The 125,944-nt window shown below is 48.1% G+C and overlaps 6 protein-coding genes across 12 annotated transcripts; 3 read left to right on the forward strand and 3 right to left on the reverse strand.

Annotated features, from left to right (window-relative positions):
* The first annotated feature begins 13,615 nt into the window (after positions 1-13,615).
* On the forward strand, positions 13,616-17,010 carry LOC149372021 (uncharacterized). Its single transcript, XM_089581484.1, has 2 exons — positions 13,616-14,077; positions 15,016-17,010. The coding sequence occupies exons 1-2, from the start codon at positions 13,616-13,618 to the stop codon at positions 17,008-17,010; spliced, it is 2,457 nt and encodes an 818-aa protein (XP_089437610.1).
* Positions 17,011-30,055: 13,045 nt separating this feature from the next.
* On the forward strand, positions 30,056-42,647 carry LOC149372022 (GTP-binding protein 8-like). Of its 4 annotated transcripts, none has more exons than XM_089566385.1 (7): positions 30,056-30,452; positions 31,947-32,045; positions 34,244-34,374; positions 34,551-34,650; positions 34,784-34,905; positions 38,444-38,551; positions 41,450-42,647. In XM_089566385.1, exons 2-7 carry the CDS (start codon positions 31,956-31,958, stop codon positions 41,454-41,456), a joined length of 558 nt encoding a protein of 185 aa, XP_089422511.1. In that variant the 5' UTR covers positions 30,056-30,452; positions 31,947-31,955; the 3' UTR covers positions 41,457-42,647. The 4 variants fall into 4 exon arrangements, with proteins under 4 accessions (XP_089422511.1, XP_089422509.1, XP_089422510.1 ...); XM_089566383.1 differs by lacking the exon at positions 30,056-30,452 and adding an exon at positions 30,463-30,773; XM_089566386.1 differs by lacking the exon at positions 30,056-30,452 and adding an exon at positions 30,481-30,613.
* On the reverse strand, positions 42,558-71,953 carry mesh (sushi domain containing 2 mesh). 4 transcript variants are annotated; one of them, XM_089566380.1, is made up of 21 exons: positions 71,704-71,953; positions 69,565-69,842; positions 66,386-66,597; positions 64,363-64,519; positions 63,059-63,255; positions 60,973-61,264; positions 60,438-60,722; positions 58,253-58,400; positions 57,794-57,991; positions 56,984-57,265; positions 53,526-53,658; positions 52,619-52,769; positions 50,587-50,742; positions 50,197-50,373; positions 49,551-49,687; positions 48,745-48,874; positions 48,169-48,317; positions 47,359-47,482; positions 46,576-46,752; positions 45,406-45,547; positions 42,558-43,804 (listed from the first exon to the last, which is right to left on the reverse strand). In XM_089566380.1, exons 2-21 carry the CDS (start codon positions 69,644-69,646, stop codon positions 43,732-43,734), a joined length of 3,402 nt encoding a protein of 1,133 aa, XP_089422506.1. In that variant the 5' UTR covers positions 69,647-69,842; positions 71,704-71,953; the 3' UTR covers positions 42,558-43,731. The 4 variants fall into 4 exon arrangements, with proteins under 4 accessions (XP_089422506.1, XP_089422505.1, XP_089422507.1 ...); XM_089566379.1 differs by having other exon boundaries at positions 42,558-43,810; positions 71,704-71,952; XM_089566381.1 differs by lacking the exon at positions 66,386-66,597 and having other exon boundaries at positions 42,558-43,810; positions 71,704-71,952.
* Positions 71,954-78,350: 6,397 nt separating this feature from the next.
* Positions 78,351-83,444, reverse strand: LOC149372024 (thiol S-methyltransferase TMT1A-like). The gene is made up of 3 exons (XM_089585613.1): positions 83,137-83,444; positions 79,412-79,631; positions 78,351-78,749 (listed from the first exon to the last, which is right to left on the reverse strand). The coding sequence occupies exons 1-3, from the start codon at positions 83,442-83,444 to the stop codon at positions 78,351-78,353; spliced, it is 927 nt and encodes a 308-aa protein (XP_089441739.1).
* An 11,970-nt stretch (positions 83,445-95,414) lies between these two features.
* LOC149372025 (cotranscriptional regulator ARB2A homolog) lies at positions 95,415-102,045 on the forward strand. Its single transcript, XM_089566387.1, has one exon. The coding sequence runs from the start codon at positions 95,552-95,554 to the stop codon at positions 96,581-96,583; it is 1,032 nt and encodes a 343-aa protein (XP_089422513.1). The 5' UTR covers positions 95,415-95,551; the 3' UTR covers positions 96,584-102,045.
* Positions 101,795-110,661, reverse strand: LOC149372026 (thiol S-methyltransferase TMT1A-like). The gene is made up of 2 exons (XM_089566388.1): positions 109,894-110,661; positions 101,795-104,604 (listed from the first exon to the last, which is right to left on the reverse strand). The coding sequence occupies exons 1-2, from the start codon at positions 110,434-110,436 to the stop codon at positions 104,368-104,370; spliced, it is 780 nt and encodes a 259-aa protein (XP_089422514.1). The 5' UTR covers positions 110,437-110,661; the 3' UTR covers positions 101,795-104,367.
* Between the last annotated feature and the right edge of the window lie 15,283 nt (positions 110,662-125,944).

The following is a 125,944-nucleotide window of genomic DNA, read 5'->3' on the forward strand; positions in this document are numbered from 1 at the left end:
AGGGTTCCAGAGGTGCGTCGATAGGCTGCAGAAGGCCGGCAGGCAAAGTGGAGGGCCGCTTCCTTCGTTGACAGAGGTCACAGCTGGCAACGTAACGGCGAACACTACGGTAAAGGCCGGGCCAAAAGAAGCGGCGTCGGACCCGATCGTACGTGCGGGAGACACCGAGGTGTCCCGCGGTGGGCAGGTCGTGTAGTTCCGCGAGGACAGACGAGCGGAGACGCTGAGGAACGACGAGCAGGAGCGGAGGGCCGTCAGGGCGAAGGTTGCGGCGGTAGAGGATGTCATCCTGAAGGACAAAGAGTTGGAGCGAAGGATCGGGGTTGGCACAGGTGAGGCGGTCAATAAGGGGACGCAAGGAGGAATCTTGCCGTTGCTCGGCCGCGATGTTAAGCAGATCAGAGATAGCGAATAAGCACGGGCCGAGGTCATTGTCTCCAGGATCTGGCGGCTCCACAGGGTGACGAGACAGGCAGTCAGCGTCTTGATGTAGGCGCCCGGACTTGTAAACAACGGTGTAAGAGTACTCTTGCAGGCGCAATGCCCAACGACCAAGCCGGCCTGTGGGGTCCTTCAGCGAAGAAAGCCAGCAAAGAGCGTGGTGGTCCGTCACAACTGAGAAAAGGCGGCCAAACAGGTAGGGTCGAAATTTAGCGACCGCCCAAACAAGGGCGAGGCACTCGCGCTCCGTTATGGAGTAATTGCGCTCGGCGGTGGAAAGAAGACGGCTGGCGTACGCAATGACACGGTCTTGACCTTGGTGACGTTGGGCGAGCACAGCGCCGATACCATATCCGCTGGCGTCTGTGCGAACTTCAGTGGGTGCCGACGGGTCGAAATGGGCCAATATAGGAGGGGAAGTGAGCAATTGGATTAAGGAAGAAAAGGCCTCTCCTTGGGCAGGGCCCCAGGTAAAAGGGCTGTCTTTCTTAAGGAGGTCGGTGAGGGGACGTGCGATGCCAGCAAAATTTTTGATGAAACGTCGGAAATAAGAGCACAGGCTTACAAAGCTGCGTACGTCCCTGGACGATTGCGGAAGAGGGAAGTCTTTGTCAGCTTGAACTTTAGCAGGGTCCGGGCGGACACCCGAGGCATCTACCAGATGTCCAAGGATGGTCAGTTGGCGACGAGCGAATTGGCATTTCGACGAGTTGAGCTGCAGCCCGGCTTTACGGAAGACAGAAAGAATGCTCGTCAGTCGTTCGAGGTGCGTTGAAAATGAGGGCGAAAAAACCACGACGTCGTCTAGGTAACACAGGCATGTAACCCATTTAAATCCTCGAAGCAAGGAGTCCATCATTCTCTCGAAGGTAGCTGGCGCATTGCAGAGACCGAACGGCATAACTTTGAACTGATATAAGCCGTCTGGTGTGACGAATGCAGTCTTTTCACGGTCTTGGTCATCCACAGCAATTTGCCAATAGCCGGATCGAAGGTCGATGGAAGAGAAAAATTTGGCTCCGTGAAGGCAATCCAAAGCGTCGTCAATTCTGGGGAGAGGATACACGTCCTTTTTCGTGATGCGGTTAAGGTGCCGGTAATCAACGCAAAAGCGCCAGCTCCCGTCTTTCTTTTTAACTAGAACAACTGGTGAGGCCCAAGGACTCGACGATGGCTCTATAATGTCTTTGGTAAGCATTTTGTCCACCTCCTGCTGAATGATGTTCCGTTCTGTACTGGAGACCCTATACGGACGTCTGTGGATAGGAGCGGCGTCACCGGTGTTAATGCGATGCGTAACCACAGAGGTCCGAGCCAAAGGGCGGTTGTCGAAGTCAAAGATGTCGTGAAATGAGGAAAGAAGACACCTGAGGTCGTGAGTTTGTGCTGTCACAGCCGGTGACAGCTGACACAACGCAGTCGGAAGCAGGGCACAGCGTGGCGAGCGACATGCCTTGGGGAAGCGGCTGAACGTGCGATGAAAAGTTGAGGATCGGAAGGGACACTCTATTGGCAAACATAGTGACCACTGTATGTGCGAGGGCAACACTCCGTGTGAGAGTTACATCAAGGGCTGGAGTAACGATGTATTGGCCATCGGGAACTGGTGGGACGGAAGAGAATGATACGTAAGTGACGGCTTCGGGGTTCAGGCGGACAAAATCCACGGTACATAGGCGATGGACAACTGGAGCCGGTGGATCCTCGTTAAAAGGTAGGGCGAGCTGAACGACACTTGTGGCGCAATCAATGAGGGCAGAATGTTCGGAAAGAAAGTCAAGGCCAAGGATGAGGTCATGAGGGCAGTGTTCGAGGACAGTGAAGAGAACCGAAGTATGGCGGCCGGCGATTGACACACGGGCTGTGCACATTGTGGGATGTGGGATGGGCATCGTTCGAAGCACGGGAAGCTAAGAGTAAAATACTATATGAAGAACGCCTGAGGAAATTGGACGATAACAGGTGGGCAGCTAAGGTATTTAAATATTTATACAGAAAGAGCGTTGACTCACAGTGGCGGAAAATAACTAGAAAACTAACCAGTAAGTATGCCGGTCATGAGGACGGAGAAAGAAAGAGCATTAAACGACAGGTTAAAAACGCGGAAGTTAAAAATTGGATGAATTCAATGGAAAAGAAACATAGTGTAGAACTATATCGATACTGGAAAAGGCAGACCAGGAAAGAATTTTTCTATAATAACTCAAGAGGCAGTGCCCTGCTTTTTGAAGCTAGGTCAGGGTGTCTTAGAACGCGCAGCCACAAAAAGAAATTTAACGAAGAAGATGACACATGTGCAGTGTGTGGTAGATCTGTGGAAACAATTGAATACCTCATAATCAAATGTGATGGTATCCATCCGGATGTCGATGCAGGCGCAGTCACTCTTCCTGAGGCCCTAGGGTTTAAAGATAACAATGACCATGTAAATAAATCTGCAGTGGAAGTTAGCAAAAAGCGATTGGAGGATTGGTGGCTGAAAAGCAGAGATGTGGCATAAGGTTAGAATTGTAGGAAACCGTAGGTAAAGGTGATGGCGATTCTTAATGAGAATTGCCAACACAGTAAACAAAAAAATAATAAAGAAAGAAAAGCTGAGCATGCTGGCAATTGCCACCACCCCGTTTCAAAGGGGGCGCTCCTACCCATCCATCCATCCATCCATCCATCCATCCATCCATCCATCCATCCATCCACCCACCCACCCACCCACCCACCCACCCATCCATCCATCCATCCATCCATCCATCCACCCATCCATCCATCATCCATCCATCCATCCATCCATCCATCCATCCATTGCCACTCAATCCTTTTCATTGATCACTTTTTGTGCCACTATTCATTGACGTTTTTGTGGTTTTTACTTTGATATGCCTTGTTCCGAACGCCCTTCCTGTTAAAATCCCCAGTGGATTAACAGTATCTGTAAATAAAATAAAAATAAATAATTTCGCTATGTGTCTTCGGGGAGGCTACTATGGACGTCGATTGAAGTAACGGCGCTGCAGTCGCATTTCTCTACATATCTCGCGCGTCTGCTACGCCTCCGGCAGGCGGCGCCGCGCGCCCATGCCTGCAGGTAAATTAATTTTTTTCCGTCATTAACAAACAAGAATATGGTCTAGATTGTGCTGGTACATAGTGAAAATACCACGCTGCTGGGAAGGCCCAAGGGCACAAACACTGAGGTCGGGACAAACGGCATGATACTAGACGAGGCGCGCTTCGCCCTCTTGCGTGTTGTGTGACCCATGTCATCCAAGCCCTTTAGTTTTTCGCCGTTTTCGTTTCGTCGATTATAGCACCTGACACCAATCGGATGTAATGACAGAACTGTTTCAATGTACAAGCATCTAGCTGTGTACTATATCATGCCACATGCTGATGACATGAACGCCAGGCGCTGCAGAGGTAGAAGTTCAATCCAACTCGACAATACAACATCCAACATCCAACTCGGCAATATAACTTTCGAAGCACTGCGCGATCTTTTCAAAATGAAGTAAATGTGATTTTGTGTCTATAATATGATTGTATTAATGATTGTATTAAAAATGTGAGTACGTGTTACACTGAAATGTGGTAACAGAATATATGATTTAGCGTATCTTGTAATATGTTGTATTATCACTTTTTTGTTCTTTACATGTTGTGATAAAATATGCTGTGTATAATTTTTTTTACAACATTCCGCTAACTGCCAATGAAAGGGGGGGGGGGGGGGGGGGGGGGCGGGCCTGCAGCCCTGTCAAGCTGGCTTCTGACAGCTTTTTCTGCAGGCTTCCTCCATCATGTAATGTGATGTAAATAAACTTCTTCTTCTTCTTCTTCTTCTTCTTCTTCTTCTTCTTCTTCTTCAGCGCTCTTTGAGCTCCGTTGTCTCTAACTTCTGAGCGTGCTGCCCTCAATGCCAGGACCTTAGTCGTTTTTCTTAAAAGCGGCAGTTGTTTGTAATGAAGCTTCTGATTTCATGAAGTTTCTGCATAATTCGGTCAAAATCACTCGGGAATCTCCGTTGTCTGCAGTGACGGCGAACCAAAGCTGCAAGCTTTCGCAGCAGTGATGCCGGCAGCACTATCACGCACCTTCCGGACGAACGAGCATCCTACTCTGCAGGGAGGCTGCGGAGAAACGCAAGGTGCTGGGATGGGCGCAGTCGCGTGCAAGTAACGTCGACAACGTTTTCTGCGCCCAATTTATTTAAGGTGGCGGTCCCACTCTGACGGTGAGCGGGAACCATTTTTGGTGATGTTTGTACGTCGACTGTACCTCGCTCGTTCGCTTCATAAATATGGTTCAGATATCTCCGAAAAGCTAGTTTTCTCTGCTTTCAAAAGATGCATTTGGTTTAACGATAGCTGCAAATTTGTTTCAACTGTAAAAGAAAACGCAAAGGTGAAAACTGGCAGTTGAGCTCAACTTGTCTCAGGAAATGCAAAATTGTGAAAAACCTCTTGCACCTAGAGAAATATCTTTCGAGATACTTTGAGATGTAATGCTAGTGCGCATATTTAAGCATGTAGAAGTACGTGTATAGATTAGTTTATTAGCCACGCTTGTTTGAAAAGCATAGAAAACAGAACAATGTAATCTGCAATAACTTTTGGGATATGCATTGCACTGCGGCGACTTTTTGTACAGTTTGAGATTGTCCAATCGCTCATCCATTCTGAAAATTTCATTTATCTGCCTTGTTTAGTTTAAAAGTTATTCCTGATCAAAGTTAGCGTTTTTTCGAAATAGTTAAAAACGGAATGCAAAACTGTTCAGTTAACCAGCACTTTACAATTCTGAGATTTTGCGTGAAGAAACTTAGTACTGCGCTCTACGCGGCTAAGCATCGCCTTTACTCTACGACTTTTAGGGAACGTGCACTGTCTAGTTGAAAAAATGTTGATTTTAGCTACCTTTTTCGTTGTGCTTATGAAGGGCACAAGCTCTCGGAACGTTCCGCAGCTTCGTTTTTTCAGGTAAATATACTCTTAAAATATCGGGCTCTTATTCTTTTATTCAACTTGTAAAAATTATCGACTACAAAGTCCACAAATTACAAACAATAATAGCAATAACGCAACCACATGCGATAAATGTAGTAAGTAGCGCCATCTACATTAGCGCACATGTACTAAATGGTCACAGTTCAGAAAAATGACAAGTGTGGCGCTGCCAAACACCTAAAATCAGGAGGTGTTCACGAGAGGGAATCATTTCTCTACTTTGCACGTTCCCTTCCATTTTGCCCTCTGTAGCTTCCGAGCAGATTTACACCATATTGCTTTGCTGGATTGCTTTTTGCGAAAGCAACACTACGCGAGTCGCCTAGCCATTTCGCAGAGCTGAGGAAAGGAGGTACTGCGCATGCGCGAGGAGCAGTGACGTCACACGGCACACAGCTGGCGCGCCGCCGTTGTTGCTGCGGCGATGACTAGGTGCCACTAAAGTCCCTTTATGAGCTTTTCTAAAAAAAGCTGATCTAGGGACTTTAGGTGCCACCGCTGCACTCGCCAGTTGCGCATGCGCAGTAGCGGCGCATAGCTAGCGTGCCGGGGCCGCCGCCGCTGCCGCGCGCTCTCCATCGCCTCTCCCGCCTCTCCCTGACGCTACGAAAAGCATTCTAGGCGTCGTTTTATTTTTCGAGGACAGCTTTGTTCGTTGTTGCGGCTAGCGCTGTGGAGGGGAAGTTGGAGAGCGCTCGATTCGCCTGCACTCGCTGTACCATTTCGGCAAAGCTGTGCGGCGGTGCCCCTGAGTGTGTAGCGCTAGTAGCGCTAGTTCCGGCAGTTTGAGCCACGGTGTAAGAGTATGCTATGTCTTTCACCGTGGTTTGAGCGCAGTTTGGCACTGTCTGCTTCCAAAACGGATGGTCGAGTGCAGGCTTAGTCGTCTGCTAGCCCTGGTGACGCCAGTGAATCGCAGCCAGCTGTTTCTGTTTACACCCCACATCAGCGGCTGCCAACATCTCGTATCTCGTGAAGAAATGTTCAAAGAACACATCACAATAAAATGTTGCCATGAACAAGCCTCGATGCGTGCATGTGCACCTCGTGACAGCTGGCGCGAAACGCCGCGGCTGAACTGTGTCGACGTGCATCATGCTGCATGCACGTCTTTGTATTTTACAGTAGTGTCAGTTACGTGTAGCCGTTTTTTTGGAGAACTCGAGCAGTGTTCTAGCTTGTCGACGAGTGGAATTACTTGAGCCTCCGCCGTTTATCACTACGCGCAAACCATCATCTGCCTTCATGGCGGCTGCAGCTGCACTATTTCGGCACTAACCACCGAGAAGGGTTGCAGTTTTCCTGAACTACACTCGCACTACTTTCAAACGAATGCCGTGGTTCAGAGCGCACCGTGTTTCACCGCTGAAATGAAGCCATGTGAGCTGGAGTGCCACGGGAACCAGTTCATGTGGTGCAGGCGAATCGAACGGATCTATAAGTCGGGTACAACCAGTATTGTAGGCGTTATCGAAAAAAAGTAACTAAATACGTTACTCGTTACGCTAAAAAAAAAAGCGCGTTACCGCCTACGTTACCTACAAAAAAAGATGACGCGTTACCGTTACCATTGCCGAAAGAAAGGACCGCACGTTACTTTGTCGCTACTCCATGGCCATAATTACACTGCGGCTTCGCTCTAAGAACTGAAAATAACAATTTTATCAAGCTTAAATTTCACATAATTCCGACCTCACAAAGAAAACATAGCTGAACTCAACAAATTTACAGTAATTCTGGTGTGTTCCTGCTTGCGAAATTACGCGGAAATTGTGTAGCAATAAAGGAATGCTTAGTTCCGGAAAAAAAATGTATTTGCGCACATGAACATTTTTTGTCACTTGAACCTGCATAATTATCACAAAAATGTGAGTGTTTATGTCAAGGTGTTCAAGGTCAGCCTCGCTCGCTTAGGAACTCAATAAACAGAAACGTAGCCGCAGTTGCAGATAGAAATAAGCAAAATTTATTTTGAAAACAATGTTGATAAATAACGACAACTTTCTAATAGTTACAACTAGCTGTTACTGCAGCTGCACTGCAAAGCTGTTATCGGACAGCTTGCCTCGCTTCCTAGTGGGGTTGTTAGTGGGGGAGTGGGTTGTTCCTTGTTCTGGATAGGGGAGAAAGGGGGGGGAGGGGTTGTATGACTATGAAGGGAGAAAGTTGGAGTGACAGTGTTGTTGAGCAGAAAGTTTTTAGAAAGTTTAGTATGAGGTAGCTCACTACTGCCGGCACAGGAACAAAGGCCCATTTCCTTATTTTTTTCTGATACTTCAGTGCTAAAGCCGGTTGACTGCAGTCCCCTTTTCTGTGCTGTACCATTGTACTCTTTCGACGGCTCTCTTGGGGCCATCTTGAAGTAAACTGGCGACATTCCTGAGTTTACTCAGAAGGGGGAACTGCTTCCACCAAGAATGCGAGAGTGTCGCCTGGGAACAAGACCTTTTGGTTGAAAAACAAGCTTACAGAGAAACTGACTTACCGATTTCTGCAAATGGTCTATTGGTGGCTCGTCATGCGTCCACTCTTTAGAGAGTTCCGTGCGTTAGTGGTTTGGGGGCAATTGTGTGAATGCGTGCTCGTGCTTTTTTTTTTTTTCTTGAGTGCGTCGTCAAGGGCAGGTGTTTTCTGGCATGCATGCGAGCCCCAACAAGGGTCGTCGAGAGCACCTGTAGATGTTTATTTGCAACATCATTTTCGGCGTTTTTTTTTCTGAAAAATAGGCGGAACTGGGCAATTGAAATAAGAAATAGCTAGTAACGTGACACCTCAAGTTACCGAAAAATGTTAACGTAAGTACGTTACCCGTTACAGTTCTGAAATGGTAACCAGTAGGTTACAAAGTTACCAAAAAAAAGTAACGCGTTACTGACAACACTGGGTACAACTCAACAGTGTTGTCGGCAACGCGTTACAAGTAACGACGTTACCGGCAACGCGTTACTTTTTTTCGGTAACTTTGTAACGTACTCGTTACCATTTCGGAACTGCAACGGGTAACGTACTTACCAGGGGCGCAGCAAGGGGGGGGGGGGGGGGGGGGGTGCTTATGGGGCTTCAGAACCCCCCCCCCCCCCCCGAAGTTTTTTCGAACTGCCAGCACCGCTGACCAAAAAACCACCGGCGCCGGAAGCCATTCTGGATTTTGTCACATACAATGTCTTTTTCAGACTAGAAAAGACATTTTGGAGCGAACATTGCTAACACACGTCGTATTTCGTGGCAACGCCCATGCTCCTGGAGTCACGTAATGCAAGCATCAGTTAGCATAATGATGAAAATTACCCTCTGAATGCGAAAATTTTGAGGACATCAATAACCGACCTTGATTGACCTAGCTTATTGAAAGCCCTGCCCACGCGGCGTTTCCCAACAAACACACTTGGATATTGGTTATTTCAACTTGCGGCATCATTTGTGGCTTTTGCTTGTCCTTCGCTTTCTTTTTTATCTAACTGCTTTTATTTTTTCTTTGAACCAAATGAATGCCCTTCTGTAATTATGAGTGCAGAATAATTGTCGCCGTGCAGGCAGTTGAAAAATACATACTTTCCTATTGATTTCTGCATTGTTCCTCTATTATTCTAACCATATGGTGCTGTCACGACCGCCGCATGGCCCAAGTACATATCGCGACTTCCGCTATCATAGTTTTGGCCTTTGCTAAATCGTTTATTTGCCTTGTTTGACGCCGCATGAAGAGTGAATGGAGACATACGTGTATTTACATATCTTGTTGCGAGGTTTTGTGTATAGATACAGTGACTTTGTTTCCATTGACACTTTTTTGCCCTTTATCAAGTTGTATCTTCACATTTCTAATACTCCATTTTATCTCCACACTTCTAATGCATATTTTGCAGAACTCCTCGTTTATACATGCGCTCGCTGTTGCGACTAAAATTTCGGTGCAATTACTCGCAATACATGACCGGTGACAGCTGCTGCTGCGCAGTACACTGGAACGAAGAACAGCGTCGTTTAGATTGTTTCCTGGGCGTTGCATATGTACAAAAATGTAAATGTTCTTGAACGACAAACAGTCGTTAAATAATTGATAATACGTATTTCACTTGTCTAGATAGTGCGTAGCGTTATTAGTACACAATGGCATTCTCAACGGCAATGCAGTTATTATTCTTGCGTTTGATCCCTTCACAAATTCTATGAGGAGGCCGCGCTGCAATATGAGCCCCCACTCCCCAGAAAATTTTTGGCTACGCCACTGGTACTTACGTTAACATTTTTCGGTAACGTGAGGTGTAGCGTTACTAATTACTTTTTATTTCAACTGTCCCCCTCCGACTCTTTTTCAGAAAAAAAAGACGCCGAAAATGATGTTTCAAAGAGCAACATCTACAGGTGCTCTCGACGACCCTTGTTGCGGCTCGCATGCATGCCAGAAAACACCTGCCCTTGAGGACGCACTCAACTAAAAAAAAAAAAAAGCACGAACACGCATTCACACACTTGTCTTCACCCCCCAAACCCCTCACGCACGCAGCTCTCTAAAGAGTGGACGCATACCGAGCCACTAATGAACCATTTGCAGAAATCTGTAAGGCAGTTTCTCCCTAAGCTTGTTTTCCAACCAAAAGGTCCCGTTCCCAGGCGACACTCTCGCATTCTTTGTGGAAGCAGTTCCCCCTTCTGAGTAAAATCAGGAATGTCGCCACTTTACTTCAAGATGGCCCCAAGAGAGCCGTCGAAAGAGTACAATGGTACAGCACAGAAAAGGTGATTGCAGTCAACGGGCTGTAGCACCGAAGTAGAGGAAAAAGAAGGAAATGGGCCTTTGTTTCTTTGCCGGCAGTAGTGAGCTACCTGTTAAAACAATGTTTATCAACATTGTTTTCAAAATAGTTTGCTTATTTCTATCTGCAACTGCGGCTACGTTTCTGGTTATTGAGTTCCTAAGCGAGCGAGGGTGACCTTGATCACCTTGACATAAACTCTCATTTTTGCGATAATTATGCAGGTTCAAGTGAAAAAAAATGTTTATGTGCGCAAATATATTTTTCCGGAAATATGGCATTAGCATTCCTTTATTGCTACACAATTTCCGCGTAATTTTGTAAGCAGAAGCACACCAGAGTTACTGTAAATTTGTTGAGTTCAACCATGTTTTCTTTGTGAAGTTGAAATTATGTGTTGAAATTATGTGTTATGTGTTATGTGTTAAAATTGTTATCTTGAGTTCTTACAGGGAAAACGCACTGATTAAAATTTATGGCCTTGGAGTAGCGGCAAAGTAACGTGCGATACTTTTTTTCGGCAATGGTAACGGTAACGCGTTATCTTTTTTTGTAGGTAACGTAGGGCGGTAACGTGTTCTTTTTTTTATACCGTAACGAGTAAGGTATTTAGTTACTTTTTTTTCTTAACGCCTACAACACTGCAACTCAAGAACGAAGCAACACATGCCCATCAAAGGAGACCGCCCAGCCAAGCGTGTCGACCGAACAGTTTTCTGTTCGGTCTCTACCGGTGTGCCGCGACAGCACCGGCAGAGACTGAAGTCGCCACGACCGACTGTTGCCGAACAGGACCCCAACGAGAACATTCAGCGCTTTCGCGCGGACATGTGCGAAAGGTGAGTGCCCCCGCGTCCACCGCACCTGCAGTGGCCAGTGAAGCTGAGGCAATAGACAGGGGTGCCATACCAACACCCTCTAGAAAAAACTATACCTACTACTACCCTCTCCTTTCTCCCTCTCTTTTCACATTTTTATTTCCCTCCTTCACCTGTCAGCTCGCTTCTCCTGCAGGCAGGGTAGACTGGTAGCGCCAGCTATAAAAGGCACAAAACAGATTGGAAATGCCTTGCTTCTTGACGCCTGTTTCATCTATATCGTAGAGCGACCGAAGAGGTGCCTGTTTTTACATTTGGTTATTGCGATTTTCGGTGTTAGCGCCAAGCGAGCGTAATTTGCTTCTGGAGCACTAAACAATCGTGACGACTGAAAGCAACAGAGAGAAGGCATGGCGAAAAACCGTTACCGGCCTCCGCCGAGGAGAAAAGGACCGAAGGCTCGTCGAGGAAGGGCTCAACTTGCCGCGGCAGCACGTTGGAGGTAAGCCTTTCGTTTGTATTAGGCTCATTTCCGATTACTATTGCCCTCTAGCTCCTATTTCATGTTCTGCTTGTTATATATTTAACGGTTAGCGGTGACGTCGCACTGCGCAGTGCTCATTCGCTCATCCCCATTCCGCTTTTTTTTTACATGAGCAAGAAAGTTTGTTCAGCAACGTGCGATGTATTTGTTGTCGACAGGTTGTCCTTGTCCGCCAGTGCCAACACTTATACGAGCTTCAAAAGTTGCCCGCACAGACCAGATGTAATCAAATTTATAGTTCTCGAGCCGCTAGCGGTCCGTGCACACGAACGTTCAAATCACACTAGAGGTCTAACACCTTCAGTATGTGCAGTATTGGTTCAGTACTCGCTTGTACCGTAGATTCAATTCTCGTTATTCGTTTGTTTCCAGTTCTTTGTTACTTGCAACAAGTTTTTATTCATTGAACTTTTTGGAGATCGTACTAGCCCTGCGTTGGCTTGTGTCACGACGTCCTTACTTCCCCTCGTGTGCAACAGAATTTTTCAGATAGTTTCTCTGGAGGTTATAGTTTTGTCTTTGTAGAACGCTAGGCAAAGCCTTGCCAAAGAAAGCTTATAACATTTCAAGCTGCAACCCTTTGACTTCGTAAATATACCTACGACAACCTATTGTTGTGTTTCGAGGTGCTGTAATGTCCAGGCTGTAGTTCCTCAATCTATCGATTCATCGATAGAAACAAATCTCAATCCTAAACGCTGCCAGGATGCTTTCTGCTGGCCTGCGATGGTTGAAAAGCAGGCGCCGGCAGTATATGCGGAAATCTGTGAGTCGGCTGCTATACAAAGATTGCTTTGCAACCGAAAAGTGTCTTTCCCAGACGACACTCTTGCATTCTTTTTACAAACGTAAAGACTCAAGTCCCCCTTTCGTAAACTGTGGTTTGCCGCATGTTTACCAAAATGACTCCGCGCTTGGTTCCTCGTGGACGACTGGTGTTGGACGATTCGTTGCGCTCCGTACCTGGAGAGGGAAGGAGCAGCTCTAGACAGGGAGGGAGCGCAACAAATCGGTCAAAACCAGTCGCGAACCAGGAGCGAGGCGCAGGACAACCATCCGTTCACTCTCTCCTACTGCAAAGGGGTAGCATAAACCACTGTACCCTTGCACCTTTGCCTGCCCTTACGACACTATCATTGTCCACTGTCGACATTCCAGCGCCCCTGTGTGGGTCGTTCCTCGTCTTTTCGTCCTGTCTCTTGAGCTTTTACGTCTGAGGGGATTCCTCAGTTGACGCAGAAGTGGAACCTCGACCCTTTTCGTTTCCACAAAGAATGTGAGAGCGTCCTCTGGGAACGAGACCTTTTAGTTAGAAAACAAGCACTGCGGAGAAGCGTACTTAGATTTCCGCAAACGGTCCGTTATGGTTGCGCTTGAACCATGAATCTCTTGCCCAAACATACTCGAGTAACAGTGTGTAATTGGCTTTTTCCAGAAACAAACCCTACGCTCAAAGGTAGAAAGTGCAGAACTGTTAGATGTTGAAGCACCCCCACCCCCTTCCTCGCTATCCTAACTTATGAATGACGTATTTCATATTCATATATAACAGCATACTGCAGAAAGGGCGCAGAACAAAAAACGACGGCGAGTGCTAGTTCTGACCTTTTTCGTTTCTGCGTCGGCTCTACATTGCGATGTTATTATGGTAATGGTAATTATGGTATTATGGTATGGCAATATTATGGTATGGTAATTATAAACGTATACACATTCTTAGCCCGTGTTTCTCAACGTTCATATAAGATAACCATCTATTTGCTTGTACTACAGTTCCCTTTTTTTCCGGCGCCGTATTGAAGTGTCGTGCTTACTAGCGCAGTCAGCCCTTTTCATCTACAATGCACACGAGGTTTACCTAAATTGCGATGCTGGCAAAATTATTTGGCATCTTTGTTTCGCCTTGCCTCATTTTAATATTGTGTTTGTTTCACTCCTCACATTGTGCTTTACAGAAAACAGGCAGCGCTACCGACGAACAGCAGCCCGGCATCAAGCAGAACACACTGCACATCACCACAATCTGCGTCATGTGCTACTAGCTGCGAAGCCACAATGACTGACTACTGGGATGGCCTAGGAATTGAGAATCCCTTGCCAGAGCTCGTCTTTCAGAGGGACAGCAGCTTCCCGACAGCGCAGGATGCGGGCATATGTGGAAGAAGAGTTGTGTCTGTGGACCACTTCATAAAGGCTGTACAAGAGCTTGGCGAACACCGCTGCCCTTGTCCTAATGGAGGGCGCTTTGAGTATAAAGAGGAAAGAAGGATCGGCCTCTGGTCGGAGTTCAAATTTCAGTGCAATGGTTGCCATGAACTCAAAAGAGTCGCTACCGACCCTGTTGCAGAGCCAACGCCTCTCACAGATAAGGCAGCTCTTGGCATAAACGATGCTACTGTGTGGGCATTCACAAGCATCGGGTCTGGCCACTCGCATCTGGAGGAGGCAATGGCGGTCATGGAGATCCCTGTCATGGGCAAGGGAACGTTCCTGCGTCGAGAGGAGGCACTAGGAAAGGTATGCGCACTGGCATATTGCCAAGTTTCGTTTCCATGCGACTTTGTATGTGTAGTGCGGAATATCCCATTTTGTGCAGCTGTTGCTCTCTTTGTCCTGTCTTTTGTGGTTCCTGCCTGATTTAGAACTATAAATGTTTCAGGTACTGATGATTCCCATTACATTTGTTTGCGCTGAATTAAGACAGACAGCCAATCCACAATATGCGGTAAACATGCGAAGACCTCAACACTCACAAGTTTTATCAAATTGAAGCACCAGAAAACATACACAAGAAGAGAAAATTACCGCCACACAGATAATTCAGCCTTTTCCTTTGTTCCAATGCACAAATCCTCTCAAATTGTACCAGCACAAAGAATGAACTGCACCGTTCCTACATCCATATTTCCAATTTTTGTCCGCGTACATAAAAAAATGCACAAGACATTGTTAGCTACCATAATAACTGTATTCATCTTACACGTTTGCTCTTGTTAGCAGGTGTCCTTCACGTGTTGTCTACGTGCGTTTTCGGTTCTTTTTTGGCGAGGAGTCATTTTTTCAAGCCTCCAAAAGTCTCCCCTCGCTTTATATTCGTCGTCCCATATTATGTGTGCAACTAGGGTATGTTGTCATGAAAGAGGGGAAAGAGAAGTTTGTAAAACCAGTTATTATTATGTCATGGCTTGACATGTCATTCTTAGCAACTCATTCGATCTTCCATGCGCCTAAGGGTGTTACATTTATTTGTAGTACGTCGTGCATACAAGAGGCAAAAGCTGAAATTCGAAGGATATATGCAGTGTCGTCCTGATTTCTAGTTGGGCGTGAACCTTTCCATGTGCTAGGCAAAATCCAAAGGAGGCTGATACTTGCGAGAAACAGCACAACAGGGGAAGGAACTTTCAACCTGTTGTGAAGAGACATGCTTCAACGTATGTTCGATTTTCTTTCAGCAATGGGAAGCTGTGCTCCTGGGGCAAATGACTGAAGCTGGCAAGGAGGAAAAGAGACTAGCAGAAGCAGCTGGTGATTTCTGCGAGGATGGCTGCACCCCAAAGATAACAGTGGTAGTTGATGGTGGCTGGTCCCACAGGAGCCATGGCCACCGATATTGTGCCAATTCTGGCGTGGCCGTCATCATAGGTAAGCGTACAAAAAAGCTCCTCTACTTGGGTGTGAGAAACAAGCTGTGCAGCACTTGTCAGTTTTATGCCAGAAAAAACGTTGAAGCAAAGAAGCACACTTGCTACAAAAACTGGGACCAAAGCTCAGGGGCCATGGAGGCAGATGTTCTTGTTGAGGGTTTCCAGCGAAGCATGGAGATGCACGGGGTTCAATACCGCACCTTTATAGGAGATGGAGACTCGTCCGTTTACTATCAGATTCAGACAAAGGTTAGCTACGGTCGTTTCGTCCGAAAGCATGAGTGTGCTAACCATGTTGTCAAGTGCTACACTTCCCGCCTCTACGCCATTGCTAAGGAAAGCAAAGGTGGCCGGCCCATGTTATCGGGCCCGAGAATAAAGCGCATAAAGAACGGTGCGCGCAAGGCTGTCAGTCACTATGCCGAAATGTTACGAGAGGATCCTGCTGATGAAAGACAGCTTGTTCGTGATTTGGCCACTGACTTGAGAAATGGCCCAAAACATGTGTTTGGGTGTCATGATGGCTGCAAAAGTTATTTCTGTGACCGCACCAAGGGTGAAGACTTATACGGGACGCTTCCTACCATGCTGAAAACAAAGATAATGACTGCAGCCAACAGTATTGCGGAAAAAGCTGACCGTCTCATCAATGATGACACAAGCAACCTTGCGGAAGCCCTCATGTCTCTTGTTGCTAAGCTTTGTGGCGGCAAGCAGATCAACCGGTGCCAGAAGGGTTCCTATGAGCATCGCTGCCAAGCTGCTGGGCTAAGCTTCCAGCTGGGGCCCCAGTGGCACGCAAAAACTAGCAAAGCAATGATTTGCGAGAGCCCCGGTGCTGTCTACAAGAAGTATGCTAACAGGAAAATGGCTGCAAAAGACCGGCGATTGCCTAGGAAAAGACTTTTTGACAGCCAGCATGACCGGAAGATCCGTGCCGCTTGCACCTCATCACCTCACTATGGGGCCAATTGCATGAAGCCAGACATGCCACCTGATGAGTTAGCTGAGAAAGCAGAAAGGCAGCTACAGGAGCTCCAAGTTGATAAGGAACTATGCGAACAGATTGAGGCGCAAACACGGGGACAGGCAGACAATTCGAATTGGTTCGAGCAAAGGAGGCTCCGCCTCACTGCTTCAAATTTCCACGCTGTCTGCATAAGAAGGGACTGCACACCCTGTGACGCACTGGTAAAGGCCCTGCTTCATCCAAAGAGCTTCACAAATTCTGCCACGGAGCACGGCAAGCAGCATGAGAGCGTTGCACTCCAGTTATATGGAGCACAGATGAACAGAGTTGTTCAACCATGCGGGCTGTTTGTTGACCTTGAGCATGGATTCCTGGCAGCGTCACCTGACGGGGTAGTTGACGAGGACCGAATTGTAGAGGTGAAATGCCCGTTAACTGCAAAGGAAGGTGAGCCCCTGGAAGCAGCGCGAAAGTTCTCAGAGAAGAAGCAAAAAGAAGGTGATCCAGTGCTTAGACGATCGCACAGATATTTTTACCAAGTGCAGGGCCAGCTTCATGTCACCAGAAGGAATATCTGTGACTTCGTAGTGTATACAACAAAGGGAATACACGTGCAAGAGGTACGCCGAGATGACAATTTCTGGGCAACGAAAATGAAGCCATTTCTGGTACGTTTTTATAGAGACTGCCTTCTTCCAGAAATTGTAGACTCCCGCGTTGCTCGCTCCATGGAAGTGCGCCGCCCAGACTGGAACAGGATTGCTGTAGAGGCCAGGGAAAAAGCAAAAAAGAAAGCACTGCCTGAGGTAACCAGCAGTCAGCCCAGCAGCTAGAATGACTGCCTTGCCTCTTGAAATGCCCTGCCCTCTGTGACGGATGCGGTGCGGCGGAAACTCTAGAGCCCCTGCTCTTTCGCTCTACCGCGTTCGCCGATGCTCGTCGTGACATGCTCGCAGCCTACAGGGCTCTGGGCATTCTCCCAGACGCTCTCACGATGCTGTTGTGGCCGCAGGGCAGTGCGCGCGTCCTCGAGCGAACAGTGGTGAGCCTCTGTGCATTCCTCAAACAGACGGGGAACGCTCCGCGTGTGCTACCTTGGACGATGAACAGCTGGACGCCCCCACTCCAGATGTATTGGTTTTATGTCGTGCGCGTGTGTTTGCACTGTGCTCTATAAGACCTTCACGTGCGTGCGACCTGTATATATGTGATTATGCTAATATGTAAATAGATTTATTGCCAGTGTACCTCTCCCCCTGACCTTTCTACTATCCCCTCACCGCTTTCATTTCACTTCTAGACACTGCCTGCTATCCTTTTTTTCCGCTGCCCCAGCTCAGGTGCTTCCAGCAGCAATGGCAGTTGCCGGGGCTAGCAACAATCTTTTCCCTTCCATTTATCATGCAATAAAACCACTTACCTTACCTCTGTGACATCTATTTGCCTATTCATGAATTACCATGGGGAGCCGAATAACCACTACGATGAAAGTGCATGCCGTCTACAGTAAACTAACTGGTTCGACCAGTAAAAACTGTGCATGTAATTGCTTTCGCCTTCTTTTTACTTGATAAATTAATTGAAAAATTGGCGCATTCCAGATCCGACAGAATGCTATCTGTTCGGCGCGTCTAATCATTCAGTATTTGCTGAAAAAAACTGCTTCGCACGCAATGGACGGTGTTGTATGGAATAAAAATCAGAAGCGAATTATTTTGCTGCGAATGTGTGAATGCATGGCAACTGGCCCATCTCAAAATGATTTGCTACTAACCCATGAAACCAAAGGGCGGGCTCAACACGAAAGTACAGTCATGAAATTGTTGAGCGTGAACACAGCAGCGCGTGGCAGATAGCCTCGAGCCCTACTCTTGTCGATACGCGGCGGTCGCCTTCATAAACAAAGTGGAAAGGGAGGTGTGTCCTTCTGCTTGCTGGAAGCAGGCAAGGCGGCATAGCCCTTTCCACCACGTTGATGAAAGCAGCCGGCGCGTGTCGCCACAAGTAGGTCTTGAGGATACTTGCCATGCGCTCCCGTGTTCACGCTCATAAATTTCATGACTGTACTACACACGTTTCTTGCGTGTTCCCTGTGCAATAAATATGACAATACACTCCGGTTACATTGAAATAATGGACAGTAGTCCGCCCAATATATTGGTTCGAAAACTACAAAGGCATGCACTCTGCTTTTAGCGCGTGCATTATTACGGGAAGCTGAAGCAAGACAAGGAAGCAGCTGCCAACGTTCTTCCATAGCGTGCCGCTCTTGACATCGCATTTCAGTGTCAAATAAAATATCGCGGGAAAAAAATATATCAAAAAATGATTAGAAGGACGTTATAGTTGCCTGACAACAGACGGTGTGAAAATAACAGCTGTGCTTCAATTTCCAGGTACGCGTGCGGGAACGCGCACACACGCACGCACGCTTTTTCTATCTTTGACCAACCCCAAATCAGGGCAAATCGACGCAAGGCGAGTAAGATATACATTTCAGCACGCGATGGAAAATTCTAGAGGCAGTAAGCAACCTAATAAGGCAAACTAGATGCAAGAAGATGACTACACTCACTGCCCTGCAGTGGGTGTAGTCAGGCTGATGATGAAGATGCAAGAAGAAAGACGTACAGTCCCCGTCAAAAGTATACAGCCCCAGGTGTTTGCTTCTAAGCTGTTTAGTGGGGCTCCCTAGCACATCTAGCACTCCAAAGATTGGGAGGGTTGAGGAAGCGATGCTATTCCTCTCTCGAGAGGTCACGATCGCTGAGCATGCATAACGAGGCACGCAGCAGGCCTCACAAGCAAACCCCTTGGGCCGTATACTTTTGACGGGTGGTGTACGTCTAACATAAATAAGAGCACACAGTTCAGGATCCAAACGGGAGAGGGGAGGGGGACGCCCTAAGTGCCTACAGAACTATCCCTTTATAGCCGGCCCCTTTTTTGACAACGTTTCTCCCCCCTCCCCCCCTTCCACGTACAGTTTTAGACTTAGTCCGCTTTGTGAATGATATGCATCTATACTACTAATATTACTATGCATCAACAGGGACGAAGTGATTGTACGCGCAAAAGACGAGGGCAGAAAGAAGAACACACGAAAAGCACCGACTTCAACTACAAGGTTCATTGCAAAAAAAAAAAAAAAACGCCAGAAGTATATACCTGGGACATAAAAAAGCATATATAATTTGCATGATGTCACACTTTTCTATTTTTGTCGTCCGCTTTCCCTTTTCGCTTACTGCGTGCTGGGCAGCACTATTTTTCTTTCTTTCTTTTCCTTTGCCAACACTAATATATGTATCGACATTGAAAATAGAAAAGTCTATAGTCGGGTACAACGCAAGAACGAAGCGGCACATACCCTCAAATGAGGCCCTCCAGACAGTAACGTCGACCGCACAGCTCTCTGTGGCTATGCAGCCAAGGCTAAACAAGAGAGGGAGGGAAGCGGTCCTTTATTCCCGTGCCCCGCATCCTTATCCCGAACAAAGATAATCTTCCCTCCGATGCCGTTTGGGCAAAGACGGTACCCTCTTTGTCCCAGCTCTCCAACTTTTCCCTTCACCCTTCCACAACCATAACCCGAACAAAGGAAGCCCCACTCGCGACGGCAAGGCCCTTCTTCCCTCTATGCTTAGCCTTGGCTACATAGATGCAGAAGGCTACCGCGTGTGGTTGTGGAAAAACCAGCAAGGGGCAGGCAGAGAAAGAAGCATGCCGAATCCCCCCAGCCAAAACCTCCCCCCACGCACGACGGGGACAAGCAGCCGGGTTTGCCATGGTTCATCTGTAACCCTCTGAAGGCAGGCGCAGCAACAAAAGAAAAGTCTTCACGCAGCGCGCGGGTCAAGAAAGGACCGGAAACACATCTCAACATCTCAACCAGAACCAGTCTCGGGTCGCTCAGGGGCAAAACGGGTAGACACTTTCCCAGTCATGGATCAGTGTCGTAGCCTGGTGGCAGAATCTGAACTACTCGCAAGATGGCGGCAGTGGAACCGCCACCTTAAGCCTCCTGCTTCCATGAGGGTTCTCTCAAGGTCGACGACAGATCTCGAGGCTGCAGTTTTCAACAGCTGCTGGTACAACAATTGTAGCCATTCACGACGCAGCTACCATCTTATTGACAACAGCCTTCGGAATTATTAGGCACCCTAGCTGAAGCTAGCTTCTTGGAGAATAAAGCTCCATACGCCTCCCTGGTTATTCCATCTTGTATACCCCTATACCCCTTCTCTCTCTCTCGTCTTGTATAGCTTCATGCCAGCAGTTCGTAGAGGGCAGCCTGAGAGTTGTAAGGCCACCAAGCGTCAGTGCAGATGTAATACTGATGGGACCGACCAGGAAAGTGGCACCAACTCATTCGGAATGAGTGTATACCAACGGCTCGCTTGAAGACGACGTACGTCGATGCAAGTCGATACAAGGATCTCCGGACTTGTGAGCCTGCATGAAAGCCCGTTTTTTGGGGTGACTTTCGTCTGGACTGCGCATTTTTTGGTTTTGAGATCCGCTCTGGAAGACAAGGAAAGAGTCCAGGGAATTCGCATCTCTTGTCAGTGTACAACGTACTTATAGTCCTTGCTAATATCGTCATCCTCAAGATGACGCTCGTATACCTTAGACGTGCGAGCCAGCTGTTCTTGCGACGCAGTACTTGCTCCCACCTTTTAAACTGGCGGTCACCGGGAGCCGGTGTGAGAAAACGGGGTGGCGTCATTTCTGTTGCCAATAGTGCAGCCACGTACAAAGCACGATGTCGTGTTTATCACTCGCTTGTAGTCACCAAGTGGACAGACTTCACCACACACACGTTTCGATAGAGGCGCGATAGAGGCGAAACGCAAAAGGCGCCCGCGGGCTGTGCGATGTCAGTGCATGTTAGATTCCCACGTGGTCGAAATTATTCCGGAGACCTCCACTACGGCATGCATGGGCATGCACAACACTATACATGAACTTATAGATGCACATCGCCACACACAGTACCTTCATCTGGATGGCACGGAAACAGGATTATATATACTAGATTCCCTGGGAATTCGCATACCAGCACACGCTACAGACGTGGCCTAGACACCATGCGCGTAATGTGAGGGCTGTGCGGGGGCCCTGAGACCTTGAAGGGTCCAAACTCGCTTGCTTAATAAAGTTTTCGATCCACCCATCCATCCATCCACTACGATACCTCCTTCTATCTTTGTTTCACTCCTACCTTCCTCCCTTCCCTTACGACGAGGTTCAGGTGTCCGCCGAGATATGCGAGACCATGGAGGAAGGAAAGAACTAAGGAGAGGCCCTGACGTCACCTTTTGTGAAGCCGCCCCGCAACAGGAAGTTGGATCGGCTCTCCTCACTATCTTCTTTCTCCACCGAGCTACGGGGCGGGGATCGCGCGCGGCTCGCAAGCGCTTCGTAAAAGGAAGGAATAAAAAAAACAGCGCCGCTCGCCGCTACACTCCTACACCTCCCTCCCCGCAAACACGCAACTAGACACAGACCGGCGCACAGGTGCGGTGAACCTTTTCCGACGCCAGGCGAAGAAAGACGACATTGCGCGCCGCCATGGGCGTCCGGAGGGGGGGGCAAGGGGGGGCGGCTGCACCCCCCTGGAAAATCACTCACTCTAACCGTGAGTGATGGCCGCACACCAGGGGCGGCGGTGCGCTCAGCAAAAAGAGTAAAAGCGGCCCCGCTTCCAGCTTTGGGTCACATCTGCGAAGTGCCGCGTCCGGGGACGCGTCGTTGCAGACATACAGCGGCACCGGCGAGCATGTGTTTCGAGGCGTCTTGAGATGGGTGCCTGTTTCTTTGATCTCTAGAGAGATAGCCACACGGAGGCAGACAGTGCACATTCCGGCCACCGATGAATTCTTCAGGAGGGAGGGACAAATCAGCCGTGTCCACCCCCGCTTTGTCGGGCTGCTCAAGGGCAAGCAGGCGATGAGTTGGCGCCGCCGCCGCTCGCTGTCTCCTCCGATCCACGGGAGAGCGCAGTTCGGTAGAAGCGCCGCTTTCAGAATCTTCGGCAAAGGGGATTAGCAGCTGCTTTTGTTCACGGCGACGCAGTCTCCAGAGGCGCCCCCACACCAGCGTTCCTTGCATCTTCTCCGGAAACCAGCGCCTTTGGTCAAGGCAGCCCGATGGCGCCTGCCTGGCTCGCCTGGCTCGCCTGTCACCTCTGGCTGGGCCTCAAATCCCAACAGCGCCCATGTACTGTGCGATGTCAGTGCATGGTAAAGAGACCCAGGTGGTCGACATTATCCGGAACTCTGTACTACTCCGTCCCTCATAGCCTGAGTCGTTTTGGGGCTCTGAACCCCATAAAAACACACAAAACAAATTTTCTGACCGGAGTGGCGAGTGTCCCTTCCCCTCAGAAGTCACAAGGCGTTCCTTTCACCCCCAAAGTGCGTATTCGGGGATACTGCGGCAAGTAGGCCCTTGCATGTGTGCGCGCCTCTGTGTTTGTGCTTCGGTATTTTTAGTGGCCGGTTGTCAACGAAGCTGAGAAGAATCAAGACAGCAGACGAGAAAACGACGAGCGGCGAGTAGTGTGTGTGCAAATACTCGACTGTGCGGTTGCGCGAGCAAGATGGAGCGAGGTGTATGAAGCTGCGAGCGTGCATTTATCTTGTAAATAAGTTTTCGTTGTATATATAGTCATTTTTTGTTTTCAACGTACGCATTCAACCGTTTTTTCAATCAATGTGTATATATTGTTAACACTACCAACCCCGAAGAACTCCATAGCCAGCTTTGTCTCGCGCGGTTCCGAATGATGGACATTCGGCGCTTCTTCAAGCGTCAGCGGTTGTCTGACGAAGCGTTATCCAAATGCGCCCCTGCAGATTCTGGTGGGATATGTGACAACGGTGTAGCATTTGAACAGAGTGATGCAAGCTTTTATCACCGGACAGTAGCTGATGTCGTCGACTCCATGGAAGGGACTCTGTCAACAGTGAGTTCAGGTAATGCAGCAGGCCGAGATGATTCCATTTCTCCTTTCTTGGGATTTAAGTCCGGATTTGACCAGAGCGATGCAACCTTTCATCACCGGACAGTAGCCGACGTCGTCGTCTCCATGGAAGGAACTTCACCAGCGAGCTCCGGTCACGCAGTAAGCCGACACGATTCCCTTTCTCCTTGCTTGGGATCGAAGTCCGGAGACAACATCAAGAAAACAAATAACTTGCCTCAAGAATATGACTTAGGAGAGTTTCTAGGCAAAGCTAAACTCACTGGCATACCGGACTTTTTGAAGTTACGTCTTCTTACTAAGCCATGGTCTCCAAATGTTACATACGATTTTAAGAAGGATGTAACACCTGGAAAGAGGCCTTTTCGACATCAATGGCTGGGAGATTACGCCCCCTGGCTTGCGTACTCAGCGACAGCGAAAGGCGCTATTTGTCGTTTTTGCGTCATTTTTCCTCCACGTGTTCACCGGGGTACTCAAGGAAGTTTTATCGTGCGCGCTTTCAGTAACTACAGAAAAATGCACGAGGCGTGCAGGGATCACGTAAAATCCCAATGGCACCAGGAGGCAATGACGGCCTCACAGAACTTTATGGATGTGATGAAAGGCAAGCAGCTACCCGTTGTAGAGCAGCTGAACAGAGCACTGCACGCACAAGTTGAAAGGAACCGTGAGAAACTATTTCCAATAGTTTCCACCATTGTGTTTTGCGCGACGCATGACTTGCCAATTCGCGGCAAGCAGTCCGATAGTGGAGTCTTCAATGATCTGCTTGACTTTCGTGTAGAAGCTGGAGATACTCTACTTCAGGAGCACTTCGCTTCTTCTGCTGGCAATGCCAAGTACACTTCTGTCCGCGTCCAGAACGAGATCATCACAATCTGTGGCGACATCCTGAAAGAGCAGATAGTTACCGAAGCTAACAAAGCGTTTGCTTTTTCCGTTCTTGCTGACGAAACTGCAGATATTTCAGGAAAAGAGCAGATGTCTATAGGCGTTCGCTTTATTGACAAGGCGGGAGCCGAAGTGTGCGCTCGAGAGCAGTTTTTGGGATTTGTAGAGCTGGAGCAATTAAACTCTGCTTGCATCGCCGCGGCAATCTTGAAGTTTTTGACGAATGTCGGGCTGATTCTTTCGAACCTCGTTGGACAGGGGTACGATGGATGCTCTACAATGGCTGGAAAAGAAGCTGGAGTGAACAAAATTATACAAAAACAGTTCCCGAAGGCACTATTTTTCCACTGTGCAAGTCACAAACTAAATCTCGTCATCAACGATCTGAACGACGTCTCTGAAATTCGAAACACAATTGGCATAATCAAACAAACCATAAACTTCTTCCGCGAGAGCGTACTCCGGAGAAAATTGGTGCCGAACATTCCGATGCTGTGTGAGACAAGATGGTCTGCAAAATATAAGTCTATTAGGATCTTCTCTTAGCATTACGTGGCCATAGTCGAAGCACTCGAGGAGCTCGCGTCCACGGAATCATGCTCGAACGCTGCAACTAGACAACGAGCTCACATCCTCTACTGCGCAACAACAAGCTCATCTTTCATCGTCTGCTTGCATATTGTAGCGAAGTACAGCGCTCGGCTCGAACCAGTTACGAACATTCTGCAAGGTGTATCCATGGACTTCCATTCTGTGCATGACCACATCACTGAGCTGCAACGTATTTTTCGCGGCCACCGGACGAACGCTGTAGAGGAGTTCTCTAACATCATGAATGCAGCAAGGGAGGCAGCCAATCACTTAAATGTGGTGATATCTGTGCCAAGACAAGTCTCTCGTCAGGCCCACCGAGACAACTACGGGATTCAGTCGCCGGAGGAATACTACCGTGTGGCAATATATGTGCCGTACTTGGACTCCCTCACTGCATCTTTAGCTCGGCGCTTTTCTGAAAGCAATGAGAGGAGCTTCAAACTTATCCAGCTGCATCCATCCAAAATGAAGCACTTGAGCCGTGTTGAGTTCGCTGTTCTCGCCGAAGAACTCCAGTGCTTTTACGGCATCGACAACTTCAAGGAAGAGGCCATCTCTTGGTACGAGATGTGGTGCAACAAAACTGGGGACCCATCAGAAATAACTTACTGCGAGCTTCTACATCAGGCCAAGACATTCTTCCCTGGTGTTGCAAAAGCCATTGAGGTGGCTCTGGCTTTGCCAGTTACTACCTGTACGGTCGAACGCTCCTTCAGTACAATGAGGAGAGTGAAAACGTGGCTACGCTCAACGATGACAAACGACAGACTGGACGGCCTTTGTATGATGAGTGTGCACCGAGAGCGTGTAATGAAGCACAGGAATGAATTTATCACCCGTGTCATCACGCAATTCGCCCAGAAAAATCCGAGGCGTCTACAGTTGCTGTTTACTGACTGACTGTCGTTGCGTGTTTGTGAACATATTGTGCTGTGTGCTGGTCATCAATCCGGGTGTGTCGAGAACCCGTATGCAGCAAGACTGAGCACTCTTCTCCACGAAGTGATAGTATCTTTTTGCATTTTTATTAATTTTAATTGTTTCTTCGTTGATAAACTCCAATGTATCTCTCCTAGCCACGCTTTAATTTGCTGTTTGTAATTTTTCTTTCATGCGTGTATTTTACTTATTTATTTTATTTATTTATAAATAAATAAATTTACTCCGCAAATAGTGCCTTTTTGCTACGAACATACCCCCCCCCCCCCCCCCCTCCGGCGCCAACAGCCAATGGGGCCCCCCCCTGCAAAAAATTCTGCGGACGCCCTTGCGCGCCGCTTATAGCTCAGCTCACCATCCTCCTCGGGCTACCATACACACGCCGTGTGGCCTTCGACACGCAGCTCAGCATCGCCGAGAGCGGCTTCATGTTTCTGTGCTGTTTGGTGAGGTGCGAAAGTTCGCTGATCAAAACAATCAACGCTTCTTCGCGTGTCGAAGCGCGGTTCCGGAGTGCCACCTTTTCGCGAGATTCATTTCAATGCATCGATCGCTCCGCGTAACGACACCAAGTTTGACGAACAAAATATCAAATGAGCGGTTATTTGCTGCATTTAAAAGCAATCTTAGATGCGTGCGTAACCTCACGACGCCAGGCATGTAGACTTTAACACGCAAGGCCGAACACACCGTGCCGAAAGCCCGTCCACCGCCACCGAGAAACACTCGGGCCCCTAGCAACAACGACGCTAACGACGCCCTACGCCGTTGCTAGTGGCCCGAGTTTTCTTAGCAACAACGACAACGTTGCTAGTGGCCGACTTTTTAAGCCTAAATTTTGACGTCACTTCTGCCACATTTTCGCCAATGCATTGGGAATACCAAGGGCCTCTCCTTGTGCGAGACAGATACTGCGCCATTTCCTTTCCTCATAAAACCATTTTACCAATTTAACAAGATCCGAACAGTTTGTTGAAACGCTCGACTACAGCGCCACTGGTTCTCGCGACCGCCACTTTAGCCACCTCCCGAGCGAAGCTGTGAAACTGAAACTGGAAGTGTAACTGAAACTTCAAACTTGTAAGGATGTTGAAGGGCGCGGCCATCGCTAGATTGTAGAGTTGCAAAGTGTACCGATGTGGTACCGATGCATAATGCAATGCCACCACCCTTTTTCAAAGAAGACGCTCCTATCTTCACCTAACGCACACGGTAGTGTGGCTAACCACCATAGCCACGGCAGCTAACGGCCAACTGTGTGTGACGCGCGCGTTTACGGAAGGGCCCTCAAAACACATTCATCTTAATATAAAAGCAAAAGAAAAAGACAGACATGTCAGCTTGTAAAAAAATATGCGAGAAAAATTTTTAATGATATGAAATTAAATTTTGTTTTAGGAAGATGAGAGATGTAAACAAAAGTCCAATATGGCTCTTCTCTTCCACGTCTTTCATGACCCGCTGCAGTGGCTCGGCTACTGAGCCGGAGTTCCCGGGTTCGAACACGGCAGCGGCGGCTACGTTTCGTTGGAGATGAAATGCAAAAGGCACTCGTGTGATTATAGTGTACTAGAATATGGGGTAGTGTGTTCAGGGAGGACTCGCGGCTGTCGCTGTTGATGTCGAAAGCCACGAGATGGCGCCACCAGAGCATGGGCTGTCACTGCATGCACTCCTCCCGATACGCGGCAGTTCGTTCTGTACATCGCACAGAGTATTTTTGGTCCTTTCAAAAGCCAACACTTCAATAACGTGTCCTGTAAATGTTTGTCATTGTACATGCACGACAAATAAAGTTAAATGCGATAGGACAAGTCGCACACGGAAGAAAAATTAGCTGAGGTTTAGCTCTGGTTAAACCGGGCAAATAGCGTAAGCAAGCAGTAACTGTTTTGCCGGAGGCGAACGCGCGTATTCATTCCCCGTTTCCCTCCCGCTTCCTCTCTCCACATTCCGACACATGCGTCGAGAGCGTGCGACTAGGCGCTCGGCAGCGGCGGCTAACCGACGGTCCTACCGCCTGGTGGAGCGCGGCTGAAACGGTTTCTATGGCAACGGCGCTCCATCTGTTTGACCTCGCTGCGGCTGAAGGTCAACCGTGGGCACCGCCGGGAGCTACGCGATGGCTCGAAACCCGGCGCAGTATTGCTTACGCAATAAAAAAAGAGCAGTGACTAGCAGACGGCCGCAAAACAGCCAAAATTGCGGAAAAGCAGCTCCAAATTATTTTCCAATAGCTGCATTGTGTACAGGCGCAGAGAACTTACAGCGGGTACTGCTGCCGAGGAAAGTTTGAACACAAGGGTGATGAACAAACTATTGTGCATACTACAGCGAGCAGGAAACGCGACCTCGAAATCGTGACCAATTCATGATCAGACGGCCGCGGTGGCATACTTATGAACATCGTCTGATTTTCGCATGCAGTTTTTCCTTTTCGCCCTGCCTCTCGTGACTGTTTGATGCCCTTGACAAAAAAATGACAAGTAGCTCGGGTTATTGGGAAGCAACGTCGGCACGGCGTCCGGCGTCAACTCTGGTTTCCCGCGTGGTATGCGGACTCCTCCGTTTATAACGTGAACATAATCTCTGAGAATGCACGATGGCTCGAAGTGCAGTTTTCATACCGAGTACGTTTCATCCAGGGTCTTGTCTTTCCGGTGCAAATTCCGCTCACAGATCTTCCTGCGCTTCATCTTTTGGAACAGCGAAAAGCGACGGCTGCTCACCCTTAGTCCAATGGTAGCCTGTTGTGCACACAGGTGTAAAGCAGTGCCGTTGCCGCCGACGATTCGGCATTTCTTCACTGTCGGTCGGCCAGCGGCAATTATAGCACGAGAAAAGGATCACATGACAAACTTTCTGTGAGCCGCGTACCACGCAACCGCGTCAATGCACGCGTACGCGTCACTGACTAGCAGACGACAACGAAAAGCGCGCCTTTTCCCGACAGCCCGTGCTACAGCAGCGCCGCCGCACTTTCGATGCGCGCTGCGACACGCCAATGCATGGTGAGCGGCGGCGCCTGAACCACGGCCGCTAGATACAAAGCGCAAAGCGACCTCGCTTTGCGCTTTGCATCAAGCGGCCGTGCCTGAACACACTACCCCATATTCTATAGACCGTTTACAGCGCGCAGTTCTTCCGTTTGAGACCAGATGGCGCCACCGGTGCGCTCAGAACACGGCGTCATTACTTGCCTCGTAAGTCGCCGGCGTGTATGCCTCGACGCAGCAGTGGAAATGCAAAAGAGAAAATGCATGCTCTGTTGTGGATTGCAAGAATTGCGACAAACAGTTAAAGGGGCGGGATGCGATCGTTTGCGAGCTTCACGGAACCGAACTGTACAAGAACGTACTGCCCCTGTTCGCGCCCGTTCGCCATGCACCCTTCCCAAACGGGCGAACGCAACACACATGCTCGCCAGCGCTAGACAGCGAATATAGAAGGAAATGTCTCGATCTTGGAAAATCTGCGAGGGTAAGTGCGCAACATAGCCGCATGAACAAGCTGTCCCGCCACCGAAACGGCACAAAAAAAAAACGACTTACGCTGCTATACCGCTACTGCATAATGTGCAGTGCATAGCCGTGCGAGCGGACAACGCTTACCGTCAGTTCGTGTATTACACACCGTCTTGGTGCTACTGTTGAACTTCGCTCCAAGTAGCGCGGTTTTCGTGGACCACAATCGGAATAACGCATTTGTGTTACGGCAGCTGTGCTCTGTGCTCTGCGGTTGTCACTTCCTCGCGATCCATGTTAGACAGTCACTAGAAGTGACTCCGGTGATTACTTACAACCAACGAGACCTCGAGCATTTTCATGTCCGCATATCGAGCATGGAGCGTATCACAATTTTATACTATCTGAGGCTGATATAATTGTGAACTTCTTGTAGTGAACGCTCTACCTTGCGCGCGTTATAACAATTATATCGCGGAATCCTTGTAAACTATTGCATGCAAGCTTGTGACGGCTGCTTGATGCATATGGTACTGCTTACATGATTGGGTAACATTTGTTTGTTTATTTATTTTTGTCGCCTTCCTTTGTTTAGCAAACCAACAGAAAATATTTTCGGCTTCCTAAGCACCTTTAACAGGTTGTAAACAAATGAGTACGATGTGCATGTGAGCGTTTTAGAGCAGTCTCCGCATGCATGTACACAATACGACAACGACCTGCGCAGCCGCAGGGTCATTAAACCTTGCTGTTTTAGATAAATACCAATAAAAAATATTAAGCAAAGCCTTCAGCGGCATTCAGGCGATCCACCCGTTGCCTCGATCAGGCGGAGAGCTCAGCGGCTCTTCGCGACATGAAGCCCAATCAAGTTTTCACGCCTAAAGTGATCAAATCAGGGTTTTAACATGTCCTTCGAAGCTTCGGACCAAGCACAGTATCGTCTTCCCACTCCTTTACAACCGTATCAGCCGAAACACTGCCTGCGGGAACCGAAACATCAGACGCAGCAGCCGTCGCGACGAGGCGCGCGCCGAGCGGTCAGGAGGCGAGTAATGGCGGCGTGATCACGTGATCAAAGATGGCAGCCCCCATGATACGCCGCTGTAAAGCGTGTATAGTGTGATGTGCGATGTCAGCGCACTTTAAAAATCCCCAGGTAGTCTAAATTATTCTGGAGCCCTCCACTATAACACCTCTCTCTTCTTTCACTCCCTCCTTCCTCCCTTCTTTTACGGCGCGGTTCGGGTGTCCACCGAGATGTGAGACAATTACTGCGCCAGTTCCTTTCTCAAAAACCAATTTTCAATTTTCTCTTTTGGAAAAGTAGAACCCCCGTCATAACCACCAATGAAGAGAATTCATCTGGCAACTCATTCAACATGGCCGCGCCCACGTATGTTTCGGAGCATGTTTTGGTGGTTGCAGAAACATGGTGCTGAACGGCATCTCTCGTTCGTGTGTAGTTAATATTTGTCGCCCTTTCTCTGCAAAAGTATCCCCTAAAAAAACAAACATTCAGTACATCAACAGGTGCACTGGACTGCAAAAACATCTGCAAGTACCGCTTTTTCATGAAAATGAAGCGCCTTTCGTCCCCAGTATCAACGAAATGAAGAAGGCCGAGTCCCTCTTCGTCAGCAGCCCAGGCCATGCACTGTCTTTTTTAACGTCTGCTGTGCGTCCTGAACAGTACCCTCAACATAATATGCCGGAGGTAACAGGTTGCTGAAACTATCGTTAAAAAATGTGGAAGTTTTGCAGCCGTGGGGCTGAAAAGTTGGTCCGTTTGATTACTATCGACGCTGAAAGTTTACAAAACGGAATGTTCGCAAAATATTATTTTCCTTTGACAGAGAAGAAAAAAAAATGACGCTGACCAAAAGACAGCGTGGTTTGTAAATGGACAACTTGCAGAATTGCAGGAAAGTTGACTTACAGGAAGATGTTGTCTAACCAAGAACCCTCGTTCACAGACCGCGTTTTCACTTCCTGCCCCTCTGCCTGAAGGGGTTAGCGCGAGGGGAGGTGAGTCAGTCGCCCTCCACTGTATACTTCTTCGAAGTAAATCCCCTCAATAAACTATTGAGGGGCTTTACTTCGAAGAGGTGAGGGCCGCCCCCTAATCTGCATGAACCTGATGCCCCGACGGTCACCACCAGCTTTCAAGTAGAGTGTAAACGGAAGTTTACAGTCATGCACTCCCTTGACGGGTGCCTGTCCCTACCCGCTTTCCGCATTCCCACCCCTGATCTATTGTGTTCTTTCAACAACTGCCCTCCAAATTGTAAAGAACGCTCGATATTCTGCAAGTTGTCAGTTTCAAGGATTGGAGACTTTCCGTGCAGTCTAGGCACGCAGGACTTCAGTCTTGTGTGAGCAGACAAAGGTAGGGAATGCGATCGAAACAACGTCGCAGAAGTTCAGAGTCCTCGCTTACCTTACATTTCGTAAAACTTTTACTGACAAATGGCGCCACTCTTTACGTTTATGCTTGAGCCCGTTTTAGTGCTTTAGGAGGCCAAAAGGACTGTGCATGGTGCGCTTAAGAAATTGTGTGACTCAGCGAAATCAGGATTAAGTTGGTGAGGGCTAGTTGTTTATTCGTCTATGTTGGTTATTCATCTCTCAACATTAAGCAGCGAAAAAAAAACGAGGACGCTGAAGAAACAGAGACGACACCACAAATGTTGCCGTCCCTTCAGAGTCAACAATGACAGATGATAACATTTTAATTGGACTTAAAATTGGTAATCTGTTCCTGTCATGTCTGTGTTTTTTCGCCGTCCTCGTTTTTCGCGCTGCTTAATCTTTCAAAACGAAGTCTGTGTGCTTTCATCTAGCATTTGCTTGAAAAGTCACAGTGGACATTTCAATTTTTTAATTACAGATCGCTGTGATGGGCATTAGCAATGTTGGAAAGTCATCGCTTCTTAGAGCCATGTTTTCTCAATCTCCTGAAGTGGTCGTGAAAATCTCCAAAACTCCAGTAAGACTCTTTTTAATGCAGGTGCTGATAATTGTGCCTTCGTTGTGACTCTTGAGCCGTGCCTCGGTCATATTGCGGTGTGCTAGCTACCAGGGGTGAAGTTTCTCAACTAACACATTCATTAGCAGCTCATTTACTCGTGTGCTTCCTGGGAGAGTATTACATTTTCTAAGAAAGGTTCCCTCACGTCTCCCAGCCATGCCAGCTTTTGTCGAAGCAGACACTATCTCACCAAGCATGTAACAGTGATGAATTACAGTAGCCTTTGCTGTCACTGTTGCTATGTCCTTCCAAAAGGCAGATTTTGGTATTGCTGTCTTAAAAACTTTAAACAACGTTTTACAGCAGGTTTTCTATATACGCATTATTTTGTCCCGAGGGTTAGGCATCTTGTGCAATCTTGTTCTTCAAAACTAAAATTGTAGTATAATCTGTGCTAGGCCTGGAATGCAGGAATGCATGTATACTGTGCTGTGTTTTGTTGTCATGCATGCATAGCAGGCAGTATTACTAAAGAAACCTTCATGCACTCATTTTGTTACGTCAGTGGTAAGCACACAAGTGACAACAACGGTGGCTTAACATCTATGTCACATCTACTCAAAGTCCTCACCTGTACTTGGCGTCTCGATGCGAGCATCTGTTTTTTTTTTTTTTAATTTTCCTCTTGGTGGTCTCACGCACTACAGATGAGGTCTGTAAGGATTGAAAATGCAAGCGTTGGCAAAAGCACAGACGTCTAATGCACATGATGAGACAGGCAAACACACACAAAAAAAACTATATCAGCCAAGCAAGCAAATGCAGACAAGCACATGAGAGACAGGCCACGAGCTCATGTTAAGGTGGTGCAGAGAACACATGACAAAGAGAGATACTGCGTGTTATGGTGCCATGGGGCTGCTGCAAAACCAGCAGAGCCTCTTCACCGCTGTCTGGTGTTGCATCAGCCCCGGGTCAGAACACCCTCCAGAGCACTGGCAGGAGCGTCGCCATCCTGATTCCACTTAATTCCACCCTCTGCATAACAGCACACACACTTTTGTCCCTGCTACTTTGTTGTCCTCTTCTTTCTATGTAATTCATCTGTTTTTTTTTATTTAGTCACATTCTACATTCCTTATCTTCTTTTTTTTCCCTCTCCACTTTTGTCTCTTATCTTCTCCGCCTACCTTTTTTACTTGAATTTTGACAATGCCATTCTGTAGAGCGTCAACTTAGTCATCAGTGGTTCATGTAGATACAGATACCAGCTGCAAACATATCCAGCAATCTTGCAAAGAAGGCCAAGTGGTTAGAGGCATCAGCCTGGCACCCAGGAGGCATGAGCTTTAATCCCATTTAAATTTAAACTTTTCTTCAGTGTATTATGCGAGCCTTCCCATGGTGTGGATAGGTGTACGGATGGACTACAATTTGCAGACAAGATGTGAAAGTGAAGCCCTTAAATGCATTCCCGCATTAAAACTGGAGCAAATTGCATAATCATGTGGTTGTATGTCACTTAGTTTGGATGCTTTCCAGTAAGGTTTATTTAAAAGAATAAAAAAGGTAGAGGAATGGGAAGTGCCATAGTGTGTACGCAACTGCTTTAATCACCACTAATAGGCCGCTGCGATGGCTAAGTGGTTATGGTGCTTGGCTGCTGACCCGAAAGGCACGGGTTTGATCCCAGCTACAACTGTCGCATTTTGATGGAGGCGAAATACTAGAGTCCCATGTACTGTGCGATGTTAGCGCACAGTAAAGAACCCCAGGTGGCCGAAATTATCTGGAGGCCTCCACTACGGCATCCCTCATAGCCTGAGTCACTTTGGGACATTAAACCCATAAAACCAAACTAAAACCAATCACCCTTCATGTCAGAAATTTCCATACATTAAACATAAGTAGAGCCGTCTGTAGCATGCTTGCATGTTTATTGTTTTTCATCGGTTTTTCATTGAAGTACATCACTTCCCCAACTTCATCTGTGAGTTTCGATTCACTTTTGAGCACAGTGTAGGCTTTGCCAGTCAGAAGCAGTCAGAGTATTCTTTTTCTTGAGTCACATAAAAGGAAATACTGAAATCCATAAAGCCATGAGCTTGAGCTCATTGGGTTAAGCAAGCTCTAAAAAGCAGATTCTCTGCAATGCCCTTGCTCTATTGTTTGTGCTTTCCTCACCCTTTCAAAGTAACTGGACTTTTTTGTTTCAGGGGCACACAAAAACACTAAACTTTTTTGCTGTTGGAAAGAAGTTGTGCCTGGTCGACATGCCTGGCTATGGTTTCAGACAGCCAAAGGACTTTGCCGTGTTTTCATCGCAGTTCCTTTCTGGCCGCAAAAAGTAAGCTTGTTAAAGGTTCATGCCATGTTTTGAGAGCTACAGCTGCTTGCTGTGTGCACTTCACAGCTTTAGGCTGCTAGCTTTAAGAGTTACTGTCTGTAGATCTCATGTGAAATAGGTTTTTCTGGTCGACATTTTCCTTTACTATTTTGTTGTACTGTATCCTGGTTTTCCAGCTTGAAAAGGACACTCCTTGTGATCGATGCTGCACAAGGTTTTCAAGACTATGACCAAGATGGCATAGAAATGCTGGAGACTCTCGGGGCACCGTATGCTGTGAGTATTCGTCTTGTGGAACAACCGATGGTAATTGCATGCAAATCGGTCATCTGGTTGATTTTGCATTGCCTGCTCTTTTGACTAGCATGGCAGCCTGTGCTGCACCTGATGATTGATATCTTTCTGGCAGTTGGTTCTAACCAAAATTGACAAGGCCAAAGATTCTGCCATACTTAAGAACTTGATGTTCATTATGGAGCTACGAGATCGCTACATGTCAACACTATGCTTTCCTCAGCCTTTTCTGGTCAGGTAAGCATAATTTTTTTCAGATTTGTTCCAACCATGCTTATGGAAGTGTTTGTTAAGGAATCATAGTTTGCTCAGGTGCTCAGTTATCAAGATGTTTGGCTGCTGAGCCTGAGAATGTGGGCTTGGTCCCGTTCGTGCCTGTTCATGCCTGTTCATGCCTGTTCATGTCTGTTCATGCCTGTTCATGCCCGTTCAGGGCTTGGTTCCGTTCAGGCAAAACACAAAGGCACCCATGGGGTGTGTGGTGTCAGCACACGTTAAAGAACCCCGGGCTGTCAAAATTAATCTGTAGCTGTCCGCTGCAGTGCCTCTGTTCCTCTTCCTTCTTCAGCTGCCATCGTCATCCCTTCCCCACAGTGCGGTTCAGGTGTCCACCAACAGCAAGACACATACTGTAACTTTCCTTTCCAAATAACCAATTATTATTATCATTGTTCTTTCTGCTAAAGAAATAAAGCTGATTTCAGTAATTTTATGTTTTCTTATGCAAATGTCACCGCTGTGTCACAGAGGCACACAGAGGCTGTGTCACAGAGAGAGGTTCTTTAAAACAGTGCACTCTCTGTCATCTGACTCGTAGCACCATCATCCTTACTCATTAACTCCTTACTTAAAGGGACACTGAGGAGAAATTGAAGTTGGCTTGTATCGAGAGAATACCAGCTCCTGATTACAAAAACGCCACTCATACCGACAACAAAGCTCTTGTAACGTAGAAAAGAGCAAGAACCAAAATACAGGTATCGCTGCCACAGGCCAAACTCGCTAGTACAAGCGTGATGACGTCATAGGACAAAGCAGTGTTGCTAGAACCAATGGTTCTAGCACCTCTAGGACCCGAGAAGCCACAAATCCCTGAGGCACAGCCAATGCATGCGCAAATGTCCTTGAAGTCGCCAGATGGGGCCGCGTGCCCGGCAGCTACACGCGCTCCTGAAGCATCGGGACCAATCAGCGCCTGTTTTCCGGCGGTAGGCGGGCTCCCGGTATTCCGCTAGCGGTAACAAGGTACACGGTATGCTAAAGGTGTCTATTTGCGAGAACTTCGTTGACGACTTTGAGAACGAGATCCATCGTAATGCTGGCAAAACGCCAGTGCAAACGTAATCGAAGCGACTGTAGCGACGGCCGCAATAGCCGATAGATGCCTTCAACGTGCGGCCAGCGGTAGCTTTCTTTTCGGCTGCTGCTAGGCCGCACTGCTGGCCGCCAGAAATCACGGAGTCTGCGTTACGTCATGCGCACGTCATGTTTCACGTCACTTAGTCCTGTGTCATCATAGGAGAATCCCAAGTTTGAATCAGAGCGGCGGGAAAAACTTTTTCAACTTCGAATCCAAATTTCTTAGAAATAAATGCATCTTTCGCTGCCGGCCAAGTGGCAACAAAGCCATGACATGCCGAACTATCGGATTTTACTATAAAAAAATATTAATAGTGCTCTCCTCAGTGTCCCTTTAATGCAAACAGATGTATTCAGTTAGGGAGTAATTACGCATTAGCGTCCACCTGAGTGCAGCCCTAATTGAATTCTACTCCACCTTGGGAATTTCCGCCAAATACACTAGGCAGAGAGAAGCAAAGCATTCAAGTAATGATTTTTTTCATGCATGATAATGGATGTGCTATCAGTCATCATAAGTCCACCAGTGACATTGCATTATGCTGCGTGTTCTTTTGCCAGATATTTTGTTTTTCGTTCTTTATATACATTTTGTCCCCCCCCCCCCCCCCCCCCTCTCCTTGCTTCTAAAATACTGGAGCTCCTCAGTACTGCAAAAAATTAAATATAATCCTGAATCCATTTGTAGTATATGTCAGTAATAATGAAATTATAGTAATCTTATAAAGACGCTAGTGCATTTTTGGGAGATTTTTGCATTACTCTTTTGCCTCTGTCAGCATGACTGACCTTGTACCCTGCCAGCCATTGAATAGTGTAAAGAATCTAGTTTTCCCGAGTTTCACAAATATGCAATTCACAAAAAATTGGCTGTGCAAAAAATTTTAGCAGTTTATTGAGTTACAATGTGGCAGCAGATCAGCATGATGTGCTTATCGGCTGTTAGAAGTGGAAATTACGACGGAATTCTCCTTTAGGCTGGTTCTGTACTTGAAGTTATTTCCATAAATGTCTGCATTCACTCCTCACGGGTGCAGCTGACTTGCTAGGGCTGAAAGGGAAGCGTTTAAATGGTAGTCTTCATAACCCGCCCCACGAGTTTCTCTTTGGTAGTTTTTTCCTTTCGTTCTTGTGTCAAGCCCATCTCCTTTGTGTGAAGTACCCAAAACCCAATGATGAGCAGAAAATCCACTGGAGCTTTTGACGTTTTGTGAGTTAATTTCTGTTATTAGTAACATGTATCAATAAAAGGGGTGTTAGGTTCTGGTAGAGGCTGCAGAATTCAGCAGGCTTTTGAATTACTCTTAAAAATGTCACGGGCAGTAGGCATTGGTATGCTTTCCTTTTTTCTACTGCTGAGTTCTTATTATGGGTGTTGACGTGAGAGTAGGGCATAATGAATAGTGGTGAGCTGTGTTCTTGTCTTCACAGCAGCCGAAAACTTGCACATCTGTGAGGAGCTAGAGGCCTGCCACCTCGGTTTCACTAAATTTTGTGCTCACAAATTATTCTTCGGAGAGAGAGATACACTTTATTTGGTGACAAGTGAAGCACGCAGAAAGTCTTCGGCCTGTTGCACCAGGGCTAGTTGGTGTGAGGAATACAGGAAGTAGTGACATTACAGGATGTGAGGGCATTGGAAACAGTGTTCTAGATTGGCTTATGGGCAGGAGCAGTTCGGATAGGAGCGCTCGTAATGCACCTAAAAGAGGAAGAATTGGACTGGAGAGAGAAATATATTGAGCTGAATTTTTCAAAAGCTGTGGGTGTGAGTAACGGCGAGGTTTGGTTGGGTAGAAGGAAGTGTCTGCTGGGATTCACACAAATAATAGTAGTGTAGTAGTTCGTTAGTAAAGGTGCATTTTGGGTGGAGTGCTGTTCCACCTGACATGCAAGAGTAGTTTTGCGCGATTTGGTTTTTGTGGAGGAGGACTTCGCAAGCAGAGGGTGGACTTGACCAAGGGATCTTAGGTGCCTACAGTTGGATATCACGGGCAGTCAGCATACCAGCATATTGCCAGTAATCCCAGCGTGGCCAGATTTGCACTTGACAGTTACTATGGCAGGCATCAGAAAGTTCATTGTGGAGATCTTCGGTAAGAGTGTAGGATTGAAGAGCACGAACTGCAGCCATCGAGTCTCCATACATGATGTAAAAGGGGTAGGGAGGAAATTGGGGAAATGTAAATGATGGCATGAGCGATGAGCAGAAGCTGAAGGACAGTGGTGAAGGGAGGGGTAGTGTATGGTCCCACCATGTGGGTGGTCGGAGAAGAGGATTGGGGTAATATTCACCATCTACGACTTTGGCCAAATTCACAAAACATCCAGCTCGCAAAACTTGAGTCATTTACAGCATTTCAAATTGCTTTGTTGCTTTGTTTATACTAACAATATTTTCCTCTCCATGTTGCAGTTCAGTCACCCATGAAGGCATCGCTTTTCTACAAGCATTTGTAGCACACTTGTCTGGGCTTCTTCAGGTTGACGACGCACGATATGCACAGTCCTCACAATGCAACAGGTGATGGTACCCCGGTTTGTATGGTAGCATAACCTGGGGTAATATAACTGGGGTAATAATAGGTCTTAATTGCATTTGTTACACTATGTGCTGTTATATACATTAAGCAGGAGAATAATTAATAAAAATTATGTAATGTACAAAAGGAGGCTTCTTTCTATTTTATTTCAACACATTGAGCATGTCTACACTGTGCATGCCTTGTTTCTGTTTGCAGTGAACCTCCAGATCTTGTTTTGTGTGAGGGTGGTGACCAGTTAGTTACCCACAAGTGTCTTAAAACTGCTCCGCCAATTTCAATTTTAATGATTGCATTGCACAATAGCTGGTTGATAAGTTGGCATCCATCTGTGATATGGTTGCTCAACTCAAGAGAAGCTTCACAAATGTTGTTGTTTTTTATGTCATTACAACTTTTAACCATTTTTTTCCTTTTTGCTTAAGCTTTGTTATTTATTTATTTATTTATTTAACAATACTGTCAACCCTCGTGCGAGGGTCCTTACAGAGAGGGTATAAAAATTTCATAGAAAAACAGCACTATTCACAAGCATTGAATACATCAGCATGAAACGGTACATCATTCAGTCAAGCATCAAATGGCACTTTCAAGCTGGTGGTTATCCAGGGATCGTTCGAATTCATGCACATCACTCTGTTCCACAACACTCATTGGCAAATCATTCCACATTTCAACTGCATGAGGGAAGAAGGAATGTTTGAAAGTTTCACTACGGGCGTTGTGAGGCTGAATTATCCGACCATGATTTGTTCTAGAACTGCGTTTGCCTGGTGCTTGTATGTATGTTTCCTTCTGAATATTTATCTGTCCTTGGAAAACAAATTCGTTTCGAAATCACATCACTTACACTCACTAGCTGTAAGAACAGCATCACTGACGAATGTATTGCACATAATTAAGGCCCCTAATTTTCTGTGGCTGAAAATTTTAAATTCTGCATATTGGAAACAAAGAATCTGCACTATTCTATGGGAAGCATGCATGTTTCACGCAGCATCGGCTGCCATGCTGCCACTTACTGCCTCGCTGATTCATGTTCCGTGCTGCGCAGTTCTGTGCCCATATACCCTTTTTTTCCTACCCTATTTTTTTCACTGCTCTTTCACAGCCTTCTCTTCATTCTGAACTGCCAACCGCATTTCCTATGCACATTTGCAAAAATTCTTTTTTGCCAGTGCATGCCATGTGCTTTGCTTCGATGGGCTTAGGTCATTGACAAGTTGGCTTATACTCAGGAGCCTAGCTGAAGAAAAATTGGCCCTGTATTCATGGTTGGTTCCAAATATAACGCAGTATGCTTTCTGAAGACGTGATTCAAAGAAAAAGCTTGCACTGTATATTCCTACAGATACGGCAATATTGGTTTCAACAAGCACCAGTATCATTACTGGGCTTGTGGGTTTGTGGGGGTTTAACGTCCCAAAGCGACTCAGGCTGTGAGGGACGCCATAGTGAAGGGCTGCAGGAATTTTAGACCACCTGGGGTTTTTTAACGTGCACTGACATCACGCAGTACATGGGCCTCTAGAATTTCGCCTCCATCGAAATTCGACCGCCGCGGCCGGGATCGAACCCACATCTTTCGGGTCAGCAGCCGAGTGCCATAACCACTGAGCCACTGCGGCAGCATGAAGTGTTACTCTTCCCATAAAAGGAGTGGTAGCACGTTGCTGGCAGAGCCACAGCTCATGATGCATTAGCTTTCTTTTGAAGAGGAGGAGCAAGCACATTAAGGCATCAGCAGAACTTCATTCATTACCAGTTCCTACCTTTCAAGAAAGTCAAGATAATTAAATTAAATACATTCCCATCGTTCTGTCATCGCTAGTGATGTCCACAAACACCCACAATATAGTGAAAGTCAGGGGAATCTGGCTGCTGACACACAATCTTCTTTTTTTACATGACCGCTCTGCGCATGCACGCCTTCCTCCTCCAACTCTACCGGATTAAAACCATTGTTGAAAACAAACCGCAAACCCCCCCTGTGCAAGCGCAGTTCACATTAGCGACAGGCGTAAATGGCGGCAGCTGTCAAGCACATACTTGTCTCTCCACAGGCGAATCACGCCTGCATTCTCCCATGTATGTTTGTTTTTAACCAGTTTTTGCCCACTCCCTAGAGGACGCCACATATATTGTGAAATAGGCAGATTCTACAAAAAATGCTAAAATGCGAAATTTTCTGTACCATCACAGAAATCTAGGGGCCTCACACAATTTTACGAAAAACATATTCTTTTCCACTCCAGCTTTATTCCTCGCAAAAAATTGAGTCCGAAAAAGCCTCAGATTCGTTAAATATGGACACATTTTTGAACAACTAACATATTAGACTTTGAGTCACCCTGCTCCGACAAACAAATGTATTTACTGTTTTTGCCATTGATACCCTCTAATATGCTATAAAACCCAACACAACACATAGCACTGGCAGAATGTTTCCTATTCAGGCTTTTTCAATGGTGTGTAACAGCTCAAAATTCTGATTATGTAAAGTTGAAGGAATTACGCAGGTATAGAAAGGTGGTTTGTGGAGGTCTAATGTCCTAAAGCAACTCAGGCTATGAGAGTGAAGGGCTCCAGAAAGTTTGACCAACGGGGGTTCTAACGTGCATTGACTTCGCATAGTACACGAGCCTCTAGAATTTTGCCTCTATCGAAATTCGACCACTGTGGCCGGGATCAAACTCGCATCTTTCGGGTCAGTAGCCGAGCGCTGTAACCACTGAGCCACCGCGGCGACACAAGTGTAGAAAGAGTGCAAAGCCATCAGAATTTATTCATTGTAGGAAGGCAGCTTTTTGCATGGCTACCTACAATGTGTGCAGCGTAGCACAGTGAGGACATGTTTTCTATTCTTGTCCTCATTGCAGAAACTAGTTACTGTGACTGACGTTTGTTGATGTCATCTCCATGCAAAGCTTCACAGGCAAGTCAGGCTTATCAGCCGCTGTGAGGAAAAACTGTGCTTGTGGAAGAAGAAGATACTACCTGGTCGTGGCTTTTATCTCCTGTGGGCTCAAGACATATTGTCATGCTCTGTATGTTTCTTAAACCAGCTTGTTCCATTCTGGTGTAAGAAAGGCTGAAAATGTATGATTAGTACTAAGAGTCTGTGGATGCTTAAGGGTTGCAGCTCAGAAATGGAGCTTACACTGAGCTTTGTGGAAAAGACTGAGGATGGATTCATGTTAGTTTGCACAACTTTCTGTGGTGACATTTAATGTCACTCACATCCCTGTACTCATTATTATGGCCATAACATTGGTTAATTTTTTATTTGCACTTATGGTCTTGAAATTTGGTGTTGATTTCTCATCATGTACTTCTTCTTTTTGGTGGATGGCATGCAATTCGAGCGGTCACTGGTAACCCACATTTAATACGTTATATGCTGGTTCAGGAAATGAAATTTAGAAATAGCAGCCTGAGGATTTAAATAAAATAAAAGCACTGTGTTGCTACTGAGTATGTTAAATTTGCAGGTTTTATAGCTGAGGCTGCCATTGTCAGAGCATTACATTTACTATGCTTTACTGTTTGAGCTGTTTTGAAAAGTACAAAGTTGATCACATAAACGGAGCAGGCCTCCTAAATCAGTCCCAGTATCATCCAGTATCAGGATGTCTTTGCATTCACTTTCCAGTATCATGTATTGAGGGGACAGTACAATCCTCAGATCGAGGTCCACTCGCACATGACAGTGCGTATTTTAGAAAATGTACGATAATCAGTGCCTTAGTATGGTTAAGTGCAAACATGCAGTACCTCCCAGTTTCTAATGCACTATGTTTGGTTCTCAGGACCCTATTTTATTCACTGATGGCTTCATTTGCACAAGTCCTTCACTCTTCATTGTGCTAACTGTACAAGCCTTTCTGCCCTTGGTATGATAAGCTGCTATGAATGCAACTGTGGCTTTTATTTATACATCTTGAGAACAGTTATTTGATGTAGGTAAGGAAATCAAATAAACAACACTGACTTATATATTTTGTATTTATTCAGTCCATAAGAAGGTTAGGACATGCTACACTGTGTAAAAGCTATAGCATTTGTTCCAGATGTAAATACTTGCAACATGTACACACATGTATAAAAGTAGCCACAGTGGTTGGACTTCACCTTTGTAAGTTTTTCATGACAGTCCATATATATTGTGTAAAATTTTCTATGTACACTACATGGCAGCCTTTTCTGGTGAAAATGCTGGTTCTCAGCGAGACCTGAGCATAGCTGTCAGTGTTCAGTAACACTTGACATCAGAGTCCAAAGCATTTGTTAGGGTGGGCTAAGAAAAAGATAGGAAAATAATAATGCCCTGCCCAGACTGCTAATGGCACGGTGGGCCGTGGGACATACTGAAAGGTTAAGATCTCCAAAAGAGGTTTCTTTTTCAATGCTGAAGGAAGACCCAGTGCACCATCACTTCTGTTGTTGTGCATGTCTTATTCTCAAATTGAGAAAACTTTAGTATCTGTTTCACATCCACTGTGACCAAGTTCTTCAAGTTAGCAACAATTTTACTGCTCATTGCAGTTCATAGGAATGTCTCGTATTGAGAAGTTAGTTACGATGTAGCAGTGCAGAGGCAGAATTGCGCCAAGCCCCAAAACATGTGATAGTTTTCAGCGTCATTTGTTGAACAAGCTTCACATTGAGTGGGTGACTACATGTTCATTTTAAAGGGCCATACGTGTGGATTCATGTTTTCTGAACACTATAACGCACAAATTAGGTCATGTTTTTCAACCAAAATTTGTCGATAACTGCAGAAAGACCTCAGGATCGTGAAAACGAAAAGATCAAAAATTCTATTTCGTTTTTTTACCAATTTTTGGCTGCAAAGAGCCATGCTTCCCCTTAATCAGCTGTGGCCAAGGCACAACGACCACTGGCATCATCTTTTTCTACTTAGGAGAGTTTTCTGCTATGTGTCATGCCCAGACATCAGTGTGTATCTGCACACACATGCGCTCTGGAATTGGGGGTTTTATGTTAAGCAAGCAAGAAAATTGGCACGAATTTCAAGCAGGCCATTGTTGCTATGGGTGCACAGACTGTGAAGTATGACGTGTAAAACCTGGAAATGAGAGGGTGCCTATTTACAAAATGCTCTTTCTCCTTCTGTTGTCACCCAAATGGCACACTTTGTTCAAGTTGTCGTCTCGCTCAGCTTCTCTGGGGCTGGTCCATGGTAGGTCTTCGCACTGCGCTCAGGGAACTTACTGAAACTCAAGAAGAAAGAGAGGATTATCACTCAATGCTTTGCATAAAGGCAATTGAATGCATATATTGCAAGCTGCAGCTGTAGGCATGAGAAATATAACCGTGAGTTAGTGTCGCAACTCGCAGCCCTACAGAACAGATTTATGGCTGAAGAGAGTGTAGTGCCATGTGTTTTGAAATCAAGGTTGCGAGTATGTGCAGTTTTCTCTTTGCTTTTTACAATGTGCACACAAATATCTTGTTCGCTATTAATAGCATTATTACGAATAACATGGCTATGAATAGCGAATTGGCCGTAAAGCCCTCAGGGCTTTGCCCCTCATGTAAGGCCCTCACCCGAGGGCCTTTGAGGTATTTGTAATAAAAAAATTAAAAATATAGTCATTTTGATGCTAGTACTCATGCTGTTACTGAGCACATTATTTAATTATAACTGCTCAAAAGGGAGCAACTCAATTTCCTAAAACATTATAGACCACGTTGCTGATGCGGGAACAGTGAGTCATGTACTACAGCATGGACCCACAACTGTGCAGTACAAAAGTGCTCGAGGTAGTGCACGGCTGTGTTTGTGTGTGCTCACTGAGAGTACCATGTGTTGGGCAAAGTGGTCCAAAGAAAAGTCTGGGGAACCATGGTGGGTTGTATCAGGTTCAGTATTAGAACAATTTTTTTGTTACCATTCTTCATGGAAATAACAGGCAGAGAAGTAATCAGCGCTTAACGCAGGGTGTAATAATCCCATGGTCATATTTATCTATGAGGGACATCCACGAGCGCCAACTGTAAAGTTTTCAAAGCGTGTACAGATTGAATAACACAGAGTGCTGATCTGTAGTACACCCCTACGAGCAAGACTGCTTTGGTTTTCAGCATAGCGATGCCCTTTTGTCTCAAATTATGATCATGTCAAAGGAAACTTTTCAAATTTGGTCCTGATATCTCCTTGTCATTGTTCTGCACTGCTTTCAGGATGTCAGTTGTACTACTTTTTTTTTACTCATTGCTTTAAGGAGTTTCATTATTTAAACAATTTAACTTATTTTATGACTTTTGAAAGTGCTGTTGGGTGCGAAAGAATTGAACGGATAAACGTCGTTCCAAAGCCACAATGTCATGTGCATGCAATGTGTAGGCAGCTATCTTAAAACCATTCTCTGTATTCATTTCAAATGCCTGGCTTACAATAGCTCAACGTGGCTCATCACAGTGGGTTAAAAAATATAAGCTGCAGCTGTTAATGGCTTATTATACCCCAGCAATGGTCAAAACTGGCACAAAAGAAGTTGCGTATACATTTGTGTACACCGTGATTGAAAGGATGATACTTGTTTATTATTAGTGTCAAAGAGGGTTGGGTAGCACAGGTTGGACAAGGACACCAAAGGATAAGCAGGCAAGACAGACATGGCACTGTGTTTGTCTTGGCCATATGTGTTCTGTGTCTTTTGATAGCCCGCATAAAAGTTCAGCGATAAAAATAAGCACATTGTCATCATCCCTGTTGCTCTGCCTGTAGACCCGGCTTAGACGACATGCCTCTCAGTCTATACAACTCTATGCGAAGTCTCCCTAGTAGGAAAATTAAATGGGAACTTACTCTCCATTGGAGCCTGTGTAGTGGCTGTTTTTGTGGCGATTACGCTTGAAGAAGCAGAAGAAGACGATGCAGAAGATGATGGCAATTGGCAGCAGGATGCCCAGCGTGATGCCGGCTATTTTGCGAGCATAGCTGGCATTGCCTGGAATATAAAGAAATTCATTTTCTCACTGTCCTGTTCATTTACGCTGACCGACTCTCCAATCTGGCTGTGAACAAGTGCACATTTCTGGAGCTCTTTTATCGCCTCTGTTATGCGTGCTTCAGTTAAGCTGCCTTCTTTACATGGCTAGGCAATCACATTTGCTTTGTGCATCTTGCTTCTGTTTGGCAACTGTTAGCATACAACCGGAAGCATATATAAGATAGTGGTAGTTTTGCTATTTGGTCTGTAAGGAAGAAAACTAGCACAGTTTCTATTCTTCATTTTACTCTTAACATTAGAAGTAAGGGTAACAAATTAAGCAGTAAATACAGTTATTACTGTGAATATTTGGTGCAGTGTTTACGTCCAGGCAACATTGCTACATATATATACGGTTTAAAGCTATCCAGATGTTTCGGGAACATACCACCACACATTTTGAAGATGCTGATTTAAATGGACACTGAAGACAACTCCATCCAGCTATTGTTCTAAGTAAAAATTGATTTCCTGGCTATATTGACGTTTGTCCGGCAACAAAAGATGCATTTGTCAGTGAGAAAATGAAATTTAATAATCTTCCCGCCAGTCAAATCAAATTTGTGGCATCATTATCAAAAATGACGGGTTGCCACCATTTTGAAGTCGGTGGCAGTGTAGCGTAGCCTCTGGCATCCGCCCAACACTTTTTACTTGCAAAATCAGCGCTGATGGCAGCACCTGTGTTTTGTTCTTTTTAGTTCTTTTTTTTTATAGTTTATAAAAGCTCCGTTTGCGGTGGCAGTGGTCTCTTTGTTATTAGAATGTGGTACCTTAACTGTACAGATCAACTTCTATTCATTCTCAGTGTTCCTTTTAAGTTTGTAGCGATGTCTGTCTGTTTCTTTATTGTTTGTTTGCCTTTTTTTATTACGTGTTGTAGAACCTGCAAACTTCTGCACTCTGCTGTTAGTTCTGTTGGTTGCAGTGTACTGTAACACGTTTTCCAGGGTTGAAATATTTGCGCGTCAGTCTGAAATACTCACTGATGCACGTGACGTCGACACCCCACGACCACAGACCGTACTCCTTGCACTGGCGCACCTCGTGCCCCACAAGACGGTATCCCTCGTTGCATGTGAACCGCACTGTGCGCCCCACAAAGTTTCGGATCTCGCTCTTGCGACCATTGGCTGGCTTGTCAATAGCTGGGCACCGAATAACTGCGATAGCAAGGAGAGAAAGGCAAATCATTCAGTGAGCCCTGTATGTTGCTGGTTGCAAATGTGACTTAGTGATGACATGTGTTTGCAATGGATAGGGCGGCACTGACGTGCCCGAAGTCATGAGACAGTATTTTCAAGTGAATGCTTAATGATGATCTGGCTGCTGCTAGCTTAAAAACATGGCATAGAGGGAAATACAGCATTCACAAAGCTATGCAGTGCACCATCTAGGTTCTTTTGTTTACTTTTTAAATTATTAACTTGCTTTGTTCACCCTATCTTTAATCATACTGAGAGCCTGACATGCATCAGCCCTCAAAGGAAAGCCTGAATCATTCAAAAACTATGTAACTGGCATGACACCTGCTTGCCATGTGTACTGCTGCATGCATTTCCCTCATAGGCATTGTAAGGTAGAATGTATTAGTAAAACCAGTATTAGAATGTTGTGGTTTTGGAATTTACTTAGGATTTTTTTTTTACTTCTTTTCTAGTGATGCTATTGATTCACACTACTTCTAACAATTTTCTTGTGTTATATAATTTTGAGGAGAACATCAAGGGCTTAGTAAAATGACTTGCTAGTCTGAACAATGTTTGTACCTTCCTCTCGGACTTCCCTGGCGACAGCTTGAACAGCAGCCTCGTTAGATTTTGTGGTGGCAGCATATCTTTTGTCCCCAGTCACAATGAAGTCGTATATGCAGGCCTTTGATCCAGAGCAAGTCTGTGAAAAAAACGGAAGGGTAGTTCGTGCATTCATTATGCATTCAAAGCATATAAAAGCAAGGCATGCAGGCAGAGTGTACGTTTGATGAGCAGCAAACATTTTCAAATGTCACATCTAGTAGTGAACACACAATAGGCCTAGAGTGTGCTCATTTTCTTCCTTTTTTGTGTGTTTATATTTTTATCATTACATTTTGATTTGTCTTCTCTTAGCTGCACTAAAAAACTATAAAGCTGTACCCTTGTTCTTAGAAGTAGCATTTAGTATGACCGAGTGCTTGTAAAATATGCACTTATATATAGGTAGGCATTGATGCACTGTTGGCCATTTCAGCTTGCACTGTGACATGTCTTGTTGTTATCATAGCATTGTGAAATTACATCCCATCTGCTTTAATAGTAAGTTTCAACCTTTTTTTTTATCTTACTCGACGCCATCGCTTTGGAGTGAAGGCTTCCAATCGCCACTGTCACAAGATTGTGCAGTGGACACCATTGTGTGGACAACCACTGCATACAAATCTTTAATATTACGCTAAAATTAGCTAAAATTAGTCTGCCTTGTACTTTCTCTACTCTCAGGCGTTATACATCTTGATCATCACTTCATATATACAAGGTCATCTGTTTTTGTGCTGGCTGTTAATTTTGGCTCTTATGCCATCTAATGCACAGTGGTCTTACATCAGCAACATCCTGTGGCCTGAACGTGAAATTTTGTGGTATCCGTGGCGGGTCTTCTAGGTACGGCAGGAAGGACTGGTCATCGTAGTGGCCAAACTTGTAGCCCATTATGTCGTGGTTGAAGAGAGAGTTGGATTCGTTTAACCTCCCTGCAAGAGAACAGAACACAATGAGTAAGGCAACTGTTGATAATCGTGATCCTTTGCTTTCTTTCTTTTTTAAAGAAGAGCTTTAGCCTGTGATCCTTTGCTTTCTTTCTTTTTTAAAGAAGAGCTTTAGCCTGTGTTCTTGCATGACCCACTGATCTCCTTATTCAGATATAATGAGCAAAGAGCTCTTAGTTCTCATGCTTATTATCACACGTTGCACTGCATGCACTGACTACTGACTGGATTCTTAGGAATCAGCATTCCGCTACATTTAAATATTTTTATTTGGTTGTTGTAAAGCAACGGAACCGAGGAAAGCAGCAGCATTTTACTCCAGGCTTCTGCGGCAAATTTTACTAAATATTCAACCTTTCACGGGTGCTTGAATTGTAAGGTAAAAATGAAAATGATCTCTGTGGATACTTACATAGGTTGCCAAACTGATGGTAAATCTGGTCTAATGTGGCTGTAATTGGCACGAAGGCATTTCCATGCGGAGGCATCAAATCATTCTCCATGCGCCTATCCCAGAATCCTAGTAGCCCTCTTGTAATATTCTGAAAGGTAAAAGGCACACAACTTTCAACTTACAAAAAAATCACCAGTAGATGTGCATAGACCTGGTGCTAATTATCACCTGGGCTTTACTGTACTTAGTATAATACACAAATTTTACCACGCTGTTTATTCACGCATGACATGACTCACAGTATGTGACATGGTTTCTCACTGATAGCTTCATGCTACGTAGATGTAGACCCGTGCATTGTTGCTGCAGCAGTCATGACAAGTTTTAATATATGCAAACACGCATGATGAGGCAAGGTTTTTAGAATAAGATTGAGTTCAGTGTTCACACTAGTGTCAATATTTGCCTAATTTTCTGTATGTTTTGCCAAAAAACCCTAAAGAATCTGAGTTCCTTCTCGAGCTCCTCAAACATTTTGCTTTAATAGAACTTGAATTTGAGGTCTTAATCACTGAACGAGCATCAATATAGTGTGGAGTAAAACATTTTTTTTAAGAACCTGCATTCTGCGAGTGACCTAAATGTGTACCTGGTATAAGTATTTGCTGAGTGGAGTTTAATGTCCTTCTTGAGTACTATTTGATGTCACATAATGGGTGATTTCATGAAAACAGGTGGCTGTTCCTTGCTTATATATAGTGAAATCATTTATCTCTCCTTTATAGTTAGCAACATGGCATCATGCTACACAAGCATGTACTTACTTTAAATTCCACTGGTAGAAAGACATTCAGAGATAGCTGCTCGTCCTTGACCAAGACTTCTACTCCAGCCCCGGAATCAAACATGCACACAATCTTGGACATGTTGTAGTAGCCAGTTGGCTGGTAAATTGTCACACCTAATGAGGGAAAACAAAGCGAAAGAGCCACGTCACAGGCTGATGTCATACACATGACTTTACATTCTAAATTGTGCTTCAAGATCTAAACATTTAGAGACTTTCGTCTCCTTTTCATTTTCCATTTTTGCTACTCTATACTACAAACAAAGCAACTGACTGATGTGAGTACTGTAGGGCCCTTTCACTTTGCCTAGGAGAATTAACCTTCCCTCAGTATTGGCCACAATCAAAAATGGGTGTTGCTCTTGTTTTTTGCCAGTCATGTGATCCATGGTGTACTTTACTGTTCACATGTGGGTTTCGTATCTGGATTTTTCTTTATGCATAATAGGGACGCTAGTTGTTGCTTCCTAAACTGTAGTCTCATGAGTGGCAGACACCACTGTCTGTGGTAACTAGAAATTGAATCTGTCAAAGGCATATGCTTGATGTTTCGATCCTAGCCAATTTTCTGAGGGCATCTCAGTCATCAATCGTGTGCAAAATTCTCAAAGAAGCGGGCATACCCTTGAAGTTCTGGATGCGCATAGTGTCATCCCAGAAGTAAATGAACTCGTTGTCGACGATCAGGTAGAGTTGGTAGTTAAATCTCGCTGCCAGGGGACGCAAGTGAATTTCCACAGTCGAAGACACGTTGTCTCGAACAGCGACCGCGCTGAGGAAGGTGCCATTCACCATGCGATCTGCACACGCGCATCACCGTGGTAGACGCAGAGGCTGTCAGTTATTGACAAATATTGAGAGTCATGCACAACAGCTTTCATTGCACAGTTGCTTCGTTTAGCTACGAGTGTTGAATTTTCTTTTTGCTGAATGTCATGCAGTTTTAAGAGAGTGACCTGCTAATTCGTTTGTCGATACCGATCTTTTCGTGAAATGCTGAGATGTAAGCTCACCTGTGAGTAACGTGCGGCGCACGCTCTCGAAGCGTCCCTGGATCTCGAGCTTCCCCTTGGGGTCGTTGACCCTCACCAGCACGAACTCGCCGCGTGCCGTGAAGGTGTAGTTGGCACGGTCAAAGGTCAAGAAGTGGGGGTCGCCGAACACGGCCGCTGCACGGGCCAAAGTTTGCATGAGAGGACAAGAGAGAAGTGCGCTCAGTGACGGCACCAATGTGCACTACAGAAGAATCCCGCATGCCGTGGTGCGCGTCCCTTGCACGCTCAACTTTGAGGACCGAAGTGATAGCCATCCAAATAGCGCTTCAAAGCGTTTTTGTTATAACAGACAACAATGTCAAATTATATGGAGACAAACTGCGCCCATTTATTAAATCTCTGTGCTCTCTTTGCCTTCTGCACCTGTGTAGAATGTGGCGAACAGTGCATGTATGCATACCATGTGATATACAACGTGCCGTATTCACTCACGTAATTTGCGCACTTTTTTTTTATTAAATTAAGGCTTCAAAAAGGGGCTGCGAAAATTACTTGAAGATTTTGTGAACACGTCCTAAAAAGCTCTACGAAGATCATAACGTGTAATATATACTGCATTTTGCGCCTATACTTCGGCCCCGCAACTGGCACTTCTCGCTGGCCAAAAAGGAAAAAAAAGCTGACTCCAAATATAAGACGCATACTCCTTCCCGCCCGCCCCATGTTATTCCCCGCAGGACGGCATGACGGCGAGTGCGCAGCTCAAAGCAATAAACGCTCAACGATGCAATCGCAAAGCCAGCACTCAGAGGCAAATGGAGAGAACAGGCGATAAAACGGCGCTCTCGCATGCGGCCCGACCGACTAGCGGGAAACCGAACAGCAAGCGGTTCGGTATAGTTTCGGATTCCGTCGCGCGCAGCTCTTCGTCCGGGAAAGCGACCGCCAACGCGAGCAGCTCGAGCCAGGTAAACGGCGCATAGTTCGTCCCCTCGCCGCTCACGCCTTTGACAGCTGCACACGGCGACGCAGCAGCGCCGATCTCCCCAGGTTGCCTTGCGCGCATTCGTGTGAATGTCGGTAATCTGGGGCGCAGCAGGGTGCGTAAAATGTTCCAGTAAGTTTTTTTTTTTTTTGCAAACCCGAGTATTAAATTAGGAGTGCGCAAATTGCGCGAGAAAATACGGTAAGTAGGCAGACGTTTAAATATACCGCACTAAAGCGCCACGAGTCCAATAACAACTCTATGGTTTATTAGCCACAACAAACTTCAGAAAATTATGGAACTCGTTATGTGACGCTTAAAAAATGCACGTAACATGATTCGAGATTCATATTAAAGGACCATAGGAACCAAATTTGTGCTGGCGTTTTTTCTTCTTTGAAATGATGCTTCGACCGCTAAATAATTTGTGATTTCATTCCTTGATGCTGTTTCACTTTCAACGACCGCACAATGGCTGTGCCTTTAAAGGTGGATTTAGGTCACATGAGGCTTGCAAAAAGAAAAAAAAATGCTATCGCTGACACGTCGTTTCTTGCTATTCCGGTTTTTGGAGCCAAACTGAACGATGGAAAAGCAGCGCGAAATACAGGACGTAGCGGAAGAAACAAGAGACGACAAGAGCGTCACGATTTATGTCCACGTGAGGCTACAACTCTCCAGGTACTCTTGAAGTGCTGATAGCAAATAATATTATATGCTTTGCATATGCTATATGCCATATGCTATACGTGTATATGCTTTTTTTTTCTTCATTTTCCCTCCCTGTAATGACCCTCAAATGAGGGTTGACAGTATTCATAAATAAATAAATAAAATAAACATGGCTTGCAGCGATGTCACAGCAGCCGCCTTGCTGGCAAGCCAGGAGCACAGGGAAGAAGTGCGCGTTTTGTTTAATCCGCTTATTGAAACATATTCTGGCCTGCACTGACAAAGCTCTGCGTAGTTAACAGCCAATGCCGCATTACGTAGTGTCCCTTAAAGCCCGCAGTTTTCTCTTTTTAGCGTCAGCTTGCGTGAGGTTTCGGAAGGGGCGGTCCTTACCGTATCCCGGCGGCTGGTAGGCGGTGCAGTCCTGCGAGGTTCTCCAGTACTTGTATTGTTGGCACGATTGTGAGTCGTCCTTGGCCTGCTGCCAGTGGCAGCAGTAGAAGAATGGCATCGCGTCAATGTTCCAGTTGGACAGCGATGGAACCTACATGAGGCAGCAATGAGAATTACACCGAGTTTGTCAGCTGGACCTGTATGGCGGGTGGTGAGTGTGACAGGCACAGTTCTCATATGGCTGCTAGTGCAGACTGCCTCCTTGTGGATGTCTGTCTCACGTGCTGCCCTACCTCTGGGTTACAGTGACCGCTGCCAAGTTTTTGTTTCTCGGTGTAGTCTAGGTCATGCATTTGCCCATCTGGTCGACTGGCATAGTGGAAATTCAGACGCTGGACGCCGACGCTGTAAGTGAATTGTTAGGGCTCCCGTGTGGAAGATGCACTATTTAGCACTGGTACTATGTTCAGCGCCGCAGTCTTGTTGCCTTTAGCACACACACAACACTTTCGTTAGATGGTGGGCAGCCAAGAAAAAGGGAAGGTAATACACTGCCTATGTAAGGCACAAGTTGCACCCCATAGGACCAGTGATGTCCTCACTCTTTACCGCCGCCGCCCAGTAGCTTGACGCAACATTCTAAAGGCACGTTAGGTATGGTCTGTCTTTGCAGCATCGAAATCTCCGTCCTTTGTCGTTCTCTTCCCTGCCCTAATGGTCCTCTGAAGTCGCGCGGATCTGTTTTGTCCCGGAAGGTGTCGATTTTTTTTTTTCTCGCCATTCGGCCAAAAGAGTGGTGCAAAACGTGCAGAACGCAGTCATCCGATTGCCTGAGATCTTTTCTGCAATAGCTCTCGCTGATTTTAGGCAGCGGCCGGTGTGCGTGTACGGGGAAGTGGAACCTCACCTTCATCCGGCTGCTGAAGGGCAGGATGCCGTAACTGAAGATCCGCGATGGCCGGCCGCCGTACATGGTGTCCGCGGTGAGCATCAGCTCGCCTTCCATGTCGTAACAGCAGGTCTGTCCGGAACCTCCCACACTGCGTCGTTCGCGAAAAGCAACAGCTGCTGAGTAGCTCTCAGCAACGACAGTGCTGTCGCGGTTTATGTGGCACATGCCGTTCTCCCGTCACATATGCCTTTCCCAAAGGGACCGCAGTCGTCACTACTGCTCAAGGGCGTCCGCAGAATTTTTTTCAGGGGGGGGCCCATTGGTTGTTGGCGCCGGAGGGGGGGGGGGGGGGGTATATTCGTAGCGAAAAGGCACTATTTGCGGAGTAAATTTATTTATTTATATATAAATAAAAAATAAGTAAAATACACACATGAAAGAAAATTACAAGCAGCAAATTAAAGCGCGGATTGTAGAGATACATTGGAGTTTATCAACAAAGAAACAATTAAAATTAATAAAAATGCAAAAAGATACTATCAATACTCGAAGTGCTCAGTCTTACTGCATACGGGTTCTCGACTCACCCGAATTGATGACCAGCACACAGCGCAATATGTTCACAAACACGCAACTACAGTCACTCAGTCAGTCTTCCTTGAACAGCAACTGTAGGCGCCTCGGATTTTTCTGGGCGAATTGCGTAGTTACACGGGTGATAAATTCATTTCTGTGCTTCATTACACGCTCTCAGTGCACAGTCATCATATATATTGATTGGAAAAATGGTTGAACGAGTACGTTGAAAACAAAAGATGACTATATACAACGAAAACTTATTTACAAGATAAATGCACGCTCGCAGCTTCATACACCTCGCTCCATCTTGCTCGCGCATCCGCACAGTCGAGCAACCGCACACACACTGCTCGCCGCTCGTCGTTTTCTCGTCCGCTGTCTTGGTTGTTCTCACCTTCGTTGACAACCCGCCACTAAAAACACCGAAGCACAAACACAGAGGCGCGCACATGTGCAAGGGCTTACTTGCCACAATATCCACGAATGCGCACTTTTGGGGTGTAAGGAACGCCGCGCGACTTCCGAGGGGAAGGGACACCCGCAACTAATTCGGTCGGAAAATTTGTTTTTGTGCTTTTATGGGGTTCAGAGCCCCAAAACGACTCAGGCTATAAGGGACGGAGTAGTACAGAGTTTCGGATAATGTCGACCACCTGGGTCTCTTTACCATGCACTGACACGCACAGTACATGGGCGCTGTTGTGATTTGAGGCCCAGCCAGAGGTGACAGGCGAGCCAGGCAGGCGCCATCGGGCTGCGTTGACCAAAGGCGCTGGTTTTCGGAGAAGACGCAAGGAACGCTGGTGTGAGGGCGCCTCTGGAGACTGCGTCGCCGTGAACAAAAGCAGCTAATCCCCTTTGCCGAAGGTTCTGAAAGCGGCGCTTCTACCGCACTGAGCTCTCCCGTGGATCGGAGGAGACAGCGAGCGGCGGCGGCGCCAACTCGTCGCCCGCTTGCCCCTGAGCAGCCCGACAAAGCGGGGGTGGACACGGCTGATTTGTCCTTCCCCCCTCAAGAATTCATCGGTGGCCGGCGTACGAACGTATCCTGATTCTAGCGAGCGACCTGTGCCCTCTTAGCGCGCGAGCGGCGCGAACTTGATTACTTTTGTATTTTGTAAATAGTGTACAAAGCTCTCCCCTGTCCTTTCTTGCTGTCGCTCCCCTCTAAACTTCTCCTCACTATCCTCTCCCTTTCCCTTTCGTTTCCGCCGGCTGCAGCTCGGGTGCTTAAGATAGCAATTGCCGCGGCCGGCAACACTCTATTGCTTCACTTTTTATTTTTATTTTTTTTTTAAATAAACCACTACCGCCACCACCACCTGTGCCCTGTGCACTGTCTGCCTCCGTGTCGCTATCTCTCTAGAGATCAAAGAAACAGACACCCATCTCGAAACACATGCTCGCCGGTGCCGCTGCATGTCTGCAACAGGTCGTCCTTCAGCAGAGCTGGCGGTGGCGTGGTTTGAAAACGGCGGAACGACGCGCGCCCGGACGCGGCATTTCGCAGATGTGACCAAGCGTCGAAGCGGGGCTGCTTTTACCCTTTTGGCTGAGCGCACCACCGCCCCTGGCGTGCGGCCATCACTCACGGTTCGAGTGAGTGATTTTCCAGGGGGGTGCAGCCGCCCCCCCTTGCCCCCCCCTCCGGACGCCCATGCTACTGCTCAGTATAGCTTACAAAAGTTAACTGCTCCAAGTTGACACACAAGCTTACCTATTACAGAGGACCTGCCGCGTTAGCTTAGAGTCGTCGTTCGGTTTTGTACTCAGACGCGGGATCGAATCCCAGCCGCGGCGGTCGCATTTCGACGGATGCAGAAAACGCTGCGCGATGTCACTATACTTTAAATCTCAGGTGGTCGAAATTATTCCGGTGCTGTCCACTAGGGTGCCCCTTCTCTCTCCCTTTTGCTTCCTCCTTCATCCACGGAACAGTTGAGGTGTCCACCGAGATTGGAGACAGTTACTTCCTATTTCCTTCTGACAACCCCATGCGGAACCAGCTCGTGCAAGCACGCCAGTTTGACCAGCCGATTTCCGGCCCCGGTGAGAAGTGACTGTGGGAACGAAATACGTCTGGTAGGTGTTCGGCGAGACAACTGTGTGCGCAGGTTCGTACGTTTCGGCATAAATTACAACTAAAGACACGTTTGGAATCCGTATTGCTGCCGCATCGCTTCCGTGACGCTGTCACTATGCCACGTCAATAAAATTTCACAGCACGTTTGGAGCTAGAGGTTCTGACAACTATCTGCGAGCCGAACTCACACAAGTTGTTCGCTCCTTTGTACAGTTCATATCTGAACTATGCATTTTCGCTAAGTAGTCACAATAGCCGGGGCGTCAACTAGTGTGAACAGATTCACTAATTCTGCCTTCTTACAGCCGATGTCTGCTGCAGCCAAGGTACTCTGTCGAACGTAGCTGGCAGACTTTGCAATTCAAACAACACTCTGATTTGCGAGGTGTAACAAAGAAACGAGCGAGACGACATGAGGCCTGTGCCGCCTTTCTTCACGTCCCAGCTCTACTGCACAGCTTTGTATACAACCTTTTCTTGCATCATTTCGCCCCAGAGAAAATTGAGCACCAGTGTAGGGGAAGGCTTGTGCTCAGTGGAAAACCGAGATACCCGCCGGCACTGGAGATTGAATCCCGCATCTCCTGCGTACGGGGTGCATGCACAAACGTACATGTTTTACGCGCACAAACGACTTGCGAGAGTAAACTGTCAGCTGTCGGTCAGTCTCGTTCCGTATCGGCTCTGTCTCCCTGTGGTGTTCCCCATATTCACCCGAGTTCGGTGCAGATCTGGAACGCGCTCCATATCGGCGGATGTCAATGGAGCTGGCGAGGCCAGTGCACGTGCGGATAGACCGGTGTATACTCACGAGGGCCTTCCGGTGCGCACGCAGTGCTGGGCGCCCTTGTGCAGCGGGTCGCACTTCTTGGTGTACGTGTTGCAGCTGGTGTCGGGAGCGAAGCGGCCCCGGTCGAAGTCCGACTGCTTCATGGTGCACGGGCAACGCCACAGCGTCAGCGCGAACCGGTCCGAGTTGGTCTCGCGCTCGAACCACTCGTTGCAGAAGCGGTCCTTCCAGTTGGCGCCGTACGCGCGGTCCCACTGGTGCGCAAAGTACCAGGCCAGCGGCATCGGACGGCTCCAGATGGTCCTGCATCGCCAGAGGAACAAGAGGCGCGAGTGTGGGCAAGCGTCAAGTAACTGAGGTACCGCTGTCCTTCTCATTGGGCTGGACGGCTAATTGCACGGAGTGCACACTCATTTTTAATGTGATAGTATTAAAAGCCTCATCGGAGAAGACGAATGTGTCGATCATAAAGTTCACCCATTGGCTGGAGGGAAATGACGTCACCAGACCAGAAGCGGCGTCACCTCCGGCTTTTTGCTGAGCTTGGTTGGAACTCACATGAAAAACTTGTGTTCTATACCTCCGTGTTCGGGATATCGCATCAGAGGGGCACGTAGTGCCTGTCGATTTCAACTGCTTGCACTGACAGACTACAAACTTGCAGAGGGTGGTAAAGAATGCAAAACGTCGGTTCAATAATCCAGCAATGTACAGCTGAATAGACTATTGGTTATTGACTCGTGTTTTAGCGGTTGTCCCAGTGCACTTTTGGTTGCGTGTGAATAACTCGGAAGATAAGGGCGAGGGAAGAGCGTGCGAATAAAGGCTTACGGCGAGCCCCTGTAGTCCTTGGCGATGGCATTGCCGTCGGTGAGGTTCATGCTCAGGAAGCCGAACTTGTAGTGCACTTTGTCCCAGTTGTAGCGTTCCCGGTACATCTCCATGTTGATGGTGTAGCGCATGTCGCCGTTGCGCATGCCACTCGACAGCGTGTCGATGTACGTCAGCTGCGGGTACTCCTGGTCATCGCTGCAACGAGAGAACGAGGTGGCGCTTTTCCGTGCTCTTCAGTGAACGTAGCCCACAATGCACGCAGTGGGAGGCGCGTCGTGCGCAGTTCACATTGTTTCCTCTAATCGTCTCCGAAAAAGGACATGGTGAAATGTCATTTTGAGCTTGATTGGATGAAACATAGCACGTACCATAAGTCGACCAAAAGCAAGCAGCTAGATAGGACACATAAAAGCAGGCCACCGCACGATGTCTTCGAAACAACATTTGTCCACTCACTTGTATCCCCACAGGTGAAGTTGGACGTTGGTGTTGTTGTTGTTGATGAGCTTGTGCGGGTTCCACTTTATTCGGATCTGTTCTGGCCGTTCGGCCTTGTCGTTGTCGTCCAGGATTTCGATGTCTTCAGCCGCAAGCTCCGGTGGTTCTGCGTACGTACATTGCGAGAGAGAGTCAGTTATGAACCGAGCAAATCGAACACCACTCGTCTACAGAGCATTTCTGCATGACGGCACCACAGAAAGCCATGTTTAGTGAGCTTGAGCTGCTTCGTTGCCTCAGAGAGCCAACAACGTTGCGACGCCGCCTTTCTCTTCAGCACGTAGCAGACCAAGGAAGCCGCACCGGCCCATTCGTGTATATTTGTCTCATCCTAATAAAAATGTGAAGAATATAACATAATAACAAACGATCACTCGATCCTTTGTAATAATTCAGATACTTTGGGTAGGGATGGGGAGGGGAGGGGGGCTGTGATTGACTACTAAAGTCAGTTCCAATTCCAGCGAAGTAATGTCATCGGTTACTTATTTTTTCTAACGAGTACAAAACTGCTCGTCGCTGATATCTCAAATTCGCAGAGTGTCGCAGTGGTGGTCGGTTGTGAAAAAAAAAAAAAAAACCTCTGCGATGGCGCACTGAGCCTCGGGCGGAGAGGCAGAGAGCCCAGAGGGACGCCGCGAGCTCAGCTGGACGTAAGTAGCGCAAAACAACGCATCCGTTCGTGTATTTCAGTTATCACTTAATTGCCTTTCTTATACCTTAAAGAGCGAGTTCCACCTGGTACGTACAGAAAGGAAATATATCTAAAGCTGACCTTCATTTTAACGTAAAAAGGCAAATGAGCAGGAACTATCTGTGAACGGCAAGGACTGCAAAGGACATATGGTAACATTGTTGCCATTACGTTCACTCGCGAATTCCCTTGAAAGGGGCTCTGAGAGGGGCTGTCAGTAAAGTTGCGGTTTGCCTGGGATGATGAAGGACGCCGCTCCGCCATTGTCCTCCAGCAAGAATCTTCACAGCGGCAGCTGTTAATTAAACGCCCGTGCATCGGTTTCGCGTAGTATAGTAGCAGTATGCCATAGTCGTCGGCGTAACCTATGGGTGCGTTGCCATGGGAACCACGCAGAGGATGGTTACCACCGAAACCCTCCGGAGGGTGGTTACCGTGGAAGGAGGAGGGATAGTATCGCGAGAGGGGAGGAGTGCGACGGCGAAACGTGCCGCCCGTGGCCATCGGTGGCGCCACGCGCCTAGAGCGGCGGACTAGAGAGGAGAGCTAATCGAAAAGCGACCATGTGTGATAAACTAGAAAAGAGTGCTCTAAAATTATACAGATATGAAGGAGCCCTTATATTCTCTGCCTCAACATATCGAAAAATATAAATACCTTAACAGCTGTGGCTGAATCTCGCGTTGCACAGTGGTAACCCTCTTTTCAATTTTTTTTATGCCTTTGTTAGGGGCTGTGTTACGGAGCCAGAATTTGAATTCCGGCATTTCTGCGTCTTTACTTCTCCTCCTGTAACTTCTTTTCACGCTGAAAGCTCGGCGCTTTTCCGCCGGCCCGATTCACGCGGCCCTCCGTCGGCTGTCGACGCGCACGGAATTCCCGGGGGGCGGAACTTCCTGACGCCGTGGCAACGCGGCTGACTGGCCGCGGCCATGGTAGCTTCGTGACGTCTGAAAAAATCTGGTAGCTATCTCTTAACCGAAGTACGCAGGAGCGTGAAACGGAGGAGGGCGCGAGTATGAAAAAGTCGCCGGCAAGGGCTCGCCAAGCCAACTTTTGCGTTCGACTGCGGGTTCTCTGCTGCGTTTTGAAATGCATTGGCTCAGGTGTTCATAACAACACAGTGTAGTGATGGAGCGAGTTTATGTGCTGTCCTCAAAAGTGTTTCAGGGCCCCTTTAAAGAAGACAGCACAGACCATGTTTCAAGAAGGTATTGCACGACCAGTTACTATACAAAGTACTTGTACATCGCTATATCTTTGTTCTCCGTCTAAAGCTGCTCCTGTTTTCTTTTTTTCGTATCCTAAAAGGGCCCCTAGAGTAAATATTTAAACAGACATGCAGTCACCATTGTCTGTTCTAAATAGCGGCCTCCACGATGCCGCACCATGTTAGATACATCTCGCAGGGTGATATCGCTCCCCCCGCTCAGAAAACGGTCTACTCACGAACATAGAAGCGTCCGTAGAACATTGCGTCACGGCTTCCCTGGGAAACCGTCAGGTCAACGTATCCGTGGAAGATGACGGGCGGCATGAGGCAGGTGGCGTGGTTGGTGTCGCGGTAGATGGCCGGCAGCCGGTGGCCCGACATGTCCTGGAACTGGCACTCGATCTTCTCGTTGGGGTCGAAGCAGGGGCCCGTGACGTTGATTAGCGTGCCTCCCAGCATGGACGCGTACTTGGGGAAGAACGTCAGCCGCGGTCGGCTCGTGATCAGGTGCGGCACCAGCTCTGCGTAGCCACAACAGATTGGCTGCTTTCGATCAAAGATTACCAGGACAGGAAAGCAGTCAACTCCCAGGGAAAAAAACGCAGTGAGTAACGCAGAAGCTCCTATTCTATTTTCTCAAACTTTAGTTCGCATGCGTTGTCTTGGTATCCACTGTTCTGGCGATCTTAGGTTATTTGAGGCTGTTATCCAGGTCTGCGCGCAATCATCCGACTACGAGGTAGCCTATAGGTATGCAGCGTATCACCTTACCCCACTTGATGCAGGATCCGTGCCAGATCTCCTCCTCGATCTCGAAGATGTAGCGGCCCTTGATGCCGTTTCCTTCGCCGTGCTGCGGCAAATTCTTCACTCGGGGTTCCTGGGAGTAGGGGATGAACTCGTAGTAACGCGTCGTGTTGCCCGCGTTGAAGCCCACAAACGGGTTCTCGCCGTTCTCGCCGTTGTTGACGTCGTTCACCGCGATCCAGTCGATCTTCTCGTAGTTGAACATGACGTACGTGCGCCGCTCGTCGCTGGCCAGCACCACTTGGTACGTGTTTGTCTGCCCGGAAAATCGGTGGAAGGAGAATGAAAGGAAAATTACATTAGTTTAGCGCCTCGCTGCACATGGCTGAAAGATGCTCCTTGTTTCTCATTTTATGCCAGATGACTCGGATAAATATATGTTTTGCCGTTGTCGTAATTCTGCAACTCATGCTAAGATTTTTGACTGCCTTTATAGCCTCTTCTTCACTATAGCGGCCGGGCTAGGTAAACCGAAGGAGGCACTGAGTGCTTAAAGCTTGGTCTGCGATCTGTGGGCGTTGAGAAAGGGACGGGTAGAATGAGGCGAAGGTTTTGCAGTCGAACTGAAGTTTCATTTCTTCAAAGTGGTCTTCTAACCTCATTTGTAAAGCGCGCCAACTAGCCCGAAAATACGTTCCACTTTGTACCGTGCGTGCTACAGAAATTTGTGGCCACGTCATTTTCTGCAGACCACGTTTCTGCATCAGAGGTGGCACATCTACCTGTATCAGTTGCCTCAAATGATGCAATATGTCGCGCAGAGTAAGCTTTGGGACCTCCGGCGAGCTCGAACAACTCCCCTTCTCTTTTAATAAAGATTTTCCTCCTCCTCCTCCTTTTATATTATATAGCTAACGGCAGTGAAGAAAGCAGGCTAGTGATCTGTAGTGTAGAACGCCTGCAATCGCCAAGTTTTGTCCTGGTTAATCACAGGTTTCGTGAAAACCGATGACGCCTGCAGGTTTCGTTTCTTTCTAGCCCCCAGGGGAACTAGTGCAGTGCACTTACGTCGCTCTTCGCGCGTGCTGAAAGAAGTTGGCTGGCATGCGTCCTGCGCATAGCAAAAAGCTTCTAAATAGACCGTTACAAGGCTTTGTGGGAGTGTGCTGGTGAGCACAGGAAGAAACTTCACCGGAATGTTTATCTTCGTAGTAATGCGAATTTCAGTGAGAGCATGAAGTGTTGCGAAATTCCGATCCCACTCGGAGTGTATTGTGACCCTGTGTGTGTTGCGTTTATGCTGCTACACTTGCTGAGAGGGCTGCACTAGTTGGGTGATGTTACCCATCGTGGACTTAGGGGAGCGGGAGTGTAAAGTAGGAGTGCGTCAGTCATTACCTTCATCCCTCACTTCAACTGTCATGCCTGACGCCAGCCTTATATCGATGGCTGAGCGTCCATGCGTGACCGTGTGCTAGCGAGGGAAACGGGTGATAGGTTGAGGAAAAGGGGTGGGATGGAGGGATCGTTCCTGGTGGAATGCCATGACGTGATCGTCACTGTGTTTGGGCCAGTCAGCATGGGGTGTCGCTCTTGATTTTCTCCCCCTCTCCCCTTTACTTCTCACTCTCATTCGTGTTACGCCAACGCCGCATAACCGCGAAGATGCCCTTTGCAGTTGTCGCTGTAAAAGTGTCACAAGCAGAAAATGTTTTGCAGAAGAGTTGAAATCTGGGTTAGCTGGTACATACTTAAGAAAAACCAGCCAAAAATACGGGGACAAAGGAGAGATGAGGCACACACACGAGGCACACACAACGACTGGACCGGTCGTTGTGTGTGCCTCGTCTCTCCTTTGTCCCCGTATTTTTGTCTGATTTTTCTTGAGAAAATGTTTTCTTTTTTCTAACGAACACTCTGTTTAACAGGAAGATTATTCAGGTCGGCGTGGTTCATTGAACTACCCGCTGTTTATATCAGATGGAGGCAGTGCAACTGAAACGCTCTCTAAACTCTCCTCTCTGGTTACGTAGCACGCGAGGCAGCCGCCGCCGAGGTCTCTATACTTCCCGAAACGAAAACCTGAAGCGCAGAAGAGATGGGCACAGACCTTGACGTTTTCCTTGTTCTGCATTCCCGTGAGGGTCATGTTCCTCCAGGTGGCGATGACCACGAATGTCGGCTTGAAGTCGGCAGCGCCGATCATGCCCTCGCGAAAGTCCTCGAGGGCGCGCCGCTCCAACCACTGGTCCGGGTCCCGGTCCGAGTGGTCGCCGATGCGGAACAGCCGGAAGTAGACGCCCGACTCTGTGAGGCAGGGCCGGCCGTCATAGATCGGTCGCATTATCACCTTACAACTTTAAAGCCTTGCTGCGTGTCACGTGCAAAATTTCTACGAATATTTGAGACTGAAAGGGCAATAGCGCTACAGCAAGACGTACACAAGAAAGACTGACGCAGGACGAGCGCTCACTTCATCTGAGTTTGTTTACTGCAAAGCCAGAAATATATAAAAATTGAATGCATGCGCAAAGCCGGTACAACAAGGCACCAACAAAACCGGTCAAGATATGATATCTCAGTCTTGAAAAGTGTAAGTGATACTTCGGTTACTTGTTAGGGATAATTGTAAGTGATACTTGTAAGGGGTACTTCGGATGATTAAGTGACACTTCGGTCCGCCTTTTCAAGACTGAGATATCATATCTTGAACGGTTTTATTGATGCCTTGTTGTACCGGTTTTGCGCATGCATTCAATTTTCTATATATTTGCTGGCTTTGCAGTAAAGAAACTCAGATTAAGTGAGCGGTTGTCCTGCGTCAGTCTTTCTTGTGTACGTCTTGCTGTAGCGCTATTGCCATTTCAGTCTCAAATAATGCACTTTACAAAGGAATCATCTGTGCTAGTTTTGTCCTCGAATGAAGTCTGGGGGCAAAAAAATAAGAGTATGGGGCAATTTCTTCTTGCGAAGTGCAATTTATCACTCGTTTTGTAAACACTGTGCACAAGCTTTTGAGGGAACTAGTAAAGTTAAGATGTGGATTCGAGGAAGATTTCTGGAACGTTGTTGTAATAACATCCGTTGCATGATTGTCGCAGATGGTGCGCCTACAGCCAATCTGAAGTCATCGTACTCAAAGGCACATCCTGTTCTTTCTAGTTCCCTCGATTGTTTCCAGCTTGACATCACAGGATTGAGGTCAGGAATCAAGTATGGAACGCTGCAGCAGTCTTTTCGGCGCAATCCTCACAGCGGACCTTGCACGTGCAGTGCGTTATCAGTGCACGTTGAATATCCCCAGGTGATCTAAATTCCGGAGCCCTCCTCTACGGCACACCTTTCACTATTACTCCTCTCCCTCCCGACGTAGTTGATGTGTTCGCGGAGAATTGAAAGAGTCACTCTGCTCACCGGGGATATCCCGCACCATACTCTGGTAGCTGAGCCACGGCGCGATCAGGGCTGGATCCTTTTCCCGTATCGTGTCCTCAGGCCTCATTGGGAAGCGTACGGGAAACCGGTACGTGGCTGGCGCACCGCTAAAGTGAAGGTAGCCGTTCAGGTGAACCTGCACGGTACCGAAGAAATGAGTTGTGTGTATCCGGGTAGAACAAGAGAACCGTCGCTTCGGGTCAAGGAGTGTTGTATAAATTTGTGCGTGACATTCTTCACGTTCCAAGAAATGTATGCACGTGCGACTAGTAATCGCACTTACTGACGATAGGAGCACAAAACGATGATGTGTTTGAGTGTCAATCCTTAAAACAGTTGAAACACGCATGCGTTGCTGGGCGCGTAAACCTTGCACTCACTCCAAAAACATGTTGGGGTACGTATTTAAGCGCTTACTCGAATACGGTATGCTATCTTTCCGCTTTTTCTTTTTTCAGAGATACATGTACAAAGTTGACAGCACTGCGATTATCGCTACTTCGATACTTGTCTTCTCTTAGCAGGCGCGAACTGAAAGCTGCTATGGGCCCGTTAAAGCCGATTCCTTGGTATAATGCACTCAGTTCACGTAGGTACCTGGGACGTGTATTTAATATCAAAGCGGTGTGTATTGTGCTAAAAACCAGAAACACCGGTCGTTACAGCCACTCCCTTAGCTCGGTATATATTGAACGAAATCTGAACTGCAGAAAGGGAATGGAAGGAGGAGACGGGGGTTGGGGTCCCTCGCTTTTTTTTCCGCTTCCTGTAAGCCTGTAATCGTGGTATTGCAGCAAAACATTTTTTTCTTTCTTTTTATTAACGGTGTTCTTGCAATGGTTGGTTAATATGAAAGCTGTAATTGTTGTATTCGTCCTAAATAACGTCATGGGCTTTGGAAGCACCGCACTAAACAAGAACATGTGATTTTTTAAGTGCCTGCTGATTGGCCGAAAACGGCGTGTGTTGGTCACCCAGTGCACAAGCGCGAAACACAGGTGCGGACGAGTCGGTAGAAAGTGTTGAGTGGCACTTGCAAGATTTGCCTGCAAAGTATCTTCCATCACCCTCACATTGTCGCATCTCCCACTCGCAGAACTACCAAAACATGCAATACGATGCAGTATCATCATCATCAAGCAGGTTGCGTCCACTGTAGGGCAAAGCGTAGTTTCTCAATACTACGTATAGTCGGATATAACTCAAGCCTGCAGTTAAACGCCGCTCACATTCGGGACCGACGAATATAATTAGTCAATGACTAAAAGTAGACCACTAACTGTTAAATCATTGTTTATATATGTCGCAAAGATGAGATTTGATAATTGGCTTGGCTGTTGTTTGGCAAAAAACTTGCATTCAGCAATAAGAATTGGACTCTTCTCGCGGCAAAACTCGAAGATATACTGTGAAAGCTTCCATATACCGGCCTAACACTTGTGCTATTGAAGAAGCGAAAAACGCGCCATTAAAAGTAACTTTGTCTGCGGACAGAGGAGGACATGACGTCGTATGCCACTTTCGCGCGAAAGCCCGACACCGCTGGTCGCCGCGAGGTGTGAAAGCGGGAATTTTTAAAAATGTATAAATTATCCGCTCGCTCTTGAGGTCTCGTACGCGGCATGAACGCTCGGTGGCCTGCATTCTACATTATGCAAGCATTTTATAGCCAACCCCGAACACCTTTTTCAGGGACCCTTTGAAAAACTCGAAGAGACGATGACGCCAGCTTTCTCTCAAGTTAATATTGAAATTATTGAAAAACTGTGGAACAAAGGCCTGGGTCATTCATCTCCAATTAGCTCTGTCCTGTGCAACAATACACATCCAGTTCCACGCCATGATGCAGTGCATCATGCCTTGACGTAGCCGAGGTTCACGAACCTCTAAACTGAGCGAGACAAAGAAAGAGAATAGGGCGCTCAGAACTCGTCGCGTCTGCTGACCTTCTTCGCGCTCCCTCCCTTCGAGCTGCAACATGTTACACAACAGCTGCCTTCACCTTGATGTACTTGTAGTGGAAGCCGAAGAAGGGAAGCCTGGCCTGCAGGGAGACCTCGCTCTCTTGCTTGCTGGTGTCGATGGTGACCAGGTCATAGCGGTCGTACGGGTACATGAGCGTCTTGCGGAACGTCTGGTAGTCGGACGGACGCTGTGGGAACACCAGCCGGTCCTCGATGGCGTACAGGTCAACATCGGGCGAGCCGCCTCCCCCTGCGGTGGGCGTGCAAAGAAGCGGTCGCTTTCATTTACTTTCATGCTCTGCCAGGCTTACTCAGTGCCGGACGGTGAGCTGAAAAGGGCCAAGGTGATGAATACCGTAAGCGGCTTACTTTTTACGCGCTCAATATTTCGCGAATTTTGTGAAAAGTCGCAGTATCGGAATATTTCGCGAAGCAGAGGTGATACATGCCCTAATTTTACACATTTTACACAGCTCTCATTTTGCGCAAGTTATTCGCGGAAGCAATTTCTCACGTGGTCTACGCAATTTGCGAAAGTCGAGATAATTAGGCCGTTGTGAAATTACATCGTTTACTGTAATTGAAACGGAGATAAGCCGCATAGCAGTAAGGAACTGAAATTTGACTGGCTACTAACGATTTATGTGTACCATGCTTGCGCTGGCGCTCCATGTCGTTGTTTTCCTCTTGAGCTTACCCAAGGCTGCACTAATGATTGCAAGCTATCGTAATCAGATGCGGACACCTCACCCTCGGTTGCCCTGTCTTAGACCTGAGCGGGTGCTTAAGCAGTGGTACCAGGCAAGCAGTCTCTGACCTCACTCTGGTCTGCGCTCTGGTTTTAGCCTCGATATAGTTATCAACATATGCACGAGCATAACGGGCATTTCTCATTCGTATTCTGTCTTTTGCTGGTGACATCGCCACCGTGAATTTACTGCAGCTGCCTTACTTTTACCAGCCAGACTTATTTTCTTTCCGCCAAGTTACTGCATCCAGTACGCACATATATAAGCGTATATGTCGACATGCAAACTTGTAATGATTAACAGAACGCTATTATAAGAAAATGAAGTCCCAGATTGCTATCAGCGCTTCCACGTAAAATGTCTAAATTATCCGCAAATCTATGCGGCATATATAATTGCACTGCGGCTGCATTCGTTCAGAACGCGTAAAGCGTTTACAAGTTGTTGCGCTTGTTGGGCCTTCACACGCATAGGCCCTGCTGCGCTTACAACAACTCTGCCTTTCTTTGACGTTTTACATTTGTGCATTTACTTCTTGAACGGCTAATCGACACCACTGCAGTCTCCGGAAGCCTGACCATTTCTTATATCCCAGTAGTCATCAAGGAATAAAATGCTGCTATCGTCGTGCACGCTGTTAGGTCCCTTCCATTTGATTTGTTGACAGCCTTACCGCTAAGTTTGATCACGCAGATAGCGCTTACTGTTGCTGTGTAATACTTCCAATTGTCAGTTCAAACTGCATATAGATATGAATATTTCGGTGGAATAGAGATTCGAGCAATAAACTAAGACCTTCGTGGGTTGATGTGGTATGCGAGCGTATAGTTAGCAAGTACGACTGGGCAAACTTTATATCGTTGGGCGCTCAGACACCGCTAGACGAAATGGCGTCGCGTTTCATTACTTCGCGCTGTCATTCGCACTCTCCCATGACCTCGTAACCATGGGGCACTTTCAGGCAGCAGGCTTTGGATGTGTTGTTATTAACCGTCGTATGAGTGTTAGAAATTCTCACGAATCTCGCTACCCTTGTTGGTGCATATGTCCTTCCCGTTATTGACGCGAGAGCATTAAGGAGCGTGCGTTGCAGAAAAGCCGGCACCGGCCTCTGCTGTCGGCGTCGTTGACCGTGAGCGAAACATCCACGAAGAATCCCCAGAGAAGCAATCTGTAGGGGCTATCTAGATCACGTGACCTCGTGGCGTCATCGCAACCAGCCCACCGCATTGTAAGCATACTGCCCGCCGTGGCAGCTGGCCGTTAAATTAATGATTGGTCGCGAGAGGTTTCTCGGGAAGGGCAATTTTTGCTTCCTTTCTACTGCTGTTATCCTAGTGGGCAAATACACTATGTCATCTGCTGTCGCTGCTTTTGTTTCCAAGGGTGGTTCACGCATCCTCTATTCGTTTTTATTTTGTTCTCGGGCACAGGAATTTTCACATTCGCGACCTATGGCCTTATCATGTGCACACCATGCAATTCTTCGAGGTATAGCAATCTTCAACCTGGACAGCTTTGTCACAGAAGTTTTGTTCAGAAGCTTTGATCAAGAAGTGTTTAAGCGTGAACTGCTAAGTGCTACACTAAGATGCAGGTAGTCCCCAATAAGCCTATTCGTAAAGTTGTCTTTGAGTACTTTAACCTTTCTGTCTTACACTACACAGATGCACATCGTGTGAAAATGGTGTGGCATAGTTGTTACAGCTGTACCTACGTAAAAATTTAGGATGCGCTATAATTCCTGCAGGAAAATGTATGGGGAAAGTACAGCGATATTATTCGTAGTGTTGGCATTGCTCACAACCAAAATGACGAAACATCAGTGTGGTCACCAACTCAGTCTGCTTTTCGAGAGCCGCAGGATACACCCGCGCCATAATTCACCCTGGCAAGCTTACATTAACAGTAAGCTGTTGAAGCAAAGGCAATCGGCGTTATTAATTTTATGCGGATTATATCCAAGCTTATAAGTTTTTGAAGAATGCGAAGCATAACACGGGTAAAGAAAAAGGGAAGTTGGGTTTACAGGTGTGCCGGTCGGGCAAAAAAACGCAGGTGTTGAGTAGATGAACACCTCACCTGCATCAAATTACTCTTAAATAACCTCTGCTATGGTCCATTATCTATTTCCATTATCTCTCTTGACGAATCCAATTTAGAATGATTGCCTTGGTCGTCTCACAAAGGCATAAAAGCAACCTAGGTAACAATGCACGCGCATATGGGCTATTGTGTACAGTCACGAATCATGGAACGCCAAATAGGTATTGAAGCCTTATCCATTATTCGTGGAGCAGCCTCGGTGTTCCACCACCGGCAGACCGCGAGCAGCCGGCAGCTAGATCACACGAAGCCACGCCCAAGAAACCGTTGATGCTAGGCTTAGCTCGTAAGCAAACCTTCCTCATCGACACCAACCTCGTGACTGGCTAAGCGTGTTGAAACAATTCAACGGGTGCACTTACTACTTCCGGTGCGCGCGTCCTGCGCGTAGCAGAGCGAAGAGATCCACAGCAAGCAGACGACAGTCCATCGCACGTCCGCCATCTTTGTCTTCGAGATCCGACCGCCGCCGATCCCGCGGCAGCGTGCCCTCTGCCCAGTCGCAGCGATGAACTGGCTCGGATCGGCCCGCTGGGTCTTATCGCAGAGCGCCGTTGCGTGCCCCGATAACGGAGCGAGGAGTTGCCTTCGTGACGAAGTACACCTGCTGTTTGCTTTAGAGAACAACTCCCGGCATGTTCTGAAATTGGGGAGAACGACACGCCGGCGGCGGTCAGACAGACTCCGTCCCGGTCCGCCTGTCTCAACGCTCTTGGTTCCTTGAACTCGGTTCCGCGCGCGCTGTTATTGCTTTCTTGTTCATGGCATGCGCTACGTATTAGTATAGTCTGCAAGCAGAAACGCGCGCTGACTAGCAACGTATACACCGCGGCTCCGTTGAGAGAGAGGGGCCGCTTGGCGTAATACGTGACGTTGAGGTTTGCCCGCTAGGTCCGCGTTTGCCTGGAGAGCCGTGTTTGAGCGATGAGTCCAGAGTGCGGCACGCGAAGGGCGCGGTTGGGAGGGGGCGAGGAGAGAGGCGAGGCTTTGTGCGTGCCTGCCTTGTTATCCAGTTCGCGCTGCGCCTTCCCTGCGCGCATGCGACGACTCGGGCCATCGCGAAAACATGCTTCTGTTATCCGCTCCGCCAAACAAAGGTGCGCGTTTCGAGTGTATACGCGTTACACTCTAGGGACGACACCAGATGGGCATCCCAACTGTTTCAAACTAGTAGTCAGTTCAGCTATCCATTTCAAACTCGGAAAGCATTGGAAGGCCGCAACTGTGGTGCTTATGGTATTAGCATTTGTTTCAGTCGGCTACATCTTTTCCTTTCTTTTTGTATTTATCTTTCAATAAACCACTAAAACTAGAAAGACGCAAAATTTTTTCGTTCCATTTCATTTCAAGTTCAGGCAGCTCATTGACAGCTCTGACAAGTGCTTTAAAACGCGATGGGGTTACTTTTTTACAGTAGGTAAAGTTTTGCAAACGAATAAAACATTGACGCTAGATATCTATACTGCAGCTTGCTTGAAGCTGACCCTCATAACTTTGATTATGATTTAGTGTGATTATTGTTTCCACCTGTTGAAAATAAAGTCACTGAAAAAAATCAAAGGCGAGTGAGTGAACGTAAGGTTTCTTTACATTCAACACTCTTACTGCAATGGTAAGTGGATCTGTGGGTGGTTGTGGCGTTTATGCACGATGCACTATGCAGTCAGTTACAAATGTACATGCAACAACAGCACGTTGGCTAATGGTGCGCGTTGTTACAGCGCTCTCATTTTGTGATAACGAGTGTTTTATTTCATATCCCTTCTGTCGCTTTGGGAAGGATCTGTGTATGTCGATAAAGGGGAAGGGGGAATTAGGCAGGCGAACATTCAATGCTCGGTCATTGTTCACCATTTCAATCGCGATTTGATCATTGATTTTCTCCCTGCTGGTGCTGCTGCTATTGCGCCTGTCGCAGTGGGAGCTGCCGCTGCATTGCGAAAGGTGCACCTAACTAGCAAAACAATTAATTCTGGACGTGCGCATAGTGGAATGTCTGATGCTTTGTGTACCCATTCGAACCGTCAATTATTATTATTACTATTTCTATTACTAATCGTCAGCTATATTGGGCTGGCCTTCTCTAAAGCCAACTGAATTATCGGCTCTCCATACAGCTGAGCTGAGATAACTTTGCAGTGTCCCAGGAATGTGCAAGTATAAATACTTGCGATAGTGCATTTTCCCGGAGACGCGTGTCGTCCTTTATCTCGCACAGGCTGGATTTCGTAGACTCGTTACGCACTTAATATTGACGCCACGTTGCAAAGAAGAAATAATAATGAAAAAGAAACAAGAACGACGTATCGGACGCCCAGTCCACAAACCTATTCGAGCGCAAGTTCTAGGCAGAAAGCCGTGCATTTCATAATTACTGGACTCAGCGTTAAGATGGCCAAAAAGGCCAAACGGGGAACATTTTTGTGAATTCATCTTAAGCAGCAAGTCAGCGCTAAAAAGAAACAAACCAAAGCGAGACCACTGCTTAATACCCTACTTACCCTTTTAGTCCCTTTTCCTCCAGGATGTCCACAGAGGGATTCCGATTAGTTCCAGGGCGTATATATTTACCACCGTTAGCCGACCACGGGAACGTATAGTAGTGTAATACCAGCCTTCGTTGTCTCCGCTTGTAGTATTCGTACGTTGGTATCCGCGTGTCCGCAGAACTGCCGTCGTTACGAGGAGACACGGCCGTTAGCCACCCAGGATACGATCCACGGGAGAGCGTGAGATAAACGCTGGCGTTCTTTTTCTCGCTATCTCCCTTTATGTTCTTCTCTGAGAAGGTGTTTGCTGGACTGTTAAAGGTGGAGAGGCAAGCGAAGTACATGAATAGGCAAGCTGCTGCAAAGCTATCGCCGTTGCCCTTCGCCTTCCTTCTCCGTGTGTCTCTGCCTCCTCGCTGGAGAAGGCGTTGCGGCTGATAAAGCCACACCGACTCGGGCAGTACTACAGCGGGGCACCAAATGGACTCTTTTTTCTCAACTTGTATAGCTCTGTCGTGGCGCGTGCAACGGTCGCCGTCAAGGTGCGCCTTCTTCCACGACTCTCACTGCTGTGTGCGGACAGCTATGGTTACGAGGGATCCGATGCCGTTTCAGTGCCGTCGAGCAAACAAATGTAAATGCAGCAACGCGAACCTCGGTGCCTAAAATTATGAGAGTACGCCTTTTCGAAAACTTTGGTGCGCATATATGTACGAAATTAAATTGTGGATGAGCAGAGACAGGGTGCTTCATCTTGAAATTATAAATGATCAAGAACGAGTACTGTGCTTATACTCTGAAATATCGTAGCTCACAGCAGCAAGAGCACTAAGAGGAAAAGGTATATATTCGCCCTCGAATTCTTTTTTTTTTTATGGTTGAGTCGAATATTTCTTTTAATAGATTTACTTGAGCGAAAATGCTGTGCCTTTCTTTGAAAGCAGTGCCTTTTTCCTGTCTGCAAATATGGGCATTGTGTTCGATCGGAGAGATACGCCGGCGCCGCGCTTATCGGCGGGAAGAATGTCGCTGCCAGCGACGACGCAGTGCGCTTATCTGGCTGTTGTGAGTCACAACAGGCGGAAGTTATTCATGGGTTGAGTGCGCCTTACAGGACCTTTGCTGCAACAGCGATGAAGTCCTGGTGTTGTGCTCAGCGACTTACGCACACCCATACGTGACTCAGGCCCGGCTCTTTGTCACATAAAGCTCGGGTGCCGATAGCAATACGTCACGAGATCCGTAAAAATCTGGTGGCGGCGCCTCAGCATCATGCTGTCCGGAATCCTCTTGATTTTGTCTATCTAGGCTGGAGTGCAAGCAGAACCGTGGTGGGGTAGAGCAGACCTTTTCAGCTCTTTGGTGACGCAGGGTTGGTTCGGCGGGTACCACAGGGATCTGAAATGACTTAACACTTTCTGTTTAAAGAATCGCGCGGTATACCTTAATAAGAACTATTTAGAAACTTGATGACGGGATGATAGGAAGTATAAAGACTTTCTGCATACTTGAATCTTTTGATAACGGTGTCCAATTGTCGGAAAGCTTTTGATATGTTGTTGCGACAAAGTATAAAGATTATCTGGGCGGTTTTCTTGATGGATGTGGTGCTTGGGGTGATTTATACAATTATGTCCCGCCCTGATACCACGCGGAGGGACGTGCCTCGCGATTGCGTCTCTCAAGATGGCAGCTTCAGTGCACTGTTCTTCGTACGGTGACAGCAGAAGTTTGAAACTCTTCTGGGTGCTTGTGTGCGTGGCGACTAACCAGTTGGGTCACAGAACTGCCGTCTTGAATTATTTTAATGCGTCGTTGTGGTAGAGAAACTGCAGGCAGAACAACGCGGCGGCCAATTGAGACTGTAGTTAAAAACGTCAACCTTTTCTTGTGCTACAGCTTTTGCGATGTTCAAAGAAGCGCGTGTTTTATGGACCACAGTCGTTCACAACGCTACATATCCATGGGCGTCCGGAGGGGGGGGCAAGGGGGGGCGGCTGCACCCCCCTGGAAAATAACTCACTCTAACCGTGAGTGATGGCCGCACACCAGGGGCGGCGGTGCGCTCAGCAAAAAGAGTAAAAGCGGCCCCGCTTCCAGCTTTGGGTCACATCTGCGAAGTGCCGCGTCCGGGGACGCGTCGTTGCAGACATACAGCGGCACCGGCGAGCATGTGTTTCGAGGCGTCTTGAGATGGGTGCCTGTTTCTTTGATCTCTAGAGAGATAGCCACACGGAGGCAGACAGTGCACATTCCGGCCACCGATGAATTCTTCAGGAGGGAGGGACAAATCAGCCGTGTCCACCCCCGCTTTGTCGGGCTGCTCAAGGGCAAGCAGGCGATGAGTTGGCGCCGCCGCCGCTCGCTGTCTCCTCCGATCCACGGGAGAGCGCAGTTCGGTAGAAGCGCCGCTTTCAGAATCTTCGGCAAAGGGGATTAGCAGTTGGTTTTGTTCACGGCGACGCAGTCTCCAGAGGCGCCCCCACACCAGCGTTCCTTGCATCTTCTCCGGAAACCAGCGCCTTTGGTCAAGGCAGCCCGATGGCGCCTGCCTGGCTCGCCTGGCTCGCCTGTCACCTCTGGCTGGGCCTCAAATCCCAACAGCGCCCATGTACTGTGCGATGCCAGTGCATGGTAAAGAGACCCAGGTGGTCGACATTATCCGGAACTCTGTACTACTCCGTCCCTCATAGCCTGAGTCGTTTTGGGGCTCTGAACCCCATAAAAACACACAAAACAAATTTTCCGACCGGAGTGGCGAGTGTCCCTTCCCCTCGGAAGTCACGAGGCGTTCCTTTCACCCCCAAAGTGCGTATTCGGGGATACTGCGGCAAGTAGGCCCTTGCATGTGTGCGCGCCTCTGTGTTTGTGCTTCGGTATTTTTAGTGGCCGGTTGTCAACGAAGCTGAGAACAATCAAGACAGCGGACGAGAAAACGACGAGCGGCGAGTAGTGTGTGTGCAAATACTCGACTGTGCGGTTGCGCGAGCAAGATGGAGCGAGGTGTATGAAGCTGCGAGCGTGCATTTATCTTGTAAATAAGTTTTCGTTGTATATATAGTCATTTTTTGTTTTCAACGTACGCATTCAACCGTTTTTTCAATCAATGTGTATATATTTTTAACACTACCAACCCCGAAGAACTCCATAGCCAGCTTTGTCTCGCGCGGTTCCGAATGATGGACATTCGGCGCTTCTTCAAGCGTCAGCGGTTGTCTGACGAAGCGTTATCCAAATGCGCCCCTGCAGATTCTGGTGTGATATGTGACAACGGTGTAGCATTTGAACAGAGTGATGCAAGCTTTTATCACCGGACAGTAGCTGATGTCGTCGACTCCATGGAAGGGACTCTGTCAACAGTGAGTTCAGGTAATGCAGCAGGCCGAGATGATTCCATTTCTCCTTTCTTGGGATTTAAGTCCGGATTTGACCAGAGCGATGCAACCTTTCATCACCGGACAGTAGCCGACGTCGTCGTCTCCATGGAAGGAACTTCACCAGCGAGCTCCGGTCACGCAGTAAGCCGAGACGATTCCCTTTCTCCTTGCTTGGGATCGAAGTCCGGAGACAACATCAAGAAAACAAATAACTTGCCTCAAGAATATGACTTAGGAGAGTTTCTAGGCAAAGCTAAACTCACTGGCATACCGGTCTTTTTGAAGTTACGTCTTCTTACTAAGCCATGGTCGCCAAATGTTACATACGATTTTAAGAAGGATGTAACACCTGGAAAGAGGCCTTTTCGACATCAATGGCTGGGAGATTACGCCCCCTGGCTTGTGTACTCAGCGACAGCGAAAGGCGCTATTTGTCGTTTTTGCGTCATTTTTCCTCCACGTGTTCACCGGGGTACTCAAGGAAGTTTTATCGTGCGCGCTTTCAGTAACTACAGAAAAATGCACGATGCGTGCAGGGATCACGTAAAATCCCAATGGCCCCAGGAGGCAATGATGGCCTCACAGAACTTTATGGATGTGATGAAAGGCAAGCAGCTACCCGTTGTAGAGCAGCTGAACAGAGCACTGCACGCGCAAGTTGAAAGGAACCGTGAGAAACTATTTCCAATAGTTTCCACCATTGTCTTTTGCGCGACGCATGACTTGCCAATTCGCGGCAAGCAGTCCGATAGTGGAGTCTTCAATGATCTGCTTGACTTTCGTGTAGAAGCTGGAGATACTCTACTTCAGGAGCACTTCGCTTCTTCTGCTGGCAATGCCAAGTACACTTCTGTCCGCGTCCAGAACGAGATCATCACAATCTGTGGCGACATCCTGAAAGAGCAGATAGTTACCGAAGCTAACAAAGCGTTTGCTTTTTCCGTTCTTGCTGACGAAACTGCAGATATTTCAGGAAAAGAGCAGATGTCTATAGGCGTTCGCTTTATTGACAAGGCGGGAGCCGAAGTGTGCGTTCGAGAGCAGATTTTGGGATTTGTAGAGCTGGAGCAATTAAACTCTGCTTGCATCGCCGCGGCAATCTTGAAGTTTTTGACGAATGTCGGGCTGATTCTTTCGAACCTCGTTGGACAGGGGTACGATGGATGCTCTACAATGGCTGGAAAAGAAGCTGGAGTGAACAAAATTATACAAAAACAGTTCCCGAAGGCACTATTTTTCCACTGTGCAAGTCACAAACTAAATCTCGTCATCAACGATCTGAACGACGTCTCTGAAATTCGAAACACAATTGGCATAATCAAACAAACCATAAACTTCTTCCGCGAGAGCGTACTCCGGAGAAAATTGGTGCCGAACATTCCGATGCTGTGTGAGACAAGATGGTCTGCAAAATATAAGTCTATTAGGATCTTCTCTCAGCATTACGTGGCCATAGTCGAAGCACTCGAGGAGCTCGCGTCCACGGAATCATGCTCGAACGCTGCAACTAGACAACGAGCTCACATCCTCTACTGCGCAACAACAAGCTCATCTTTCATCGTCTCCTTGCATATTGTAGCGAAGTACAGCGCTCGGCTCGAACCAGTTACGAACATTCTGCAAGGTGTATCCATGGACTTCCATTCTGTGCATGACCACATCACTGAGCTGCAACGTATTTTTCGCGGCCACCGGACGAACGCTGTAGAGGAGTTCTCTAACATCATGAATGCAGCAAGGGAGGCAGCCAATCACTTAAATGTGGTGATATCTGTGCCAAGACAAGTCTCTCGTCAGGCCCACCGAGACAACTACGGGATTCAGTCGCCGGAGGAATACTACCGTGTGGCAATATATGTGCCGTACTTGGACTCCCTCACTGCTTCTTTAGCTCGGCGCTTTTCTGAAAGCAATGAGAGGAGCTTCAAACTTCTCCAGCTGCATCCATCAAAAATGAAGCACTTGAGCCGTGTTGAGTTCGCTGTTCTCGCCGAAGAACTCCAGTGCTTTTACGGCATCGACAACTTCAAGGAAGAGGCCATCTCTTGGTACGAGATGTGGTGCAACAAAACTGGGGACCCATCAGAAATAACTTACTGCGAGCTTCTACATCAGGCCAAGACATTCTTCCCTGGTGTTGCAAAAGCCATTGAGGTGGCTCTGGCTTTGCCAGTTACTACCTGTACGGTCGAACGCTCCTTCAGTACAATGAGGAGAGTGAAAACGTGGCTACGCTCAACGATGACAAACGACAGACTGGACGGCCTTTGTATGATGAGTGTGCACCGAGAGCGTGTAATGAAGCACAGGAATGAATTTATCACCCGTGTCATCACGCAATTCGCCCAGAAAAATCCGAGGCGTCTACAGTTGCTGTTTACTGACTGACTGTCGTTGCGTGTTTGTGAACATATTGTGCTGTGTGCTGGTCATCAATCCGGGTGTGTCGAGAACCCGTATGCAGCAAGACTGAGCACTCTTCTCCACGAAGTGATAGTATCTTTTTGCATTTTCATTAATTTTAATTGTTTCTTCGTTGATAAACTCCAATGTATCTCTCCTAGCCACGCTTTAATTTGCTGTTTGTAATTTTCTTTCATGTGTGTATTTTACTTATTTATTTTATTTATTTATAAATAAATAAATTTACTCCGCAAATAGTGCCTTTTTGCTACGAACATAACCCCCCCCCCCCCTCCGGCGCCAACAGCCAATGGGGCCCCCCCCTGCAAAAAATTCTGCGGACGCCCTTGTACATGTCGTTTTTTCACTTCCTTCCACCACCTGCTGAAGCTGTGGCTACACGCGTAAATTGTACGATGCCCGAAATGCCTGCACCCTGGCCGAAAAAGCTGCCGAAGGGGGGACAGCATTAGCCACAGAAACGTCCAAGAATGTACGAGTGCTTATGCAGCTTGGATTATAAAAATGCGTGGTGTCCATGCCTCATATTCTGCTTGGAGATGCGCGGGCGTAGCAGACAGCGTAGCGTACAATTATCCAGCCGCCAGTGCGCAAGTAACGCCGACGAGCCAGGTGGCGGTTGGTGGCTGACGGCCGCGATTAGCGGTAATGGTGAGCGGCAATAAAAGTATCTGTTAATAAGCGGTAATAAAGCCCTATAGCGGAGCTCGCGTGTTCGTGTTGTGGTTTGAAAAGGCGATCTTCGGAGTCACGCAGAACGCGCCGCCTTTGGCTTCACAAACACAGGCGACCCCATGCGTGGACAAACATGAGTTTTACTAATGTACACCGTCGCTGAATAACGTAGCACGCGCGGCGCTACGCAGTCGACGGGACGGCGGGCGCTGCTGCGCTGGCGGCCTCCGGAGAAAGGCCGGGCAGCAGCGGCTCGGAGAAAGTCGGGGGCTCGGCGAAGGGCGGCGAGGGCAGCCGCTGCTGCAGGGGCGGCGGGCTCAGCGAGCGGTGTCGCGGGAAGGGCGCGCCTCCCTTGGTGGCCACCCCGTAGATGTGGCGGCTGATGAGCGCCAGGATGGGCAGGTAGACCTCCTTGAGGGCCACCTCTCTGAAGCCGGCCTCGACGAGCGCGTCGCTCGTCTCCCGGCACAGGTGGCAGCCGGCGGTGAGCAGCTGCCACAGTGGGTCCATGAGCAGCTGCAGACGCCGCGTCCACGAGTCCCGGGGGCAGGCCACGTGCTCCATGAACAGCATCTTGCCGCCCTGTAAGCACAGCGGCATGGATGGGCGCCTCCCGCCGAGAAAAAAAAAAGTTTTGAAGAAACCTCATCTAGCGAAAGTTCAGTGGGGGTAAAAAAAGGTAGGGTTTTAACGTAGTTAACCGAGAAGACGTGCGAAAGCAGGTGTTTAGTCTGGTTGGCTCATGGATTTGCTTTGCTGGGTCTGTTCACGCCTCCGCGGGTTCGAATCCGAGTTGCGGCAATTTTATTTTGGCCAAGGTCACCCTCAATGTCAAGCTTCACACAAACTCGGTGAGCCCGTTAGACCTTATGTAGTAGTGATTTAGCACTAAAAATGGCTTCTATTGGAGTCAGGGATAGTGTATACCATCAGTACGGCAGAAGGAGGCTATAGTCTCTTGTTTATCTCTGCATCGTATGGCTGCAGATGTAAGACGCGCGCCGGACCTGGTCTGAAGCAGCACGTATGGGTTCTGAAAAGTCATCTATGTCTAAAACTAGGTCTCTGATAGCGGTATTTACTATTTATTGTTCAGTTTAATCGCGACTTGATTATGTCCGTCGGGACCAGCAATGAAACGTTGTGGCAACACGCAGTAGACGTTTCAAAAAACCATTTTTAGCTTGGCAGCTGTCGGAGCTCGGTGCTCGCACAAGGAGGATACGAGCGTAGCTGATTCTCACGGGGGCGAGGACCCGCCGGCACTCGCAGACCAGCTTGCGAACGTCGGTGACGCTGCAGAGCACATGCGTGGCGATCACCGCGTCCACGTGGCTGTCCGGCACCTGTGCCAGGTCCTCCTCAGTGGCCAGGATCCACTCCTCCAGCTGGATGTGCGCGTACTGGCTCTGGCGCTGTAGGAACTTGGACTTGGCCGACGTGTTGCGGTCCACCGCCACGAACCTCAAGGGTTAGAAGAAAATATGCATAATTGTTGCATCCTGGCGGTACTCACATGTGGGGCCAAAACCATGGAAGCTATGGAAGAAAGTAAAATTCAGAACAGCGCAGTCGGTTTTAGGAAGGAAAGTGATAGGAATAATGATCGGAGACACGAAGAGAGCAGCGTGGATTACATAACAAACTTGAGGTGGTGGTATCTTAGTGGAAATTACTAATGAGCTTAAACGTGAAATGTGGTACGGGGAACAGATAACAAATGGTCTATTGGGCAGCATTAAGGATCTATGGAGGAATAAAACGTTAGGAGGCGGAAAGGACGAGTCGTGTGATTGAAGATGAGATTAGAAAAATCTTGGGAGATGGGACAGATGGCGCATGGCAGAACTAATTGAAGATCGTTAGGAGAAGTCTTTGTATTGCAACGGACGAAGGACATATTTATGTGCCCGAGCGCGCATTCCGTTGGCCTCTGTGAAAACCAGCGCCGTGCGCCCGCCATTGCGCAAAGCAAACCCAGACTCTCGGACATGTCGCGACTTTCAGCATGAGTCATTTTGGCTCGCCCGGCGCAGACCCTTCCCCCTTCCCTCGCTAGCGTCGGCTCGAGACCGTGGTGTTATGATAATTTAGTATTCTTTCACCGTGCTCGAGACTCAGCCGACGCTTCGCCGGCCGCCCTTTCCAGGCTGCTAACTTTCAACGGCCGAGCTCTTCTCGTTAATTCGTCCAGTTGAAACGGTGGCCAGTAACGTGACCTGATTGGAGGGTTCGAACGGCTGGCTGCTGCAACCGTCACCGGTGGCTATAGAACCGGAGCCGCGCTGAGCCGGAGCAGCAGACGGGTAGCACAAGAGACATCACGCCAGAGACGCTCTCCCGCTGGGCATCGCCCTACTCCATTGTGCTAGCCTGTTAGTGCTCTCGGCCCTTGCGCCGATATGTACAGGTGCCCCACAAGTAATACGGAGCACGCGAGCGGTGGCAGAAATGAAAAAAAAAACTGCATGCCAGCGCACTCTATCAGCAGATGCGCGGCAGAGCAAAGGGACGTCGGCACATCCGGCTGACCCATCTCGATAACTTGATGCTCGCGTTATCGCCGCCACGAGCGAAGCTGCGCTGCTACCATCCCTGCCCGCCAGGGGCGCTTTCAATACCTCATGGTTTGTTGTTCGTCCGGGCCGTGCATAAATGTTTGCCATCGGCACCGTGCGCTTTATGCTTCGTCATGGACGTGCATTATTTTTGTCTGTGGAGCAGCCGAAGTCTGTGCTACACATGCCGGCGAGTTTGTGCGCTGACGGGTATAAGCACTCGAGCAACGTTTCGGCAAATGCGGTGACAACTTTTCTTCGCTCTAGGGAACGCATGAGAAGCAAAAAAAAAACAAAAACAATACCATGCGTGGGCTGTCTCGGATAAAAATAGGTGCTCAACGGCATAGCAAGTGGGCTAATAATTTAAGACCATTTTCTTCCACACAAATTCACTTTCTTGCACTGGACAACCTTCGAGAGCAACCCGGATACGTCGACTCATTATACGAGTCCCTTCCTCGACGTATGTTCGATGTTATTAACGTGAGCGGGAGCTTCACCCGTCCTTAAACTTTGAGTTTGCATGAAAAGTGCGTTTGGAAGTTGTATTTTAATCGCCTCCACCCTGTTGCCCTTTTCTCCTTTGCATGTTTGCAAAATATCGCCTATAGGGGACGACTAAATGAGAGACAAGCTCGTTTTTCGTTCGTCTTTTTTTCCTCTATTGTAAGAAAGCAAATTTGTGCCAAGGGAAGTGATCCTTAATTAGGTTTGGTTTATGGGGTTTTAACGTCCCAAAGCGACTAAGGCTATGAGAGACGCCGTAGTGAAGGGCTCCGGAGATTTCGACCACCTGGGGTTCTTTAACGTGCACTGACATCGCACAGTACACGGGCCTCTAAAATTTCTCCTCCAAAGAAATTCTAGCCGCCGCGGCCGGGATCGAACCCGCGTCTTTTGGGTCAGCAGCCGAGCACCATAACCGCGTAGCCACCGCGGCGGCGATCCTTAATTAGTTCAGTTCCTATACCGTTGAGCCCCTATCTTTATAATGAAAACAACAAAGGCAACACATGAATGTTATTCTTTTTTTCATGCACTTTCTTGAACCAAGAAAAAGTTGATCACACTTGCCAAACCGACGGACGAAGCATCTATAGCTCGCGCACAATCTCGGCGAACACATCATGAGCTTATTCATCACGATATAAGCAGCGCGAATTTCATGACGAACGCAGAAAGGGAAGACGATCAGGGTATGACGTTCAATAGTTATATCAGCGTCTGTGTCTCGTCTTCTCTTTTTGTGTCCTTCGTGAAGTTTTCTCAGTTTCCATTGTCACAAACTCCCCGCGAAGCGAAGTGCGAACCACGGCGGTCTCCCAGGCTGAAAATGGTAGCATTCCTGAAAAAGCAAAAAGTGCAGTATGCCGAACGCCACTTTCTACACGGCGCGGACAAACAACAAACGCTTGCATAATGTTTTGAAAGTGCCCCTGGCGAGCACTGATGGTAGCAGCGCAAGTTCGCTCGTTGAGGCGATAACGCGAGCATCAAGTTATCGAGATGGGTCAGCCGGATGTGCCGACGCCCCTCCGCTCTTTGGCGCGCATCTGCTGATAGAGCGCGCTGGCATGCAGTTTTTTCCATTTCTGCCACCGCTCGCGTGCTCCGTATTACTTTTGGGGCACCTGTACAGTCCTTATACATACTGTACATAAACGTCCGTTGCCTCACCGTCGCCTCGACCGTTTCTTCGCTCAGCTCTGCGCAACAGCGCCAGCAGGCTGAAGTGCTCCAGTCCCAACAGTGGTGACCAGACTCGGACACCCATACCTAACAGTGGTGGCAGCGGTGTGATGCCCCAGTCCTAACAATATGTTAGAATGGGCAAGGAAAAGAAAGTGAAATAAAAGGGCCCACACTGGACCTGCCATGGCTGTTGTTGATGGCAACAAGCATCTAAAAGGCGCGTAAGAGGAATGTCGACGCCGCAAATGCATCTTACCGCGGCGCCTCAAATCATCCATATTCGCACGCAAGCTGTAGCGTGCACGAAAGTTTATTTGAAATTTTTCGATCAGTGGCATTCAGGTACAAGTCTTGACTTCTGACAAGGAAAACCATACGAAGTAATGCGAGCTCAAGAAAACAGCTCGCAAGAAATTCAATTATTGCACCATCGCCTTTCCTGCTGCCTGTTTACGAAGCTTTTTTTTTTCGTGGAGTTACCAATAATACCAGCCAGCTACACTTTCCGATTAGCGCAACTCAGTTTGCATGGCTTAGAGAGGGCACGCAGGACTACCGCGTTCCTAATGGTTCCTGCCATATGTCATGGCCCAGACAAAAGCCATGCGCGCTAGCATGGCAGCAATCGGCGTGGGACAGGGGCTTCCAGTACAGAGGCTGTACAAGTAGAGAAGGCATGGTCAGCATATTGGCGGCCATTTTGTGCGCCCGCATACCTGACGTTCCTGGAGATGTGGTTGAAGTTTCGTCCCGAACCGACACCCACTTCGAGCACGCGAATGGCGTCCTCCCGGCGCAGCTCGGGGTCGTACGAGACGAGGTCGTTCAGCTCGTACATGATCTCGCGCCGGATGCCCTCGAATGCGTGCTTGATGAGCGGGTTCAGCAGCGGGTAGAACACCCAGGTCGAGAAGAGCTGCCGACAACGGCGGCTGCGCTGCAGCACCAGAAGCAGCACGGCGGCCGGCACCACCGAAGCCACCGACAGGTACGTCGCAAGCGTCAGCAGCACGGAGCGGAGCATGTCTTCGCCTTATCAGCCAGGAACCGGCGCGCAGAGCAGGAATATCGGCCTTCGTTCTCTGTGGTCTCCGGCACGTTCACTCGCGAGGCCCACCGGTAGCACGAGACTTTTTAAAACGTCAACGCTCGGGCAGATATATTCATAGTTTGAAAATTGGCCTTGGCAATTCTTTTCACTCTATTTCCTTGAATGCACGAATCGAACCCAGGTGCTTCAAAATGGCAATGACCGGAAAAGGCAAACGCTGAGCCTTTAGCATGCAATGCCTGTCAGAGAATGTCATCATCATCACCATGCAGCGTGCGCGTGGGTTGAAAGCAGCTCTTCTTCATTTTCCGCTCGTTCTTTTTACATTGGGAGTTTATGCGGCGTCGTTGTTCTTGAAAGAACATACCCATCCCATCCTAAATGGCCGAACATAATGCATGAAGCGAGTCGAGGAAAGCTACAAACATGTACAAGAACCCCAGAAAAAATTACACTTTATAGACCCAGGAAATTTCAAATCCGAATGTTGGTATTGTAAGGAAGTAGCAGACGTAGCTATATATGGTATCGGCATGGCAGAGACACTCGAATCTAGAGACAATCAATCGCTCGACGATTGAAAGGTAGGATGCACCTGCTCAAACCTCAAGAGCAAAGAATGGCTCATCAGAAGGGCAAAGAGAGGAGAGAAGTTTTATGAAAAGGAGCCCAAAGAGGTAGGCCGGAAAGATGGATATCTGGTCTGCTACTATGCACTGGGGAACGAGAAGAGCAGAAGAAAGAAGACCGTGATGGGCGACGATGTGGTGACAAGAGAGGTGGCAAGGGCAGCAGCTAAATCTAACGGAATTGTGGGCTATATAGGAACGATGCCCATATCCTCGTCTCTTTTTGTGCAAGTAAACATTTTCTCCTCTTCGTCCTCCAGCAGCAGTGGAGGCATGTCAGCCATTAGAAAAGTGTTAGTCATTTTCAATTTTTTTTATCTGTGTCCTGATGTGCCGCGTAGGACTTGCAACACTCATGACAAAGGATGTGAACAATTACTTCAGTTACACAAGGACTAAAGTCATACTTATGAACAGGCAAAACTAAAGAACAATGACTGCATAAACAATTAGAGGGGAAACTTAAGCTCCGCCTTAAGGATACGACGCGATAGCGTAATGAGTTAATTCCCATATATGCAGAAGGCCATGCTGCACATTACATTTATAGATCCCGGGGAGTCGCCATACCCCTCCTGGCGCAGTGATGCCGTGGTTAAGCGATGTCCCACTGCCATGTGATGGCAGGTGCTCCAGGTAGTGTGCTTTTTGATGCCCTGATTGCTCTTCCCGAGCAACCAATCATTAATTTAACTGCCACCTGCCACAGTGGGCAGTTTGCTCACTGTCCTGTGGGCAGGTAATGATGACGGCGCAAGGTCACCTGTCCTACGTGGCCTACCTGCCTCCTAAATTGCTCTCTGGGCACCACCTGCCGCAGCCATGCTCGTGATTTTTCGTTCACGCGAACACCGGATTTTGTGCGTAACGGGGCCTTTAACGCTCTCGCTTTAAAATTTGTCGAGAAACTACGCAGCAGTTCAGACTACCAGCAATAAACCTGATGAACAAAACTAGCTTTTCAACGTCACTCGCGTGCAGATGAGGAAAACGCTGCAAAACGTGTGGGAGTTCGCCACAAGTTAGCACAAGCCAGCTATGGACGATGCGCCCCTTCGCGTACATGCCCTTCATCCGACGCTATTAAACAAAATTCCCCGCCGTGCGAAAAAAAATTGGCTGTGGTTCGACCAATGGCCATCCCGAATAGAATTGCGGGAGCAGCGGTGCGGCAATCGCAGGGGTGGCGCACCTCTGAGTCACCCGCGTAGCGGAGGAGTCGGCGGTGGCCCCAGTGCCGCAGCTGTGCGCCGTGTGACGTCACTCCTCCTGGAGAATTCACTGCTGGCGCAGTGGCGACGGCCCCTCTGAGTCACCCGCGCAGCGGAGGAGTCGGCGGCGGCTCCGCGCTGCTCTGACGTCACTCGCGCATGCGCTGTTGGGGCTCTCCGGGGCTCCTCGAAATCGCTCACACCTATAGCGTAGTGATGCTTCCGCAACAAAGAAAAAAATCTTGCGAATTAACGGTGTTCTTTCAGAAAAACAACGATTATGTGTACATCCTCCCTACACTGTAAACAAAAATACACTCAAAAGGGAGTATAAATGGTGGCGGCCACCCTTTGTACTCCATTTGTGAAAACATTTACTCCACACTGTTAGCAAAAAACACCCAAAAGGGAGTAAATGGCTTGTGCTCTAACGCACACCCAAAAGGAGGTTTTTTTTACTCCATATGTATGGTGTTTTTATTTACTCCCTTATATAAGGGAGTTATTTTGGAGTATAAAGGGTTGAAGTGAAAAGGGAGTAAATTTTTTACTACCCACAGAGATGGAGCCCAAAAAGGGCATCATGTTTATTTATCCTCATTCAGGCTCATTCTTACAGCAGTGACAGCGGCGGAAACGGGCAGTAGCTCTGCGGGCCGCCGGCAACCCAACTTGAGAAATTGCGCTGCCCTAATGTGACCCCGCTTCACGCATTCTTTCCGCCGTCTGCTAGCCCAGCGGCGGTGTACGCGGCAGGAGTCGTCTGCTTGTCGTCTCCTTTTGCTGTACGAGCTCGTTTGGTTGGCCATGTTCGTGGATAAAGGGATGTAACATTATAATCAGTAGTTGAAAACTGAAAAGGAGACGCTGGGTATTTTTCACGGTCATGCACCACGCTATATTTGACCCAAAACCAGAGCAGAAAATGTGAAAATACACCTGACGGTAGTTTGGAATGGCAGTGTTTGCTTTCATATTCACTTCATTAAGGCTTGGATTTTAAACATGGCTGAGAAAAAATGTGGCCTCAAGAGCTCAATCAAGAGCTCAGCGTTGACACTATGTTCTATCACAGTTCCATGTTCATGCAACACATAATCTGCTGCAACACATTGGGAGAACCACACTGTAAAAAGTCTGTGAGAATTAGGTCTAAGCGGGGGCTGCAACGGGGTGGCGACACAAACAAAGGAAAGTCAGGTATCGTTAGAGCGCAGGAGGCTTCACAGGAGCAATTCAATTATGTAACGTACTGTAGCGGAAAACGGCGGCAAGTCGATATCTTGTACCGCGGCAGACGCCCGTGAAGGAGCAGAAGTCAGCAGAGATCCAGCGACGATGGTAACCAAGCGGTCGTCACTCATCGCCAGTATCCGACAACTGACCAGAAGCAGACGAGAGGCTAGGCGGCGGGGCGGTTTGCACAAAATGGTGTTTTTTTACTCCATTTCGGCACTGATGGAGTATTTGGCACAATTAACTCCCTTTCTAGACTGGAGTAAATGCTGGTAAATCCTCATTTTACTCCCTTATTCCCTCATGGGAGTAAAATGGAGGACAGTCCACCTTTTTACTCCCCACTCATGGAGTAAATGTTTTCACAAATGGAGTAAAAAGGTTGACCGCCACCATTTTTACTCCCTTTTGGGTATATTTTTGTTTACAGTGCATGAGTAGGAAGTAAAAAGGTGGACTGTCCTCCATTTTACTCCCGTGGGGGAATAATGGAGTAAAAATGAGAATTTACCTGCATTTACTCTAGTCTAGAAAGGAGTTAATTGTGCCAAATACTCGCCGAAATGGAGTAAAAAATACCATTTTGTGCAATCCGCCCCGCAACCTATAGCGTCTCGTCTGCTTCTGGTCAGTTGTCTTATAATGGCGGTGAGTAAAGACCGCTTGGTTACCATCGTCGCTGGCTCTCTGCTCACTTCTGCTCCTTCACGGGCGCCTGCCGCAGTACAAGATATTGGCTTGTCGCCGTTTTCCGCTACAGTACGTTACATAATTGAATTGCTCCTGTGAAGCCTCCAGTGCTCTAACCATACCTGACTTTCCCTTGCTAGTGTCGCCACCCCGTTACAGCCCCCGCTTAGGCCTAATTCTCACAGGCTTTTTTCAGTGTGGTTCTCGCAGTGTGTTGCAGCTGATTATGTGTTGCATGAACATGAAACTTTGAAAGAACATAGTGTCAACGCTGAGCTCTTGATTGAGCTCATGAGGCTACATTTTTCCTCAGTCATTATGAAAAGCCAAGCCTTATTGAAGTGAATATGAAAGCAAATACTGCCATTCCAAACTACCATCCGGGGTGTTTTCAACTTTTCTGCTCTGGTTTTTAGTCAAATATAGCGTGGTGCATGACCGTGAAAACTACCCAGCGACTCTCTCTCAGTTTGAACTACTGATTATAATGTTGCATCTCTTTATCTACAAACATGGCCAACAAAACGATCTCGTACAGCAAAAGGAGACGACAAGCAGACGACTCTCGTCGCCAACGCCGCCACTGGTCTTGCAGACGGCGAATAGAATGCGTGACGCAGAGTTACGTTAGGGCAGCGCAGTTTCCCAAGTTGGGTTGCCGGCGGCCCGCAGAGCTACTGCCCGTTTCCGCCGCTGTCATTGCTGTAAGAATGAGCCTGAATGTGGATAAACATGACGCCATTTTGGGCTCCATTTCTGTGGGTAGTAAAAAATTTACTCCTGTATACTCCAAAATAACTCCCTTATATGAGGGAGTAAATAAAAAACACCATACATATGGAGTAAAAAAACCTCCTTTTGGGTGTGCGTTAGAGGACAAGTCATTTACTCCCTTTTGGGTGTTTTTTTTGCTAACAGTGTAGGAGCTAGGTGTGTGGTACCTCATGAAACCAAGGAATGGAACTAGAGTTTTCCGCAATCATTGCGGCAACTGTGAAGCGTGGTTCCTCTTAAAATTTATTTTTCATTGATTTTACTATTTTGTGTATCACTAAGAGATAAGTATGAAGCCCTTTTGCAACGCCAAATGCGCACTGTAAAATTAATCTCTCGGTTAAACCGCTCGACCTGCCGCGGTGGCTCAGTGCTAAAGGCGTTCGTCTACTGAGCTGAAGTACCCGGGTTCGAAGCACTGATCTGTACTAGGTGGCTGGATTCCGCATTCCCGCTTTCCGAGACGAGCGCGAGTGAAGCCACAGGAAGTTGGATGGCTTGTCCCGGAAGTCAGGTGTCTGCTGTGTAAAGTCTCGTCTTTCGCCCTTTCGCTCTGCTTTTTGCGTTGTTCTTGTGTAATGTCTGCTCTTATATGGAGAGAACAAGCAAGCTGAACGCGAGAAATGTGAGCATTGTGTGCAGAACCCTGTAATTTCGGAGAAACCGAAGAAAACAGGCATGCAGGTCTCAACCTACCGCGTCAAAGGAGTACGTGCATTGAACACTTGGTCCTTGTCTGGTTCTTGTCTTCCGAGCGTGAAGGAGAAGTAGTGGAATGACGATAGGGCTACGTCATCTTAAAACAGAATTTTCGTGTAGCAAAGAAAAGGCACAGCGCGAGAGGAACGACTGACAAGAAAGACGAATGCTGCAGTGCGCGTGAGAAGCGCTGTTAGAAGTCAACTGCACCAAGCACCACGAATAAAAGCCCATTCAGGCTTAACTTGCTACAATACGAAACAGTATACATGACACGCTCCGTCGAAAAAACAGTACGATACCTTTTGGAGGAGCTAATGCGAACTAACCGAACACCGTCGACACCGTCGAGTTGGCGACGCTAGCGCAAAGGGACGACACAAAGCTGAGCAGACGAGGTTCCATTCTTGCTGTGTGTAGCGACGTCCTGTCGTCTGCTATTGTCGTCCCATTGCGATGCAATGGGCCCTTATTTTTTAAATGTCTTTCCCGAAGACTTCGCTGGTCTCCTCGCTCAGTTGACGGCGCAGCAGGTAGGCATTGCCATGGGAAAAGACGAGAACGGCGAAAAGACGAAATGCTAAGCGGGAAAACAAAACTAGAAGTGAAAAACCGTGCAGAGGTCCGATTTCGTGCACTGCCAAAGGCTGACTTCTGGGACAAGACCGCTTACTTCCCGTGGCTTCACTTTCGGGTGCTCGATGCGCCATCCAGTCCCCTTGTGGAGATCAGTGGTTCGAACCATGGTTCGAATCAGACCGCGGTCAACGTTACTAGACTAGTAACGTTGGCCGCGTTTCGATGGAGGAGGAGGAAACTTTTATATATTTACAGTGAGAGGTCGATAGGGCGAGCCGGAACGGCCCGCCCCTTACAAACACTAGGAGGGATCCCTAGTACGGGATCCCTGTAGCTTCCGCAGCGCCCCAGGCTCTAGCTACCAGTGCCTGTTGGCAAGGGCGTCCGCAGAATTTTTTGCAGGGGGGGGCCCCGTTGGTGCCCCGGGGGGGGGGGGGGGGGGGGGTATGTTCGTAGCAAAAAGGCGCTATTTGCGGAGTAAATTTATTTATTTATATATAAATAAAAATTAAACAAAATGCACACATGAAAGAAAAATTACAAACAGCAAATTAAAGCGCGGCTAGGAGAGGTACATTGGAGTTTATCAACGAAGAAACAACTAAAATTAATAAAAAATGCAAAAAGATGCTATATCACTTCGTGGAGAAGAGTGCTCAGTCTTCCTGCATACGGGTTCTCGACTCACCCGGATTGATGACCAGCACACAGCACAATATGTTCGCAAACACGCAACTACAGTCACTCAGTCAGTCTTCCTTGAACAGCAACTGTAGGCGCCTCGGATTTTTCTGGGCGAATTGCGTAATTACACGTGTGATAAATTCACTTCTGTGCTTCATTACACGCTCTCGGTGCACACTCATCATACACATTGATTGGAAAAACTGTTGAACGCGTACGTTGAAAACAAAAGATGACTATATATACAACGAAAACTTATTTACAAGATAAATGCACGCTCGCAGCTTCATACACCTCGCTCCATCTTGCTTGCGCATCCGCACAGTCGAGCAACCCCACACACACTGCTCGCCGCTCGTCGTTTTCTCGTCCGCTGTCTTGGTTGTTCTCAGCTTCGCTGACAACCGGCCACTAAAAACACCCAAGCACAAACACAGAGGCGCGCACACGTGCGAGGGCTTACTTGCCGCAGTATCCCCGAATGCGCACTTTGGGGGTGAAAGGAACGCCGCGCAACTTCCGAGGGGAAGGGACACTCGCCACTCCGGTCGGAAAATTTGTTTTTGTGTTTTTATGGGGTTCAGAGCCCCAAAACGACTCAGGCTATGAGGGATGGAGTAGTACAGAGTTCCGGGTAATGTCGACCACCTGGGTCTCTTTACCATGCACTGACACGCACAGCACATGGGCGCTGTTGTGATTTGAGGCCCAGCCAGAGGTGACAGGCGAGCCAGGCAGGCGCCATCGGGCTGCGTTGACCAAAGGCGCTGGTTTTCACAGAAGACGCAAAGAACGCTGTTGTGGGGGCGCCTCGGGAGACTGCGTCACCGTGAACAAAAGCAGCTAATCCCCTTTGCCGGAGATTCTGAAAGCGGCGCTTCTACCGAACTGCCCCAACAAACACAAAACGTCCTCAAAATCTCCCAAAAATGACCCATCGGGACATCTGGAATCTCCCCAGGAGGTGCTCATTTTTCCCGAACACATCTAAAAAACGTCCCCACAACTAGCAATGTCCAAAAAGTTGTGCGTCCCATGGAAAGCCCCAAAAGGTTAATGCTCGATTTCTCGGCTCTGGTTCAATAAAATTATTCCTCATTTTTCGTGCAGCCTGCAGGCATCCAAGCGCACATATGTGCCAAATTTCAGGTGCATACTTACGTTACAGGTGGTGTAATCCACCTTTCCACTCGTCTGAATGCGTCCTGGCTCGGCCGTTCTGCACTTATCCGTTTACATGAAATGTCCTAGCATTTTGCACACAAAGGAAATATGAACTCAAAAAGTCACCCGATTTGGCTCATATAAGAGCAAATAGCAGCGCCATACAGAAGTAATTTCAGTTTACTAGGTGTGCTCTTAGCACGAATTGCATCCTGTCGTCCATGCCGGCGACCGCACCATACACCACCACAATCAAAATGCATTCATGTTTCAGTCAAAGAAAAACAATACAGACCGAATTGAACGCCCGTGCCGAAAAACTTACGTTCAACGGCGCAAATCTGAATGAATACAAACAGCAGACGCAAACGTATGCACCATTTAATACACAGTGTACATAACACTACGGCGCCATGCATATGATGGCCACTTTTTTCTCCAGCCCTGAGAAATCTGCAATATGAAGCAAGTAAAACAGAATACAGGCTGAAAGTTGATGCACCTTAAACGAGCATTCTAAGGGCTTCAAAAGCAGATATGCACATGCAAAAGCAAACGTATGTAAAGAGAAACTTCGGTGACAAAAGAAAAGACGAGATGGGCGTACGCTGCAGACACGCAGTTTCAGGTCACGGATTTTCTTCAAGTTGAAACCCCCCTCACTCTTAGAGACTCGGAGCAAGCTTCAGCGACGTGTTATCAAAACAGAAAAAAAAATATTAGTTCTACTAGGCGAAAATAAAAAAAAATGCGAAAAGGGCCTGCAGTATGCTTAAATAAATAAATTAAATCAATAATTAAAATAAACCAACATACCTTGACGACGTTGCCTACGGAAACCCAAGGATGAAATACAAGGCTGCAACAGCTGAAACCATAAATTAAACGCAGGCTTCTGTCCTGCGCCTTCTCACAGCACAGCGAGCGCTCAAACTACGCGTTACACCCTCGTAACGATCCTGGGAGTTTTATTTTCTTGTGACTAAGTGTGGGGATAAGACTGCTTGGAGCCAGGCGGGAAGGTGAACGTGCTCAGGTACGTGCGGTGGCGCGCTGCATCCATGGTGCGGCAGACCGCGCATGCGGCACAGTCCAGCGTGGGAGTCGAGATCAAGGCACGATTAATCCAGTGGGAGAGAGTCAATATAACCACGCGAACACTGCACAAACTATACCGCTGCGGCAGGATGGCTGCGCGGTGGCGAAGTTGGTAGAGCAGGCTAATCCATGGGCACTCGCAGAAAGAGAGTGGTGGGTCTCGGAAGGTCCTTCCCGCCTCAGACCGTAGTAGACGGCCACGCTGCCGCCACCAACGTGCTGCAGTCGTCGGAGGCGCTGAGGAATGCAGGGTGCGTGCGAGGAGTCACCTATTGCCACGAACTCCGCTGCCACGAACGCCGCCTCGAACAGCGGCATCAGTAGGGCCGTGGAGCTGCGCAAAGGACTTGCGATGCGCAGCCGCGGCATCAGTTCCAAAAGGAATGGTGTGGGCACGCCGAGGTGCGCGGGAAAACTTCCGTGAATCCGTAGCTACGAAGTCCACGACAGCCCAGTTGGCGCAGTGACGAGAGCAAGAACTGCCGCGCGCTGGGGCTTGTGCTCGAACGTCTGGGGCAGCGCGAATAAGCGTGCGCAAAATGGCGTCCGTCCAGCGAGGAAGCCGGGCGAGCGACGGGAGGCCATTACTGCACTTCTGCTAGACAGCGGCGCAGCGTGGAGTGCCGATAGTCGGAGACGACTGGAGGGACCACCACACAATTTTGAAGTTGGGCGTAAGCTGGGAAAACGCTAGAAGACGGGAAAGATGTTGACCGCCGCTGCCGGCGGCGCGATGAAAATGCAGACCGCCGCCGCCTGCCTGCAATGGAGCCGACGGCCCACGTGCGAGAAACGCATGCACCGAGAGAGATGCGGGGTTAACAGCTTCCTTCGGCTGTTCGAATGAAACTGCCGTTTCATCTCTCAAAACGACGAGTGCAAGAGCAAAACCTTCTCTCCCCACAGCTTGTGGCGCGAAGGAGAGAGAAAAGAGAGCGCGAGCAGTCGATTTTTATTTCTTGTTGAAAATCATTGGTCCCAAAACGTTATGCCCAGTTACCTTTAGTGGGAGCACTGCCTTTTTGCTTGTGTTTCTATGTCGTGCCTCTATGGTCTGGAAACGTATTGATAAACGTTGTACTGGGACTGGGACATTCCATCCTTTTTTGGAGTTTCTGAGGAGGTTTTGTGTTTGTTGGGGCGCTACACGTGGATCGGAGGAGACAGCGAGCGGCGGCGGCGCCAACTCATCGCCCGCTTGCCCCTGAGCAGCCCGACAAAGCGGGGGTGGACACGGCTGATTTGTCCTTCCCTCCTTAAGAATTCATCGGTGACCGGCGTAACGACATAGGCGAAAACAAGATGCCCCGTGCACTGTCTGCCTCCGTGTCGCTATCTCTCTAGAGATCAAAGAAACAGACACCCATCTCAAGGCGGCTCGAAACACATGCTCGCCGGTGCCGCTGTATGTCTGGAACAGGTCGCCCTTCAGTAGAGCTAACGATGGCGTGGTTTGAAAACGGCGGAACGACGCACGCCCGGACGCGGCATTTCGCAGATGTGACCATGCGGGGCTGCTTTTACCCTTTTGACTGAGCGCACCACCGCCCCTGGTGTGCGGCCATCACTCACGGTTCGAGTGAGTGATTTTCCAGGGGGGTGCAACCGCCCCCCCTTGCCCCCCCCCCCTCCGGACGCCCATGCGGGCTTGGAGTTCGGAGCAGCCGCGCAGGGTAGCTTCCCAGTCCTCTCGAGTGGGGTGGAGGTGGGGTGGGTAGGCAGGATCTGAAGGGCATGCCCACACCATGTTGTAGGTGTCCGAAAACTCCTCCTCACAATGCGGGCACGCTTCCGAGAAAGAAGAATTGAAGTGCTTAAAGGCATAGCTCCTCCCCCCTGGTGAGGCCTTTACAGGGAGGGGGATAGAGGCCATGAAAGGTCTGATAAAGAGAGGTGATCTGTGGCGGAACGCAGAAGGCGCCCGTGTGCTGTGCGTTGTGAGCGCACGTTAAAGATCCCCAGGTTACAGTGAGGTGGTCGAAATTATTCCAGAGATGATGATGATGATGTCCTAAGGCTTAATACCTCGATACACTACCGACTGTTGCGCAAATCAGAGAACATCGAAAAAAAATTCTCTCGGCTTAACCGCGCGTTTGGTCGGGCTCAAATTTCGCACAAAGGTTGCATTTAGTGGTCAGTTTTGTTTTATACTACATTTAGGTGGGGTACTTGCCTGATTCGGGCAGAATTATTTGGAAATCTCCATCGTCTGTGGCGACGGAGAACCAAAATCAAAAGACTTCGCAGCGATGGAACGCGTGGCGCCATCTCGCAGCCATCGGAGAAACGAGCTCTCCACCGCGGAGGGCGGTGGTATGGTGGCTAGAAGGGGACCTCGTTTCTCCGATGGCTGCGAGATGGCGCTACGCGTACAATCGCTGCGAAATCTTTTGATTTTGGTTCTCCGTCGCCACAGACGATGGGGATTTCCAAATAATTCTGCCCGAATCAGGCAAGTACCCCACCTAAATGTAGTATAAAACAAAACTGACCACTAAATGCAATCTCAGTGCGAAATTTGAGCCCAAACAAACGCGCGGTTAAGCCGAAAGAATTTTTTTTCAATTTTCTCTGATTTGCGCAACAGTCGGTATGACACCTCTTTCTCTCTTTCTTCTTTCACTCCCACCTTCCACCCTTCCCTTGCGGCGCGGTTCATGTGTCCACCGAGATATGTGAGACAAATACGATTTTCTTTCTTCGAAAAACAATTTCCAATTTACCAAACCGCTCGCTTATTCGCGCTGGAGATTGACGCAGAGATGGCAACGGCAGTGTTGCTTTTTCGATATTAAGTTTGGATGATGTGCTTCCCTGATTTGATAAGAATTGATTATAATCATGGAGGAAGGAAAGAACTGATTATAATCGTCTGCAGCATTGGCGACTTATAAAAGGCAGCGTTCACAGTCAGTTCGTCAGTATATTTTGACGCATAATACCAATAGCCATGGCACATGAAGAGAGACGACAATGTTCTAAAAAAAAAAAAAAAAGACGCTATTTAGCGTGGTGAGTGTAGTGAGCATGCAGGACACCACAATGCGGGATTATGTGATGCTAATTTTGTATGTGGCAGTGTAATCGGGAGCGATATTGTGAAAAACGATTGATTTGCGTTTAGTCGTTTCAATCCAAGTCCAGCCCTAGCAGAAACCATTTGGTGTCACTTGGAAACAATCCAAGTCGTTTGTAATCTGGCGTAAACAATTTGCGCGTATTGTATGAGCGGCTTTGATTGGTAAAGTGTAGTGTAGTACGTTGAAGCTGAATACCTGTTCTCTGGATTACAGTTTTTTAGGTGTTTTGAGTGATGTCGACATCAAAACATGGTGCCGCGGACGCGGGAAATGAGGGACTCCCGCGAAAACGATCTCTCGTACGTCAGGCAACGGACATCGACGACGAGGACTTCTGTCCGTTTCCATCCACAATTGCCGACTTTGGTTACTACTTCAACGATTTTGGTCAGCTGAGGAACGTGAAGACTGGCGAGCCATACCTCTTTCAGGTACGCCCCGGTGATCTCAGTTACAACCAGCGGCGTTACGAAGCGCTAGGTGACGTTATCACCGAACACGTTTACCATCTCTTGGAGACGGAGACACGCCTGACGCGTGTCACAGTGCCCGTCAACGCCCAGGACGATGAGCCAAGTTCATTTATCTTTGCGTCGGAAGACGCGTTCACCAACAAAAACCGCCTTCTGATACTAATTCACGGCAGCGGTGTCGTGCGTGCCGGCCAGTGGTCACGGCGACTCATAATCAACGACTCGCTCAAAAAAGGAACGCAACTGCCGTTCATTAGGAGAGCACAGGGGCTGGGCTACGCCGTGATCGTGCTCAACACCAACGACACTCACCGCACCATCAACGGTGTGCGGGTCCCCGTGCGGGAGTGTGACACTGCCGAAAGACATGCGCGACACGTCTGGGAGTTCATAGTGGAGAAGAGGGCGCCCGCTCGACATATCGCCATTGTAGCGCACAGCTACGGAGGTGTCACTGCGGTTAATGTTGCCACGGAGTTCTTCGGTTCATTCTCCAGTCGCGTTTTTGCCGTGGCGTTAACGGACTCTGTGCACAGTTTCATGCGCCAGATAGTCCATCCGCGCATTGGGCAGTTTCTCCACCAAGTTGGGCGAAACTGGGTGTCGAGCCCGGAGCCGTTGGACTGGCCGCTGAGGGAGAGGCATGACGGCACCGTCGACGTCAAGCGAGTGTCTGCTGGCACCGTGACCCACGAAATGACATCTTGGTCGAGCTTCGCGTCCATCTTCGAGTTTCTGGAGACGGCGTACCAGAGAATGTTGGCTGCGAACGGAGAGCACAACGATTGGTAGCTCGGCATCTGATCACCTAGTGCCTTTGCTCCTGCAAGCAGCGCGACCGAGATATGTGCTTAACCTTGTTGGTTGTGCCTGTGCCGATAAGCATGCACACAGCATGCCCAGCAGAAGCTGGACAGATCAAAGTATTTGCAGCAGACCTCTCTCTAGTGGCTTGGCTTTCCTGTACATCTGTAGCATAAGGTAATCAAGTGCCAATGCATGGTGCATTTGAGGCTTTGTTTAGCCGGGCTTGTTCTTCCAAACAAGTGCTGTTACCAGCCCTATTTGTCATGCTTGGATATAACGTGTTATTTAAACAAGGAATTCAAGAAAGGGTGCCTTTTTTGTGACTCTTCCAACTACTGCATTTTCACACTTGTTGCCTAAATTTCCTGTCATTTGGCACTGAAGTGTGACAAGCTTTTGTTTGTGTCTTTAGTACTATCCTAAAAAGCCTAAATCATCTTGCTCAAGGTGTAATTTTTTGCTACCTCGTCAGCAGTCATTCCTTGCAAATTCACGCAGAATGGAAAAATCACAATACATTTGCTATTTGTTGGTTCTAAAACTGATATTCTTTGCTGAGGATAGCTAAGAATTTTGGAGCCGGTGTTCACACTATAAGCCATGTTAAATAGGAGTGTTGTCTGTTTTTGGTGCTTGATGTAAAAAAAAAAAGAAGGAAATTGTGTTTTCTAAATTAATGAGGCACCAATGTCAGTGTTTTCAGTGCTCAAGTCTATGGAGCCAGCATTTGTGTTGACATTCCATTCATTACACCTTACAGAAGTTTGTTTCGGAGCAGATGCCTACCTCAGGACTCAGGTTAGTGTAGTATGTGCTGCATTCTTCTGATTCAAACATAGCCGAGGTTGTGAGACTTAGTTTCTTGTAGCCATAAGAGAAGTCACATTTTCATAGCTTTTTTTTTACATTGACTTTGCTAACTTGGGATGGTAAGCTGATTTTTCATGATAAAAGGTGCCTCTTAAAATTGGACAAGTAGGGTAATTATAATCATTGATGATGTTCTTTCGATAGCTGTCTGATCTCAAGTGTAGAGTGTCCTCTTCTTAAGAGCAACATTTAAAGACATTGCATGGCTCTGGGCAGAAGAACTAGCAAATTTAGGCCAGTTTTTTTTTTTTTTCTTGCTTCACGACTGACAACTTTTTAAAAGGCGCTAGCTCATACTTGTTCGATAAGGTATATTTTGGATCATGATCACTTCAGTTGTCATACTTTGATGAGTATGCTGGTATGAATTAAATTAAATTAAATTGGTTTTTGAGGAAAGGAAATGGCACAGTATCCGAGGAAGGTGGGAGTGAAAGAAGAGAGAAAGAGCGCCTTAACCACTGAGCCACCCTAGCGGGTGCTGGCATGGTCAAAAATATGTTCAGGTAACTTTACAAATGTCCCTTCAACAGCTCGAATGAACATCCCAAAGATAGCAGCATCACCGAAAGACACAAGGAAGGGAAGGGAAAACTTTATTTACACTAATGGTTTTTCCTGCGGTTTGGGGGCATCTTCAGAGACGTCTTGGTTCTACCCCCAGGAGCCTTCTCTGTCGAAGTCGTCCGCCTCTAATCAATGGTCGGTTGCCCTCAGTCCAGGGCTCCGCTGGCCACTGCCGCCCGATGAGCTCGCTGCACCAGACCTTGTTGGTCTTCACAGCGGTCGCTGAACAGCAGAGTCTCCCACTGCTCCGCACTCGGCTTTTGTATTCTGGGGACCACGTCTATGTTTTGGCAGGCCCATGTGATGTGGTATAGTGTAGGTTTTTCGTCGCACCAGGGACATTTGTTCGTGTATATCGTAGGGTGCATTTTGTTTAGTATATGTAGGTTTGGGAAAGAGCCTGTTTGTAATTGTCTCCAAGTGACAGCTTCCTCTCTGCTGAGAGATTTGTGCGATGGGGGATATCGCATTCTTCTGCCTCTATAGTTTTGTAGTATGGCCGAGTATTCCCTGGGTGCTGGCGCGAGTTCCGCGGTCTCGTCGGATGCTCGGAAAGTAATGTATCCTCGAGCTATCCTGTCGGCCTCTTGGTTCCCTGCCACCCCCGTGTGCCCCGGTACCCACACAATTTTGTGTCGGATCTTGTCGTTTTGTTCTTCCTGGTTTTTAATTCTGTCGCTCGCTGCGAGGAGTATACGGAGCGCGTGACAACCTATCCTGCCATTCATGTAATTTCGGCAGGCTGTTTGAGAGTCCGTGAGTATTGTTAGTGACCACCCGGTTCTATAGCCCTCCGCCACCGCTAGAGCAACGGCTACTTCCTTGGACTCTGCAGCTGTGCAGCCTCGGAGAGACGCGCTGGTCATTTCACATAAAGACGAATCGACCACCGCCGCTACAGCGATTTTGGTGTCTCCTCCTCTCCAAGACGTGTCTGCATACACGGTCGTGGCTTGAGGAGCGTATGTGTCCTCAATGAATTCGGCCCTCGCTTCTCTTCTGCCTCGATGGAGGTTGGGATCCATGTTTTTTGGTATTGGCACTACCTTGAGGGTCTTGCGAAGCTCGTCGGGGATCGTTGCCGTCCTCGACATTTCTCGCATCTGCTCGCGGTATCCGAGCCTCTGCAGGAGCGCTCTTCCAGTGGTTGTTTGCAACAGCCTGAGTTTTTGTGACTCAAGATGCGCCTCTCGTAGCTCCTCAAAGGTGTTATGTAATCCCAGGGCCATGAGTTTTTCTGTAGACGTGTTGCGTGGTAGTCGGAGCGCTGTCTTATACGCTTTGCGTAGCAGGGCATCCGCTTGTTGTATTTCGTTTTTGTTGAGGCACTGGTAGGGTAGGCTGTAATTCGACTAACTACTAGGCTTCTGACTAGTTTTAGTGTGTCCTCTTCACGCATGCCATGTCGCCTGTTGGTGATGCGGGTGATCATGCGTGCGACTTGTAGCATTGTTGCTTTCAGTAAGGTAAAAGTGTGAGTACTGCGCTGGTTGGATTGAACCCACATGCCCAAAATTCTTATTGTTGTCTTTTCGGGTATGGGCGTCCCTTCTAGGTAGACGTTGAGTTTTAGGTCCTCATTGGTTGGGATGGTCCGGTTTTGCTTGCCTCTCCAGACTCGCAGCAGTTCCGATTTCTCGGTCGAGCATGCAAGTCCTCTTTCTGCGAGGTATTGCTCTACACAAGAGGCTGCTTGCTGTAGCCTTTCTTCCTTCTCTGCGAGACAGCCCGTGTTTGTCCAGACTGTTATATCGTCAGCATACATTGCATGCCTGATGCCTTCGATGTCATGCGTGATCTGCTGTCCAGCTTAAGCACACCAGTAGCACACAACGCTTTGCAAGTACTGGACGCGCTACAGCCAGTTATTGCAACTCTACAATAGAAGACACCATGGCTCCCCCGGAACTATCTTTTCAGAAGAAAGTCAAGCAAGCTTTTATTTTTCAGTGGAATGCCCGTGGGCTCCAGTCCCGGATTTCAGACACAACCGCTTCCCATTCTAGTGATCTGTGAACCGAATCGGCCCAACATTTAGCGATTATCCCCGCCCTTTCACAGAGGGCCCATGGCCCAACCTCGGCCGTGGCCACAACAGCCAACTACCTTCCAAGGCTCACAAGGCACTGTTTTGTCTTTCCGAGAGACTGCCTTGCTTGCTAGATTGTGACTTTGTCTCTCGTTCCTTCTCTCTTTCCTTTTTATCCCCTCATTCCCTTCCCCAGTGCAGGGTAGCCAGCCGGAAACCTTTCTGGTTAACCTCCCTGCCTTTCCCCCTCTCTTTATCTCTCTCTCTCTCGATGTTCTCTAGTTTTCGAGCTAGGCCTATCATAGAACACTATGTTGAAGAGTAGAGGTGAGATAACTGACCCTTGGGGTGTTCCCTTGTTTGGAGTGCAAATTTTGTCTGATCGAAGGTCTCCTATGCCGATGGTGGCAGTTCTATCAGACAGGAAGGCTTTGACGAAGCCGTGGATTCTGCGTCCGCAATCCAGGTTGTCTAGGCCCGTAAGGATCGCTTCGTGGCTGACGTTATCGAATGCCCCCTTGATGTCCAGGGCCATTATGACATTTTCTCCCGTCCGAGGTACGTTTCGCAGGACATCTTCTTGTATTTGGAGGAGAATGTCCTGCGTCGAGAGCTTCGCTCTGAAGCCGAACATGGTATGTGGTACACAGTCGTTGTCTTCCATGTAATTTTGCAGTCTTAAAGTTACAACCCGTTCGTAAAGCTTGCCAAGGCACGACGTGAGTGATATGGGCCTGAGGTTTTCAATTTGTAGCTTTTTACCAGGTTTAGGTATCATTATTACTTCGGTGTGTTTCCAATCTTCGGGAACCGTCTCCGCCTCCCAATGTTTGTTAAGAAAGCTGACGAGCTCTTGTATGAGGTCGTCGCTCAGGTTGCGGATTAGGGAGTTGTAGATTCTGTCCGCTCCGGCTGCCGTGTTTCTTATGGCCGCGTAAACCTCTTCCACAGTTATGGGGCGGTCGAGTAACGGAAATCAGACGGGCGCTGGCTCCCAGATCAATTGTTTTTGAAACTTGAATTTTTGGGATCCTGCAGAGCAAGCATCTGTTGTGTTTTATGTGACCAAGAATACTTATCGACATCCAGACATTCATGTAGGACCAAAACTGCTTAGATGCAACATCATGTATGGCAAAGTGTATTGCTTGCATTGAAAGAATTTTCATTTCATGTCAGGTAGTGTTCTCAGCATGTAAAAGGTAATTTCTTATATGACAAAAAATTATTTCTCTGCTGTGTGTGTGAGCATGGCTTGAATAAGTACTTACCTTGAGACTATGTTGTGCTTAATGATTAAAAAAGAACATTAGCATGCCATGAGCAGATATCTTAGTCTTGTCTCATCCTGCCAGTCTTTTAATCAAAAACACTAGGTGAGCCAGCCAGTCTGTGCGAATATCTTGTAGAGAAGCACTCACAATCAGGAGTTCACTATGATGACATTGTTATTTCAGAATAACCAGATTCTGCATTGCTATAGACATGGGAATATTTTGTTCTCACAGCTGTGATTTCTTTGCCTCAGGTCACATCATGTAACATGTGAAAACTGGCAAGCAATGCAACTAAGAGCTTTTAAAAATGATCAAGATGTTAAGCCCAATTGCTGCATGTTTTCCTTGACGTTTTACAGTTCTGTGCATATTTCTGTTGCTCAGCACATCCTAGGTGCATTTGTTGCTACAGTTCCTACAGTGTTGAATCCTACAATGAAAAGTGCTTGGATGTGACAATGAGTGACAAAGACATGTTTTGAAAGTGCACTTTCAGTACAGGATTTCTTTATTGCTTCATTTCGCTTTACTAGAACTGAATATTAATTCAAAGGGTGACTTTCTTGCCACTGACAAATATAGGAACTCAGTATAATGTTCTGTACATGTTTGTGCACTGCACAGTTTAGTCACCTGTGCAAAAGTTCGAGAAGTTCTTACATTGCTTACTTGTTCTGGCAAAGTAAACTTTCGTTGTTACAGTTTGCACTCTCTCATTTCACCACACATGGTCTTACATTAAATTTTTGAGCGATAGCTCTACTCAATGCACCAACCCCGCTCAACACCACATGACCTGTCCACTGTCTGCAATTGACCTTCAGCCTAGACATGGTCGAAATGTGCCCAGGTAAAAAAAGAGGCAGAAAAAGAAATCAATCCACGACTGCGAGCCGAACTCGCGGCGATGCAAACAGCTTCACAGCTTCAGCTTCACAGGATAGTGCTCGAGACCATTAGGCTATCGCCCCAATCGGAGTCTCATTCTATGCTAAAATCGAAAGTAACTGCAAAAATAAAACTTAATGAGAAAGAGCCAGCACCAGCCGAACACACCTCGTATTAAACTGCACCACGCTCTTGCACTGTGCATCGCAGAGCGCTGTCATCTTTATTTCGGAATACTGTCAATCCCTTCTTGGGATTTTTTACAGGAGAGGGCAAAACATACAAATACAGGTTCAGTGCTAAATTTTTTTTTAAGAGTACTTCAACTTCCATCTGCTCTGTTCGGCGGCACTACCCACTCATTGTCGTCTTCTACGTAGCACAAGTCCATGCTTTCGCACCGATTTCGCAGCCAAAATTAAACCCACTCCTGAAATTTGGCCATGCCTGATTTGAAGCAAAATCGATGTCCAGCCATAATTGAGCCTGCCCTACAAGATGGCGACCTCCAAATTTCGCTCGGACCACCACTGAAATTTGACCTCCACCGATTTGAACCAAAATTGATGTCCAACCGTAACTGGCCATGCCTGACACAGTGGCGACCTCCAAATTTGGCCCGGGCCATTGCCAAAATGCTATCGCTCGGCCTTTGGGTATAACCATGGTTAAACACCGCCCAACTTTTTTTTTTCTCATTATTTGACGAAGGCCAGCCAGTTTAAATATATTCCATGTTGTTTTAAGTCAAGTGGCATTAAATTTGTAATATGCACAATTAGGTTGGTTGGCATATACAAAAGCTCGAACGTCTAGTGTATAGCATAGCTATTTGTACAAAACTGGTACTGCCAAGACCAGCTTAATTCTGTACACAGGCACTTCAAAAGTCACTAGCTACACAAACTAAGCATTACATGCATTTGCATCATCAGATCTTTCAATCAATTCGCGTAATTTCCTCTTCTTTTGAAAATGTTAAACACCTCTGATAGAAAAAAAACTGCGAGCAAGTCAATCACCCATAATCTCTACACTAGATGCAAAGCAAATTGGATTTTCTGCATTTTTTTTTAGAAATGAAATAAACAAGAAGAATTAAGCACATTGATCGCAAAATAATGTATACATGTTCATATTTACAAGTACTGCTGAACATAAAAAACTAAGACAATAGTGGCATTATAAAACATATCATGCTTTGATTGTTGGCATGCACTTAGTCTTTGGCATTATGGCCTACATTGTATTAATGTCAATGCACATTCACAAACTGTCCTTAGACAAATCTGCAACAGTACCAAATGGTTAGCATAAAACAAGAAGCACACACCACACTGCGAGCAAACTGATTTGCACGATGCCATTCATTTCGGTGCTCTACATTTCCTATAGAAGAACAATCGGGAGAACTGAAACCAATGCAGCAAACTAAAGACAGCATGGTCTCTCTGAAAGGATCTTAGTAAGAATTTCATTCAACTTACTCTGCGGGCCTCTTACATTATTGATGTGTGCAGTGGCCATGTAAATACAGAACTTTTTTCACGTGAAGCATACCACTAACCAGCTGATATTCCTCTTTTTTTCTTTGTTAATTGTAAGTGTAAGGAGAGACAGTGTCACTGGTAGCAAAACATAGTCTTCGAGGAATAACCACACACGCCATCCACCTTATGCACTCATCGCAGTCGAGCACTCAGCAGTGTATTCAGCAGTGATAGAGGAATGTTGAGTTGGAGACTGAGTTTGATTTATCGGTGGGGTGCACTCTAGTTTTGGTAAGGGTGACAGTTTGTGCGAGTTGATATACCATGATGAAAAATGTAGCGCTTGAAACACAAGACAAAATGAAGAGGACACCACATGCACATATGGTGTGTCCTTCGTTTTGTCCTGTGTTTCAAGTGCTACATTTTTCGTCTAGTTTTGGGCTGACATTGCATTCTAGTGCAGGTGTCAGACATGCATCATGTGTCTCAAGAACGCACAGAACAGCGTATCTGCATCGCACATTGCTCTATTATTGGCAGCAGCGCGTGCCCTAGTAGGATTACAGCTGGGGGTCTGCCATAGCTGCACGCAGAAAACGTGACTGCACACGGAGTGCACATTGGCACGGCGGCTGCGGTTGTTATCTACTTGATGGCCTTGCCAACGAGTGTCGGCCGGACCACAAAAGGCATCTCGGGCGGGTAGTGCACCTTCTCGAACATCTCGCGGAAGCCGATGAACTCGACGTATGATGGCACGTCTCGCGTCAGCTGGCAGCCGTCACTCAGCAGTGACCACAGCGGCTGCACGAGCTGCTGCAGCCGGTACGACCAGCTGCCTTCCTTGTAGCCGATGTGCTCCACGTAGTAGAAGCTGCCGCCCTGCGTCACACAACAGTCACAGCTTTTCAATATTTTTTTTTACAGTTTCTATGTGCACATGCTTTTGCTCAACATGCAGCCTTGCATTTTGACGGGGATTCAGGCCGTGCACCAGGATCAGCACTTGCTTTGCCGTTTCGTCTGCACTTCCCTTACCCGTGTTTTATGTCTTGTGCCACCAAGTATGATACACGAGTTGTTTCCTTTGAGCTCTAGAAGAGCCTCAAACCGACCACGCAAATGGTGGGACACTTGCACGCAGGTCTTGAACAAAAGCAGTCCAGTTGACCTAACCGTTAGCTGTACTGCCGCTGAAAACGCCCATGTACGAGGGTGTCTGCTTCGTCTGTTGTCATTACCGGGAATTCGGGACAAGCGCTTCTAGTTCCATTGGCTGCCACGACGTGGCGCATGGCTAAAAAAATATAGCGCGGTGACATCATCTATGACGTAAGAAAAAAAGAAAATGACCGAGTGCCTCCCATAGAAGTGCTATAGGCCGCTAAGCTCAAAGGCACCGGTTGGGCGCTGTCCCGCATTCCTGGTAATGATTGGTTTACAGGCACTGCACGAACTGCGAGGAAAAGGTGCACTTGAACAGAGAGGATAAATCTCGCGAGGGTCTTCGTGGTCGCGAAGACCTCCCTATGCCCTCAGCCGTCGATTCCAGGGGCCGCCCTAAAGGCGTATTCACAATTGCCCAAAAATCCGGTGAGCGAAGCGGAATCGCTCGCCGCAAAAACTACGACCTGTTCTCATCTGTTGACGCCCGGGCGAGGCGGAACCGCCGCGCCGCTGCTGTTTCTCGCTTTTTCACACCACGTCGCTGCTTGATGCATAAACAGATATCGTGAGAAAAGAGCATGAATTTGCGCTGTCTGCGTACCATGCATGCTTACGTACGTTAAACGCACGCACATTCCCACTTTTAGTTCAGCCATAGTCCTTCAATGCTTTCATAGTCCTTCAAAACATTGAAGGACTATGGTTCAGCGTATGCTGGCACAGACGCAAAGATAAACAGCCTATAGTGGCGCCATCTGGTTGTCAGGACGGGAGCCATTACTGTCAACAAACCGACTCTCCTCTTAAGCCTAGAAGCGGCAGAATCGTCACTCTCAATAAAAAAATAAAGCAAATTTATCGCTTATACGTTTTTTGGCGAGGTGAGACGAAGGGAAATACCGGTGTCCCATAATTTATGTCAAGTGAATGGACTGAAAAAGGCAGCAACAACGAGAATTCAGTCCGAAGCGAGGGGTCCGGCTTCGAAGGGCGCCGCCATGTTTGTCGCCGCGCGGCGGAAATCGGTCTGGACCGATCGGCCGCGCCGCTTCGAAGCCGGACCCCTCGCCTCGGACTGAATTCTCGTTGTTGCTGCCTTTTTCAGCCCGTTCGTTTGCCATAAATGGGACACCGGTCTTTCGCTTCGTCTCATCTCGTGCATGCCAGCAGCGACGTGCTGTGGAAGAAAAGCGAGAAACAGCAGCGGCGTGGCGGTTCCGCCTCGCCCGGGCGTCAACAGATGAGAATCTGCTTCGCTCGCCGGATTTTTGGGCAAGTGTGAACGCGCCTTAAAATGGCTTCTACCATACACACCTCCTCTTCAGCGGCCGCGGCCCTCGTTCTTGATCTGACCACTCCCGATATTACCAGCATAGTCAGTGATTCTAAATCAGCCATCCACAATTTCGGCGCGGGTCGGATATATCCCGTCCAGCCCTGTCCCTCCTAAAACACCATCCAACACACTCTGTCACCCTTCCTTGGACCCCGCACACGAATTGCCTAGGTGGTAACGAAATGGCTCACTCCTGCGCCCGAGGTTTCACTGTCCGGGCGCCGGCCGAAGTCCGCCTTCGGCCAAGTGGCCCCGCTTACTGCGCACGACCGCCTCCTCTCATTTCATGACATATATGTCACCATTATACTGCCTCGGTCGCCTTGTATACCCCCTCCACACCATAAAACCTCTCGGCATAGCGAGATTCTGAGGCGTCAGCTTCAGACTCGCACTTTTCCCACTCCCGCCACCTCATCCACCCAGGTGTCTATCCCTCCTCAGCTTGCAATTACTGCCCAGCCAGAGCCAACCTCGACCACATCATGTGGGGCTGTGTTCGTCACCTTCCACCAAAATCCTTGAATATTATTTCAAAGGAGCAGTGGGAGGCCGCCCTGCGCAGCTCAGCGCCTGATCTCCAGGACAAGATCCTGGATTGGGCTCAAAGGGTAGCGGAGGCCTACCCAGCCTTTGACCACCACTGACCCCTTCCCTTTTTGGGAAAAAATAAAGTTGTCGTTCACTTATTTACTCACGTGGAACGCGAACACCTAAATGATACGTTAAATACACTCCCTGGTTAGTTATTATACGAAACTGCAACAACCGCTCATTGAAAAGACAACTCTCGACCCTTCTGTGTTTCTATTCCTTCTTGTTCAGTTCGTTAGTGTTTGTCCTGTTCGCATTAATAGGTCACGATAATACTCGCTTATATACTCCGAATCGGCAGACGACCATCAAAGAAGGCCCTCCAGGCAATTGCGTCGACCTGTTGTCATGACGTCGCTGTCAACCGCCGTGCACCTGCTATCGTCGCATCGCAGACGCCGAGTTTTTTGAAGTTGCAATGTACACCGCATGCTTTTTCATCTTCATGTGCTCGGCTAGCACAAAGAAATTTCTGACTTGAGACGAAACCTGCGACTAGGCCGCAGAAATAATTACGCGGCAGCATGTGGACGTGCTGTCTTTGAAACCAGGAAAGGGGCTTATTATTTTTATTTCCTTTTAGGTGGCCCCAACCTAATCAATGTCTTTGAAACCAAAATGCTTAATTCAGGGTGTCTTCGTGTACACTAACTGAAAAAATGCGTGAATTTGGACATTCTGGCAGTCAGAAAAATTGGCTGTGGCTTGACCAATGGCCATCCCAAGTAGAATTGCGGAAGCTACGGCGCCGATCGCAGCGGCGGCGGAGGCATCTCAGGGGGCATTTTGACAGTAGATGGATGGAAAAAGGCGAAAGCGTTTTCGGCACCACTTTGGCTGCTTCTGTGGCACTGGTGACGTCATCACTGTCACGCATAATTGAGTACTAATTACTAACTAATTACGAATTACTTAGTAATGGCTAATTGCTGATTAATGACTAAATACTAATTAACTGTTAATTAATGACGCTTAAGCTTCGCCTTTAGGAGTGGAACGCGACAGCGTGTTGTAGTGCTGCCAGGGAGTCCACGGAACGCCACCACCCGTTCGGCGCGATGCCTCGCCTTTTGAACGCAATGCTTTTGAGGAAAGGAAAGGGGGGCAGTAGTTCTCTGTCATCTCGGTGGACACCTGAACCGCACCGTACAGGAAGGGAGGAAGAATGAGGGAAAGAATTAAGAGAAAGAGGGGTCATAATGAAGAAAATGAAAATTGTATTTGAGGGAAGAAAATTACGCAGTAACTATCTCACACTCGCTCTCGCGCATGCGCAGTTGGGGATCTCCGGGGCTCCGCGAAATCACTCACACCTAACGTAGTGTTGCGTATAGTAGGATACAACTTAAAAAAACAGCAGTTGCTAACACTGGGCCGCGGTTCGCGGCGTCCTGTATTACTCCGCTGGTCAATCGCAACACTAAACGAAATTAGCTTTTTAATGTTTGACTATATCAAACAATCCGCGCATTAAAATTCTAGAGCTCGTATTTTTTTCCTTCTGATAAGCTGCTTGTTTAGGTAACAAGAAACGTTTAAGCAGCGGACTACTTTTTCGTCGTGGAGGAATTCTGTGCGCCGAGGCCGAATGTGGGCGGAGCTTCACTGCAGACTTAAGCTGTATCCGACTTTTAAAGTGTCCGCAACAAAACGATCACTGCCACTGTTCACTATCAATATCAAAAAACCGGATCCGGCAACAGTGAATGGCAACGAAGGGGCATTAACGCCGACGTACTAGCGTAGGCGTATACCGATTTATCGGACGCTTCATGCGCACGCGCACAGGCAGGGATGGTGCCAGGCGGCGCCACTGCATCGGCGCAGCCGGCGTCCGGTAAACCGGCATACTTCTACTGTATGCCGGAGAGTGCCGGAGAGTAAAGAGGAGAGTGCTCCCACGTTATAACAGACTCCCAACAAGCCTGCCGAGACTTTCTTAATGGCAGGCTTCCCTCAAGAGCAACACAGCTACTTGGCAATCTCAGCCAAACACACAGACTAACATGGACACCTGGTCACGAAGGACTAGCTGGAAATGAGGTAGCCAACGATCTAGCCCGAGATTTAACCCACCGGGCGGATCCTCATCCCTACCCCACGCCCATGCCTAGCACCTATGGTGACAGATTAGAACATATTAGGCTGGAGCGCAGAAAATACCCACCCCCTCACATAAAACTAGACTCCTCCGCAGCCATAGACTGGAGGAAAATTCAGACCAACACTTTCCCTAACTTGTTCATCCTACACAAGATTAGCCCCACTCAATATCAGAATACATGCTCTTGGTGTGGAGCTTGCCCTACGCTCTACCACATATCGTGGGAATGCACAACGAAACCAAAACACTTAACTGTATCCAACCCGACAGAGCAGTGGGAGGTGGCCCTGACCAGCGAGACCCTGGATCAGTAACTTAAGTTGGTTCAGCAAGTCCGTCAGTCAGCTAAAGCCAGTGGCGCCTTGGACTAGGGGTGCCACCCAAGTTGCTCGAGCAACCTTTCTCATTTTAAATAAAAGTTTTCTCTCTCTCTCTCTCTACTGTAGTACATGCTAGAAGCCTCCATCACACGCGCCTGTGAAAAAGTAGATCGTTATGCTGCTGCCTCTGTCATTCTATTTTCACAACGTGGTCTATGCACTAATTAAAGCGGCCCTGATAGAGTTACGCACAGATATTGCCTGGCATATATATGCATCGATTTAGAATGATTGCAGATCGTTTCACCTCCGGAACAAACATTTTCTGACATGCACTCCATGGTGTATCGGAAATGCATAAAAATTAAACACTACAGCATAAAAATGCGCGGCGGCTAAGATGATCATGAAGCGCACCACTTCAGGCGCGAGTTGAAGGCCCCAGTGAACTCCAGTTTATTTTTATTTTTTCACTAGAAATGGGCTGCACACAACAAGACAAAATCATTACGTTCGCCAATGAGCATATGACGAATCCTGCCCACACATTTCTACAGGCATGCAGAAAAAGAGTATACACTGACAAGGTGAACCAAAAGCAAATGCCACCTGGTCAGCAGATCTATGAGAGACGAAGGCAAGGTACCCACCCTGGCAAGTATGCGCTTGACCTCACGTATTGCGAAGCCCATGTGCTCGACGGAGCATAACACCAGCGTGGACACGACGCAGTCCACACTGTCGGACGGTATCGAGGACATGTCCTCAGCCTTGCCCAGCACGAAGCGCTCGATCTCCACGTTGGGAAATGCGCATCGGTTCTCCCTGAAGATGTTCTCGAAGTACGGGTTAGGTTCCACCGAGATCACCTTGCTGCCCGGCGGGTAGTAGACTAGGTTGGTTCCCGTGCCGACGCCGATCTCCACGATCCTGATGGCTCCCCGTGCTCGGAGGACCGGGTCCGCGGACACGATCTTGTTCATGTCGGCGAACAGTTCGCGCTTGAGGGGTGCCAGGATCGCGGCATTATGTTCAGCGTAGTACTTGGCGTAGACCCAGGCGAAGAAGCGCCTCTGCGCCTCCTTCCGCTGCCGGCGAAGGAGCAGGCACATCACGAACAGCGTCAGCGGAACGCCGGCCACCAAGTACAGCGCGAAGTTCTCGCGGTTCCTGCTGCCGTACACATTGGACATGTTCTCCAAGGACAGGTTGGGAGAGGCCTCCCCTCTTAGATAAACGGCAGCACGCGCGCGAACGTCGTTTCCGAGGAACAAAAGCAAGGAAAACTGAAGTCCTGAAGTGGCAGCGCAAACAGCGACGTTTTCGGATGACTGCGCCGGACGGGACCCCTTTTGCCGCTGTCACCTCCTCCTTGCCGACGCACGCGCTCTTGCAGACGCCGCTAGCATCCGCGCTAGCGTCTTGGGGCTGCGAGGGTGGACCAGCCGCCAGTTTTAAAATCGTATTAGCTGTGCTGCTCCCCTATAACATCTAAATATCTTCCGCCGAAAATTTGTGGCCCTAGCTGTTTTAGGCGCCGTCTGTCTTTTGCCATTGTGGCTGTTCACGCGTTTTGCGACTCAAAAAAACTGGCGTAGATGGCTCAAATGTTTCGCCACAGGTGGCGCGACAAGCTGCAAGGTTTAGTTTTTGAGAGGATGAGCGTGTTTATTTAATTGTACGGGGAGTTTTGGGACCACCATGGCTGAAGATACCTGCAAGACGCCACTGAAACCGGTTTGGGTTTGCTCTCCTGTTGCCGGAAAGAAACGCGACGGCCGCGCGAGACGCTCCGGAGCCTCCGAATTGGGGTTCTTCCGCCGTCGGCGTGTACACGAAGAGCTCACGAAAAGGAATGTGACCTCAAGGGCTTCAGCAGCCAGGCTTCGGTCCTTGGGGTCAGGAAAAAGGAAGGTCGACATGCAAAGCTTTGCTCTTAATACGCCGGTGCCGTTTATTTGAAAGGGGAAACGCCCATGCAGAGTTTACTTTCGGATTTAGTGCTATCGTGAACCGCTGCGCTCCTTGTGTTAATCATCGGCGACGCTGAGATGCGCGAGGAATCTGGGAGGCAGCTTTGCCACTATACTCATGTTTGCTCGCATATCGTCTTTTACAACTTGTGAGTTATAGCTTGGCGTTTGTTCGAATCAAGGTAAGGCTTTTAGGGCACATGAGTGATACTTTCTGCGTGAATCATCATCGAAAAAGTGAGTTTTCGATCGATATAATGTAAGATATATGTCTGAGTGATTATGCGCGGAAGCATTGTTAGAGGCGCGTAAAAAGAGGGAGGTGAAAAGAGGTTCGACAGTATGCAGTTCGAAATAGGCTTCATGTATAACTAGAAGTGCTGCTGCTGCGAACTTTGAGCAAAAATGAAAACTAGTTTTGAGGAAAGGCAAGGCCGCAGTAACTGTCACTTCTTGGCGGGCACCTCAACCGCGCCATGAGGGCAGGATATTTATTTATTTATTTATTTATATTCAAATGCCCTAAAGGCCCTCCGGGGAGGGTATTACATAGGGGGGGACACACGAAGCACTTTGATGACAATTTGTTAAAAATCAAACGTGCAGAAAAGAGAGAAAATTAAAATACAGACACCATTCTTGAAAACAAATAAAAAAAAACAATGACAGAAATAGAGCGCAACAAAAGGTAATTAATGCAAACAGCTGAGATTAAGAATACAAAAGCAACGCAGAAAAAAAACAGTAAGCAGCATTTTGTGAAATTTGTCTGGGTGAACCTAGGTAGCAATACCTGAAGGCAGGTTATTCCAGTAGTTCTAGGTATGGATGATTGCGCGTAAAGAGATGACTGACACACTGGGCGATCGACTTTGTAGGGATGATCACGGCGAGGGAAAATGAACCAAGGTGGCTGAAAGAAGTCGTGATGTAAAACGTCGTGGTGATAAAGCTTGTGGAACAGAGATAGGCGAGCGTATTTTCGTCGTAGTGATAGGGGATCTAATTCGGCACGGTTTTTTAAAGATGTAACACTGGTGTACGGGGAATAGTCTGAAAAAATGAAGCGAACAGCACGGCTTTGCAGGGATTCAATGTTACGTATGTAATCCTGGTAGCAAGCTCAACAGTATTGTTATCTATAAGGTATGTGAAAGAAGGAATCGATAACAACTATAGTGGATCGGTGGGAAAGTTCGGTGGGCGAATGAGATTAAGAACTATACATCATAGCGCTAAACAACGAAGACAAGGTGCTACTTGTATTGTCCTCTTCTCCCTTGTCTTCGTTGTTTAGCGCTATGATGTATAGTTCACTCCAACTAGCCATGCAAACTTTCCTTTATTCTAAGTGAGATTAAGAAGTTCGCAGGAAAACGGTGGGCACCGCTGGCAAAGGACAGGGTTGGAGAGACATCAGAGAGGCCTTTTCCCTGCAGTGGGCGTAGTCAGGCTGATGATGATGATGTGGAGGGCTGCAGAATAATTTCGACCACTCCGGGTGACATCGCACAGCACACGTGCGCCTTTTTATATTTCGTCGAACGAAATCTGGCCCGGATTGAACGCGCGTCCTCGGGCTCAGCAGCAGAGCGCCCTAACCGCTAATTATAAGGCATTGCTGCCGACGACAAAATTTCAGACGTTCCACATTGCGTTAACCGTTTTGGCTTGTTAAGCGGTCTATTCGCATCATCATCAGCAGCAGTACGTCTCTTCATTCTGCTGGGAAATGCAATTCTTTATAGCATCCACAAAAAGCCACCAGTGGGATAAATTTGGCCGCAGTGGGAACGGCTAATGCTGGCGTATAACACGGAGTCCTGCTGTTCCCTCTCCTCCCTGTTGGAGCTGCTTCTACCACGGACTGCCTCTGCGTCTTCTGGCCGTCTTCAAATTTTGGTGAGGCCGTTCCGCGAGTGGGGTATTTGGCCAGGTCTTTCCCCCTTTCGATGTAGGTTCGAAGGATTTGTAGGTTTTCCGCCATGGCTATGTCTTCCCCGGGCTCAGGTCCGGTAACCTGGTTCGCCAGTTTACCGGCTGAAAATCTGCCGTTACCATCTTTTAGTCAAAACGGTGTAAAGCTAATCCCTGTGGCGCTGGTCCCTGTAGGAGATGGAGTAATTAAAATAAAAAACTCTCGATTGATCCAGGAGCAGCTGAAGGCAGCCACCAGCCACTATCTTGACCCTTATGAAAATGGTCTATAGACAGTCTATAGATTTCTTATAAACTATATTGACTTCCTATAGATATCGCTTTTTGTCTATTCATAGTCTATAGACTGTCTATAGACAAAAGTCTGCTAAAAGTGTATGGCCATAAATCTATAGATTGTCTATAGACTGTCTATGGCATTCGTATTGCCTATAGACTTTTGTCTATAGACAGTCTATAGACTTTATAGACAGAAGTCCATAGACACTCTATAGACTGTCTAAAACTTTTTTTGTAAGGGGAGATTTCGGAGGTGCGACCATTTGGCAAGAGAGGAATTCTATGCAAATCGGCTCACTTGGATTGCGTTGCTGATTTGCTGCAGTGCACCTCTTTCGCCTCACTACCGGTGAAGGTATTCATTCCAGAGCAGCTAGCCTGCGTAAAAGGAATTATACGCGGTGTGGATCCTTCCGCTACACCAGGGGAAATTCTTGCAGACTTTCATGACGCCGGTGTTGGCATCCTTTCAGTTTACCGCTGCAGCAGAGAGGCTGGAGGCTCTCGAACACCAACGGAGTCGGTTATTGCAACATTCGCAGGGTACTCTTGTCCGTCCGAGATCAAAGTTTGGCCTGTTGTGTACCGTGCAGACCCACTGCAGCCCCGTCCTTTACAATGTAAGAATTGCTGGCGGTTCGGTCACAGTGCCAAATCTTGCAAGTCCGCAACGCGCTGTCGCGTTTGTGGCGGTGATCATGCACACGATATTTGCACTTCTGAGTCGCTTAGCTGCTGTCTTTGCCACTCTGATCACACAGCTGACGACCCCACCTGTCCCAAGCGTGCCGATGAGCAGAACGTCTTGGACATTATTCAGCGTGACAGGTGCTCGCGCGCTGATGCATACGCCCGCCTTGACAGACGGCAGTGCTCATACGCAAGTATTGCCCGCACGACCACTGCTGATGTGGAGGCAGCCTTAACTAAGTCCGTTGTTGCTGCGGTGGAGAAGGCTGTTGCTGGCGTACTTGACCGCATGATCAGTACGTTCAGCGACGCCTTGTCCCAGGTCATTTCCGCGCAGGCTGCTTCATCGGCTTTAAGTAACCTCAACTCGTCTACCTGTCCTTCCTCCTCTGCCACTGCTGCTATTCAGCCCACCACCCCTTCTACCTCCACGTCCGTGGATGTAAATGACTCTGACCAAGTCCCCCTCTCTAACGCTTGTGAGTCAGATGTTGAAATGACTACTCCATCTCAGAAGCGTCGTGCTTCCTCTTCTCCATCGAAATCTGACCATCATCATGGTAAGACTAAGAAAAGTTCGCCTGGAATTTCAAAGAAAACAGATGTGTTGAAAGAGGCTGTTGCGGCTACGTTTTTAAAGCAATAATCATGGCGGGAATATCTGTTCTACAGTGGAATTGTCGCTCGATATCATTTTCTTTCCCCGATTTACAGCAGCTTATACTAAAACATAGTCCAGACATTATTTTAATACAGGAGTCGTGGCTCAATCCTAATCGCCCATTTGCAATTAAAAATTTCTCCGTTTTTAGAAATGATCGCCCAAACGGCAGGGGTGGGGGCTTACTAACATTGATTTCAACGAAACTGTATCATCGTGCTAAAGTGTCTCACAAAATTATGAGACCTGATTGTGAGATACTTGCCGTTGAAATCATTATTCCGCAGTGCGCCCCTGTTACGGTGGCAAATATCTACTTCCCCGCAGGAGTCCGTAGGACGGATGAGCTCGATGCGTTACTGCGCATCAGCAGACGAGTAGTTCTAGCTGGGGACTTCAATTCTCATCATGTAATTTGGGGTTTCAGATCAGACTTTAGCGGGAAATTACTTTGGTCTTGGATGTCAGCAAACGGCGTGTGCTGTTACAATAGTCGCGCCATAACTTACATGAGGGCTAATTCTCGATCAGCAATTGATTTAACGCTAGCAGTTAATGGTACAGCGGTATCTTCGTGGTGTACAGTTGACTGCGGTACGTCCAGTGACCACTCCCCAATCACTTTCACTATTGCGTGCAGTCCAGTCAGGGCGACTGGTTCGCCACAAAAATTTATAAATACTACACTGTTCAAGAACCTCCTAGGTGAAGCCCTCTCGTCTGTTTCCCCCTCCGATAAATCTGACGGGGGCCCTCTGGTATTAAATTCAGTGTTAGACGCCTCTCGGCGAGCAGTCTTTACAGTCCGGTCAGGCGTTGTAAATAAGACTCCTTCCAGTTGGTGGAATGACGACTGCGAAAAAGCCTATCGTCGAAGGAAAGCTGCATGGAAGAGTCTAACACACAACCTGTGCCCAAAGAACTGGATAAATTACAAATTCTTTGCAGCCTCTTTTAAAAGAACAATATCTAAGGCTAAGGATGATTACAATGCCAGCCTGAACACCTATCTGTCTAATCCTGTCAACCGGAAGTCTCTTTATAGATTCATGGAACATACTCATGTGCTGCCCTCTTCTCACATCTCTCAGTCCACAGTATTGCCACCTCGGGACGAAAAAGATATACTAGAGTCCATAGCTCAAGGCCTTGCTGTGCGTTTTCAAGCTCGCACTACCTTTCCATCAACCCCGTTTCATTTGGGTGGAGACTTCACTAAGGTATCTGCCTCTGATTTAGCGTCCGTAGTTAATTGCCTGCAATCTGCTGCCCCTGGGATTGACGGAGTAACAGTTGGCATGCTTAAAATCCTAATGCAAGATTTTGCCCCGTACCTCTTGCAGATTGTGAACTGGTCTTTGGAAAAAGCCTGGATTCCACAAAATTGGAAAACAGCGAAAATTATTTTACTGCTGAAAGAGCAGGGGAAGGGTTTTGATCTCGACAATATTCGGCCGATTGCTCTCACATCAAATTTGGTTAAGCTTGTAGAGCGGGTAGTCTTCAGCCACCTCACGAGTCATATTCTGAGTATTCAAGGTTTTAGCGAGGCTCAGATTGGCTTTCGCCGGGGGTGTTCGATTTGGACCGCGCACATAGACTTGGAGAGCCGTATTAAGGTTGCTATGAGGCAAAATGAGGTATCAGCTCTGGTTACTTTAGATATTGCAAAGGCTTACGACAGCGTTGAACACAGCATTTTGCTTCATAAACTGGCTAATGTACAACCTCCTTTGTACCTATTTGCGTGGATAGGAGAGTTCTTGAAGAATAGAGCGTTCTTTTGTTCTAAGGGTACGTTAACTTCTACAACATACGCCCAGTCTAGAGGTGTCCCACAAGGCTCCGTTCTTTCACCGTTATTGTTTAACATACTAATGCGTGATATCCCTATTCACCCTGCCGTCAAAGTTTATGTGTATGCGGATGATATTGCTTTTTTCGCTTCTGCCAAAGACATTCATATCCTGTACCAATTACTGCAAGAGTATTTAAATGCTCTGGAAGTTTGGCTAGACAGCATAAAGTTAACTTTAAATGTGAACAAGTGTGCCGTCCTTGTTTTCCCACAAGCAACCCCTCTTTACATCTCTCTGTCGTATCACTCTATCCTCATCCCGCAAGTTGATTCAACAAAATACTTGGGTATAATATATGACCCGCATTTAGACTGGCGGCCACACATTAGAAGCATTGCGCTTAAGGGTGAGCGTGCCCTCGGCCGGTTGGTGAGGATCAGCAACAAAAAATTCGGTATGCGACGAGACACTCTACTACTTCTTTATAAGACCTATGTACGGCCAATCCTTGAATTCGGCTCCGTTCTCTTTTCTGGGTGCCCAAAGTACAAGCGTGAACCCCTGTTTGTTATGGAGCGACGCGCTCTGCGCCTTTGCTTAGGTCTGCCTAAATCAGTAGCTAATGCTGTGCTGTACTTGGAGGCGCGGATACCTGATCTCAATTCCCGGTTTGAGCTTATCACTGTGCGGACATTTTTAAGGTCTTTGGAGCCTGTTCCTGGATTGGCTAACCCTATATTTACAACGAACCCAACTCTCTTCTTTGGTACTCCCTGGCCTCGGTATAAGCTCCCTCAGGTGGTGTTCACTAACTCCCTGCTGTCAAATATTTCTGTATCAGTGAGATCTTTAGTACTGGTCAACCACAGGCGGGCTGACACGGCGGTCTTCTTTGACAACACCCTCCCAAGGAATGCTAAGAACCTGCCCGCCAATATGTTAAATGGGCTCATAGAGGAGTACCTAGACAATTTTCCTAACCATATTGCCGTCTATACAGATGCCTCCCAGCAAAATGAAAAGACCGCTATTGGTATTTACTCAAGGGCTCTTGATTGGAGTTACTCATTTCGGGCCCCTGACTATACCCCTATTTTTGTAGCTGAGTTCCTGGCCATTGAGTTGGCCTTAATAAGGATTCCCTGCAGTGTCACTCGGGTTATTATACTCTCAGACAACCTTTCTGTTTTGGCAGCGCTCGAAACCTCGAGTGATACTCCTATGAGCCGTTCCCTTCAATTTTTTATTCCTCCACATGTTTCAGAAGTTCGCTTTCACTGGGTCCCTGGGCACTGTGGCATTGTTTCTAATGAGAGGGCTGATTTTTTAGCGAAGTCTGCCCTTGATGGTCCTATTGTCCCTTTCGTCCCAAATACTATTTACTTGACTTTAGCACGCTTTCAGCGATTCCAGCGTTTCCACACCTTGAGCCATGAGCCTCTCCTCGCTGCAGCGGATTTTCAACACCTGGCATTTCCTTGGAGTGTGCGAATGTGCAGTTCGAGGCAATGTGAGGTGTCCATGACCCTTTTGCGCTGCAGGATACCGCGGCTAAATCTTTATTTATGCCGATCGGGGCTTTCGATATCCAACCTTTGTGAGTCTTGTGGCGAAATTGAGTCTATAGAACATTTTTTCCTCTCCTGCAGGCGGCTCGCTGCTCTCCGTAGAATTTGCTTGGAGATCCCCCTCGCTCGGCTTGGGCTTCCTCTATCTATTCCAATTCTCTTATCCTTCGGGGCAAGCGCCAAGGGATATGCCCTGAAACCAGTGTTCGATTCTATTCACAATTATATAATTTCATCTGGTAGATTCCTCTGCTAGAATGTGAATTCACAACTTTTCTTTCTCCGTATTTTTTGTATTGTACAAATTCTAGCTCTGTGTCCCAAATTTTATATTTAATTATACTCCATTCCCTGTACTTGAGTGCGTTTGTATCCGCTATGCACCCTGGCCAATCCCCCGCCGTGGGTATGTGCCATTCAGCCCGAGGACATCATCATCATCATCATCAAAACGACACCAGCGCGTCGGCACCCTCTTGTTTTTCTGAAGGCACTTCCTTAATTCGCAGCGATTTTTTTTAGTAACTGACGTGGAATTTCGTTCAATAGCTCCGAAATAAAGACGTACGCTAAGGGACACTGAGTCCATATCTGGCTTCGTGGTGGAAGCAGGCACGACTTCCATTCGAAAGAAAGTGTGACCAGTACAACAACAGGACACAGGCTTTATTCAGTCAGAAATATCACCCTCATCTCTGTTACACCCACTACTGAGGTCACTTACTCTAGCTTTACCTAGTACATGCGTGCTGCGGAGTCATGGAGTGAGTGAGTAGAAACTTTATTGATTTCTTAAGTTTCGCTTGCGGTGGAGGTCGTCTTCAGGTCTTGAGGTCGCCTCCTTAGCCTTGGGTGGGCCCCTAGTCCAGGGCTCCACTGAGTCTGGCCACCTCACTTGCGTATGCTATGAGTGCCCTTTGGGCCTCTAGCTCGCAGCTGGTGAGCCGGCTCTCCCATTGCTCCGCACTTGGTGTGTCTTGTTTGTGAAACGATATGTTTCTATCGCGTTCCCATGTTATGTGGTATAGTGTTGGCCTCGCTTCGCACCAAGGGCATGTGGCGCGGTATTGCGTTGGGAACATATCTTGCTTAGTATATATAAATTTGGGAAGGAGCCTGTTTGTAATTTCCGCCATTTTGCGGCTTTTTCTTAGCTCTTTGTGTGGTGGGGGATATTTGTATCTCAGACCCCTGTATAGACTTAGTGTTTCAGAATACCCAGCCCCCCGGTCGGTCCAGAGCTCCTCCGGGGCTTGTGACTCCTCTGCTCGGATTGCGGAGTCACGGAAGAAAATCAGCAGGGCTATTAATCTAGTCTCATCACTCTATACACTTTCGGTCGAATGTTTAGAGGAATCCCCCAAGACGGGGAGGCGATCGCCGGCCGCGTCTCGAGCGGACGCGCCTCATTTCGGCTCCGACAATTTTCGTCCGGATTACCGAAAAATTCCCTGCGACCGCGAACATTTTGCTTGTGCTCGACGATTAACATCACCCGGCACCCGAAGACATCGCTCTCGACCGGGTGGGCCAATTTTTGGGCCTTTTAGGCCCATTTATGTCTTCATCCCATGGGAGCCCTAGCCAGGCCTAAAGCCAAGCAGCCTGTCTCCAGCGTTCTCCGCGGACGCCATGGCGGCCTCCGCTCGCCGCGGGTACGATCCCGAGACGATGGCATGGACTGAAGTCGTCGCAGAAGCCCCGTCTTCTCCTGAAACCTCCACTCCGACGCAGGAGATCGTGGATGAAGGCCTCTTCTCGTTGGTGGCACTTCGCAAACGCCAGCAGCGCCTGAACACCTCGGCAGTGGACGGACCCTCCGTGAGTGCCCCTGCTTCTGTGCATCAAAATACTTCAAGTTCAAACCATCAGCTCTCGCAAACAGCTGGATCGACGAAATGGCGGCCTACCGCTATGCCTCGACTCCGCAAAGAAGATTTCACGATCGTCATCAAGCCCAGAATGACGGTCTCCCTGAAGACGGTTCTGCAGAACGGTGAGCTTGGTGCTTTGCTCTCCGCCTATGTTAATGCCTCCTCGGTGGACACTCTTAGTATCTGGCCCATCTGGGACCAGAATATCGTTATCGCCACCACTCAAGACGTGAATGCGGCGAACGCGCTCGCTCGTGAATTTACTCTGAAAGCTTCCAAAGGCTCCATCCCGATGGTCGGTCACGCCAAAGTCAACGGTGAAGTCTGCAGGGGGATCATTACCGTCCATGAGCAGGAAACTTCTACCACCTTGAAATCGAAAGTCCAGTGGCGCGGAGGAGAGATAGCCTTCATCCGCAAGCTGGGGAAGTCGACGATTGCCCTGCTCACCTTCGTGGGGCATAAAGTGCCACGTTACGTGCACTATAACAGTGTGGTGACCTTGGTACGCGAATACAAGCGGACTATTCCCGCTTGTTTCCGATGCGGCACCATCGGCCACCGTGTGGACGTATGCCCGGATCCTCAACGCAATCGCTGCGGACACTGCGGCCAAACGGTCGCAGTCCTCGAAGACGGCAACTTGGAGACCCACGAGTGCACCCCTTCCTGCATCGTCTGCGGTGGCGGCCACCTTACGGGCTCGCAAGACTGCAAAGCGAAATTCCGGAGGCTGCAACGACCGGGAAACCCAACCGGTCAACGAAAACAGCGTCAGTGTGCAGTGCCCCCAGGAGCTGACACCACTCCAAAAGTTCCCCCGCCTGGCAACAAGCTGGTGCAAGGCACATCCGGACCAGCGCCACCGGCGGGCGCGTTGCCCGGGCGTGTCTCCAAGTCCCCTCCATCAACAAGCCAAAAGTCGTCACGTGGTCCAGGCGCACCCGTATTCCAGAACGGAGATTTTCCGCCTCTCGAGGGCCGTCCGCTTGGCACACCAAAGAAGACATCACAGCCAAAGGTAGGCAGCCGAGACGGGCCTCCTCCGTCCCCACGCACTCCCCTACCTTCTTCCCCACCAACCCTTCCTCCTCCTCCCCCCCTTAACTCTGAGGTTGCGGACCTCCGCCGTGAGCTCGAGACTCTCCGGGCTCAAAATACTCAACTCCAGGCCAAAATTCATGCGCTAGAAACGGCTCGGTCCTCCCCGCCTATTGCCCAGGTAGCTCCGGAACCGATGCAACAAGTGCCGGTGGACCCGACATCATCTAGCTCTGACGCGCGTTTCACCGCCCTCGAAAACGCCCTTGCCGCATTAGCGACTCAGATGTCAAACTTCGGCCAAATTCAAGAAAACCTGTTCAAGTCAGTCACGGCCACGGTTACGGCCACCGTGACGGCCAATATTAAGACGTGGCTGGAGTCAAACCCCAGGCTTCTACGCCGAATGGGGCCCCTCAAAGACGCAAACCGCCCATCAATATTCAACCGCCCCATCGATCTAACCGAACTCAAGGAAGAGCCGGAACCGATCCAGCCGCAGGTGACGGAACCTGTGCCGGCTCTCCAAGGCAGTCTCCCTTCAAATCAACATGGCTGCGTCCCCTCCCAACCAACACCCTAAAGGGCGCCGCCCCCCGCAAAGACAGCAAGTTTTTTCCCTTGTGCAATGGAATTGTCGGGGTTTCAAAAACAGGACCAAACGCGCCCACTTAAGGGCGTACATTGACAACCTTGAACACTCCGCCGCAGTCCTTGCGTTGCAAGAAACCGGAGATGCGGTTAAGCTCACGGGCTATAACGCTTTTCAACGAGACCCGTTCACCTGTATCCTAGTCCATAAGGGTTACACAGCGCAGGAGGTTGATCTCGATCTAAATTTGGAATATTCGTACGTGATGGTCTCTGTCCTCCCCCTGCGGCGAACAGATAGCCCCGCACACATACTTAATGTCTACTGCCCCCCGAAACTCAAAAACATCACTTTTTCTAACATCTTTAGCGCAGCGCTAAGGATCGCGGGTCGCGACCCCCTCATGATAGTGGGCGATTTTAACGCGCCCTGTCTCATGTGGGGCTATTGCAAGGAAGAGACGCGTGGTCGTAAGTTGGCGAAACTTATATCTACGCTGGGCATCACTCTTCTAACCGACCCGGTCCACCCAACACGTGTAGGGAACTCCGTCACTCGGGACACTTGCCCCGACCTTACCCTCGTGAAACACATCCAACACGCAGAGTGGATCAACACCGAGGACACCCTCGGTAGCGACCACTGCATACTGAACACTGTCATTTACACTCGGCCCTTACGTCGCCCCCTTGCGCAAGCCAAACTTCCCGACTGGAACGCTTTCCGCCAGGCCCTCCCAGTAACTTCTCTCCTGGAACAGGACTACTCCACTTGGGCACAAGGATATGCAAACACTCCTTTCGCACGAAAACCATATCCAGCTTACGGAGCGTGCACCTGACGTGGATAACCACCTGATGCACCTCTGGGAAGCTCGCCGCAGCCTCACTAAGCGATGGCGGCGGCAGAAACACAACCGTAAACTCCGCGCTCGCATCTCTGACCTCACCCAGCAAGCTGCCGAGTATGCTGCCCAGCTCGCACACACTAACTGGGTAGATCGATGCAACAGCGCAGCAAGACATATGTCCAGCCGCAACACTTGGCGGCTCTTCAGGACTCTCATAGACCCCACACAAACACGCTCGGAAACACAGAAACACATCAATCGCGCGATACACAACTTTCAAGGAAACACGAAGCAGCTGGCGAACACCTTGCGCTCACAATACCTCAATCAGGATCAAGACCCGCGTGGGCAGGATTATTCGTATGCAGGCTGCGATAATCCGGAACTGGATCAACTTTTCCAGCTTCACGACCTTCGCGCGGCTCTTGCCAAAATGCGCAGGGGGACGGCGCCCGGGAGGGATAAGGTCACAGTCAAATTATTGGCGAACCTTCCTGATCGGGCATACGAAACCCTACTCGAATATATTAACGCCATTTGGACCGGGGACACTTCGTTGCCACCGGATTGGAAGACATCATTGGTAACCTTTATCCCAAAGGCGGGGAAACCGGTAAACACAGACAACCTCCGGCCCATCTCCCTCACTTCATGCGTAGGAAAACTGATGGAAACGATGGTCCGTGACCGCCTCTCAGAATATCTCGAGAGCAAGAACTCCTTTGCCGACACCATGTTCGGTTTCCGACCCAGTAAGTCCGCACAAGACATCCTTTTACAGCTTCATCACGAGGTTCTCGAACCCATAGAACACCCACACAACGACAAAATAGTCCTAGCACTCGATCTCAAGGGTGCGTTTGACAATGTTAAACACGGCGTCATACTAAAACACCTTAGCGAGATTAACTGTGGTCCTCGTACATTCAATTACATCAAAGATTTCTTAACAGACCGCTTGGCCTATATACGTATACAAGAGACCGAGTACGGCCCGTTTGAGATGGGAACGCGGGGCACACCACAAGGCGCTGTGTTGTCCCCGCTTCTCTTTAACATTGCTATGATGTATCTCCCGGCACAGCTGGCGGCTGTCGGCGGTGTTCAGCATGCGCTGTACGCCGATGACATCACCATCTGGGCCACTACGGGAAATATAGGAGAGATGGAGGAATGCCTGCAAGCAGCGGCGAGCATAGTTGACCACTATGCCACGTACTGCGGCCTCCAGTGCTCCCCGTCCAAGTCTGAATTTGTGCATATTCGATCTTCTCCGAAATGCAAAATCTCCGTTCAGCTTTCTCTCGCAAGCGGCCCCATCCGTGAAGCGAAGGAGCTACGAATACTCGGTCTCTTCATTAATCAACATCGTAAGGCAGACACAACTCTTGCCAAACTCCGCAAAGTCGGCGACCAGGTGGGCCGAATGGTTCGCCGCGTTTCTAACAAGCGAGGAGGGTTGCGAAGTAAGGATGCGATGCGGCTCGCGCATGCCTTCGTAACAAGTCGAGTACTGTACTCGACTCCTTACCTCCGCTTACGGAAACATGACGAAGATCACTTGGAGATTGTACTCCGCAAAATTTTCAAGAGAGCCCTCGACCTCCCGATTAGTGCACTGCACGGGCTCGGGCCGGCCCGAAAGCCCGGGCCCGGCCCGGCCCGCGGGCCGGGCCGGGCCGGGACATGATTTGTTTTGCCGGGCCTGGGCCGGGCCCGGGCCGGAAGTTGCGGGCCCGGGCCAGGCTCGGGCTTAAAGCGGCGGACCCGAGTCGGGCTTGGGTCCGTACAGAAACGGCTGGTGTCCGACTATTAATTCACTATTGCAGAGTGAAGTACACAACTGCGGCATTGGAGCAGCATCACGGATGAGCTATGGGTTATAGTACGCGCTGAGAAAAAAAAAAAAACTAAGCTTTACTACCTGACTTATTTATTTCCTTATTTCCACGCCGCGGTGGCTTAGTGGTCAAGGCGCTTGATTACTGAGCAGGGGAGCCAGGGTTTGCTCCTAGCCTCGGCGGCCGCCTTTCTGCCTTGGCGGCCAGCATGAAAGCCACGTACTTTGCAGTATCACTACTCGTTGAAGAAACCCAGGTGCTCGAAATGATCCGGAGCCCTCTGCTTCGGTTTCTCTCACAGCCTGACTCCCCTTGGGCCCTTAAGCCCCAAAAACATAGCGTTTATGTTATAGCTATATTTTTCTCGTGTGAGAAAATTCACAAAGTAAAGCGAATTTGGTTTTCATTTTGATCAGCTGACCGGAACGTCTCGTAAATGAAATACCCACAAAAACTCGCGACAGTTTGTAAATCTAATCTCATAACCACATCTATCCCTCCTCGCTTCTTCAGCCTGGTTGTCATGACAAGTGTTTTGCCCTGTAAGTTATCACGTGGTTCGCGCGTTATCTTCTGCTCCACCAGTAAGAGTAAAAATTCAGGGGGCACTTTGACTGTCTAAAGTGGGTAGAGGCGGAAGCGTTTTCCGCACCACCTTCGCTGTTTCTGTGGCACCGGTGGCGTCACATATAATTGAGTACTAATTAGTAAGTGATGACAAATCACTAATTAATGGTTAATTACTGATTAATACCTGAATACTAATTAACTGCTAATTAATTACGCTTAAGCTTTGCCTTTAGGGGTGCAACGCGACAGCGCGTTGTAGCGCTACCAGGGAGTCCACGGAACACCACCCGTTCAGCGCGATGCCTTGCCCTTTGAACGCAACGCTTTTTGAGGAAAGGAAATGGCGCAGTAATTCTCTGTCATCTCGGTGGACACCCGAACCGCACCGTAGAGTAAGGGAGGAAGTGGGAGTGAAAGAAGGTAGATAAAGAGGAGCCGTAATGAAGAAAATGAAAATTGTATTTGAGGAAAGGAAATTACGCAGTGACTGTCTCACAAAATTCAGGGGGCACTTTTTTGACCTAAAGTGTGGTCACTGATACCCCTAACAGTGGAACGCGACAGCGTCTTGCAACGCTGCCAAGGAGTCCATAGAACGCCATCGCCCATTCGGTTCTACGCCTCGCTCGTCAGTAAATTGGTTTTTGAGGAAAGGAAATGTATCTGTCTCTCATTTGTCGGTGGACACCTAAACCTCGCGGGAAGGGAATGGAGGAGGATGAGAGTGACTGAAGACACCGTATTCACTAGACGCGCCTTTGTTCATTCCAAACCATCGAGCTAGCATGGCGGAGTGGATAGCATGCTCGTCTCTCACGCCGAAGACCGGGGTTCGATTCCTGAGCTCGACGAATTTCTTAATCGGTTTTATTCATTTATATGGCCTGACTAGTACAGCTAACTAAGATAATTGGGTAATTAAGCAATTAACTAAGCTCTGCCCCACTTAATTGGAGCATCACTATACGATCCCTTCAATTGGTTGCATGGTTACTAGGCAAAGTACAATTGGCCCTGTTTGAAAT

The sequence above is a fragment of the Amblyomma mixtum genome, chromosome 1 (genome assembly GCF_055824585.1).
Source record: "Amblyomma mixtum isolate Tamu chromosome 1, ASM5582458v1, whole genome shotgun sequence".
NCBI classification, from domain to species: domain Eukaryota; kingdom Metazoa; phylum Arthropoda; class Arachnida; order Ixodida; family Ixodidae; genus Amblyomma; species Amblyomma mixtum.

Bases quoted from the DNA above. Each gene is read 5' to 3' on its own strand.
- LOC149372021 (XM_089581484.1), top strand. From the start codon at position 13,616: ATGACTGACTACTGGGATGGCCTAGGAATTGAGAATCCCTTGCCAGAG. The intron at 14,078-15,015 runs GTATGCGCACTG...ATTTTCTTTCAG, and splicing joins GAGAGGAGGCACTAGGAAAG to CAATGGGAAGCTGTGCTCCT.
- LOC149372022 (XM_089566383.1), top strand. From the start codon at position 30,489: ATGGTGCTGAACGGCATCTCTCGTTCGTGTGTAGTTAATATTTGTCGC. The intron at 32,046-34,243 runs GTAAGACTCTTT...TTTTTGTTTCAG, and splicing joins TGAAAATCTCCAAAACTCCA to GGGCACACAAAAACACTAAA. The intron at 34,906-38,443 runs GTAAGCATAATT...TCCATGTTGCAG, and splicing joins CCTCAGCCTTTTCTGGTCAG to TTCAGTCACCCATGAAGGCA.
- mesh (XM_089566379.1), bottom strand. From the start codon at position 69,646: ATGGCGGACGTGCGATGGACTGTCGTCTGCTTGCTGTGGATCTCTTCG. The intron at 50,743-52,618 runs GTAAGGACCGCC...TGGCCCGTGCAG, and splicing joins CTACCAGCCGCCGGGATACG to CGGCCGTGTTCGGCGACCCC. The intron at 47,483-48,168 runs GTAAGACCACTG...TTTTTTTCACAG, and splicing joins GGCCACAGGATGTTGCTGAT to ACTTGCTCTGGATCAAAGGC.
- LOC149372024 (XM_089585613.1), bottom strand. From the start codon at position 83,444: ATGCTCCGCTCCGTGCTGCTGACGCTTGCGACGTACCTGTCGGTGGCT. The intron at 79,632-83,136 runs GTATGCGGGCGC...CTAACCCTTGAG, and splicing joins CACATCTCCAGGAACGTCAG to GTTCGTGGCGGTGGACCGCA. The intron at 78,750-79,411 runs GTGAGAATCAGC...CTGTGCTTACAG, and splicing joins GCCGGCGGGTCCTCGCCCCC to GGCGGCAAGATGCTGTTCAT.
- LOC149372025 (XM_089566387.1), top strand. From the start codon at position 95,552: ATGTCGACATCAAAACATGGTGCCGCGGACGCGGGAAATGAGGGACTC.
- LOC149372026 (XM_089566388.1), bottom strand. From the start codon at position 110,436: ATGTCCAATGTGTACGGCAGCAGGAACCGCGAGAACTTCGCGCTGTAC. The intron at 104,605-109,893 runs GTGGGTACCTTG...TGTGTGACGCAG, and splicing joins TCAAGCGCATACTTGCCAGG to GGCGGCAGCTTCTACTACGT.